Source organism: Urtica dioica, chromosome 3, assembly GCF_054948205.1.
Source record: "Urtica dioica subsp. dioica isolate 48M chromosome 3, U.dioica_male_clone48M_v1_H2, whole genome shotgun sequence".
Classification (NCBI taxonomy): Eukaryota; Viridiplantae; Streptophyta; class Magnoliopsida; order Rosales; family Urticaceae; genus Urtica; species Urtica dioica.
In genome coordinates, this window is record NC_142758.1 from 31,802,522 (window position 1) to 31,946,700 (window position 144,179).

The 144,179-nt window shown below is 41.1% G+C and overlaps 3 protein-coding genes and 1 long non-coding RNA gene across 6 annotated transcripts; 2 read left to right on the top strand and 2 right to left on the bottom strand.

The window, feature by feature from the left end:
* Window positions 1–68,518: 68,518 nt before the first annotated feature.
* Window positions 68,519–75,592, top strand: LOC149402573 (ATPase E1-E2 type family protein / haloacid dehalogenase-like hydrolase family protein). 2 transcript variants are annotated; one of them, XM_089608928.1, is made up of 13 exons: window positions 68,519–69,130; window positions 69,236–69,264; window positions 69,372–69,796; window positions 70,162–71,516; window positions 71,631–71,741; window positions 71,854–72,130; window positions 72,511–72,599; window positions 72,697–72,805; window positions 72,971–73,171; window positions 73,259–73,384; window positions 73,499–73,597; window positions 73,696–73,887; window positions 74,615–75,592. In XM_089608928.1, exons 3-13 carry the CDS (start codon window positions 69,404–69,406, stop codon window positions 75,254–75,256), a joined length of 3,594 nt encoding a protein of 1,197 aa, XP_089465054.1. In that variant the 5' UTR covers window positions 68,519–69,130; window positions 69,236–69,264; window positions 69,372–69,403; the 3' UTR covers window positions 75,257–75,592. The 2 variants fall into 2 exon arrangements, with proteins under 2 accessions (XP_089465054.1, XP_089465053.1); XM_089608927.1 differs by having other exon boundaries at window positions 68,519–69,264.
* Window positions 75,593–80,030: 4,438 nt separating this feature from the next.
* Window positions 80,031–80,926, bottom strand: LOC149402574 (uncharacterized). Its single transcript, XM_089609723.1, has one exon. It carries the CDS (start codon window positions 80,687–80,689, stop codon window positions 80,219–80,221), a length of 471 nt encoding a protein of 156 aa, XP_089465849.1. The 5' UTR covers window positions 80,690–80,926; the 3' UTR covers window positions 80,031–80,218.
* A 25,774-nt stretch (window positions 80,927–106,700) lies between these two features.
* Window positions 106,701–110,797, bottom strand: PERK9 (Protein kinase superfamily protein). 2 transcript variants are annotated; one of them, XM_089609226.1, is made up of 9 exons: window positions 110,434–110,797; window positions 108,980–110,087; window positions 108,476–108,880; window positions 108,296–108,382; window positions 107,954–108,024; window positions 107,755–107,834; window positions 107,511–107,658; window positions 107,241–107,402; window positions 106,701–107,156 (listed from the first exon to the last, which is right to left on the bottom strand). In XM_089609226.1, the coding sequence occupies exons 2-9, from the start codon at window positions 110,025–110,027 to the stop codon at window positions 106,941–106,943; spliced, it is 2,217 nt and encodes a 738-aa protein (XP_089465352.1). In that variant the 5' UTR covers window positions 110,028–110,087; window positions 110,434–110,797; the 3' UTR covers window positions 106,701–106,940. The 2 variants fall into 2 exon arrangements, with proteins under 2 accessions (XP_089465352.1, XP_089465351.1); XM_089609225.1 differs by having other exon boundaries at window positions 108,980–110,099; window positions 110,434–110,796.
* Window positions 110,798–115,780: 4,983 nt separating this feature from the next.
* On the top strand, window positions 115,781–117,556 carry LOC149402576 (uncharacterized). Its single transcript, XR_016296139.1, has 3 exons — window positions 115,781–116,135; window positions 116,810–116,966; window positions 117,520–117,556. It is a non-coding gene; the product is annotated as an uncharacterized LOC149402576 (long non-coding RNA).
* Window positions 117,557–144,179: the final 26,623 nt, after the last annotated feature.

The window sequence follows — 144,179 nt, forward strand, 5'->3', positions numbered from 1 at the left end:
TACTAGCAACTTACTGCTATGTTGATTTTGTTTTGGCTTGCATGTTGCATGATTGATTAAGTATGCAACTTTTAGTTTACATTTTTTGTAGCACACAGCGAGTCTTCGAACAAAGAAGAAATGCACTTTTGGATAAGCAATTAGTGTGTGTATGTGTGTGTGAGGGAGTGAATGAATGTGTGTGTGTGTGTGGCTACCACAATGTGATTGTGTGTGTGGGTGTGTGTGTGTGTGTGTGTGTGTGTGTGTATGTGCTCATTGTATGCTTACTACAAAGTGAATGTGAATGAGTCATGATCTGTGAGTGTGTGTGTGGTTGTGTGTTTGTATGTCTATGAATAGATTAAGCTTGTAAAGCTTGTTTATTTTTCTTCTACATTACTGGTTTCTTCTTCTTCTTTGATATATCTGTTAGAATGGAAAAAAAATTTCCACTGAACCAGTTTTACTAATGAATATCATACGTTCTGGAAACCGGCATATGAACAATGGGAGTCGGTTAAATCCTATTTTGAGAAAGTAAGATGATTTTCACTTTTTACTATTGTGACTTTAAGACAGTTTTGTACACTATTCTAAAATAGAAGGTTTTGGTAGTTCACTGACATGAGCTTTTGTACCTTTTTAGGCATCATCAACATATTCAGAGGGAGACAGAAGACATTATTTACAACATACACTACTACAAAACAAGGATTCTACAACGCTTAAAAACCGTTGTGGAATGATTCTACAACGCTTGTCAAGCGTTGTAGAATCCTGCATTGTAGAAGTTTCTACAACGCTTAAATATCCGTAGTAGAATCCAAGGGGCTTCTACAACGCTTCAACATCCGTTGTAGAATCCAAGAGGTTTCTACAACGCTTAAATATCCGTTGTAGAATCCAACTTTCTACAACGGATATCTAAGCGTTGTGGAACCTCCTACAACGGTATACATCCATTGTGAAATTTCTAAATAATTAAAAAATCCCCGCCGCGGCGACATATAATTTTCGCCGCGGCGAAATTTTTATACAACGGATATTATATCCGTTGTAGAAACAACTCGCCGCGGCGAATATTACACGTCGCCGCGGCGGGAATTTCGCCGCGGCGACGTCAAATCTTAGCCCCGGCGACATGATTCTACAACGGATAATTATGCGTTGTAGGAAGGTGGTGAATTTTTTTTTAAAAACTCGCCGCGGCGAGACTGAGATTTCTAATTTGCCTGCTCTCGGTATCTTTTCTCGCCGCGGCGAATAATATTTCTCGCCGCGGCTCGAATTACTTGCCGCGGCGAGAAGTATAGTTCGCCGCGGCGAGAGTATTTTTTTTTTCAATCCAAAATCTGTTTTTACACGATATACCAGCACCTGAAAATAATCTTCAATACCAAAAATAATATCCTCATCTTCAAAACATTCAAAATCTAATATATACATCTACAACCAATCCATAATTCAATAAAAAAAACTAGCTAATCATCACAGTTAATAAATGTTTGTACATAACTTACCCATTCTTCCCTAACTCTCTCTAATTCCTCCTTTGTATAGGATTTCTTATTTTCTAATTTTCCTACACCTCCTACGACTATATCACGCATATAATAAATCACAAAATACCCGCATTCCGTGTTTCCCGTTTGTCTCGGAGCGTCCCAAGCCTTGATGTACGTTGATTGCCCGTTACTATGGGCGTTTTGATGCTCGAGCTTGAAATCAACAAGAACCCTATATAACACGGAGATTATAAGAGAAAAAACATCTAGAACGATTTATAATAAAAATTATTTAAGAAATCAAAATATTACCTTTTTATCAATCGATTTAAATCGATTGGGATTTTATTTCTCAACGGGTCAAAGAACATAGCGCTATTTCTCCAAAGGTCGAGGACAACGAGCATCCAATGCGCACCTTTGTTATACGGCATCAAAACTAGTTCACCAAATTTGCAATGTCGTACCACGTTTCCAACGTCCTTGACGCGTTTTGATAAATAAGCCTCCTCGTCGTAATTTTTGATGTACGAACATAAGCTCGGATTTATAAAACAATAATTTCGAGTCTTCTTCGCCTTTTCTAGCCTCGAGCGTAGATAGCTATGACAAACAAATATTTAGTTGATCAAAACACTAAATATTGAATATTGATATTAAAAAACGCATATAAAGTAAACTCTTACTCCATATAAACAGTTATGCTCCCCGCGCCAATTTCCAAGTATTGCAAAAAATCGGAAACGTCTTCAAATGACACCGGAATCGGGATAGCCGCGAGACTTGGACTAACATTGACCATAATCACATCCCCTTCCGGTAACATTACTTTGTTGGCATGTTGAGCGAGCAATCGATACTTGGGATTAATCACCTTGTACGAAATCTTATTACCATCATCGATGTTAGCTTCACTCTCAAAACCGAGCTTTGAGAGTTGTTTGACAACCGGACCGCGACTCTCTATTCCCGAGTCCATTTCCATGAGTCTCTTCGGCCACGAGACAAACCCGCCTATAGCATCTTCAATGGTTTGAGCTTCTTCGGTGGGAATTGACAATTTTTCTTTTTTAATCAAAACCCCCAAAACGGCCACGCGTAAATTTCCTTCCTCCAAAGGTGAGAAATGAACTACGCCTCCATTCATGTACGCTCGCCCATTTGCAACATGAATTGTGCCTCCTTTCACAACATCATCAATGAAAAGAAGACACTCGACGCTTTCATCCGAACTCGGTGTCACCGGCGTGGTTGGATTCAAAGAGCAACTAGCACGAACACTATTTGGTTTTTCCACAACGACATGATCGATCTTCGGACAATCATCAACGATGTTAGGATCGATCTTCGGACGATCGCCAACATCGTCGTGTTCTAAGCAAATCACGAATATATATCAATATCTTAATAACAAAATATTTAGCTTTATAGATAAAAAAAATAATGAACATACCTAAAGAGACCGCGTCATTAACGTGTTCTTCAACGTTTGCCATCTCTTCATCATCAACAACCTTGTCCTTGAGATTCTCTTCCACACGCTCGACACTAGGCGACTCGATATTAGCATCTCCGACATTAATGCTACCATTTCCACCGAAGGCTTTCATCACCAAAGATTTCAACTCGCTCATCTCCCGACGCATCCTAATTAATTCTTCGTTCGGCGTTGGAGGAACAAAGTACTTGAAACGCGAAGTGTGTTTGGATTGACCGCAAACTCGCGACGTTCCCAAATCTTCTTGCAAAATGCTCTTTCCCTATTCCGGCACCCATGTCCCTTGTGTTGCTTGTTGTGATAACGTTTTCTACACAAAATTATTTTCAAATAAAATTACAAGATTAATTGTTATAACAAATGTAAAGTACTTACGATTTTTTCTGCCATTAGTTTTTCTTTCTCATCATTGTAGTTATCTACGTCTTTCATTCGCGAGTCAATCCAAAGTTCCTCTTTCGTAGGCCATTCCCCCGTTTGTTCGTGCTAGTAAGAAGTAATTATACAATAATTAATAAACAATGGAAAATATGGAATAACTAAAAAAAATAAATGAACCTAACCTTTTCTTGATCAAGCTTTCGATATCCATTTCGGCTCGTTCGAGATTTGTACACACTTTTTCCGGTATTTGCTTTCCCATGTTCCGATGTTTGTTTGAACACTTCGGATCGTCTATACTCAACAAATGCTATCCAATCTTCTTCGGTGACACTTGTGTAGAATTTCAAAACACAAACCGGTCTCTTTAAGGCGATTGGATCGTTGATGATATCTTTGAGTAGATCGTTGTATAGCTCATGATGAAATAACCTTGCCGCTTCTCCGACTCTCATAAGGCAGTCGTGCTTTTGTTCAATCGGAATCGTAAATCCTTCTAACATTTCGTTCCAAATCCGTTCTTTAATTTGATTATTCTCTTTAGATCTCCAATCGCGCATCGAAAGTGGAACGTATTCTCTAGCTAGCACGCCAAAGTAACTCGACAACTCATCACCCTCCTTACCAATTGGTTGTCCCTTTTCATCAAATTGTACCGGAATTTTTTTACTTAGAGTTTTGGCCTTATTAACTTGACTCATAAGAGTGTTTCTTCTTTTTTCTTTTTCATCGGAATTTAGTGCTAGTTGTCTTCTAGTTTTTCTTTTACCACTATCGCTAGAAGTAGTAGTAGTGGACGACATTGAATCTAATAAACAAAATTCAAAACATAATCTCAATTTCTAACTCAAATCCAATCCGATTCCAACTTAAATACAACTTCAAATCAATATCAAACTCAAATACAACGAATTCAAATCCAATATACTAAAATCCAATACAAATTCTTCCTAACTTCAAATAAATACCAAATTCTAACTAAATAATAACATAAATCAAATTAAATTAAAAACAAGTTGGGAAATAACATACCCGGTGAAGGCGAGGACGTGGCGAACGAGAGGCGAGGTGGAGGCGGGCTGGGCGAGGTGGAGGCGGGGGCAGGGGCGAGGTGGAGGTCGGGCTGGGCGATGTGGAGGCGGGGCAGGGGGCGAGGTGGAGGCGGGGCTGGGCGATGTGGAGGCGGGGCTGGGCGAGGTAGAGGCGGGGCAGGGGCGAGGTGGAGGCGGGGCTGGGCGAGGTGGAGACCGGGCTGGGCGATGTGGAGGTGGAGGCTGGGCGGGGTCAAGGCGGAGGCAATGAGTGAGGGTGAGGACCGGAGAGAGAGGGGCGGGGAAAAGAGAGTATGAGGGCCGGAGAGAGAGGGGCGGCGAGAAGAGAGGGTGGTGGCCGGAGAGAGAGCGACGGCGAGAAGAGAGAGGGGCGGAGAGAGAGCGACGGCGAGAAAGAGGAGTAGAGAGAGAAGAAGAATAAGAGAGGAGTAGAGCGACGGCGAGAAGAGAGAAGGGCCGAGAGAGAGAGAGTGGTGGCGAGAGAGGGGCGGGGTGGCAAGAGAGTGGCGGAGAGAGAGATGAGTAGTGGAGAGAGAGATGAAAAGAAATAAAGTAGAAGAAGGAATGAGAATGAGGGAAAATTGAAAAAAAACGCTAAGTATAGAATATGAAATGGGCGGGTAGTTAAAAAAATTTGAAATTTTCAGATTTTAAAACGCTCCTACAACGCTTATTCTAAGCGTTGTAGGAGCTCACCGCGGCGATGTATATTTCTCGCCGCGGCGAGCTGCTACTACAACGCTTATAATAAGCATTGTAGGAGCCTCGCCGCGGCGAAACCAAATTCTCGCTGCAGCGAGAGTTACCCAGAAAATTCTCGCCGCGGCGAAAATGTGCCATCGCCGCAGCGAGGTAACCCTAGATGTCCTCGCCGCGGCAGTATACAATTTTCGCTGCGGCGACACCTTTCTACAACGCTTAAACAAGCGTTGTAGAATCCTCGCCGCGGCGAAAGAGAATTGTCGCCGCGGCGAGGAATACATTCGCCGCGGCGTAAAATGTATGATGCCGTGGCGAGACTATATGTCTGGAACATGGTGCTCTCGGTAAGATAATCTCCGCGGCGACGACGTGTTCCCGCCGCGGCGCAGGACTCTTGCCGCGGTGAGATTTGTACCTCGCCGCGGCGTGATTTTGTCGCCGCAGCGAACGCATATTTTTGCCGCGGCGAGGACATTCTACAACGCTTATGGAAGCGTTGTAGAATGTTCTCGCCGCGGTGAAGTAGAAATTTCGCCGCGGCGAGTGATACGAGACTGGTGATATAAATTCTCATTTCTCGTCTTTTTCACTTTGAACTCTCTCATAACATCACTCGAAAAAATATTTCCAGTACCTTTCCTACTCATTCTAGAGCGTCCTCGTTTACTAGTCTCATCTACACATTCAAATCTTGTAAGTTCGTCTTTAACTTGTTCTAATTGTTGTTCTCTTGATAGTTTACTAATTAGAATGGGCAATTTTTTGGTATAATTAGGGTTTTTCTATGAAGATGAGAAAGTGGATGTGGGAGAATAGATTGAATGAGATATATCGGAAAGGTGTAGATGAGTTTTGTGATTTTGCTAGAGAGAACATGGTAGATGTGAAATCTATTCGTTGTCCTTGTATTAAATGTGGAAATCATAGACATTTTTCGATTGATGTCGTTCGGACCCATTTGTTTGCATATGGAATAATGACCTCGTATCAAAGATGGTTCTACCATGGTGAGGTTTTTCGTTCTACGGCAAATGAGGATGATGTTGAAGATGATATTGATGATATGTACGGAATGATGAATGATTTGGAGGACGATTTTGTTGAGCGACCGGAATTGTTTGAGTCCATGATGAATGATGCGGAGACACCATTATATGAAGGGTGTACAAGCTATTCGAAGTTGTCATTTTTAGTTACATTATTTCATTTGAAGGCGTCGGGGGGTTGGACAAACACTAGTTTTACTCTATTGTTGGAAACACTGAAAGAAGCATTTCCGAAAGACAATAAAGTACCTTTAAGTATGTATGAAGCAAAGAAGACTTTGGGTACATTAGGCATGAAGTACGAGAAATTCCATGCGTGCCCAAATGATTGTGTTTTATATAGACACGAGTATGAAGATCTAGATAAATGTCCGACGTGCAAAGAGTCACGGTGGAAGAAGGGTAAAATTCCATGTAACGGTGTTAAAGGAGTTACAGTTAAGGTACGTACATTTTCATCACTTGATTAGGAAATACATGTAGCTCATATTCATTATTTATTACTGATTTTCGTTAAATATATTTCAGTCGTTATGGTACATTCCTCCAATGCCGCGCTTTCGTCGAATGTTTAATAGTGTCAAACACGCGAAGAACATGGTTTGGCACTCCGAAAAGCGTATCGATGATGGTATGTTGAGACATCCTGCTGATGCTGCACAGTGGAAATCATTCGATTTAGAGTATAAGGATTTCAGTGTTGATACTCGAAATTTGCGCCTTGGTCTAGCTTCTGATGGAATGAACCCGTTCAGCATGATGAGCAGTAAATACAGTGTTTGGCCGGTTATACTTGTGAACTACAATCTCCCTCCAAAGCTATGTATGAAGAGAAAGTTCTTGATGTTAACGCTTTTGATTTTAGGACCGAATCAACCAGGAAATGATATTGATGTCTATTTGGCACCGTTGGTCGATGATTTGAAGATGTTATGGGAGAAAGGGATGGAAGTTAAAGACGCTTACCGTGGAGATTCGTTCAACTTAAGGGCAATGTTAATGTGGACTATTAACGATTTTCCGGCCTATGGAAACTTGTCAGGATACTCTGTGAAATGCGCGATTGGTTGTCCGATTTGCATGAAAGACACATCTTCCATCCGTTTGAAGCATGGTAAGAAAACTGTTTTTCTGGGTCATAGAAAATTCTTACCAAGAGATCACTCGTATAGAAGATTGAAACAAGCATTTGATGGAAATTCAGAAGAACGACCCCCTCCTAGAATTTTGTCTGGTGAAGATGTCTATGAGATGGTTAAAAACGTCAATGAAGTGCTTGGGAAAAGAAAGCGGAGTGCTAGTACTAAAGAATCGTTCAAAGAGAATCCTTGGAAGAAGAAATCGATTTTCTACGACCTTCCTTATTGGAAGACACACTACGTCCGACATTGTCTGGATGTTATGCACATCGAGAAAAATGTTTGCGAATCGCTTATTGGTACACTTCTTGATGATCCAAATAAATCGAAAGACGGAATAAAATCTCGATTGGATCTCAAATAGATGAATATAAGAAGCATTTTGCATCCCGAGGAGGGGGGTGGGAAAAAAACAAAATTACCACCGGCAAAGTACACTCTAGATCGAAAGGAGAAAAAGAAATTGTGTAACTGGTTTGCTTCTATTAAAGTCCCCGAAGGTCATTCGTCAAACTATAAGAGGTTCGTGTCTTTGAAAGATTTGAGACTTATTGTTATGAAGACGCACGACTGTCATGTGCTGCTACAACAAATGTTGCCTCTTGCTTTGCGAGGAATTGTGCCAAAAGATGTGAGGTTTGCAATATCAAAGATATACGTATTCTTTAACTCGATTTGCTCGAAGGTCATCAATCCAACTCGATTGGATTTAATGCAGTCAGAATTGGTGAAAACTCTGTGCTTGCTCGAAAAGATCTTTCCACCTTCGTTTTTCGACATAATGATCCACTTAACCGTCCACTTGGTACGTGAAGTGAAATTAGGAGGGCCCGTGTTTTTACGGTGGATGTATCCAATCGAACGTTATATGAAAGTGTTGAAAAGCTACGTGAAGAACTACAATAGGCCGGAAGGAAGCATAGTTGAAAATTACATAGCAGAAGAGTCGGTTGAGTTTTGTTCTGAGTATTTAGCTAAAACAGACGAAATTGGGTTACCCAAGAATACCAATTTTGATTCAAAAGCTCTATCTACAGGTATGTTTTTAACACTTTATTTGTTTATTTAAATTATATATGAACATTATTTTTAAGTATTTGTTTCATTATAGGTACTTATTCGATCGTCAACCGAAAAGAATGGGAGCACGCGAGTCTCCATGTGCTACACAACGTTTCCGAGGTCAAGCCATTTGTGGATATTCATTTGAATGAGTTGAGAGTGAATAATCCAAAGAAGGGTAGAAATGAAAAATGGTTGCAAGAAGAGCACAACCGTTTGTTTCAAAACTGGCTTGGAAAACGCATATTTATAGAGGCAGGACATTCATCTACGTTGAGTAAACTATCTGGTGGGCCTTCCTCAATGGTTACAAGGTACACTGCTTGGTCTGTTAATAGTTTTACATTTTACACAAGAGAACGAGACAACAAGCATCCCGTACAAAATAGTGGTGTTACATTGTTTGCCGAAGCTTTACATGTTTCGTCGACAAAAGATAAGAATCCAAAACATGCTTTTATGAAGTATTACGGATACATTAAAGATATTTGGGAACTTGATTATTGCGGGTTGCGAGTCGCATTATTCAAGTGCAAATGGGCAGACAATAGTCACGTTAAAGGTTATAATGAAGGAGTTACAATTGTCGACTTTAGACGGATTGGCTACGAGAATGATTCATTTATTTTGGCTTCGCAAGCAAGTCAAGTGTTTTATGTTTCGGATCCAGCAAATCCTGAGTTATCGTTAGTGGTTCATATGAAAGCGAGAAACGGTAACGAAGAAGAAGACGAAGACATGTCTAGCATTCCTCCGTTCACATCAGGATTACCGCCAATTGATCAAGAGATGGATGATTTTGATGATGACGATGTTTCACATCTACTTCGTAAGGATATAGATCCTATTTTTGTTTGATATTGAACATTTAGATAATGTATTTTCATTTTGGATTTTATGTTATTCTCCTGTGGACAACGTTATTTTTCATTCAAAATTTCTCTATACAATGTCATTTACATTAAAATTACATTTCTCCGACTTCGCCGCGGCTGAGTTCAACTCTCGCCGCGGCAGGATAATCTCGCCGCGGCAGTATACAAATCCTGCCGCGGTGAGAACCTTTCTACAACGCTTAAACAAGCGTAGAAACCTCGCCGCGGCAACATATATTCCATGCCGCGGCGAGGGTAGTTCGCCGCGGCGGGAATATCAGCTCGCCGCGGCGAGACAAGTTCTTAAAAAATACAGACTCTCGGTATTAAAAAAATCAAAATCTCGCCGCGGCAGTATACAAATTCTGCCGCGGCGAGAACCTTTCTACAACGCTTATACAAGCGTTGTAGAAACCTCGCCGCGGCAACGTATATTCCATGCCGCGGCGAGGGTAGTTCGCCGCGGCGGGAATATCACCTCGCCACGGCGAGACAAGTTCTTAAAAAACACAAACTCTCGGTATTAAAAAAATCAAAATCTCGCCGCGGCAGTATTCAAATTCTGCCGCGGCGAGAACCTTTCTACAACGCTTAAACAAGCGTTGTAGAAACCTCGCCGCGGCAACGTATATTCCATGCCGCGGCGAGGGTAGTTCGCCGCGGCGGGAATATCACCTCGCCGCGGCGAGACAAGTTCTTAAAAAACACAGACTCTCGGTATTGAAAAAATCAAAATCTCGCCGAGGCAGTATACAAATTCTGCCGCGGCGAGAACCTTTCTACAACGCTTAAACAAGCGAGAACCTTTCTGCCGCGGCGAAGTAATATTTTAGCCGCGGCGTAGAGCACTCGCCGCGGCGGGGACTATAAGGTGCCGCGGCGAGAATAGTCACGCCGCGGCGAGAAAGGTACCTAGCCGCGGCGAAGAAGCACTCTACCACCTAATCATTCACTTTTTTTCCAATATTTAACCTGTTCTCCAACTAAAAATGATCATTCAATTAAAATTTCTACAATCAATAAAACAAACCAAACTAGTCTTAAACATATAACATCAAGTTTCAAACATATATGAAATAAAACACACCAAACGAGTCTCAAACAAAGACTGAAGTCTCAAACACACAAATAAAACACAGTAATCTAGTCATAAACATAAACAAACAAAGCGAGTCTTAAACTGAAACTTAAATTTAAAAAGAGTTTGAAATTTATATGGAAGAGTTGGTGTTGTTGGTTCTTGAAATTTACTCGTCATTCGGTGGTGGTGGTGGTGGGTTCGCCGGATATTGAGGAGGTGCCATATACGGTGGCCACTGTGGTGGTGCGTACGGATAGTCGGAGTACTGAGGATATGGAGGAAATAACACCTGATTCTCTTGGTTGATGTCCCACCGAGAGTAGAGATCGTTCAATTGATTGGTGTGAGAGGCGCCATACTCCGTGTTATCGGCCCGACCCCGATCGCGGCCAAACGGAGGCGAAGCGACGTCGAACGCATCTCGGCAGCTTGCCCCGGCCATTGGCCGGCCCAAATAGCCTCGGCCATTGGCCGGCCCAAGGGCCAGCCTCGGCCAATGGCCGGCCCAAATAGCCTCGGCCATTGGGCGGCCAAAGGGCCAGCCTCGGCCAATGGCCGATCCAAGCTACCCCCGGCCATTGGACGGCCCTAGGGCCAGCCTCGGCCAATGGCCGGCCCAAATAGCCTCGGCCATTGGCCGGCCCAAGGGCCAGCCTCGGCCAATGGCCGATCCAAGCTACCCCCGGCCATTGGCCGGCCCTAGGGCCAGCCTCGGCCAATGGCCGGCCCAAATAGCCTCGGCCATTGGCCGGCCCAGAGGCCAGCCTCGGCCAATGGCCGAGCCAAGCTACCCCCGGCCATTGGCCGGCCCTAGGGCCAGCCTCGGCCAATGGCCGGCCCAAATAGCCTCGGCCATTGGCCGGCCCAAGGGCCAGCCTCGGCCAATGGCCGAGCCAAGGCTATCCTCGGCCAAGGGGTTGCCTATAACACCCCTTGGTCGCCTATAAATACCGGGGGTCCCTCCCCTGGTCCAGGTAATCCGAATTTGAGTACTGAAACGCTGTCGAAGTCGTACCTCGCTCGTTTCTCTCAAGTCTCGACCCCTAAACACTAAACCCTCTACAAACCACCTCAATTCTACTAATGTTGAGCGTCGGAGAGGTAAACAGGGGCAACCCCCCTGTTTTCCCTTTGTAGTTCACACCTTTCTTGCTTGCTTTTCAGGTGCCTGGACGAGATTGGCACCACCAACAGCTAAGGGACGGCTTGGGATACCGAGCCCGACACGCTCGAGCCGAAGTGAGACCACTTGGTCTGGCCTTGGGTCTAACCACTTTGGGCTCCTAAATCGTTGTCCGAAAAACTGCGACAACATTTTGGCGCTAGAAGGAGGGGATCTCTCGACCTTGACGACGCATTCCCTCTACCAGTTTTCTCCCTTTGTTCTCACGACTCTCGAGAGATGAGTCACATTCCCACCACCTCCGCGGGTACCCGAGCGACGAGCTCAAGGTACGGCCTTCGACGCCTCGCACATCGTCTTGAAGGGCAACCTTGCGATAGCGAGAGCCAGCCCCAAGACCCGATGAATGACCCCGAGGCCGAGCTCCGAGAGGACACGGCCCGGCGGCTTGCGGAGCTCCTTGACCGTCCCGGCGTCGACGGTACACTCATAGCCAATCTCCTTGGCTATGACATTGAAGATAGGTCCGCCCGAGACGACTCCGACCCCGACTATGTGGGGGAGTCGAGGACCGATGAGGCAACGCCTAGTCGTGCCCCTTCGCGGCCCGAAAGGTCTAACGATGCTTTGGCCGGGCCGTCGCACCTGGCGCGACAGCAGGCGCGGTCACATTCCCGGGGACTCGCCCCCTCAGTTTCAAGAGGCGGCCGGACACGGCCCCTCGCCGAGGAGAGAGCGACTCTGGTAGATGATGGGGCCGATAGCCAAAGCGCTCGCCGGACGGTTCGACCAAGGGCGACATCGCCTCGCCCCGCTCCAAGCGTGGACCTTAGAGAGCGCCTGACGGCGCAGAGAAACTCCCGAGGGGAGGATCTCCGCCAAAGGCTCAACTCTCGGAGGGACGTGCTCCCCACCGCGACTCTCGGCCGGCCTCAGGCCAATATCGTGGACCAAGCGTCCAACGAGCGCCAACCGGTGACTCCCGTGGCCCCAACGGTCGGCCCTGCTAACGGGCTTGACATGGTCACGATGATTCAGAGCCTCCAAAATCAAATCATCGAGATGAAGGAGTCAGGGAGGCAAAGGCCGTACGGAGGGATCGAGGAATCATACTCTCCCTTCGCCGCGCAAGTTCTCGCGCAACCATGCGTGGGAAACTTCAAGTTACCGTCCATTCCCCCCCCCCCCCACGATGGACGTACGGACCCCCACTTCCATGTCCAACACTATGAGACGTGGATGACGATGCAAGGGCAAACAGACGCCACCCTCTGCCAAGCCTTCAGCCTGACCCTCACAGGGTCGGGGTTTGAGTGGTTCCGAAGTTTGAGGCCGGGGAGCATCTCGTCTTTCCGGGCCTTACGAGAGGCGTTCCTTTCCCGATTCGCCACCCTCGTGGCGCAAAAGAAACCAAAGACCCACCTCCTCTCTATCCGACAAGGAAGAGACGAGACGTTGAGACAATACCTCGCTCGCTTCACTGAGGAGTCTCACAAGGTCGAAGGGTTCGACGACAGAGACGCCATCACGGCGATCACTGAGGGAGTCCGCACGAGCGACTTCCTCAAGTCTATTGTTGGCCAGGTCCCGCGGGACATGGCGGAGCTAATGACAAGAGCCCGCACATACATGGGAATCGAGGACTATCTCGACGGCCGAGATGGCCGAAAGTTAGGAGGACAGGGGAGTCGCCGCCGCGACGATCAAGACGGAGATCGCCTCGACCCTCGAAAGAGGAGGAATAAGGGAAGCCAGGACCCTAACGGCCGTTCCCTCCCTGGGCCGAGGCCGCCACATGTCGATAGCTTCCGAAAGTTCTCGACATTCACTCCTCTGAACACTTCGCCGGAGCGAATCCTGGCTCTGCACCGTGACAAGCAGGGGAATCCAACCCCTCTCACGAAGGATCCCGCCAAGAGGGATTAAAGTAAGTACTGTGACTACCATCAGGATCATGGGCATCTGACATCCGAATGCTATCAACTCAAGCGTCAGATTGAGGCCCTGATTCAAGATGGGAAACTGAAAGAATACGTCCTTAGAACTATCGGGACGGCCGCGGCACACGGAGGCCGCCCGCGGCAAGAAAAGAAAGGTCCGGCGACGGTGACCGTCACGGACCGTGCGACAAACGAAGAACCGGAGAGCTCGCAACTTCACGTCGTGGGCGCAATCTTGGGCGGCCCGGAGTTCGGAGACTCGGCCACGCAAAGGAAGAAGTACGTGCGCGAAGTTTCCCAAGGGAAAATAGCGCACTACATCAACAACACGTACGAGGCCCCTCCTCCGGCCCCGTTCGAATCCATGTTCTTCACCGGCCAAGAAGCGGCACGAGTGCTCCATCCACACAACGATGCGATAGTCGTCTCTGCCCCCGTCGCCAACAACCTCGTCCGGAGAATCCTAATCGACAATGGGAGCTCCGCCGACATAATCTTCAAGTCGGCGTTGGACAGGATGAAGCTATCCGGGATGAGACCGACCCCAATCTCAACCCCGCTCTTCGGCTTCTCCAGGGAGATGGTCATGACGGAGGGAACTATCGACCTCCCGGTTACCTTTGGTACCCCGGGGGGCTCGAGGTTACCCACATCGTGTCGTTCCTTGTCGTGGACCAGCCCTCGGCAACAATACCATCGTCGGCCGCCCGACTCTCAATCGGTTGAAGGCCATAACGTCCACGTACCATCTGATGATGAAATTCCCGACCGAGAAGGGGATCGCCGTAATGTTGGGAGACCAGTCAATGGCGAGGATGTGCTACATCCAGGGCGTAGATGGAAAAGGGAAAGGAATGGTGGTAAGCACCGTCTTCCAGCTCGGGGACAAATTCCCCTGCAAGATAGAGGAGGGAGGCACCTTCAGAGAGCTAGACCAAAGGGACGATGTCGAGCGTCGAAAGGTGGAGACACCGGATGACCTCATTCCCGTCGTGTTGGACGACGCCAAGCCTGACCAAGTAGTCAAGGTAAGCACCCAACTCCCGTCTGAAGTCCGAACCGAGCTCGCCGCTTTCCTCCGAGAGCACAAAGATGTCTTTGCGTGGACACACGCCGACATGCCGGGAATTGACCCCGAAATAATGGTTCATCGTCTTAACGACGACAAGAGAGTAACTGAGCGCGTTCAACCGCGGCGGGCGTTCAGCGGTGAGAGGTACCAGGCCATTGGTGAAGAAGTTGACAAACTTCTCGCCGCCGACTTCATCAGGGAGGCGGAGCACCCCAAGTGGGTGTCCAATGTGGTGATGGTCAAGAAGCCAAACGGGAAGTGGCGGATCTGCATTGATTATAAAGATCTTAACAAAGCCTGCCCGAAAGACAGCTTCCCTCTCCCGAGGATCGAGCAGCTCGTGGACGCCACGGCGGGCCACGAGTTGCTAAGCTTCATGGACGCCTACTCAGGCTACAATCAGATCCGCATGCACGAACCGGATCAGATCAAGACCACCTTTGTTACGAACCGCGGACTTTATTGTTACAAGGTCATGCCCTTTGGCCTCAAAAACGCGCGGGCGATGTATCAAAGCTTGGTGAACCGCATGTTCGCGAATCAAATTGGAAAAACCATGGAGGTCTACGTGGATGACATGCTTGTCGAGAGCTTAGGGAGATGTTCACGATCCTGCGGCGCTACAAGATGAAGCTCAACCCCAACAAGTGCGCTTTCGAGGTCGAGTCTGGAAAGTTTCTAGGCTACATGGTGAGCCGCCGGGGGATCGAGGCCAATCCTGAGAAGATTAAGGCGATCTTAGAGATGAGGTCGCCACAAAAAGTCAAAGAAGTTCAAAGTTTGACGGGAAGGATCGCCGCCCTGACGCGATTCGTTTCCAAGGCCACTGATAGGTGCCAACCGTTCTTCAAGGCACTAAAGAAGACCGACGGGTTCGTATGGACGGAGGAGTGCGAGGAAGCATTCCGCGATATGAAAGCCTACTTCACCTCCCCCCCGTTCCTCGCGAAGCCGAAGAATGGCGAAACCTTGTACCTCTACCTCGCGGTTTCCGATAGGGCCGTGAGCGCGGTCCTCATACGCGAAGAAGACAAGGTACAATGGCCGGTCTACTACGTTAGCAAGGCGCTCCTCGACGCCGAAACCCGATACCCGGAGATCGAGAGACTGTCCCTCGCCCTCGTCATGGGCATGAGAAAGCTGCGGCCCTACTTCCAAGCGCACCCCATTGTGGTCCGCACGGGACATCCCATCGAGAAGGCCCTTCAAAAAGGGACCTCCTCTCGAATGGCGATATGGTCCCAAGAGCTGGGCGAGTACGGGGTCAAGTTCCAACCAAGGACCGCCATCAAGGGTCAAGCCCTCGCCGACTTCGTAGCCGAGTTCACAAGTACGCCCTCAACTGACGAGGGAGACAAAGGAGACAAGGAGGACGACCACAGTGAGTCGTCGAAGAAGAGAACCAACGACCCGATAGGGCCGGTCTGGGACTTGCACGTGGATGGCGCGTCAAACGCCCGGGGGGCTGGCGCCGGCGTTGTACTCACAAATCTCGATAGGGAAAAACTGAGATACGCCCTGCGGTTCGAGTTCAAGGCTTCCAACAACGAGGCAGAGTACGAGGCTCTGATCGTTGGCTTGGAACTAGCGAACAAGCTAGGCGCCCAAAACCTGCGCATCCACTGCGACTCGCAGTTGATTGTGAACCAGGTTAAGGGCGACTACGCCGCAAAAGAGCCAAACATGGTCGCATACTTGTCCAAAGCCCAAAAGAATCTAGAGGCCCTGTCGTGGTTTGAGATCGTCCAAGTTCCTCGAGAGGCGAACATTGATGCTGACGCCCTGGCTCGCCTCGCGTCTGGGATAGACGAGGAGGGCGAAGGCAGCGTCCCGATCGAAGTGTTGACCCGACCCTACGTCTCGAGAGGCGATGTAGGGGTAGTTGACGAGACTCCGCCTCCTTCATGGATGACTCCGCTCGTGGAATTCCTTAAGCGAGGAGTCGTCCCCGAAGACAAAGAAGAGGCCAGAAAGCTGAGAAGCTTGGCGCCGAAGTACACAATGAGGGAGGAGAACTTGTTCAAGAGAGGCTACTCTATGCCCCTTCTCCGCTGCCTGACCGAAGTCGAGGCAAGGAAGGCGCTCCACGAGGTGCACGAGGGGGTGTGCGGCAACCACGCCGCCGGACAATCTTTGGCATTAAAGCTGCTAAGACTTGGATAATTTTGGCCGACCTTGAAAAAGGACTCCCACGAGTGGGCCAAAAAATGTGATAAGTGCCAAAGGTTCGCCCATATCCCGCATCAAGCACCGGCCCCATTGTGTCCAATCATTGTGCCGCGACCTTTCGCGAAGTGGGGAATCGACCTCATCGGTGAGCTACCTACGGCCCCGAGGCAATACAAGCACGCGATCGTGGCCATCAATTACTTCACAAAGTGGGTAGAGGCTGAGCCGCTAGCGAAGATCACCGAGGCGAACACGACAAGCTTCATTTGGAAAAGCATCGTCTGCCGCTTCGGGATCCCCGCGTCAATTGTAACCGACAACGGGAAACAATTCGACAATGCGCGCCTCCGAGAAATGTGCGAACAACTGGGCATTAGCAAGACTTTCTCCTCTCCCCGCCATCCTCAAGCCAACGGTCAAGTCGAGGTGGTTAACAAGACAATCAAAGAGAACTTGAAGAAGAAGCTCGAGGAAAGAAAGGGGGCTTGGGCCGACGAGCTCCCCATGGTCTTATGGGCATACCGTACCACCGCCCGAAATGCGACCGGCGAAACCCCTTTCGCTCTCGTGTACGGCGTCGAGGCCGTGGTACCCGTCGAGACCAAGCTACCTACCCTGCGCATCGAGGAGTACGATGAAGCCACCAACAACGACGCGATCAGGCTCGAGTTAGACCTCATAGACGAGAGGAGGGCGGACGCACTCACCCGGCTTGCTGCACAAAAGAGGAAGGTCGAGAAGTACTACAATTCCAAGGTCAAGCTGCGGAAGTTCACCGACGGGAGCCTCGTTCTTCGAAGGGTGTTCCAAAACACCAAGGTGCAAGGTGCGGGAGTTCTAGGCCCCACCTGGGAATGCCCATACCGCGTGCGCCGAGCCATCCACAACGGCACGTACGAGCTCGAGAACCTGGAGGGACTCGTGTTCACGCACCCGTGGAACGCGGAGCACCTTCGGCAATACTACCAATAGATGCCCTTTCGCTCACTCTACGTTTTGTTGTTTTCATGTTGTTTTCGATTTTTAGCAAAGACAATTTTAAATTTCAAGTTCGGCCAACGGCCTGGGATGTAATTTTTTAACCATTTCAACATTATAATGAATTACGTTTCGCTCCAAAGCATTGTATTATAATTTCTAGTCTCCTCTACGAGCACCCAAGAAACTCGGGGGGCTAAGGAGGATAGAATGAGGGTAACAAGCTCATTTACTCCATTTTTTACGCTCCACCTTTCACGCACCGAGAGGTAGCGAAACGTCCACAAATCGGATCCGCGCACCGGACCTCTGACCCCGCGCTGAGAGATAGCGAAACGTCGACAAGTTGGATCCACGCACCGGACCTCCAACCTCGCACGTCTTTCGCTGCGACACTCTCGCGCAACGTTGGGCCTTGCACACCGATAGGCAGTAAGGCGTCGACGGATCACGTCCGCGCACTGGATCGTCGATCGCGGCAGTCAAAACCCAAAACGTGACACGCGTACCAACAAGTACCACGCTCACTGTGAACTGCAAGCTCGTCCCGATACGCACGCCGATAGGTAGCGTACTCGCCGAAGGATGAGCGCGACGGCCACCCAGCTCGCACACGCCGATGGGCAGCGAGTCGCGAAGGGATGGCCGAGAATCACACCCACCGGATGAAACCGGTCTAGCCGGCGTCCTCAGGAAACTTCGCCGCCAAATACGGCAGTAAGCCGTGCAAACCGGTTACGCTAGACATAGTAAGCCGGGTTCGTAAGACACGCATTGTTCAAAATTGCGCAAATCGATTACACTAAGCATAGGAAGTCGAGAAAATAAGACGCATAATAAAAAGAAAGCTTCAATCAAAGCAAAACAATGTTGCATAAACAACCCGACGAGAAAAGTACGAGAAAACGACACATGTCAAACATAACACAAATCCGAAAGGAAGCGTAAAGCGAGCGCTAAACAAGTGCGCAGAAAATCAAAGAAAACTTGGCTACTCTGAGCCGTAGTCGATCTGCTCTTCGTCGTCTTCGGGCCGAGGGGCGCCCGACCCGCCAACGGTTTCTCCACCGGACCGACAGTTTGACGACTGGGTGGCCTCCGCAGGAACTTCGGGAGTCAGGTCGTCCTCTGGCAACTCGTCATCCAGTGGAGGAAACATGGCGTCAAAGAAGGAAAATGTGATCCTGCGAGACGCGTTCTCCTCCGCGGTCGCGTCTTTGACCCGCATGGCCACCTCGTAACGAGCCACCTCCAGCGAGAGATCCCAGTCCTCCTCCAACTCCGTCTTGGATCGCACGGCGTCGTCCTTCTCCTCGACGAGGGTCTGCACCTCCGCTCGTAAAGTTTCCCTCTCCCTCTCGGCCTTGACCCGGGAGATCTCGCTCGCCGACAGTCGAGCGTGGACGATGTTCAGCTCCTCGTCTCGGCTCGAGAGCGCCGCTTGGAGTTTCTTTGTCTCCCCTAAGAAAGTGTCAGCCGCCTGCTCAGCTTTCTCCCGAGACGCCTTCTCGGCCGCCGCCTTCTCGCGAGCTCGCTTCAGTTCCTCCTCGAGCACTTGAAACTCTTGGACGGTGCGGACCCCCGCCAGAGTGGCAGCATGGGCAGCCGCCGTGCTCTCCTTGTCTTTCTCCATGATTTGCATGCGACGCAGCAAGTCCCGGAGGATATGGTCGCTCCGTTCTTGGCGCGCGAGTATCTGTGGAAACAAACAATATACGTACGATCGAAATAAGCATAATGGTTGCACATAAGACAAGCAAGCAAATCGTACCTTTCGGGCGTCGCCAATCCCACTCTGGAAATGCTCGAGATCGCTCGCCGTCAGGAGACTCTTGAAATCCCGCAGAGAGGTTTCAAGGATCCCTCGAGAGCATTGATCCCTCAGCTCTGCCGCCTCCGCTAGGAGCATCGATTCCATGCCGTCTGGCGCCGCCGACGTATGAGCGCGCTTGTGGCCGGAGGACGAGCCAGGGAGGGTCGTCGACGATGGTCGCTTGTTTGAGGAATTCGCCTCGTTCCTCGCCCGCGTTGGAAACCCCCCATGGCGAGCCTCGGCTCGTGGTTGTGCCGCGGCCATGGCTTCGACGTCAAGTGCCACCCTCGGTACTTGCGTGCGCGGTCGATGTCGCCGGGTCATGGTATCTGAAAAAGATAAAGAGACGACAGGTTAGAATGCAATACAATGGAGCGTGTAATAACGGGAAGCATATGTATGGTTAGTACCCCCCACGTCGGGGGGAGGAGCGGACGAGCCCCCCGCCTCTGACTCAGGGTCCTCTGTGGCCTCCGCACCGAGACCCGGGCACGGGGGAGCATCGTCACCAGGCATGAACCACCCGGTCCTCGCCATTAAGTCTGGGGATTCGAAGTGCGGTCCTTGCCGCCTTGCCTCCGGGATCGCCCTAATCACCGCGACGAGCTCGGAGCCCTCGATGTCGCCCACGGGTGGAAAGTCGGCCGCGGGGCCGAAGAAGAGAGGCGCGATCCCGAAGGCTGACTCGGACACCCACACCCAAGGGTATCGATGCTTCGAGGTAACCTTGGTGACGACGGAGATGCGCTTCCGGGTGAACGCCGTGTAGAAGCCGGGTTTCCCCGGAACCCCGCGAACGAGCACGAGATCTTGGATGTCGTCCGCGATGACCGCCCTTTTCTTTGCCCGATAGAGCATCATATGGCACGCAGCGACTACCCGATAGAAGGTCGGAGACATTTGCGACGCGTGCACCCCCAACCGAATCAGTAGCTCTTGAATCACCGGCTGGAAGGGTAACCGTAACCCTCCGCGAAGACTCGCCTCGTGAATGGCAGCGTGTCCTTTCCGGGGGCGAGTCGGGAGATCGTCGGGCAACGGTCGCAAGATCGACATGGAGTCCGGGATGCCGTACCGCCTCCTCAAGCTTGTAAAACTAGCGATCGAAAGCGAACTCGGAATGTCAACACCCGAGCAATCTAGGCCACCACGTATCGCCGATTCCCCGGTCGGGAAGGCTAGGGCTCGTGCTTCCTCCCGCGCTGTTAAAGAAGGCATCGCCGCGGGTGTGGCACGACGGTCCGACGACTCGCTCGAGCACTCGACGCCGGAGGTGATCCCCGGCCCGGCAAGTCCTTCGTGGCGATCGCCCAGGCCGGCCGGCTGGGCCGTCACGTGGGTGCCCGGCTCGGCGGGCCTTGTCTTCCTGATGGTCGGCCGGACAGCGGACCCGTCATCGGCGCCTGGCCTCGAGCCCGGCAAGCAATCCTCGGCGAGGCCCATCTCGCCCGGGCTCCCTTGATGGATGCCCAAGGCCATTGGGCCGGCTCCACCAGCCTCCGGCCCGGGTAGGAGGCCCCCTCGCGCGTCCAAGCCCCCGCGCTGTGCGCCCAAGGCCATTGCGCCGGCCTCACCAGCGCCCAGCCCAGGGAGGCAGTCCCCTTGCGCACCCAGGTCGCCTGGGCCCCTTGGATTCTCGCCCAGCCCAGTGGCGCGCGCACCTGGCCCAGCAGCGCAGCCCGGCCCGCCAGGTGGGCTCCCCCCGTGCAGCCCTAGCCCGCCGGCTCCTAGGGCTAGGGCGACCAATGCCTCGGCCGCCGCCCCCCGGCCGGCGCTGTCCGGCCGGCCCTCCTCGTCACCGGCGCCGGCGCTCCCGCCAGCGGCGCCACCCACCTCCGGCGGCCCTCCACTGGCGCCGCCCGCCTCCAGTCGGCCTCCACCGGCGTGCCTCTCCTCGGGAAAGGCCGGGCCCAGGTTGCCCGGGCCTCCTTTGCCGCCGTTCGCCTGCCAAATAGGCCCGGCATCGCCGCCCAGGGCCGACGCGACGCTCCTAGCGCCCGACTCAGCTAGCGCGGCCCCTCCCGGGGCAGGCGCTCCACCTGCGCTGCTTGGATCTCCCCCGGCGACGCCTCCAGCACAGACAGCGCCGGCGAACACCGGCACACCATCGCCCAAGCCCGCCTCGCCGAGTGCGACTCCACCCGGGCCGCGCACGTCCCCAGCGCCGCCTGGGACTCCTCAGACGACGCTCCTGGCACAAACCGCGCCGACAGGGGCCGGCGCATCTTCTCCCGGGCCCGGCTCGCCGAGCGCGCCTCTGCGCCGGTCGACCCAGCTCTCCCCGACGCCCGGCGCTCCTGGGTCGGCGTCCCCCTGACGATCGGGGCCGTCCCCAATGCACGTGTATTCCTCCTCGTCGGCCAGCCATGCTTCGACCGTGTGAAAGTCGCCCCCGGCCATCTCTGTTACGTGGTTGCTCAAAAGGCGTGAAGGCGGCACGGTGTTGGTAACCAAGGGAGATGAAAATTGCGCCCACAACTCGTCTAAGTTCGCGTCTTGATTCCCGAGCAAAGGGAAGAGGTCGTCATCAATGGACCCATTCCCCGACAGGTGGTTGGTAGGGTCCATTGACGCGTGTAACGAGACGAGGCAAAAAGTAACCGGAGAAAAGAAAAAATAATAATTAAAGGAGCCGAGCCAAACCTTGTCACGACGGGCTGCTCCGGTGGGCCGATGACGGCAAGAGTCTTGAGTTTACCGCACGAGTTTCACTCAGCCGTAAACTCGGGGGGCTAATGTTATCGGCCCGACCCCGATCGCGGCCGAACGGAGGCGAAGCGACGTCGAACGCATCTCGGCAGCTTGCCCCGGCCATTGGCCGGCCCTAGGGCCAGCCTCGGCCAATGGCCGGCCCAAATAGCCTCGGCCATTGGCCGGCCCAAGGGCCAGCCTTGGCCAATGGCCGATCCAAGCTACCCCCGGCCATTGGCCGGCCCTAGGGCCAGCCTCGGCCAATGGCCGGCCCAAATAGCCTCGGCCATTGGCCGGCCCAAGGGCCAGCCTCGGCCAATGGCCGATCCAAGCTACCCCCGCCAATTGGTCGGCCCTAGGGCCAGCCTCGGCCAATGGCCGGCCCAAATAGCCTCGGCCATTGGCCGGCCCAAGGGCAAGCCTCGGCCAGTGGCCGATCCAAGCTACCCCCGGCCATTGGCCGGCCCTAGGGCCAGCCTCGGCCAATGGTCGGCCCAAATAGCCTCGGCCATTGGCCGGCCCAGAGGCCAGCCTCGGCCAATGGCCGAGTCAAGCTACCCCCGGCCATTGGCCGGCCCTAGGGCCAGCCTCGGCCAATGGCCGGCCCAAATAGCCTCGGCCATTGGCCGGCCCAAGGGCCAGCCTCGGCCAATGGCCGAGCCAAGGCTATCCTCGGCCAAAGGGTTGCCCATAACACCCCTTGGTCGCCTATAAATATCGGGGGTCCCTCCCCTGGTCCAGGTAATCCGAATTTGAGTACTGAAACGCTATCGAACTCGTACCTCGCTCGTTTCTCTCAAGTCTCGACCCCTAAACACTAAACCCTCTACAAACCACCTCAATCCTACTAATGTTGAGCGTCGGAGAGGTAAACAGGGGCAACCCCCCTATTTTCCCTTTGTAGTTCACACCTTTATTGCTTGCTTTTCAGGTGCCTGGACGAGATTGACACCACCAACAGCTAAGGGACGGCTTGGGATACCGAGCCGGACACGCTCGAGCCGAAGTTAGACCACTTGGTCTGGCCTTGGGTCTAACCACTTTGGGCTCCTAAATCGTTGTCCGAAAAACTGCGACAACACTCCGCTTGTTGGTGCATGTACTGTTGCGTGTGTTGGAACCCCCCGACGAGATAGTTGGAGCAATGAGCAATGTAGTCGATGGTGGCGGGGTCGATTACCGAAGGTGCTGGTAAGCGCAATAGGGGCTCCGCTTCCCCCTCTTCCCCCTCTTCCTCCACTTCCTCCGCTTCCTCCGCTTGTGGATCCTCCCTAATCTTGTACCGCTCGATAATGGAATCCGTAATAGGCCCCATTGGACTGTTGATCGTATCCCTTTTCGAGCGTGGTACCCCCGCATTTGTACAAAGGCCGGTAATGATCGACGAATATGGCAAACCGTGTCGTTCATTAATATAGTCGAGTTTCTTCATCCAAGTATAGATGAATCGACCGACGTTAATGGAAAGGCCTTTAACAATGCAGAACAACACCTGGATACGATCCTCGTCGAGAGTGGTGAAGTGCTTCCGGAATGCACAACACCTGCGACATCTCCTGATGGCTGCAACTTCTTAGCCATTCTCGATAGCCCTCGTTCTCGAAAGGCACATCTGGGGTCCCAAGAAGATCGTTGATAGCTTCGACACTCATATCGACCGGTTTTCCACGGACCGTCACAACATCACCTTGGGAGTCCGGCAAGTTTGAGTAGAATTCGTACACGAAGTTGACGTTCGAATCGAACTTGGGTACAGCACAATACCTCCCCCAATCATGATCAATTATGCTGTTGCGGATTTGCTTTCCTATATCCGACGTATTGCTTACATTGAATCATCTCTCATGGATAATGTTACGCGGCAAGATTTTGTCGTAGAGTTCCTCCGCGACCTTGCTAGTAAAGATACTCGAGTTGTATTCCTCTTCGGGAGACTGTTGACGAGGTCGCTTGCTTTTTCCTTTACTCTGACCTCTGGAAGAGCTCGGAGCCTTGGAGCCCGCCGTGTTTTTAGTTCGACGCATTTTCAAGCTCCTACAAAACATAATCATAAACAATTCTACAATTAACATATAACAAATTATAAATCAATTCCAACAATATATATTTAAACATGATAAATTAAAACAATTCCAACAATCACAAATAATTCATAAACAATTCGACCAATCACAAATTCATGAACAATTCGATCAATCACAAATTCATAAACAATTCAATCTCAACATTAATATAAATAACCATTTTAACCACTAACCTATGTAACAATATGTCAAACACAATCCGGACATTTCAATTTAACTCAAATTCTCATTCAAATTCATTCATATCAAGAAAACCCTAATTTCACTAATTCACTCATTCAAATTCCACAAACCTAAATTCACTCATTCAAATTCCACTAACCTAAACCCTAATTTCTTGTTCTAAAAAGAGAAAATCAAACAAAACCCTAAATTTGTGAATTAAAAAAATCAAACTATATGCAATTCGGGTAAACAACAAGAAATCCATATTAACAACACGAAACTAAATCAATAACTACCTTTAAAAACTTTTAAAATCATACCTTACAATGAGGCGGCAAGAGAGAGAGAGAGAGAGAGGCGCGAAGGGAAGCATGGCGAGGACTCGGCGAGAGAAAAATGGCGGCGTGGACAAGGCGAGAGAGAGTTGGCGGCGAGGACAAGGCAACGGCGAGATTTTGGGGCGGCGAGGACGTGGCGAGGGATTTTGGAAGAAAAAAACTGGAGAGATGCGGCCGAAAATGGTTGTCTCGTGTGTGGGTATTGGAAAAAATGAGAAAAAAAACTGAAAACGGCCTTTTATAGTGAAAACCTAAAAAACCTCGCCGCAGCGAAAATATGTCGTCGCCGCGGCGAGGTGTTCCTACAACGGATATTATAACCGTTGTAGGAACGTCTCGCCGCGGCGAGATTCCTCACTCGCCGCGGCGAGACAGTTTCTTAAAAAACTGCTTGGCCACGGTATCCAACTCGCCGCGGCGGAGAATATTTCTAGCCGCGGCGAGATATCTTCGCCGCGGTGAGATATATACATCGGGGCTGGGTGAGGTGGAGGCGGGGGCAGGGGCGAGGTGGAGGCGGGGCAGGGCGAGGTGGAGGCCGGGCTGGGCGATGTGGAGGCGGGGCAGGGGGCGAGGTGGAGGCGGGGCTGGGCGAGGTGGAGGCGGGGCTGGGCGAGGATGTGGCGAGCGAGAGGCGAGGTGGAGGCGAGGACGTGGCGAGTGAGAGGCGAGGTGGAGGCGGGGCAGGGGCGAGGTGGAGGCGGGGCTGGGCGAGGTGGAGGCCGGGCTGGGCGATATGGAGGCGGGGCAGGGGGCGAGGTGGAGGCGGGGCTGGGCGAGGTGGAGGCTGGGCTAGGCGAGGTGGAGGCGGGGTTGGGCGATGTGGAGGCGGGGCTGGGCGAGGTGGAGGTGGGGCAGGGGCGAGATGTTCCTACAACGGATATTATAACCGTTGTAGGAACATCTAGCCGCGGCGAGATTCCTCACTCGCCGCAGCGAGACAGTTTCTTAAAAAACTGCTTGGCCACGGTATCCACCTCGCCGCGGCGGAGAATATTTCTAGCCGCGGCGAGATATATACCTCGCCGCGGCGACGAGTTTCTACAACGCTTTTGTTTGGTGTTGTAGAAACCACCCGCCGCGGCGAGGTATGAATTTCGCCGCGGCGGATTACATTTTTCTACAACGCTTTCATTGTGCGTTGTAGTAAGTTCTCGCCGCGGCATAAAACACATGACGCCGCGGCGTGGATTCTACAACGGGTTTTTAAAGCGTTGTGGGAAATCTGAAACACCGGGTTTCTACAACGCTTAACTATATGCGTTGTAGAATCTCCAAGTTTCTTGATGAAAGGATTAATTTTCTTCAATAGACTCAAATATTTCTCATACTCGAACACCGTATACACCTTTGCACACATTATGAAAAAGGGTTCAATTGCACTGTGATGAAAATAAACCTTTAAGTTGCTCAAGAGGTGTTACATGCACGTTGCAATTTTAGCTTCTGGAAATGCTCTAGAAATAGCCTTCGCGATCGATTTATGCCTATCTGAAATTACGACCATCAATTCACACACGCATATGGCCTCTTTCAGCTTGAGAAAGAACCATTTCCACGACAATTCGTTTTATGTACCAACTATGCCGTATCCAATCGGGAAGATATGGTCGTCCCCGTCCATTACCAAAGTAATAAGCAAACTCCCTCCAAGAGATGTGTTCCGTCAACCGAGATAACGAGTCTAAAATACTTTTTACCCGAGATTGATGCTCCGAATGCTATGAAAAAAGTACAGGAATTCGCCACTGGAATTGACATGATAATCTGTAAATGTATCTAGTAAACCAATAGTAAATCCATAAATTAATTTTATTAACTATAATGGATTAGTACTCAATATTATTAGCTGCTAGTTTACTGTTATTAACAATGAAGTACATATCCCCAATATTGGAAAATAGAAAATGGTACCTAGATTCTTTGACTTCATCATATCCTCAATATAAGGAAGCAAAGAGTAAGCCTCCTTCAGACAGCCTCTAAACGCTTTAAGGGCCATATGCTGAGATTTTCATGTCTTGTAATAGGAAATCTCAACTTTATAATCTGCCCTTTCTGTTGAAATAATATCTTTTAGGGTAATGTGATCAGCACATATGTCACGACCCGCGAGCCTTAGCTCACCCACGAGCTGCGGCAGAGATCTTCGTATCTTATTTATCATAAAATAAAATTCATAAAAACCGTTGTGGAAGCGCTTCCGGAAAAAAAATTTCTAGAAAACTTTTAAAAGATTTACATGAATGTCTGAAAAATACAAGCTAATTTTTCCATTTTTCCTACAACATGCTATTTAAAACTTTTACAAACAAAAGGACTCGACTTTCAAAAACAAAACAGACCAATTCGCCCTTGACTTAGCCATAGGTCGACAGCCGTACATACACACGCCTACTTACTTACCGGTTTCTGCTGATGCCTTTATCTACAATATCAAGATAATAACTGTGAGTAGAAAGACTCAATAAGTGGATATCTATGTAACTAATGCACCGTGCATATAACACATAATCAATACATAACATAGAGTTCATATCTTAACGTAACTTGCAGAAGTATCGGCTTAGGTCCCGATAAATCCATATTTCTTAAGAATCAATCAGCTTAGGTCCCGATTGATTTATTTCACTTAAGAATCAATCAGGTTAGGTCCCGATAGATTCATCTCATAAGAATCCACCAACTTAGGTCCCGATGATTCACATCATAGCATACTTACTTTTATCATAATCTATGGAATTACTAGCTTAGGTCCCGGTAACTCCTACTTACTTGAGAATTTTCCATCTTAGGTCCCGGCAATTCCCATTATACAATACACGTCCTTCTCGGGATCCCTTGATGATATCCGCATGACACATGTCTTATTGGGGCCAGACACAAGGGTGCACAATCTCCTGCCTAATCCCCATGTGGTACAACCATGAAGAATAACAGGTACCTGCTATCATGGGGTATATGTCGGAGGCGGTACCATTCCATATCTTCTCATTGATTAGCTTAATATGAGAGACTGCTTAGTTTGGGTTCAATCCCGATCTTAACATATATTTTTTCGCTTATTAACTCGTGACTTATAAGATCTCAGCATGTGACTCCTAGAGATCGTAGAACAAGGGGTCGGGGAGGAAACATTAAACCCTAGAAAATCCTTTGGAGATTTTAGGAGAAAGATAAAGAAGATTAACCCAGTCCTTACGTCAATCCTTCTCTCCGGTGTTCCCTCTTCCTTCTCCGAGTAAACTCTTCTCCTCCAACTTCCCTGGTTCCTGAGGCTTTCGACTTGCTTCTTGTGTTTTCTGTGTGGTCTGTGTTCGTGAAGCTCGAATTTTTCTCAAGTTCGTTGGCTTTGTTGGGTCGCGCAAAGGATGTTGTCAATGGTGCCCACAAGAAGATTAGTAGTGTCTATTTATGTACATTTGATATAAATATAGTCTCACGAAGACTCTTGCTTGTAACTACTGAATTATTAATAAAAGTTGAAACGTTCATTCATTCTTCCTTGTCTGTTTGAAGCTTTATGATAAACTATAGTCTTTAGTTCTTAAACATACCTAACAACATATGAAGAGACAAATGTAGATTTGCATGAACAAACTCTTCATGGTTTGCTTAAAATTGCATATTCACAATCTAAGGATCAAAGGACTATTGATCCCAGTACGATTGTTAGGAGAATCTATGATGTCGGGTTATGGGACATTGAGAGTTGGACACTCTATAGTTCTTCTAGATATCTTCTGAAGGTACTGAATTGACAAATGCACTTCTAGAGACAGAATAAGAACAAACAATTTAACCTCTTATGTCTCGAAGTCACTATGTATGAATTGCATCATGCTTACCTCAATCCTTAAATGAGACATGACATTTCATAGCTTACGTATTCTCATTTGAGAAAATCAGAGTTCGCATTCACTGTGTGATTCTGAACAGGACCTACTGGTGAAGATGTCATGAGTAACTTTGTGAAGATCTCATAGATATGGAATTCATGTACAAGATTGCTGAAATGCAATGTATATCACCTCATGCTTTGTTCCTTGTAATGTGAATAAATGAACTGGCCAGTGTTCAAACTGAGTCATGACTCTTTTGGATGAATCAATGTGACTTGTTAGCTCCTCGTCAATACATTGTTTCCAACTTATTCACAAGCGACAAAGGAGTTAAGGAAATAACAGCTAGAAGGGTAAAATTGTAATTTTGTAAATCTCGACTAGCTGATGATATTCAAGAAGGGTAAACATAGATAATATTCAGTGGATCCACTCATCACAATTAAGTTGAATTCTTGAGTAGAAAATATTTCATTTGAACCGAGAGATTCTCAGTGTCAACTCTTTAGTGGAGTCAGTTGACATTAAGCTAAACTTGGAAAATGTTGTGAACTTTTGATTCGAAGTATGTTAGCTCAAGCTTTGTTCATTTGGATCCATGAGGTCACTGTCACAAGTCATATCGAGTAGGATTAGTTAAACTAGAAGCTATGTCAAAACAAGAACGAGACAAGTTTTACGAAAATTGTCTAAAGGGTAATTTTGTCTTTTTGGACGTAGGACGAAATGAATGTCAATAAATTTTTTGACATTGTCATATGATGACAAATTCCACTCGGCCATAATAAGATTTTGGGACCTGAGGATTAATTTCATTTCATGGAATTTTACTTGAAAATTCTTAACGGGTCTTTCTCACGTTGTCATGAACAAATGAAGAAAAATCTAAAAGCACCTTCTAGAAGTGTTGGCCATCCAACCCAAGGAGAAAAGTGAGACCAATTTTGTGCATTGATGTATGAAGATACTTGTCAAAATAAAAAGAGGAAACAAAGTTCCTCTACAAGGCAAGAGGGATTTCGGCCAACAAGAGTCAAGGGAGAAGCAAAACAAAAGAGGAAACAAATTCAAGGCTTCTAGAAGCCATGTTGACCGTGTGACTTAAAGAGAATGAGGGCAAATTTTGCTCATGAATATGTGATATTCTATAGAAGAGAAAACTACCTTGTTGAAGGTAATTCCTCTCCTATAAATAGGGCCGTCATTCTCATTGTTTTCTCATCCCAAAGTTTTAGATATTGAGAGCTTCTCTCTTTAGACTTGGCCGCCCCCTCTACCTCTCTCTCTCTAGTTCTTTTCGTTTTTGTTTTGGCACCTAGGTCCACATTTGACCTAGTGTTTTAGCTCTTCGACTCTTAGACTTGTTCTTGAGTCGTCGTGTTTAAAGTTCCCACACACTAATTCCTTCTTATCTCGAGTGATTTATGTGATAGAAACTTTTGTGGTTACTCGAGTTCCCGAAGAACGAAGAAAGACGAGCAGCGTGGGACGACGAACGTTCAACCTTCCTAAGGCTTTTCAACGATCAAGCTTCACAAAGGTTAGTAAACAAGTAATGCTCCTTAATAGTTTTAATTCAAATATAAACATGTGCTTGCTCTTTGTTTAGGATAGTAAAATTGTTTTACTTGTTTAAAAGAAAATTTTTATTTTTCGCCGCTTGATCAAAGCGTTTAATCTTTTCTTAACCCTAGATCAATTCCAACAAATGGTATCAGAGCTATGGTCAAAGATAAGCATGTACATGTGATTAAAACTATGAGCTTGAAAAACGTTTTCGAAAGATTACTCGTTTTTTGACAAGTTAGGATTGTTACCTTAGATTTTTTTTTTTAATTTATTGCTCGTGCCTTTAAGTTAAAAATCATGTTGATTTTCTATGACCTTGGGATGTTATTAAAACACATTAGAATCAGTTCTAAAAGTTTTTCATTTTTTTTAATCGAGTAGGATTAGTTAAACTAGAAGCTATGTCAAAACAAGAACGCGACAAGTTTTACGAAAATTGTCTAAAGGGTAATTTTGTCTTTTTGGACGTAGGACGAAATGAATGTCAATAAATTTTTTGACATTGTCATATGATGACAAATTCCACTCGGCCATAATAAGATTTTGGGACCTGAGGATTAATTTCATTTCATGGAATTTTACTTGAAAATTCTTAACGGGTCTTTCTCACGTTGTCATGAACAAATGAAGAAAAATCTAAAAGCACCTTCTAGAAGTGTTGGCCATCCAACCCAAGGAGAAAAGTGAGACCAATTTTGTGCATTGATGTATGAAGATACTTGTCAAAATAAAAAGAGGAAACAAAGTTCCTCTACAAGGCAAGAGGGATTTCGGCCAACAAGAGTCAAGGGAGAAGCAAAACAAAAGAGGAAACAAATTCAAGGCTTCTAGAAGCCATGTTGACCGTGTGACTTAAAGAGAATGAGGGCAAATTTTGCTCATGAATATGTGATATTCTATAGAAGAGAAAACTACCTTGTTGAAGGTAATTCCTCTCCTATAAATAGGGCCGTCATTCTCATTGTTTTCTCATCCCAAAGTTTTAGATATTGAGAGCTTCTCTCTTTAGACTTGGCCGCCCCCTCTACCTCTCTCTCTCTAGTTCTTTTCGTTTTTGTTTTGGCACCTAGGTCCACATTTGACCTAGTGTTTTAGCTCTTCGACTCTTAGACTTGTTCTTGAGTCGTCGTGTTTAAAGTTCCCACACACTAATTCCTTCTTATCTCGAGTGATTTATGTGATAGAAACTTTCGTGGTTACTCGAGTTCCCGAAGAACGAAGAAAGACGAGCAGCGTGGGACGACGAACGTTCAACCTTCCTAAGGCTTTTCAACGATCAAGCTTCACAAAGGTTAGTAAACAAGTAATGCTCCTTAATAGTTTTAATTCAAATATAAACATGTGCTTGCTCTTTGTTTAGGATAGTAAAATTGTTTTACTTGTTTAAAAGAAAATTTTTATTTTTCGCCGCTTGATCAAAGCGTTTAATCTTTTCTTAACCCTAGATCAATTCCAACAAATGGTATCAGAGCTATGGTCAAAGATAAGCATGTACATGTGATTAAAACTATGAGCTTGAAAAACGTTTTCGAAAGATTACTCGTTTTTTGACAAGTTAGGATTGTTACCTTAGATTTTTTTTTTAATTTATTGCTCGTGCCTTTAAGTTAAAAATCATGTTGATTTTCTATGACCTTGGGATGTTATTAAAACACATTAGAATCAGTTCTAAAAGTTTTTCATTTTTTTTAATCGAGTAGGATTAGTTAAACTAGAAGCTATGTCAAAACAAGAACGCGACAAGTTTTACGAAAATTGTCAAAATGGTATTTTTGTCCTTTTGGACATAAGATGAAATGAATGTCAATAAATTTTTTGACAATGTCATATGATGACATATTAATACTCGGCCTTGATAAGTTTATTGGGCCTTGTGGATTAATTTCATTTCATACAATTTTACTTGAAATTCTAAATGAGCCTTTCTTATGTTGTCATGAACAAATAAAGAAACAGCTAGAAGCTCTTTCTAGAGTCAATGTGGCCATCCAACCCAAGGAGAAAAAGGGAGAGTTTTGTGCATTAATGTATGAAGATACTTGCCAAAATGAAAAGAGGAAACAAATTTTCTCTACAAGGCAAGAAGGAATTCGGCCAAGGCAAGGGAGGGAACAAAAGAGGAAACAAATCCAAGGGTATCTAGAAGCTCTCTTGGCCGTGTGGAATAAAGGGAATGAGAGCAAATTTTGCTGATGAATATGTGATATTCTATAGAAGAGGAAACTACCTTATTGAAGGTAAAACCTCTCCTATAAATAGAGCCCTCATTATTCACATTTCGTTCATTCCAAAGTTTTAGAGATTGAGAGCTTCTCTCTCTAGAACCTCTTGGCCGATCCTCTCTCTCTCTCTCTAAGTTTTCTTTCGTTTTTGTTTTGGCACCTAGGTCCACATTTGACCTAGTGTTTTAGCTCTTCGATTCTTAGACTTGTTCTTGAGTCGTCGTGTTTAAAAGTGACCACACACTAATTCCTTTCTTTCTCAAGTGATTATTTTGATAGCTATGGTCAAAGATATGCATGTACATGTAATTAAAATTATGAGCTTCAAAATCGTTTTCGAAAGTTTACTAATTTTGTGACAAGTTAGAATTGTTTTCTTATATTTTTTTTTAATTTTTTGCTCGTGCCTTTAAATTAAAAATCATGTTGATTTTCTATGACTTTGGGATGTTATTAAAACACATTAGAAACATGTTTTTAAGTTCGAGAAAATTTCGGTAAATTTTTGTGACTAGTTATATTGTCTTGCAAGTTTCGTAAATTTACTCGATTCGTTTTATGTTTGTTGTTGTTTTATTTTATAGCATGTTATTACCATGTTAATAAAATACATATAAAAGCTTTAATAACTTCCTACAACGTTCCATTACACTTGATTCTTTTTTTCGCACTCAAAGTCCGAACTTTAATTATTTCCAGTTTTCTTCGAGCTTGAGAAAAATCTGCAGTAAAAATGGCATACCTCTCTGCTCAAAATTAGAAATTTAATGATTCTTGAATAAACTTAAAGGTCCGTATTTCTTCTTTTCAATGAAATTTGTTTTAGCTCAAAAGGAAGTCGGAGCTACCAGTTATGGCGATTTTACTCCGAGGTGCGCGGCTGTTCCGAAAGTCCAGTTCCTTAGAATTTTTTAATTCCGAATTTCGGACCCCACTCCATGAGTCATAGAACTCTAATGAGAAAATTTCCTTGAGAAAAATTGTTTTTTATAAGATAATGAACATAATGTGAAAGATTAAAATGTTTTGATTTTTGAAAGTTTAATTGAAATTGAATTTTTACAAAACTAGTTTGAATTTTGTAAAACCGTTTTCGCTTTCAACTTGAAAATATTTTGTCATCCAAATCAAATAAGGTTTCAAAATGTTTTCAATACTATATCTATATCACATATGTTCAAAATCTATATGCTCTTGAAAATTTGAGTGGAGGTCTCTTCGAAGACAAGCCGAAAAATAAAAGATGTGTAATCTCAAACTTTCAAGTGTTCGAGTGAGTTGAAGTTCACACTTTCCACATGCAATTTCCCGAATAGAAAATAGGAAAATATCCGAGTATGTACCTTGTGCCTTTATGCACTAACACTGCTCTTCCTTGAACATGAATATCTAGGATTCCTTTCTAGAAGTCCACTATATCGCTCTATAACTAGGAAATTTATTTCCGAACTTATAAGAGACGATATGCCAACTCTAAAAACTAAGTGGGAGGGTTATACTTGTAGTTTGTAACCCATGATCCCCAACTATAATGAAAGAAGCAATTAAACGTTTGACTAAGAGTCACTCTTGTGGCCCTCTCTTCAATGAGAGTACTCTATGGCGTTTCTGCTTCGATCATTGCTCAATGAGCTACTTCCGAGAGTGAGACGATGAAGACAAGGCCTCCTCTTGGGGGATTGTTTTTCAAAGTTGACCTTTTGGACAAGTGATTGGTTGCACACTTAGACTCAATCCCTAGTAATCCTCTCTTGAGGCTCTGCGAAAGATGTGAGTGATCAAACCAATTTAAAAGGTGGCTAGTCAAAATTGGTGTATTGACATTTTGGCTAAGCATTAACGATGTATCATTTACTTATAAAAAGAGATTTTTTGAGGCCTTCTCTTGAGGGAGTAGATTGTAATTTCATTTATAACATCTTTAGATTTTATCAAATCTTAAAAACTTAAATCCTAAACTAAAGACTAATCATAAACTTGTTTCAACTTCAGCAATATGTCTCTCAACCATTTTTTCCTCAAACAAACTCGAAAACGAAAGCTACGTAGATTGGAAAGAAAACCTCGACATCGTCCTTACCGTTAACAAGCACAAATGGGTACTCACCACCCCGTGTCCTCCTCAAACGAATGAGGATTCGACTCAAGAGGACAAAGACGCCTTGGCGGTCTGGCTCCGCTCCGATGAGATTGTGAGGTGCTTTATCTTAGCATCTATGAAAAATGTGCTGAAACAGCAACATCGTGACATTGAGACAGCCGCTGACATGCTCTGTAGTCTCCATGTGGAGGGCAAGGGCGTTAGACCAGACAGCAAGCAGTCAGACAGTTTATGAACTATCGCAAGAAGGTTGGGACTCCTGTCAGGGACCATATGATGCTGATCATTAGTTACCTGGATGAGATGGAAATCCTAGGATCCGAGATTGATGGGGAGACCAAAATAGATATGATCTTGGAGACTCTCCCAGAATCATTCAATACCATCAAGCTGAACTACTCCATAAACAAGCAAGAGTACATTGTTACCGAGCTAATGAAGGAGCTTCACACTGCTGAAGGTCTCACTAAGAGAAAGAGGAACGAAGGAGAGGCATATGCTACTGAGCACAAAGCCTCCGCCTCTGGATCTAAGAAAATACCTCACAAGGTCGAGAACAAGAACTGTCATACCTATCTCAAAGCAAAGGAACATAGTATTGTACTTATTACCGAAGCATGCTTAGTAGCTGATAATGTATCAACGTGGATTCTTGACTCCGCTGCTACTAACCATATTTGTTGTTCCTTGACTGGTTTCAAGAAAACCAAAAGCTTAGAGGATGGCGACTTCTGTTTTAAATGGAGTGATGGGAGCCTGGTGTCTGCGAAGGTTGTGGGATCTGTGATGCTGTCTTTCGAATACCGCACTTTAAACTTGAATAATGTTTATTTTGTTCCTTCCTTTGATAAGAACTTAATATATGTTGCTCGACTTCGTGAGCAAGATTATTGTTTAAAGTTCATTAAGAATGGAATTCGTACTTCGTTTCCTGATGCATGTATGAAGAATGCTATTTTCTACATCTATCCCACTCAACCTTCTCTATTAGAAAACGAAATATATATTGACCTAGATAGGGAGGCAAAGAGGATCAAACTTTCTGATTCCTCCGATCTCACAAACTCAACATATCTCTGGCACTTAAGACTTGGTCATATTAGTCTAGACAGGATTAAGAGACTTGTGAGGGACGGTTCTCTCCAAGCCTCTCCAATAGGTTCACTGCCTACTTGTGAATCTTGCATAAAAAGAAAAATGACCAAGCGACCTTTCTCCGATACGGGTCGAAGAGCCACTTAGTTGCTGGAACCAGTATAATATAATGTATGTGGTCCACTCAGTCAACAGGCGCGTGGAGGATACGAATACTTTGTTACCTTCACTAATGATTACTCAAGATATGGTTTTGTCTATTTGCACAAACACAAATCCGAGACCTTTAACGTATTTAAGGTCATTCGGGCTTTAGTGGAAAAGCAAACTGGCAAACAGATCAAAACCCTTTGATCTGATCAAGGAGGTGAGTATATGTCTGGAGAGTTCGATGACTTTCTTAAAGAAAGAGGTATCGCTTCTCAGCTTACCGCACCTGGCACACCTCAACAAAACGGAGTGTCAGAGAGAAGAAACCGAACTCTTATGGAGATGGTTAGATCAATGATGATTTACTCATTACTCCCTCTTTCCTTTTGGGGATATCCCTCGAAATAGTAGCATATATTTTGAACCAAGTTCCTTCTAAAACGGTTCCTGGTGCCCCTTATGAACGATGGATTGGCCGTAAAGTAAACCTAGGCCGCATCAAAATTTGGGGTTACCCTGTACACGTGCTGAGGCAAAAGACTAGCAAGTTGGTGAGTAGGTCAGTATTGTGTCTGTTCGTTGAATATCCAAAGGAAACCAAAGGTTTCACATTCTGTAGTCTCGAGGACGACAAGACATTCGTTAGCACGAATGCTCGTTTCCTTGAGGAGGACTTTATGAAAGATGTAAAACCTAGAAGCAAAATTGTGCTTGAAGAAAAGTTGGGTGAGGAAGCTTCTACATCATTTGTAAGAACTGTTCTTACCCCAAATGAAACACAACCTAACTCATCAGAACCTCGTCAAGTAGTACTTCGACGTAGTGCGAGGGCTTCTCAAAAGCCTGACAGGTACCTGTCTTATGGAGACACTCTCGTAGCCGTCTCTGACATGGATGATCTTGTTTCCTATAGCCAAGCGATGGCTTGCTCTGAATCAAACTTTTGGCTTGACGCCATGAAAGTTGAAATGCACTCGATGTATGTCAACAAAGTCTGGAAACTTGTAGACCTTCCTGAAGGGATTAAACCCGTAGGGTGTAAGTGGATACACAAGAAGAAAAGGGGTCCGGATGGGAACGTCGAGACGTTCAAGGCACGACTTGTGGCTAAGGGTTATACCCAAAAAGAAGGGATTGACTATGAAGAAACCTTCTTGCCAGTCGCGATGCTTAAATCCATCCGCATACTTCTATCCATAGTTGCAGCTCTCGATTATGAGATTTTGCAAATGGATGTCAAGATTGCCTTCCTGAATGGAAATCTTGACAAGCGCATTTGTATGGCTCAACCAGACGGTTTCGTGGAAGAAGGTCAAGAGACCAAGGTTTATGAGTTGCTTAAGTCCATTTATGGATTAAAGCAAGCATCTAGGTCATAGAATATTATATTCGATGAAACTGTGAAGATCTTCGATTTTGAGCAGTCAATAGATGAGCCATGTGTTTACAAGTTAATACACGAAGGCAAAGTTGTATTTTTGGTACTATATGTCGATGATATATTACTCATAAGCAATGATGTGGGTAAGTTATCTGAGGTTAAGGTCTGGCTAGCAAAGCAATTCGATATGAAGGATCTTGGAGAAGCCGCTTACATTTTGTGGATCCAAATCTTTCGAGATCGAAAGAAACGGACTCTGTCGCTCACTCAAGCATCTTATATTGATAAGGTGATGGATCGCTTCTTGATGTAAGACTCTGAGAAGGGCCAAACACCCTTTAGGCATGGAGCCTCACTCTCTAAGGACCAGTCTCGTAAGACTGCACAAGAGATTGAAGACATGAGAAAAATTCCTTACGCCTCAGCCGTAGGAAGTCTCATGTATGCTATGCTTTGCACTAGACCAGATATCTGCTTCGCATTTGGCATAGTTAGCCATTTTCAATCTAACCCTGGACCCGAGCACTGGATTGCTGTTAAGCATGTTCTTAAGTATCTTCGAAGAACTAGGAACTTGATGCTTACATATTCAGGTACTGACCTGACTATGACAGTATATACTGACTCCGATTTTCAAGCGGATGAGGATTCCAGGAAATCCACTTCGGGATCTGTGTTCATCCTTAATGGTGGAGTTGTTGTGTGGAAAAATATTAAGCAATATTGCATTGCTGACTCCACAATGGAAGCAAAATATGTGGCTGCTTGTGAAGCGTCCAAGGAGGCTGTATGGCTTAGTGGAAGACATGTACCTGTCAGGCTTTTGAGAAGCCTCCTCCTAGTCGAAGTACTACCTGACGAGATTCTGATGAGTTAGGTTGTGTTTCAGTTGGGGTAAGAACAGTTCTTACAGATGAGGTAGAAGCTTCCTCACCCAACTTTTCTTCAAGCACAATATTTTCTTCTAGGTTTTACATCTTTCAAAAAGTCCTCCTCAAGAAAACGAGCATTCGTGCTAACGAATGTTTTGTTCTCCTCGGGATTATAGAATGTGAAACCCTTGGTTTCATTTGGATATCCAACAAACAGACATAATTTTGACCAACTAGCCAACTTGCTGGTCTTTTTCATTAGCACATGTGCAGGGCAACCCCAAATTCTGATGTGGCCTAGATTTACTTTACGGCCAGTCTATCCTTCATAAGGAGTACTAGGAACCGTTTTAGACGGGACTTGGTTAAGAATGTATGCTGTTGTTTCAAGGACATATCCCCAAAAGGAAAGAGGGAGTGATGACTAACTCATCATTGATCTAACCATCTCCATTAGAGTTCGGTTTCTTCTCTCTGACACTCCGTTTTGCTGAGGTGTGCCAGGTGCTGTAAGCTGAGAAGCGATACATTCTTCTTTAAGAAAGTCATCGAACTCTCCATACATATACTCACCACCTCGATCGGATTTTTGGTCCCTAACTAGATCGTTATCTATTTCAGTGTCTAAAAGCGAAGGTTGCGTGGGATAAATGTAAAAGAGAGCATTCTTCATACATGCATCAGTGACGAAAAAATTATTGAAAAGAGAAATTATAATTCCATTCTTAATAAACTTTAAATAATAATATTGCTCACAAAGATGAGCAACAGATATTAAGTTTTTCCCGATGGAAGGAACAAAATAAACATTATTCAAATTTAAAGTTCGATCTTCAAAAGATAGTGTCACTGATCCCACGGTCTTTGCTGACACCGAGCTCCCATCACCCTATCTGAAGGAGAAGTCACCTTCCTCTAAGCTTTTGCTTTTCCTTTCCCCTTAGCCTTGAGGTAGGCAGGACAGTTCCTACCCAGTGTTTGGGTTCATAAACTGTCGGACTGCTTGCTGTCTCGCCTGACGCTCTTGCCCTCCAAACATCTCATGGAGATTATAGAGCACATCGGCGGCTGTATCAATGTCACGATGTTGCTGCTGGAGCACATTGTTCATAGATGCTAAGATATAGCACCTCACAATCTCATCGGAGCGGAGCCAGGCCGCCAGAGCGTCCTTGTCCTCTTGAGTCGAATCATCATTCGTCGGAGGAGGACATGGGGTGATGAGTACCCACTTGTGCTTATCAACGGTAAGGACGATGTTGAGGTTACGTTTCCAATCAACGTAGTTTTCGCCTTCGAGTTTGTTTGAGGAAATGATGGTTGAGATAGGGTTGAGAGACATCTTGCTGAAGTTTAAGTTGAAACTAGTTTATGATTAGTTTTTTGGTTTAGGATTTAAGTTTATTTAAGTTTTTAGGATTAACAAGACAGGAAAAATCCAAAGGTGTTATGAACGAAATGATTCTTTACTCCTTTGAGGGAAGTCCGAAAAGATTCTCTGTTCATATGTAAATGACTCATCATTAATGCATAGCTAAGATGTCAATACATCAATTTTGACTAGCCACCTTGTAAAAAAGTTTGATCACTCATATCCTATCACAGGGCCTCGAGGGGGGATTACTAGGGATTGAGTCTAAGTGTGTAACCAACCACTTAGTCCATGAGATCTACTTTGAAAAACAATCCACCGAGGGGAGACCTTGTCTCATCGTTTCACTCTCGGCCGTATCTCTTATCGCAATGATCAGAGAAAAGCACCTTTGAGTACTCTCATTTAAGAGAGGGCCACGAGGGTGACTCTTAGTCTGGCAAAAATTACACTTTTCATTAGGGTTGGGGATCGTGGGTTGCAAACATGTATAACCCTCCCATTTAGTTTTTAGAATTGGCACATCATCTCTTATATGTTTGGAAACACATTTCCTAGTGTATAGAGAGATAGAGTGGAATTCTAGAAATTGATTCCTAGATCGACATGTTTCAAGGAAGAGCAGTGTTAGTGCATAAAGGCACAAGGTACATACTCAGACATTTCCTATTTTCTACTAGGGAAAGTGCATGAGAGAAGTGAGAACTTCTAACTCACTTGAACACTTGAAGTTTGAGATTACACATCTTCTTACATCTTCTTGCCAACTGGTCTTCGAGGAGACCTCCCACTTAAATTTTCAAGAGCAATAAATTTTGAACATAAGTGCTATAGATATAGTTTGAAAACATTTTGAAAATATATTTGATTTGGATGACAAAACATTTTCACGTTTGAAAGTGAAAATAATTTTTCAAAATTCAAACTAGATTTTATAAAATCTCAATTTCAAGTAAATATTCAAAAAATTAAAACTTTTCAATCTTACAAATTATGTTTATTATACTTGGAAAAACATTTGTGCTCAAGGAAATTTTTCCATTTGAGTTCTAGAACTCTCGGAATGGGATCTGGGATCCGGAATCCAAAATTTTCAGATATCCTGGAATCCCGGACTGCAAGCACCTTGGAGTAAAATAGCAGTAGACGGCTGCTCCTGTGTCCAATTAAGCTAATTTCAAATTATTTGGAAATTAGACTCACAGGCCTTTAATTTGGTTTAAGAACCATTCAAATCCGAGTTCCGAGCAGAGAGATACGCTCGTTTTACCGAGAGACATTCTTAAGCTCAAGGAATTTTAGACAGAAATTCAGCCGACGACAAAAATGCAAAAGAATTAAGTGTAACGGAATTTTTTATTGAGTTATTAAGTATTATTGATGTGTTTTATTAACAAGGTAATAGTATATCATAAAAGAAAGTAACAACAAACATAAAACATGCGAGTAAATAAATACAGCAAGCAAGATAATATTATTACTTCATAAAATTACCCGAAATTCTCAAACTTCTTAAAACACGATTTTAATTATGAAAAATTATAAAAAAAAATTAGAACTGATTCTAATGTGTTTTAATATCATCCCAATAGTGTAGAAACTCAACATGCATTTTAATTTAAAGGTCCGAGCAATAAATTTAAAGAAATCTAAAAAACAATTCTAGCAAATTCATTACCCGAGTAAAATTAAGAAAACAATTTTCAAACTCATACTTTAAATTACATGCACATGCTTAAAGTTTGACCATAGCTCTGATACCATTTGTTGGAATAGATCTAGGATTAAGATAAGTTATCTCTTCTAGCAAGCGGCGGAATATAAAAAAAATTCTTTAAAACACGTAAAACGATTTTACTACCTAGACAAAGTGCATGAACATATAATTTAAAATTAATAACAATAAAGAGTTTTCACTCGGTACCAACCTCGCTTGAAGCTTGAGCGTTGAGAAGCCTTTGGAAAGGTTGAATCGCTCGTCTCCCCACTTAGCTTGTCTCCTTGCATCTTCTTGAATTCAAGTAACCACGATAGTTTCTACCACTAGAGTCTTCGAGTTTAGAAATGATTTAGTGTGTGGACACTATTAAACACAATGACTCAATAACTAGTCTTAGAGCCAAAGAGCTAATACAAAAGCTAGGTCTAATGAGGACCTAGATGCCAAAACAAAAGAGCAAGAGAGAGAGAGAGAGGGAGAGGGTGGGCGGCCAAGTTCAATCTCAAAAACTTGTGTATTCAACATTGTGAATGAGGTGTGGTATTTATAGGAGGAGGGATTGCCTTGAAGAGGTAGTTTCCTCTTTTTTTTTATTTAATATCACATATTCATGAGCACAATCTCTATTTCCCATAATAATACCAAGGTTGGAAATAGTTTTCATTTTCCTCTAGTTGTTGATCGTCCATGTGTGTAGCATCATCCTACAAATTTGTTTCCTCTTTTTTCTTTTGGTAACTATCTTCATACATCAATGCACACAATAATTCCCTCTTTCTCTTGATGGTGTGCACGGAATTCTTATCTATAACAAGCTTCTAGATGTTTCTTTATTTGTTCATGACAAAACAAGAAAAGCCCATGTAGAACTTTCACATAAAATTTCATAAAATGAAATTCAATCCTCAAGGTCCAATTCTCATTTATGTCCGTGTGGATCAATTTACATTGTCATCATACGACAATGTCCAAAATCTTATTTTTGACATTTATAACATCTTATTGTTCTTATGGACAAAATTACCCTTTAGATCATTTTCGTAAAATTCATCTAGTTCAACAGTTGATCTTGTTTTGACTTAGCTACTAGTTTAACAAATCCTACTCTAATGACTTGTAGTAGTGACCTCAGTTGTCAATGGTGCCCACAAGAAGAGTTGTAGTATTTATTTTGTACATTTGATGTAATAAAGTCTCACGAAGACTCTTGCTTGTAATTGCTTATTCATTAATAAAAGTTGAAACGTTCATTCATTCTTCCTTGTCTGTTTGAAGCTTTATGATAAAACCTTAGTCTTTAGTCCATAACCAAACTTAACAACTTGCGAAGAGACAAATGTAGATTTGCATGAACGAACTCTTCGTAGTTTACTTAAAACGATATATTCGCAATCTAAGGGTCAAAGGGCTATTGACCTCACTACGATTGTTAGGAGAATCTATGATGTCTGGTTATGCGGCATTGAGAGTTAGAGACTCTATAGTTCTTCTAGGTATCTTCCGAAGGTACTGAATTGACCAGTGCACTTCTAGAGACAAGATAAGAACAAACCATTTAACCTCTTATGTCTCGAAGTCACTACGTATGAATTGCATCATGCTTACCTTAATCCTGAAATGAGACATGTCATTTCATAGCTTACGCATTCTCATTTGAGAAAGTCAGAGTTCGGTCTCACTATGTGATTCCAAACAGGATCTATTGGTGAAGTACTAAGTTATGAAGATGTCATGAGTAACTTTGTGAAGATCTCATAGATATGGAATTCATGTACAAGATTGCTGAAATGCAATGTATATCACCTCATGCTTTGTTCCTTGGAGTGTGAATAAATGATCTGGCCAGTGTCCAAATTGAGTCCTGACTCTTTTGGATGAAACAATGTGACTTGTTAGCTCCTCGTCAATACATTGTTTCTAACTTATTCACAAGCGACAAAGGAGTTGAGGAAATAACATCTAGAAGGGTAAAATTGTAATTTCGTAAATCCCGATTAGCTAATGATATTCATGAAGGGTAAACATAGATAATATTCAGTGGATCCGCTCATCATAATTTGGTTGAATTCTTGAGTAGAAAATAAATTCATTTGAACCGAGAGATTTTCAGTGTCAACTCTTTAGTGGAGTCAGTTGACATTAAGCTAAACTTGGAAAAGGTTTGTGAACTTTTGAGTCCAAGTGTTTAGCTCAAGCTTTGTTCATTTGGATCCATGAGTTCACTGTCACAAATCACATCGAGTAGGAATAGTTAAACTAGAAGCTTAGTCAAAACAAGAACGAGACAAGTTTTGTTAAAATTGTCAAAAGGGTATTTTTGTCTTTTGAGACATAGGATGAAATGAATGTCAATAAATTTTTTGACATGGTCATTTGATGACATGCATCACTCGGCCAAAATTAGATTTATTGGGCCTTGTGGATTAATTTCATTTCATAAGAATTTTATTGAAAATTCTTAATGGGCCTTTTTCATGTTGTCATGAACAAATGGAAAATTTTCTAGAAGCCCTTTCTAGAAGGCCATGGGAAAAGAGAGAATATTTTGTGCATAAATGTATCAAGATACTTGCCAAAAGAAAAAGAGAAAACAAATTTCCCATGCATGCATAAGGGAATTCGGCCAAGACAAGTCAAGGCAAGGCGAGGAATAAAAGAGGAAACAAATTCAAGGTGTCATGAAGGCATAGTTGGCCGTGTGACTTGGATAGAGAAAAGGGAAATATTTACTCATGAATATGTGATATTCTATTGAAGAGGAAACTACTTTATTGAAGGTAAAACCTCTCCTATAAATAGAGCCCTCATTCCTCTCATTTTATTGATTCCACATAAGTTAGAGATTGAGAGACTCTCTCTCTAGACCTTGTGGCCGATTTCTCCTCTCTCTCTCTCTCTAGTTATTTTTCGTTTTTGTTTTGGCACCTAGGTCCTCATTTGACCTAGTGGTTTTAGCTCTTCAACTCTGAGACTTGTTCTCGAGTCGTCGTGTTTAAAAGTGCCCACTCACTAATTCCTTATTTCTCGAGTGATTCATGTGATAGAAACTTTCGTGGTTGCTCGAGTTGGCGAGGAAAGAAGAGAGACGTGCTGCGAGGGGAGACGAACGTTGCAACTTTCCAAAAGCTTCTCAACGTTCAAGCTTCTAAAAAGGAAAGTAATCTTTTATGCTCATAATGGTTTTTATTTAGATGTGCTTGCTCTTTGTCTAGGTTAGTAAAATCGTTTTACTTGTTAAAAGAAATTTTTTAAAATTCCGCCGCTTACCGAAGCGTTAAAATTTTTCTTAAACCCTAGATCAATTCCAACAACCTCATGGATCCAAATGAACAAAGCTTGAGCTAGCATGCTTGGACACAAAAGTTCACAAACATTTTCCAAGTTCTAGCTTAATGTCAACTGACTCCACTAAATAGTTGATACTGATAATCTCTCGGTTCAAATGAATATGTTTTCTACTCAAAATTCTACTTAATTGTGATGAGTGGATCCACTTAATATTATCTATGTTTACCTTTCATGAATATCATCAAATAGATGAGATTTATAAAATTACCATTTTATCCTTCTAGTTATTATTTCCTCAACTCATTTTTCACTTGTGAATAAGTTAGAAACAATATATTGGCGAGGAGCTAACAAGTCACGTTGATTCATCCAATAGAGTCATGACTCAATTTGGACACTGGCTAGTTCATTTATTCACATTCTAAGGAACAAAGCATGATGTGATATACATTGCATTTCAGCAATCTTGTACATGAATTCCATATCTATGAGATCTTCACAAAGTTGTTCATGACATCTTCATAACTTAGTACTTCATCAATAGGTCTTGTCTATATCACATAGTGAATCTAGAACTCTGAGTTTCTCAAATGAGAGTACGTAAGCTATGAAATGACATGTCTCATTTCAGGATTGAGGTAAACATGATGCAATTCATAGACTTTGAGACAGAAAAGGTTAAATGGTTTGTTCTTATACTGTCTCTAGAAGTGCACTGGTCAATTCAGTATCTTCAGAAGATACCTAGGAAGAGCTATAGAGTCTCCAACTCTCTATGTCTCATAACCAGACATCATAGGTTCTCCTAACAATCATATTGAGATCAATAGCCTTTTGATCCTTAGATTGTAAATATATTGTTTTGGGAAAACCATGAAGAGTTTGTTCATGCAAATTTATAATTGACTCTTCATTTGTTGTTAGGTTTGTTTAAGGACTAAAGACTATGGTTTATCATAAAGCTTCAAACAAACAAGGAAGAATGCATGAAAGTTTCAACTCTTTATTAATTATTCAGCAGTTACAAGCAAGAGTCTTCGTGAGACTTTATTACATCAAATGTATATAAGTTATAACTACTACTCTTCTTGTGGGCACCAATGCCAACAGAAATAACACTTCTTAAATTTCATTTCAAGTCGGAGTGAATCCACATACTCCAAGCTTGCTCATTCAGTATTCGGTTCATCCTCTCTGCTATCCAGTTCTGTTGGGGAGTTCCTGGGATCATTGTCATCATCTTGATCCCATTCTCAACACAATACTACTTAAAGTCAGAGTCGACGTACTCCCCCGTCATTGTCGGACCTCAAGAACTTCACCTTCGAGGTCGTCTCCAGCTCGACCATCGCCTTCCATGTCTTGAAGATAGCAAATACATCAGATTTATTTTTCAGAAAATAAGACCATACCTTCCTGGTGGAGTCGTCAATGGACGTCACGTAGTAGCGAGATCTCCCGAGTGAAGGGACAGGATTTGGTCCCCATATATTGATATGTACCAGCTCGAGCTTATCCGCCTTCAGTACTATGCTCGCATTTGTGAAGCTGACTCGCTTTTGCTTCCCGAGAACGCAGCTCTTGCACGCGTGTTGTTCCACCGTCTTCAGCTTCAGGATCATGCCTTCTTTCACCATTTTTTTTCCATTTTTTGCTCATTTTTCCGAGCCAATTGTGCCACTGCTCGGTCTTCTCGGTGTTGTCGACCACGACCACAATGTCTCGACAGCTCGACGTCATGTAGAGTGTGCTCGTCTTATGTCCGCGAGCTACCACCATAGCTCCCTTTGACACCTTCCACGAGTTGTTCCCAAACATTGTGGTATAGCCTTCATCATCGAGTTGATCCATCGAGATTAGGTTCCTCATCAGCTTCGGCACTTGTCTGACTTTGTTGATCTTCCAGACTTGCCCATGACGTCGCCAACACCACCAATGTCTAGAGGCTCACCATCAGCCATGTAGACCTTCCCGTGTTTTCCTGCGACATAGTTCTCCATGATGTCGCTATTGGGAGTGGTGTGGAAGGACGCTCCTGAGTCGAGCACCCAAGAGACGATCGAGTTGTCCATCGTTAGCAGTAACGCATCTGCTAAATCATCAGTGATGGCATCGGCACCATCTTTCTCCTCCTTTGTTAGCGCCTTACAGTACCTTTGATGTGGCCCGTCTTTCCACAATTCCAACATTCGAAAGGTCGCCCAAACTTGGACTGGCTTCTCCCGTTCAGCAACTTCGATCTTCCTCTGGAGTTATGATTCTAATTCTTGTCGTGGTTTCTGCCCCATTTTCTCCATGTGTAAGACTGAGCTCAACACGACTGCTCCAGAATCTATCATTCGCACCTCTTCAGCAAAAGATGCGATCTTGCACGACCGAATTGCTTGCCGCCTTTCTAATGGGCTCCTAACTATTCGGTAGAGATGCGAGCAGAATTAGGGCTCGCACTTCATCCTCGAATTCGATTTCAACCGACGATTGGTTGATAATCGTGTTGATTTTTTTCACGTGAGTCGCTACTCTGGCTCCTTCATCCATCTTCAGGTGGAATAGCTTCTTCATCAGAAACACCTTGTTGTTCGCCGATGGTTTCTCGTACATGTCAAACAGGATCTTCATCATCCCTGTTGTGGTCATCTTCTTCGCCACATTGTGAGCAACGTTCTTTGACAGCATCTTCTATGGCTTTGTGCTCAACGGTAGATGAAACCTTCTACCGAACAAGTAATCCTAGATCTACATCCTCCAGAACACGTACTCCAACCCCTCGAACTTCCCGATCCCGTGCACTGTGCCTTCTTCGCCTCTAATCGTCTTCTGAATCCCTCAACCTAAAGCTCTGAAACCAGTTGTTGGGATTTCTTCGTCGAAACCCCTTTGGATAAATCATGCACTTCTTCAATAATTGTAATCTTCATCTTGAATTTAGGAGTTAGAGCTCTCAAAATCTTTCTGATAATCTTCTCATCACTCATACAACCTAATTTTGTCTTTTATGACACGTAATATTCTTACCATACATTTTTTTTTACCATTTCTTTTGAAGTCACAATTCGTAGCTTTGACAACGTTCTCGAAGAGCGTAGGACTAGTTTAACTTTGATAATTCCAAAGACAACTTATGAATCACAATATCATCCATAACTTCTCAAAATAAACTTATGCGTTATGAATCTCGTTTACTTTAATTTATTTTGTACGTTTTAATTTCATTTAATAAAAAAAATGGATGTTTCATTAAATTACTCATTCTATAGCTTCATTCAACATACTTTTTCAGTTTTATAAACTTACTCTTCCTTTTTATATGGTTCGCATGAACTTATGAAAAGTACCAATTGGTTTATAACATTTAAAGTCATATCGTTTTTGTAAAAAAAAAAATACAAACTTTGCATTTGTGACCCACCTTAAAAACTCTAAAAATATAATATTTTAATAATAATTCCATTCCATGGAGCGAAATATTGACTCCATGTTTAATTGGAATCCATTTGGATTTGGAGTGAAACGCTTCGCTGTATTCAGCCAAATCGTAATGAAAGTTCCACTATGACCGTAAGCCAAACATTAATCGAGATTTTATGTAAATACTATTTTTAAAGAGGGAGTAAGACATATAATATAGATCGTTTAATCTTCTTACGTTAAAAATTCAATCTAAGTATATCAAATTTATCAAAACATCTCGAATCAAGGCAACAAACATGCCTACGAGACACGTATGCACGAGTTTGGCTTTGAATATTTCAATAACAAGCTATAATTTTATAATTTTAGTTGAAAGTAGTCATTTGACTATTTTATAAAATTTCCTCATATTTCATTTTTAACTTTAAATATATGCTATTTTATTATTCTCTTAATATTTTTATTACGTATCAGCCACATAAATATTTTCATAAAAAAAATTAGACCGATAATGTAGTTCCGTTTGTGCAAAAATCTTGATAAACATACATCGAAAATGTCGTGTAACATTTCTTGATAGTTAAAGAAGCGTAATATATGCAAAGTAGATACACTTGTAAATCCCAACCGCCGCGCTCTCTCTCCTAAAAAAGTCAAAGACTTAAACTTTCGATCTTCGGTGTCGTCGCCTCCCCTGAGATATGGAGACTCCGGTGATCTCGACGAATGGTAGGATTCTCGACCTAGGGGAAGGTACTTTTAATCTTGTTTATTTTTTTCTTCATGTTATTTTTTTTATTATGTTTCAATAATCCAAACTTATTAGATCTGACTTTTGTACCGCCTGATCTTTAATCGGAGTAGTTTTGAATATTTGTTTAGATTTGAATCTTAGATCTAAGATATGATTTTCTTTGGGCATGGATCTCAGTCGGACAAAACTCCTAAAATTGCAATCTGCAAAAGACGAAGACCGACGTTTTCGCTCGTGATTCGTGTCTTAATCACATAATGATTGGTTATGTGCATGGACGAGTAACTCACATATTATTTTACTGTATTTATGATTGTTTTTACATTATTTTTATAATTTAACCATTTGACTTTTATTAATACATCCCTATGATGAGTTTATAATAAAAAAAATTACACTTGTCACTTTATTAGTTACGTACATTCAATTTAGCAAAAATAATTTATCTCGTGATTGCCTCAGTATATATCCGTTCGAGTGTGTCACTGTTTACCAACTTTTTTTTTTTTTATCTTCCCTTTGTTTTCCTCCTAGAATTCCATGTTTACACGTTAATCATATTTGCTTACAGGTCACATGATGTTTTCGTTTCAAAAAGCAAATATGGAATTTTCTTTTAGTGCATCGCAAGATAACCCAAGGAAATCCAAAATAAATAAATAAATATTTACTAATAGCATGTAAACCCAACCACAATTACAAAAACTTAATTCACTGTTAATACGCCTAGTGCATCGCAAGATAACCCAAGGAAATCCAAAATAAATAAATAAATATTTACTAATAACATGTAAACCCAACCACAATTACAAAAACTTAATACACCGTTAATACGCCTTCATATATAGACATTTTTTACTCTCTGCTTTAGAGTTTGACTCCTTGTGAGACGTTTGAGTTATGGACGACGACGATACCAGACTAGACGATATTACGATACGTACAAGTTTGCTGGATGTGGAAGACATAGATGACGACTGGGAGCTTGAGGAAAGTTCGGCGGTCGCCTTCTCCGATGAAGGAGTTCTAGGTCGTCTAGTGACTAAGAAGCCACTTCGAAGGCAAGCCCTGGGAGCCCTCCTAGAGGGGTTGTGGGACTTGTCCAAGGGATGGCGACTCAAGTTACTAGAGACCAACGAGGGGGGTGTTTTCTTTCAGTTGTGGTGCAAGAAAAAAGGAGAAGGCCTGGCTGTGGCAAACCGTGAACTATGGTTCTATGGACAGGGTCTTATCCTGGTTAAAAGCTGGCCGAAGTCAGGAGATTAGAGATCTGTCATAATGGAGGAGATTAACCTCTGGGTGAGGGCATTGGGATTGCCTCCGGGGATGATGACGATCCGGAACGCTACGAGGGTGGCGAGCGCGGCGGGGTCGGTGCTCGAAGTAAAGCTGGATAACCCAAATGAAGCAATGTTTAGTAATTTTTTCCGCTTCAGAGTGTCCTTATCTCTGGATGGAAAAATTTGTCCTGGACGTTTTGTGCCGGTGGAAGGGAAACCCACGTGGGTGGAGTTCCAGTACGAACGACTCCCACTTATATGCCTCAACTGTGGGGCTGTGACACACGACTCGAAAACCTGTGCATCCTCGATCCTCATGATCCGGCGTGAGGATGGGGAGGAAGTTAGAGCGTTTGGAGCATGGCTAAAGGTGGACCTAAAGAAGGGGGGCTCTTTCCTCTCGCCCATGAGGGGAATTCAGGCTGGGAAAATACCGGGTACCAACCAATACCCCTCATCTGGTAGGCACGACGCCAAGACTGAGAAAGAGAAGAGCTACGACGCGGAGCATGAGCCACGAAAGGCGCATTTCTCTCGGCCTCATCCAGAGAAGAGTAGTGATCCGGCGGTGCCTGTTTCTTCACCGGCTGTGAAGCTCACGTCGGCGACAGTACGAGGCCCGAGTAAACCAAGTCCCAAGACCCAGTCCCCAAGCGGCGATTTTCCCAATTTAGGGACCCAATCAGAGATGATGGCGGTCTCGACCGTTAAGGAGGGATCCAATTCCAAGGCTTTGAGTCCCAAGGTAGATGACGTTTATACGGAGAATGAGAAGAATGATGCGGCTAAGTTTGGGACCCCTAAACGACAAGTCAATTTGAAGATTCAAGAAAAAATTAATGCCCTCTCTGCTAAATCCCATTTGTCGGTCGGCCCATCTGGGGCTGGTTTGGGTCAGGGGAATCGTGGGAAAGCCCATGCCCTGCCTTCTTCGAATGATGAGGGACTCCAATTTGCGCACGAGGATATCCCGAGAAATGCAGCCCCGTGTCAAAGAATTGAGGACTCAACCGGTCTTGAGGTGTGCTCCGGCGCCAGCGCGGCCAAGCAAAGGGAGGTGGGCAGGTTTCAGGTACGCGCGTCCACTTCCACCGATGTGGTTATGGAGGAGGGGAAGTCCCTGACCTCCAATCCCTCGGCGACTAGGCTCCCCCCGGTGTTCGCGTTCTCGGCCCCACCAGTCTCTGTTGGCGATCGGGTTGAGGTGGAACATTCGCTGGGAGTTCAGGCTGGTGGAGAGGCTCAGAGGCGGAAGGGGGCCAGAGGAGGTGATAGTCTTCAGAAGCGCTCCAGACCCCTGGCTGCGGAGAAATCGTCCTGGAAGAAGCGTGCCCGTCAGGTCCTGGACAAGCAGTGCCTCCCTCTCTTGGCCTGGAGTGATGAGGGACCCACACCCACGAGCCTCAGCACCTCTGTTTTTTTGTGGAAACCCCTACGTAGTGGCCAGTGGCTCGGCCACTTCGGGAGGCAACCCAGAGGGACTGGGAGCCGCCCCAAACAGTTCCAGCGATGAGTTTGCTCTTGGTTCTTCTTAGAGGCCGGATCAGGAGCAGTGCCTTTCTGCCTCTACTCACCCCCCGACTTCTGTGGTTTCCGTGTCTCTGGATTCGGCAGAAGCATCTTTGGTTACTGAAGCGGCGCCCCGCAGTAACGAGGGCTGCCGGGAGCAATGAATGCCCTACTTTGGAATGTCCAGGGGTTGGGTAACCCCGGGACGAAGGGAGCTCTTTAGTCGCACTCTTGTAAGTATAAGCCCGAGTTGATTTTTCTATCGGAGACTAAACTTACAAGTAGTGGGGCTGAACGGGTTCGTTTATTGCTGGGTTATGATAATTGCTTTGCGGTGGATCGTGTCGGACGGAGTGGAGGCCTCATGCTTTTATGGAAGGACACGATTCGCTTCTCTCTAGGATCGTATTCGCGCTTCCACATCGAAGGCATGATGGAGGATGAGGTTGGAAAAGTGTGGAGATTCGTGGGTCTTTATGGGGATCCGGTGGCTTCTAACCACAAGTTCTCGTGAGAGCTCATTCGACGGGTTATGGTATCCTTTAATGGGCCGTGGCTTGTCGGAGGAGATCTCAACGAAGTGATCGACAACCGGGAGCTGAGTGATGGAAGAACCTGAGACTCGTATCTTCTTGACTCTTTCCGACATATGCTTGAAGATTGCGAGCTCGAGGACTTAGGCTACGAGGGGGCTGATTTTACGTGGTGACGAAGCTCCGCACCGGATAGTATTGAGGAGAGAATTGATCGGTGCCTCGCTAATTCGGAATGGAAGACTCTAGTCCCCTTGGCTAAAGTTTTTCATCTCGAGTACTGGAGTTCGGACCATAGGCCTCTACTCCTCACTTCCCTCGGGGCCACAAAGGGAACCAACCCGAAGGTACCTCGTAGGTTTTTCTTCGAAGAGGCTTGGTGTGATGAAGAGGAATGTGGAACCATTATTCGGGGAGAGTGGTTGGGCACGGGAGAAGATGGGGGCTGCATCGGTTTCCTTGAGTCCCTCCGTAGATGTAACAAGAGCCTCTCACGGTGGAATAAGGGGAAGCGGGCCGAACTCAAGAACAAGATCGAGAAGAAAAAATTGGTGGTGCAACGAGCTGGCGACCGTCGATATGGTGGAAGTCGGGGTGACTTGGGACGGGAACAACACCAACTCGATTGCCTTATTGAGAAAGACGAATTGTATTGGAGGCAAAGGAGTCGCATGGCGTGGATGAAATGTGGAGACAAGAACTCGAAGCTTTTCCACCGCAAGGCTACCACGAGGAGGAAGAGGAACGGGATTCGGGGACTTTTCGATGAGACCGGCACGTGGAGGGACGATGATAAAGGCGTTGAAGAGGTTGTCTCTAAATTTTTTGAGGACATTTTTCGCTCCTCGAAACCCGACCCGAATCGCATCGCGGAGGTTCTTACGGGTTTGGAGGAGAGAGTCACTCCGGCTATGAATAGGCACCTCCTTAGCCCTTTTGAGGAAGACGATGTTAAGATGGCTCTTTTCTCGATGGACCCGATTAAGGCTCCGGGACTAGATAGCTTCCCGGCCCTCTTCTATCAAAAGAATTGGGAGGTGGTGGGAGAGCGCTTGACCACGATGTGCTTGGGTGTTCTCAACGATGGACTTCCGGTCATGGAGCTCAATGACACTCTTATCACTTTGATTCCTAAAGTCGATAAACCTACAAAGGTGAATGAATTTCGTCCCATTAGCCTTTGTAACGTTGCTTATAAAGTGATTTCTAAGTGTCTCGTATCTCGATTGAAGGGTCATATGGATAAGGTGATCTCGGAGAATCAAGGGGCCTTCGTGGGGGGTCGCCAAATTTTTTATAACATCATGGTGTGCTTTGAGGGGATCCATACCATGAAGCGGGACCGGTTCGGGAATGGAAATTACGCCGCCTTGAAGATTGATATGGCCAAGGCCTACGACCGAGTGGAATGGGTTTTCCTTGAAGCGATAATGTTGAAGTTGGGTTTTGACGGTGCTTGAGATGCGTGACCTCGGTGCGGTTTGCCTTCAACATCAACGGGTCGGTTCGGGGACATATCACGCCGGAAAGGGGACTCCGCCAAGGGGACCCGCTATCTCCTTTCCTCTTCCTCTTTTGCTCGGAAGGGCTCTCATGGCTCCTTTTGGACAAGGAAAGGCGAGGACTCATCTCGGGGGTCAAGTTCGGTCGTGGCGAGCTCCGGGTCTCGCACTTACTCTTCACCGATGATAGCCTTATCTTTTTTCGAGCTTGCATAGAAGAGAGTGTGGAAGTTGCTCGGTGTCTCTCCATCTATTCCTCGGTCTCGGGGCAAGTCGTCAACTTCTCCAAGTCCGATGTGTGCTTCGGTCGGTCGGTGTCGGAGGAGTCCAAACTTGTGGTCGCCACAAGCCTCGGAGTACCGATTACCCCATGTCATAAGAGGTATCTAGGGCTCCCCACCTTCACCGGTCGTCGTACTTACGAGTTGTTCACTTTTGCTCGTGAACGGGTGTGGGAGAAAATCAAATCTTGGAGGGGGATTTGGTTCTCTCAAGCCGGACGCGAAGTGCTTATCTAAGCAATCCTCCAAGCCATCCCCGGGTACGTTGCGAGTTGTTTTCGGCTCCCGAAAAGTCTCATCGGCACCATTCACAAGGCCATCGCGAAGTTTTGGTGGGGAAATTGTGGAGACGAAAAGAAAATCCATTGGTGCAAATGGTCGGAGCTCACGGCGCACAAGTCGGAGGGAGGCTTGGGTTTCCGAGATTTGGAGCGCTTTAACTAAGCGCTTGTGGCTAAGAACATGTGGAGACTTCTCCGAAACCGGGGCAGCCTTGTGGAGAGAGTTTTCGAGGCGAGTTACTACTCTAACGGGAACCTTTTGGAAGCTAAGTGCAAGTCCGGAAGCTCCTCGATTTGGCGTGGTTTGATGTGGGGAAAGGAGATCATTGAGAGAGGTACGAGATGGAAGGTGGGGGACGGGGAGAGGACTCTAGTTCTCAGTGACCGGTGGATTCGTCGACCCTCCTCCTTCACTCTATCCGACCCCCCTCCTATCCCCGTGAATATGCGGGTGGCGGAACTCAAACACAACAATGGAGAGTGGAATGAAGCCTTGGTCCGAGCGATGTTCGATGGGAGAGATGCGGAAGACATCTTGGCCATTCCTACCACCAATGAGGGCTGCCCGACACGATTCGTTGGCACTTCTCTAAGGACGGGGAGTACTCGGTCAAGAGTGGCTATCGGTTAGCTTCTAATTTGACCCGGCGAGCCGTTGCCTCCACTTCTACCCCGGGGATCACCGAAACTTGGTGGAAGACCCTTGGAAGCTCTCAATCCCGCCTAAAGTCAAGCTCCTTGTGTGGAGAGCGTGCAAGGGTTGGATTCCGATAAACTCGATCCTCGCCCGGCGAAAAGTTCGCATCGACGCCAAGTGCCCGGTTTGTTTTGGAAGCCCGGAATCGATCGGACACGCATTGTGGAGTTGTCGGTGGGTTCGAAAAGTTTGGGAGGTCACAATCTTCGGGGGATTGGTGAGTTCTTTCCGGGGAGATGATGTCACCTCCTTCTTCATCACCGCTATGGAAACCGTCGAGGCTAGTAATTTGGAGTTGTTTCTTGTATTGGTTTGGGAGATATGGAACCATAGGAACAACATATTATCGGGGAAGGAAAAGTGGACCCCGGTTGAGCTTGTAGAATGGACCGGGGGTTTCCTAGACACATACCGGAAAGCTAACTCCTCAAAGCCGCTGCCCCCTCCCCCCTTTCTCGGCCGGCCCCGGTGTGGCAGCCCCCGATGCCCGGCGTGGTTAGTGTGTGTGTTGACGCGGCCCTTGATCCTCACAAAGGGAAGTTCGGTACCGGTTGTGTGGTCCGGGACCACCGGGGATGGGTTATTGCGTCGGAGATCTTGGTGAAGAACGTCGGTTTCACGCCGGTCCTTGCGGAAGCATTTTCCATTCGTGGGGGCTTAAGGTTGGCGGCGGAGCTCGGGTGTAAACAGGTGGTGGTCCAATCGGATTGCCTTGAAGTGGTTCAAGCCGTGAAGAAAGAGTCAATCCCGGCAACGGAACTTGGCACTCTTCTTGGGGACATCAAGGTTAGTAAGTCTCTTTTTTCTCATTTAGAGTTCACCTTCCTACCCTGTTCTTGTAACGTTGTAGCCCACATTTTAGCTCGTTTTGCGCTTAAATTTTCCTCGGCGTCGCGGTGGTTGGGGCTTGTCCCGCCATGCGCGTCGAGTGAGGTTATCATTGATATTGACCATTGTAACCATGGTATTCCTCCGCCATAAGTGAGACTTTTTAATGAAATTTGCCCGTGGCTCCGGCCGCGTTTCCTAAAAAAAAATATATAGACATTTTTATACGGTAGGTGGCATTGTTTTCCAGGACAACAAATCATAAGGAAACATGGCACAACAAAAATCAAACATATATCGGACGAATAAATAATTCAAAATAATACTTGTCCATTCCTTATTAAACTTTAAGTCGTTTGATAAACTTGCGACCAAAAACCCCACAAAAAAAATTAAGAAAATAAACCAAATCATGGATTTTTTTAATGTAACTAAAAAGTATAATCATAAACGTTCAATTATTTTAAGTAATATCGTGTTAACAATTAACATCTTCAACTAAAATTATTATATTTAGATGTACTTCTTCAAATATATATATATATATTTTTTTTTTTTTGAAAGTCACGGATTTTCCATTAAAATTGGGTAAAAACCCATCGATACAGAAGAAAAACACCTTAGTACATAGAACACCTCAAACCTAAGTCGAAGTGAAACTAACACTAAGTTCCGGTAATCGCACGTTTTGTGCATGCTTCCGACAAGTGGAAGAACGACGAGCACAGTAATTGAGCACACAAAGGGCTCTTTCAACAAAACCAAAATTGGTAGATGGAAAGATCCACTCAACCTCGGTTTGATGACCACGAAGAAGATGCATCTTCAACCTGTATAGAACAAAACCTAACAGAAAATCCACAACGGGATAGTGGACAACGGCTAATCCGTGTCCAAGATAAACCAAGTCAAACCCAACGCAACATGGGCTAACTAGCATAAAAACATAAAGCATAACTAAGTAAAAACACAAAACAAAAAACACAACACAACCAAATCGGCAGATCCGACCACTTCTGCACCCGAAAAACTCTTCAGCCACGTCCCTCCCATCCTTAGCTCGGAGTCTCACCGCATACTCTTCCGTAACACTCCAGTCGGAGAGAAAAACAGAGGAAGCCACCGAAGCCGCCAAACCGTTCTCAGATCCGAGACCAGACCCACCGGAGCCACCTGACCCACCGAAGCCACCGAGACCTGACCCACCGAAGCCACCGAAGCCACCTGCGTACCACAGACCCACCGAAGGATCCGAGACCAGACCCACCGAAGCCACCGAGGCCACCTGCGAACCACAGACCCACCGAAGCCACCGAGGCCACCTGCGAACCATAGACCCACCGAAGCTGCCAAACCAGCCGAGCACCAGGAACCGCCGGCGCGTCAGAGTAACGATGAGCTGAGCCGATGCAAGGACAAAGGACGAAACGCCACCTAGAGCCGCGCACGTCAGTGAAGAGATGCTACCGAGGCCGATGCTCACCTCGTGAGCAACCGTCCTACCTCCCAGGCCGGAGCCCAGGAGGCCGCGGCGGCTGGCGAAGCTAGGGTTTCTTTACTCTGTTTTTGAGAGAGAGACTCTTCCGAAGGAGAGAGAAAGGTTTATATATATATATATATATATATATATATATCAACTTTTAAACGGGTCCAATTCAATAGGAAATTTTAATACATAGTTTAAAAAACGAGATAACACCATGTTAAGAAAAATCGGTTGAAAGAGTTATTGGTCCATTCGCGTTTGCATTTTCGGTCTCTTTGGACACCCCTTAAATTCTAAGTAAATAATATTGAAGAAATATATACAAAATGAACGTAGTACATGAGAAGTACGAGCTTTTCAGTTTATATTTTATCTGAACTAGTTTGTAAGCTGTGCCCGTGGCACAGCTTCTGTTTTATTTAATATTATAAATGGTGAATTTGTTATTTAGATTAATTAAGAGGAATTGAAATTGTGAGATTAAACACAGATGGTCTGTAATTTCAAAGTTAGAACAATGGCTTCTACTACGACTATTTCACCCCGAACAAGCCTTACAAACCAACTCTATGGACCGAGGCTTGGAGTGCCTGGTATAGTTTCTCTATCTCTCCGCTCTATAAAACAATGTGTTCTTCTTTTCTTTTTCTTTTTTTAGATTTTTTTTTCCATTTTTGGTAAAAGGTTCACGGAATTTAGCGGTTGATTATATCCAGATAGAACCAAACAAAAGCCATAATGTCGTCGAAATTTTTTGAAAAAAAAATAGAAATCCATAATAAATATTCGAAGCTCGACCTCCAGGCCAGGCTCGACCCCCAGGCGAGCTCGACCTCCAGGCAGGCTCGACCTCCAGGCAGGCTCGACCTCCAGGCCAGGTTCGACCTCCAGGCAGGCTCGACATCCAGGCCAGGCTCGACCTCCAGCCAGGCTCGACCTCCAGGCGAGCTCGACCTCCAGGCAGGGTCGACCTCCAGGCGAGCTCGACCTCCAAGCAGGCTCGACCTCCAGGCGAGCTCGACCTCCAGGCAGGCTCGATCTCCAGGCCAGGCTCGACCTCCAGCCAGGCTCGCCCTCCAGACGAGCTCGGCCTCCAGGCAGGCTCGATCTCCAAGGCATGCTCGACCTCCAGGCTAGCTGGACCTCCAAGCCAGTCAAGGCCCATTTCTCGCCGTAGGCTTCCAAAAATCTCTCCAAATTGTCTCTGAATTCGTTTTTTAAAAAATACGCGACGTCGACGAACACATACCTTTAATTTTTTCCAGCACTGCTTCCCAATTTTTTCCAGCTTCTTTCCGCGGAGTCTAACTTGATTTCCTTGGAAATGATGTGGCAAGAACGATAGAAAAAGTTGTGGGAAGAATTGTAGAGAAGAAAGAACGAGAGAAAAGAGGGGAAAATAAAGCCAAGAGAAAGAACAACAGAAAAGAGAAAAGCAGACAGCAACAATTTGCAAAATAAAGAAAAATTAAAGAAACATTGACACGTGGAAAGAGCATAGACCTCACAAAACTTTGGCGATCCCCTCTTTTAAGGTATGTATAGGATATATTTTGTATTAGTTGTTGCAAGTTGCAACGACCAATGTATGGTCTTTTAGAGAGCATTTGACCCGTCCAATCCGCACTTGAGTTCTCACTCCTCATGCCATGGCATGGCACACGTATTATTAGAAGAGAAATTTCATTTTCTAGACCCAAAAAGTATGAAAATATCACCATTAGACCCGTTACTTAAAAAATATCCAAAATTGGACTTTTGGACACTTTTAAGACGAAAATACCCTCATTTCAAAATAAACCCTCATCTCTTTCATTCTCACTCTCTCACTCTCACTTTCTCTCCACACCAAATCTCAACCTACACCCCCCTCAAATCCGACGCCCATTCCGACGCCATTCCGACGCCAACCACACCCATTCCGACGAGTTCCGACACGCCTCCGACCGAAGCTCCGACACACCTCCGACCGAAGAGACCGAAACCACCATAGCTCCAACCTTCACCAAATGACAAAAAGGGTTAGTTTTTTTTATAGTTTTTTCATGGTTTGATTACTGTAGGAATGATAGGATACAAGATTTGAGTGGTTATTAGTTAGTTTAGGTTGATTTGAATGAGATTTGGAGGTGAATTTTTTTTTTTAATTTCTGGGAATTTCCGATGAAGACCATCGGAATCCATCGGAAACTGTCGGATCCGACAGTTTTCGATGAATTCCGATGGTCTTCATCGGAAATTTCCGACCGATTCCGACGTATTCCGACAGTTTCCGATGGCCGACGAGTTCCGACAATTTTTTTTTTAAATAATTTAAGATAAATAAAAAGAGTTTTTGTATTGGTTTTAATTATGAACAACATAATTAGTCTAATTAATGATTAGTTGTTTGTCTAATTAATGATTAGTTGTTTTTTTTAATTATGAACATCATAAATAGTTGTTTTTTTTCTAATTAATGATTAATTGTTTTTTTTATTATGAACAACAAACTAATTAGTTGTTTTTTGTAAGTAGATTTTTTAAATGATGAACAACATACTAATTAGTTGTTTTATGTAATTAGTTTTTTTTTTTAATTATGAATTCTTGGAGTTATGAAGTTTGTTGTTTTTTTTTTAATTATGAATTCTTGGAGTTATGTTTAATTCTATTAATATTGTGTGATAATTAAATATGTAGGATAAATTGACGTATTTATGCGACCACGACTTTGCCGGTCGAATCACATACGGTGGTTCGGGGCATTTTAAGACGGTGAAAGAAAAATTCACCGATTTCGGTCTACTTCAAAGGGTCGTGGAGAATCCGTTCGCTCAATTCTTCGAAGGGAGCACACTAAACTTTTCTACGGTACTTCTACACTCTCTTCTTCTACGTAAGATCAACCCAACAAAAAGGGGGGAGATTCATTTCGGAATAGGAAATAAACGCGTGAGATTCGGGAGACTCGAATACGCATTGATAACCGGAATGAGCATGGAAGATGGTCCATCGAAGGAGGAGCAGATTGAGCGGAGGAGTGATAGGCTCATTAAAGATTACTTGAACGGCGTGTCAAACGCCAGGTTCGACGTCTTGATTAGCGCGTTCAAGACATGTCAAGATCCAAACGATGCGTACAAGCTTGGATTATGTGTGTTTGTCTTGGGATATCTCCTCGGACTAGAAAACAACAAAGCAATCAACGAAAAGTACCTATACATGGTTGAGGATTTGCCGTTCTTCTATTCTCTGCCATGGGGGAACATCTCGTGGGCTGAGACGATGTCTTCCCTCTCGATAAACTTGTTGCGGTACTACGAACGAGTAAAGGAGAAATCTCTCAAAGAGAATGTCCTACAGAAGGAGGCGAAGTATTCCTTATCAGGGAATTTGCACGCGGTGCAATATTGGGCGTTCGAGGGGATCCCGGAGATTGGTCAGCAATTCGGGAATAATGCCGGTGTTCGAGTACCGAGGATGAATTCTTGGTCAAGCACTCGAGTGATCACGCGCAAGGACGTGGAGAAGATTTTTCTCAAAAAAACGGTAATTTATAATATTTAAAAATATTTTATAACTACAATTATCTAACTTATAAATATTAATAAATTTTGTTGTCTTGTAGCTCGGTGTTTTTCAGATGTTGAGACCACGGACCGGAGAGCGCGAGTTCTTCGAGCTACTAGAGACGCAACTCGGTCAATCACTCTATCCAACTGAAGGCGAAGACGTGGTTGAGCCACGTAATATTGAGGAAGAGATTGACTTAGTAGAGTCAACGGCGAAAGAAGCCGGCGTACTCAGACAACACGAAGAGGAGAAGTTGTGCAGTGATGAAGACGATGATGAAGCCGGCGTATGTTCTAGTTTATTTATTAATTAGTGATTAGTTTATAATTTATTAATTAGTTAGGCTAGATTATTTAGTAATAAGTGATTAGTTTATAATTTATTAATTAGTTAGTAGATTATTTACTAATAAATTTTATAATTATATAATTTATTAATTAGTTAGGCTAGATTATTTATTAATAAGTGATTAGTTTATAATTTATTAAGTAGTTAGTAGTTTATTATTATTCATTTCAGTTCGAACGTTCCGATCATCCCGCACCTCCCGCTCGTCCCGATCATTCCGCTCCTCCCGAAAGTCACGATCATCCCGCACCTCCCGCTCGACCCGATCATCCTGCTCCGTGGGCTTTGACGGAGGATATGTGGAATCAAATGATACATTCTGAGGCAACCGTCTTGAGAGCACTGAGTACGAACGGTCCCAGGATAGAAAGAATGAGGCAAGACCAGGTTAGTATTAATTTTCGTTTAATAAATAAGTTTCTAATCAGTCGTTTCTATAAATGTTTAATTTCTTATTCAGTATTTTGTGTCACAATTTACAGATTGACATGCTTGAGAAGATAAACATCATGTTCGAGGACGTGACAGGTTTACCTCCGGGGCCGTTACCAACTACGCAAGCTGGTTCACGCCGTCGACATCGATCGCGTAGTCCTCATACTCCTGGTCCTCCTGATCCCCCTAGTCCTCCTAGTTCTCCTAGTCCTCCTCCACCACCTCCTCCTCCTCCTCCTTCACAGCCGTCCTCTTCGACAATGCCGCCTTCTTCGACTCCATCATCGAAGAAGCCACCCTATCCGAGAAGGAAACGTTCACGACGGCTCAATGTATCGGAAAAGACGCTACCATTGTCAACCCTAGCGCAGAAGAGGCTGAGGTCGAAAAGCGACTCGGTACGAACGCCATCTCAGAAGCGTCACCGAAAAGATACTTTTCCCTCCGATTTCACGGACCCGAAGCGGCCGAAATACTCCTCAGAGGTGCGGGTAACGCCGTTCAGACCATTGAAGGAACCAAAAACATCTGATTGGCATGACTGCGTGAAGTGGACCCGCACTTCTAAACTTGAGGGGAAGTTCTTGGGCCGAGTTTATGTGAAGGTCGCTGATGTGGAGACCGACTTCTTCAAGCTCCTATTGGAAAATGGAAAATGGCTAACAGATACGGTAAGTCGAATTACATTGTTTTGAATACATTTATAAATAAAAAGTTAATTAATATGTTTGTTGTTTAATACACGATCACATCATATTGATGCTATTCTGGATATGCTTCGGAGACGCCAACGACAGTATGCGGAGTATCGTCAAGACGTATGTGTCATGGATACCCGGTGGGTCCAAAACGTATACGGTCGTTATACGAGGCAAGAGGAGAACAAGAAGATAGCCGATGAACAAGGCACAGAGGTGGAGCTCGTAGAATGGGATCACAGAGTCGTGTTGGACCCGATGACTGGCTGCAGAGATTCCCAAGTCATTCCGTGGACTAGAACGCGAGAGATTTTGTATGTCATCAACTTCAAGGACATGCATTCGTTCACGTTCCGGGTCGATCTTCAAGACTGGACCATAACCGTCTTGGATTGCCAGAAAGATATTGTGTGTATGCAACACAATTCAGTTGATTTCAACACGATGATGGAGGTTAGTAAAATCTTAAATACTCTCTTGAACTTTATGTTTATTATCTTACATTATTATGTTAATGTAGAATTGGAGTCGAGCGTTACCGACGGTTATGGCAGAGTCGGGGATGTTCAGCGAGCATCCAAGGACGGAGCGAGACCTAGATGGCGGCCAAATTCGACTTCCACCGTTACTATGGCTAGTCGACCAAAAAGTGCCACAATGTGTGACAAGGTATGTAATTTGAATAACAACAAGATTAAGAGTATTTTGTGTATAAATTTTGTGGTTTTGTCTTCCAGTGGTGATTGCGGGAGGCGATGATATGTATTCATTAAATATTTGGATATTTGTATGTCATTAAATATTTTAAAATGTTATTTTAATGTTTGCTATGAAATTAAATAATAAATAGTAAATATAAATATAAGCATAAACATATACATAAAGATGAAGTTCACCTTAAACTACAAATATTCAACAAAACACGTACAAAAGTTGTCAACATAAAAATACAAACGTCATAAATTCAAAACAAACAAAATAAAAGATAAATGTTTTCACTCTCTCCAAGTGCATGTCTTCCTGTTATGGCCCATACCACCACATTTACCACATTTGCGGTGAATAACAATTTTTTCGCCTTCCGAAGGATATCGATTGACCCTACGCCTTCCTTGTTTACTTTTCTTCGGTCGACCGGCTTGTTTCTTTTCAATTGGTTCTGACACCTTCATGTTCTTTATGTCATCTGGAACGTTCCATTGGTCTTCATTCCCAACATGATATATGGATTCCTTGTACATCTCAATCCATGTCTCCTTCGAATAGAAAGGACTGCATAAAGAATAGATGTCAACACTCCTGTGTTGTGTAGATGCAATGGCATGCTCGCATGGGATTCCAAGTAGTTGTGGTAGCCTGCACGTGCATGTCTTTCTCAGCAAATCAACATCAAAGTCACCTCTCTCGTCTTTGACATGACATTCATACATACTGAGTCCATAGGTATTGACGAATTGTGCCTTTCTGTTTAGATGGGCGAGATTGTCTTGAAACTTCGGGGACATTCTTGTATCAAATTTTCTAGCCATTTCTTCTCGATCAAAAAACCACGTTTGAAGTGTGAATCTTATAAACTCAAGCAACGTGGTAATTGGAAACGTTCTAGCATTCCTCGTCTTATTGTTGAAGCTTTCTGCATTATTACTTGTCATTATACCGTATCTATATAAACAGTTACATATTAGCGACGTTCTAGTTAAAACACTTGTAATGACAAAGGGAAAAGTTTTAGTTTTACCGTTTTCCAGGGAAAAATGCTCTTGCCCACCGATCAAAACCGACTTCCTCGAGATACTTAGTCATCTCGACAAATGAGCTTCGAAAGCCCGCTTATTGAATGCATAAGCGGCATCATATAGTTCAATGCCACAATGATCGGTCTTGAATTTGTGCTGGACATTTAGTTGGAGATGATGGAAGCATGCTCCATGAGGGATACCGGGAAACACCACTTCGACGCCATGTATGATGCTAACATGTCGATCGGATATGAACACCAACTCTTCAACGTCTTCACCGATAGCTTCTCTCAACTTTCTCAAAAACCAAATCCACGAAGCATGACACTCGCTATCTACTACCCCGAATGCAAGTGGATATAATTGTGAATTAGCATCCATTGCAATTGTGCATAGCAACTTTCCACCGTATTTTGTCTTAAAAATGAACCGTCTAATGATATCACCGGTCGACAAGACTTGAATCCTCTACGACACGCCCCAATAGAAAAGAACGCGTACTTGAATCTATCGCCATCTTTCACAAACGCAGTCAGAGTCCCAGGGTTCTTCTGCTCCAACATGTATAGCCAAGATGCTAACTTGTGATAAGATTCTTCTGGTGTACCCCTTACGTATGAAATTGCTTTCTCCCTGGTTCTCCAAGCTTTCAAGTACGAGATGTCAACACCCCATCTTGTCTTGACTTCCTCTCTGACGTTATGTGCCGAATACTTAGCCATAGAGCTAATACTGTACTTATCTTTAAAGACGTGACCAATAACCCAAGGTGCAGCTCCTCTATGTCCTTCTGTTCGAACCACACGCGCACAAGAATATCTACTCTCGTACGACGTAATCTGCCACATATCAGACCACTGCACAACACCCCTCAGCTTCCAAGTGCACATCTCATTTTTGCATATGACATACCATCTACTTTTCGAAGATGATTTCACTCTAAACTCGAAATTATTTTTTAGAGCAAAAACATGAATCTCTTGCTTCATCTGCTTCTTGGACTCAAACTCCTTCCCGAGGTATATGTCTTCTGTGCTACCTATTGCATTCAATGGTTATAATACATATAACATAACATTTTTTTCATTTAAGAATATAAGTACATCTCATTCTTAATACCTGTCGAAGAATTTGGCAACTGACTTGGTCTGTCATTATGTTATTCCTTGACAAAATCATCGGTTGTGAAGTCGGGGGCTTTCCATGAGTAAGGCACGCAATCTGTTGGTGATACAACTTTATGAGGGTTACGTGATGGTTCACCATGTCCCGATGGTTCACCCTGTCCCGATGGTACTGTAAAATATTTTACAAAATCTTCATATTCTTCAGTGTTCACGAACTCTTCAAATTATGTTCCTTTGTCATAGTTGTGTCCATCATCTACGTCAAACTTCTCTTCATCATCCAGATCGTTGTTGTGGTAGTCATATCTATCACGCTTGTATACTTCATCGTCTCGGTCATCTATTCGACTGTTGAACACGTGATTATCATCTCGGTCATTTATAATAAGATTATGTTGTCTCTTGTTGAGTTCAACACGAGACAATTCTTCCTTCATCACATTTTTCCCTTTATCTTTTTTTTTTTGGAGTTAACGCCTTGACTTCTTTCGATACCAAAGTTACACAAAGTGCATAACTTCTACGACTTTTATTCTTCGTATAATACTTAACGTCCATATCGTCCTTCAACAAAGCAGGCTCAATTGGCATATTACCCGCCTCATATGGAACTTCAAACTTTAAGTCATACTTTGATCAATCTATATCGACTCTCTTGTACACCTTGTCGACTAACTCCATGTAGGTTGTCTCTTTCGAAACTTCAAGCGGAAATGTTCTCGCGTTTTTGAACACGTATAAGTGTCCATTTCTCTCCCACGCGCCGTTAACCATCAATAAAACTGCAAGAAATATCACAAAAATGTATTAAACTTTGATTTTTTCCAAACTCATCGGAATTGGTCGGAACTGGTCGGAACCGGTCGAAACCTGTCGAAAAATGTCAGAAAATATCGGAAAATTGGTCCTGTCGGAAATTGTCGGAAACTGTCGGAAATTGTCGGAAACTGTCGGAAATTGTCGGAATTTTTGCTTGAATTTCATCGGAATTTTTACATGAATTTCATCCGAAAAGGTCGGATTTCATCGGAAATAACGTTAAATTCCGGAAACTTTAACCTACATCTACAAACTTTATTTTTTCTATACAAACTATATGACTAAAGCAATAAAAGATGAATGGAGAAGCATACTTACCCATTTTGAAGGAATTACACCAATTGGATACGCGAAATGATGAAAAAATGAGAGAGAATGAGAGAAGTAGAGAATGAATTTTTTTAGTAGTATTATATGGTATTGCAAGTGTATTTTTGTCCGAAAAGTGTCCAAAAGTCCAATTTTGGATATTTTTTAAGTAACGAGTCTAGTGGTGATATTTCCATAGTTTTTTGGTCTAGAAAATGAAATTTCTCTATTAAAATTGTCTTTACTCTTCTTCACGTTTTACATTATACATGAGACATAAATATATATACATATATATATAGTCAACAATTCATTTATCTCTTTCTGCGAGAAAAACTCTTAATATATGAAATATACATACATATATATTCGTAAATAATATTTGTTAAAAATCATAGTACATCTTTTGTCAAAGACATATTATGAAACGTATAGATAAAACTGTTGTAACTGCAACACAAAATAAAGCCAAATCACAGCATTAATTAGAAACATTTATAGAGCTTTGAAAAACAAATGCATTAAAAAAAATAAAAGTTGAAATAAAGCTCACTTATCTAACACTAGACTTTTTTATTTATAAATTTATAATATGACCTAGGTTGGAATAACTCCTTTGGATCCTCCATAAAGTCTTGCGCTACTTCATTGTAGTTTTCAAAGTTTTTAATCTATCACTCTTATACTTCTTTAATTATCATAACATCTCGCTTTTTTTTTTTTTTTTTTTTTTTTTTTTTTTTTTTGTAAAGAAGATTGATAAATAAATAAATGAAAATACATGTTTAATTCGACACGAATAAACAATATATCATGATTTTTTTTTACCAATTTATTTAGATTTGTACATAATTAATGACATATATGTTAGCGTCTGAAAATTTCCATTGTGCTTTTACAAGGCTGATTATAAAAAATATGTAACTAACTTATAAGTTAAAAAGTGCGTGTTTTTTTTTTTTTTTTAGCTTACCAATCTATTCTTTTAGAACAACATTTATTCAAACAAAATTTAAATGTCTAAAAAAAATTGAGCTGTATCATTGTATAATATTATATTATATTAAAGATAGGGTGTTCTAGAAATATGGTAAAAAACAAATCTCATTTTTTGGTTAAAGCCCATGTTTGCCAAACTTTAGAAATATAGCCAAACATAATGATAAACAAAAAAAGTCTGATTTGCTTTTATCTATTAACAAATTCGTCAATTTTAACTCTCTTACTTTTTTTTCCTACACTTTTTATTTCACAAAAACTTCAAAAAAAACCATATCTATCTCATATGAACTCGAAATTGAGTGATTCCAAATCATACGGATTTGTGATGCTGAGATCTTCAAAAATAGATCTGTGTTTGATGAAAAATCATGTTTAATGCCATAGATGTAGAAAAATCACGTTAGTACCTTAGACATGGAAATAACTGAAAATTTTCAAAAATCATTTGAAAATAAATGGAAATGTAAACATGATGCATTAAACATGATTTTTCATCAAGGTCTATTTTTGAAGATCTAGGCGCCACGAATCTGTAGGATTTGGAATCACTCAATTTCGAGTTCGTATGAGACAAATATGGATTTTTGAAGTTTTGATGCAAAAAAAAAAACGTTTGAAAAAAATAGGAGAAAGAAAGTGACGAATTAAAAAACAAGAGAGAGAAAGTGATAAATCTAGAAAAAAAAACGTTATATTTATTTAAGGACAAATATGGAATTTTAACTCATTACCTCTAGCGTCACCTAATATAATTGACAATTTTTCTAAAACTCTCCAAACGTGAGCTAAAGGTCTAACCTTGAGTTTAAGGTGGCCTAGTTAGTTACAAAATTCTTAAAGATACGATAGAAGGGCGTAGAACTACTCCAAATTTTGCACCTACACCGTAAAATAATAAATTAAATAATGAGCTCGTCTTTGAGATCGAATGCATGTAAGAGATACGAGTAAAATATTACTTTATGTATGGATTATATTTGATGTTTTAGGGCACTCTTTCTTTTCGGTTTATTTGGGGTCAGAGAGGTTTTTAATGAAAATAGTATAGAGTAATGTAACTAAATAACCAATTTAAAGTTATGAATTTGTAAAATAACCAAAGTTTGTCCTAATTGAGTGAAATAGCCAAAATGTGCAACAAGTTGGTTTTTTAAAAAAATTTGAATCCAAGATTAAATTTTTTTTTTTTAAGTAATAAATTGCTTATAATAATCGTAAAAAAAAATTAATCTTGGTTGTCAAAAAAATTTTGAAAACGTAAATTTGACTATTTTGCTGAAAAAGTTGAAATTTTGACTATTTTGCTGATCAATAAGTTTCAAACGGCTATTTTGTAAAATAATTCCAATAATATATTATGTCAAGCTAAGACAATGCTAGTTTGTAATAAAAGTTCAACAAAAGGACATTATTGTAATTTCACGAAACATAAAGAACTCGGTAATTTACGTGAAGACAAACTGACAACACTTTTCTTAAGTTGTTTTAGTTGGGGCAATGCATTAACATGATTACTTCACGAATGATAAGTACGTTATAATTAATCAATTAATAAAATCGTCACTTAAGTAAGAGAAAAATAAACAAAATAAAATACATGACGAAGAAGACTTTTCTCTGCAGGAACTAGAGAAAAACGGTCGCCATTGACGAGCTCCTCAAGCTTTCCCGCGAAATCAACCATCTTTTTTTTTTTTTTTTGGTTAAACTTCTCTACATGTTCCAGAACCATTCCACGTTTTTTTCCCCCTAAAAAAATTCCTTTCTCTAATCATTAAGCTCTTATTCAAGCTCGTCACTTTTTTTTTTCTTTTCCTTTCCAAATCGTTGAATTTTTCTTTCTTTTTTTATCATTCGTGAAATCTCCACTAGGCAAAGAAAAAAATCACGCAAATGCGCGTTTATGGGCATGTCAAACAACGAGATCTAGTCCTCGTCTTCGTTCAAAGCCCGAGTTTTTGTTTCTCTTCCCGAATTTCATCCTCAGTATAAAGATTAGATACGGAATCGTTCGTGTCGTAGGAGCTTATATGTTCGCGTTAGGGCTTCTAGAAGATTCGGCCGAAATGGTGCCTTTAGGCTGCGAGGCATAGCTGTATTTGAGCGGAGATTACAGTTTCGCGTACGCTCGGACATTGTGTTTATCACTGCGAAACTTTACCCAAATTCAAACTATATAAACATATTCCGTCCAAATATCTAGTATCGTCTCTCTCTGTCGAATCTGGGTAGTTATTATTACCTTTTTATAATTGAATTTTCTTTCCCCTTTTTGTACAAAGAAAAAGCACACATTTACTGTTTTTATTTTATTTAATTTGGGTGTTCAAAAGGGCTTGAAGAACAACTCGTTCTCGGCAAGGTATTATTATATATACATATTTTTTTTTTTTTTAAGAAGAAGAAGCAAAACCCAGTCCTTGACAGGGACACCAAATTTTATTTCATTTTTTAAATTTTTTCCTTCAGCTTTGGAATAGTGGGGCGTCATTAAAGAGAGAATGAGGGGTGGAAGAAGAGGAAAGGTTAAGTTCAGCAAGCTGTACGCTTTTCGGTGTGGCAAAGCTTCTTTCAGAGACGACCATTCTCGGATCGGAGGGCCGGGATTTTCGCGGGTTGTTTACGCCAACGACCCGGATTGCTTCGAGGCCGGGGTCCGGAGCTACGTGGACAACTATGTCAGCACGACAAAGTACACTCTCGCCACTTTCGTGCCAAAGTCGTTGTTCGAGCAGTTCAGGAGAGTGGCGAATTTCTACTTTCTGGTCACCGGAGTCCTGGCCTTCACTCCTTTGGCTCCTTACACTGCCGTGAGCGCGATCATCCCTTTAATCATCGTCATTGGAGCCACGATGATCAAGGAAGGCATCGAAGATTGGCGCCGAAAGAAGCAGGTAATCTTATCTCTTTTCAGGAACTTAATTATGCTTTTCTTTTCGGACTGTATGATGAGCTGCGTTAGATTGTCTGCTTTCAATTTATTGGCACTTTATTGATTGAAGATCTCACCCTCGTTTGGATAAGATTCTAGGCATTATGTAATCTGGGTTTTCTTGTTTGTTTTTCTTAATGGAATTCTTGATTGGTTTTGTCATGAGGTTGTTTTCATAGATGACGTGAGTCTTTCAGTGGCGGTTAGAATATGTCATGAGCTCTGAGTTTAAATTAAAATCTGAATTGCTGGAGGTTTTCTGACGAAAATAATGCAGGATTTTATTTATTTATTTTTGGTTTATGGTAATTTTTTTTTTTCTTGCAGGATATTGAGGTGAACAATAGAAGCATCAAAGTTCGTACACATGAGGGTGAATTCGATTATACGGAATGGAAGAATCTGAGAGTTGGGGACATAGTGAAGGTCGGGAAAGATGAATTCTTTCCCGCAGATCTCCTCTTGCTTTCGTCGAGCTACGAGGATTCGATCTGCTACGTCGAGACCATGAATCTCGACGGGGAGACGAATCTGAAGTTGAAGCAAGCGTTGGAGGCGACTTCGTTCTTGCACGAGGACTCGACCTTCCGGGATTTCAAGGCCATCGTGAAATGCGAGGACCCGAATGCGAATCTCTACTCGTTCGTCGGAACATTGGAGTTCGAGGAGCAGCAATATCCCCTCTCTCCCCAGCAGCTTCTCTTGAGGGACTCCAAGCTTCGAAACACGGATTACATCTACGGGGTCGTCATATTCACCGGCAACGACACGAAGGTGATCCAAAACTCCACGGACCCGCCTTCGAAGAGAAGCAGGGTCGAGAAGAAAATGGACAGAATCATCTACTTTCTGTTCTCTCTGCTGTTTCTCATGGCCTTCGTCGGGTCTATCTTCTTCGGCTTCTCGACGAAAGACGACCTGAAGAGCAACGGAGAAATGGAGCGATGGTATCTCAGGCCGGACCGCTCCGCCATTTTCTTCGATCCCAAGAGATCGCCAGCCGCGGCGGTTTTTCACTTCCTAACGGCCCTCATGCTGTACGGCTTCTTTATCCCGATCTCGTTGTACGTCTCCATAGAAATCGTAAAGGTCCTTCAGAGTGTCTTCATCAATCAAGACATGGAAATGTACTACGAGGAAGCCGACAAGCCGGCCCATGCCCGGACCTCGAATTTGAACGAGGAGCTCGGACAAGTCGACACTATTCTCTCAGACAAGACCGGAACTCTGACTTGCAACTCGATGGAGTTCATTAAGTGCTCTGTGGCTGGGGTCGCTTATGGCCGTGGAGTCACGGAAGTAGAGAGGGCGTTGGATAGAAGAAAAGCCTCGCCTTTCACGAAGCTTAAAGGTAACGGACTGAACGGTGTAGAGGACGAGGAATCGACCGAAAGGACACCACCGGTCAAAGGCTTCAATTTTCAGGATGAAAGAATCAAGAACGGGAAGTGGATAAGCGAGCCGAACGTGAATGTCATCCAGGATTTTTTTCGTCTTTTGGCGATTTGTCACACCGCGATACCCGAAGTGAATGAAGGTACGATCACTTACGAGGCCGAATCACCGGACGAAGCAGCGTTTGTGATTGCGGCGAGAGAACTCGGCTTCGAATTCTATAAAAGAACACAGACTAGCGTGTCCCTCCACGAATTGGACATTGCATCTGGCAAGAAAATCGAAAGGTCAGTATTTCCTTTCTCTTAGTATTGCATTGAGATCATTCCTTCATGTATGTCCTAACGCAAACATTCAATTGCATTTAGCTTATGAGAGAATTAACTGCTCTTATTTTCCAGGGTATACAAACTCTTGAATGTTTTAGAATTCAACAGTTCAAGGAAAAGGATGTCTGTGATTGTAAGAAACGAGGAAGGAAAAATAATGTTGCTTTGCAAAGGCGCGGACAGGTTTGTTTTGACTAACTTTGAACTTGTACTTCTCAAAATTAAAAATTAAAAATTAAAAAAAATAATAATGATGAACATATGGGTCTTCATTAACTTGTTATTTGCCATGTAGTGTTATGTTTGAAAGGCTAGCCAGCAATGGCAGGAAGTTCGAGGATGCCACAAAAGAGCACGTGAACGAGTACGCCGATGCAGGGCTTCGAACCCTAATACTCGCGTACCGTGAGCTCGATGAAGAGGAATATAAACAATTTGCCGTTAGATTTTCTGAGGCCAAAAATTCCTTCAGTGCTGACCGGGACCAGCTGATCGATGAAACAGCCGAGACAATCGAGAAGGATCTTATTCTTCTTGGTGCAACTGCGGTTGAAGACAAGCTCCAAAATGGGGTCAGTTGTGACGTGCTTGGTTTTGTGATCTGTTTATAACTCGAAGTACTTGATATGGAACTTGAAAATAAATTTTTTTAGGGTCTTTTAGCTGTATAGCCATTTGACTTATAGCGTTTTATATAATAGCCAACATTTTGTTAAATTTCTGTAAATAGCCACCTCAACTTATTTACAGCACTCAAAAAGACAAAAAAAAAAACCAAAAATAGGCGGGAATGTTTTTGGGTATTCTTGTCTTTTTGAGTGCCGTAAATAAGTTGATGTGGCTATTTACAAAAAATTTACAAAAGGTTGGCTATCTAGCAATTCTTAGACTTTTGTTGGCTTATTTGGCTAATTTTTTGTTTTATTTATTTATTTATTCATGTCAATTTCAGGTTCCGGATTGTATTGACAAGCTCGCCCAAGCAGGAATCAAAATATGGGTATTAACAGGGGACAAAATGGAGACTGCCATTAATATTGGGTATTGCTCAATGTTTGGTTATGTACCTAAGTTTTTTGGAATGGTTATTCTAGTGTTCTGAGTTCTCTCTAGCTAACTCCAAATTGTGGATTTTCAGTTTCGCTTGTAGTTTACTTCGACAAGGAATGAAGCAGATCATAATTATTTTGGACAGTCCCGAGATCAAAGCGTTGGAAAAGACCGGGGAAAAGGCCGCTATCACGAAGGTAAATGCAATATGTTTATTTCTTGTATTAGAAGTTACACTGTAACGATCTTTAAACAAGGTATCTCTTTGAATTTATTTTCCCGGAAACTTCACTAGAAAGTTAGGTTATCATGTATAAATTGTAACAACCTTTTTGCTTGATGATTGTATAAATCTTTTGAAGGCATCAAAAGAAAGCGTCCTCCGTCAGATAAGAGGCGGGAAGGCTCAAATCAGTGGGGGAAGTGAGGCATTTTCTTTGATCATTGACGGGAAATCACTTGCCTATGCTCTCGAGGATGATATCAAGAAGCTGTTTCTAGATCTCGCCGTCAGTTGCGCTTCTGTTATCTGTTGCCGTTCGTCGCCCAAACAGAAGGCTCTGGTAGGTTTTACACTAAAATTTGAACCCTTTATTTATTATTATGGTGTTGTCAAGACAAAGTAGTAATGCATGTCTTCCTCCGTAAAGGTCACAAGACTAGTGAAATCTGGAACCGGGAAAACGACATTGGCGATTGGTGATGGTGCCAATGACGTGGGAATGCTTCAAGAAGCCGACATTGGGATCGGAATAAGTGGGGTCGAAGGAATGCAGGTTCTCAACATATTATTTTTGCTGTGAAAAAAATAAAGGAAATAAAATAATCAGACCGAGAATTTTTTTTCTTTTCGATTATAATCTTTTTAATACTTTATTTTGGTAACTCAGGCTGTCATGTCAAGTGATATTGCAATAGCGCAGTTCCGATATTTGGAGCGGTTGCTTCTCGTACACGGGCATTGGTGTTATAGACGTATTGCATCAATGGTACAAGTTTCATATTTACATTCTTTTTAATAAATGAATAAATAAATAAAACTCTGTCCGTACAGCAATGGACTGACTTGTGTATTTGGTTGTGGCAGATCTGCTATTTTTTCTACAAAAATGTCACGTTTGGCTTCACCCTGTTTCTGTACGAGGCACACGCGTCGTTCTCGGGACAACCCGCATATAACGACTGGTTTTTGTCACTTTACAATGTCTTCTTCTCATCACTTCCTGTGATCGCCATGGGAGTCTTTGACCAAGATGTGTCTGCAAGGTTTTGCCTCAAGGTACGTTAACCATTTATTAGCATTTAGGGTTATTAAGTTATATAGCCACACGGTTATAGTGAATTGGGATATAGCCCAGATTTGATTAATTTCTTGTAAATAACCAAGTTAACTTAATAACAGATTAGTAAAAGACTTATTTAACTCAGCCAAACATGTAAAAAAAGATAGTTAATAGGCTGCCACGTATGCGACTATTTACAAAATATTTACCAAAGGTTGGCTAATTTACAATTCCTATAGTTTAGGTGGCTTACGTAGCCAATTTTTTGTTTTATTTATGTATATACAAAAAAAAAAAAAAAAAAACGCTTTCTTTTTGCGCCATAGTCCCAAAACTTTTATGATTGTGACATTTTTGCCCCTATAATATTTTTTGGAGCAGAATAGACCTCAAAATATCAATTTTGTAGCATTTTAGTCCTTTGTGAAGCAGAGGTAATTCTTTTAAATGAAATTCAACACCCTAAACAAATCAAAACATATTCAGACACTTGAATAACTTGTTTACGAATTAGATAAATATATAAATATATATATATATATATATATATCTATATATATGTATATATCTCTCTCTCTCTCTCTCTCTCTCTCTCTCTCTCTCTCTTTTAGCTTGTATAATATGTGTTAAGAACAAAAACGCTACAAAATCAGTTATTTATGATATTTAGAAATTTCTTAATATATGTTTTAAAAAAAATAAAAATGATCGGTGCTGGCACAGTTTCCTCTGCTGTACCAAGAAGGCGTCCAGAACATCCTATTCAGCTGGCGGCGAATCCTGAGCTGGATGCTGAACGGCCTAGTGAGTGCGGTGATAATCTTCTTCTTCTGCACCAAGTCCCTTGAGCTGCAAGCGTTCACGGGGGAGGGCAAGATCGCGGGTCGCGACATCCTGGGGGCGACGATGTACACGTGCATCGTGTGGGTGGTGAACCTCCAGATGGCGGTCTCGATCTCGTACTTCACCCTCATCCAGCACCTCTTCATCTGGGGCTCCGTCGCCTTCTGGTACGTCTTCCTCCTCATCTACGGCTCCATGTCCCCCGACTTCTCCACCACCGCCTTCCGCCTCTTCTCCGAGGCCCTCGCCCCTTCCCCCTCCTACTGGCTCGTCACCCTCTTCGTCTCCCTCGCCGCCCTCCTCCCTTACTTCTCCTATGCCGCCCTCCAGATGAGGTTCTTTCCGATGTACCACGGGATGATCCAGTGGATCCGCCACGACGGCCGCGCCTCCGACCCCGAGTACTGCGACATGCTCCGCCAGAGCTCCATCCGCACCACCACCGTCGGATTCACCGCCCGCGCCGCCGCCAAGACCCGCTGCAGGAGGAAATCGCAGGACCGCCGTAGCAGCTTGTCCTGAGAGGACCCGCCCACTTTGTATATATTGTTTGAGAAGCTCTTTACGGAAGGCTTTTTTTGATCGCGCGCCTCGGGAGCTTTTTCTTTTTTGGCGGGATTGGCCATGGATGTACAGGGTACAGTAGATTTATTGCTAATCATTATTATTATTATTATTTATGATTATTGTTGTGTAAATTTTGATTATTTAGGAAATGTTTCATAGGATGTGTAAATTTTGATTCTTTGCCTATACTTCGGCTGATTATTTTGGTGAGTTTGTATCTTCTGCCGAGCGGTTTGTATTATAGAAATGAGAAATTTTAAAATTCTGAATGGTAAGATGGCTTGTTCTTTTGCTGTTTTTGTTTGATAGGAAAAGATAAATTTTCCTCTGAAGTGTAAGATGGTTTTGTTCTTTGCTGTTTTTAGATATATTCCCTTTTGTCAAAGTGTTGTGAGACTCGGTCATTAAATATTTTGCTCTTAAGAGCTAGTTTGGTATCATGATGGTATGCGATAACAAGTTGTATTGGGAAATATCCAACTCAAAAAGCAGCGAGTATTTTGCTTCATAAATTTACTGGTTGAGTCCCAATTTAGGTAAACCTGCAATATAGCTATGAAGTCCCTGAAACAAAAAAAAAGGCAAAGAGAATGAAGAGAAAGGTGTGCGGAGAGAGCGAATTTCGCCGATGATGAGACTGAGCTTGGGGGCCCAGCTTAAAGTTTGAATGAAGCCGCTACATAGCCGATCATGAGAGAATATTCCCGTCCTCATATTAGGTGGTGGAGGAAAGGGGCAACAAAAGATAGGTGGAGATGGTGGGTGGTGGGTCTCCAAAGTGGAGGTGGTGGTTGTGGATCTTGAGGTGCTGAGTCTCGTAGGTGGTGCAATCGAGGTGGTGGTGCGGTCAGGGGTGACGGTTGTGGTGGTGGAGAGAGAGAGAGAGAGAGAGAGAGAGAGAGAGAGAGAGAGAGAGACCAAGGGGTGGTCACATAGGTCGAAGTGACCGGAGAGAAACTGGAGGAGAGATAGAGAGAGAGAATGCTGAATTTTTTGTAAAAAAGACGAAATGACAAAAGAAGAAGAAGAGATGTTTAAAAACGATCCTGAATAAACTTTTACAAGCGAGATGTTGCTTTTAAAAGTTAGGTAAAAGTAAAAAAAAAAATGGCAAATTTTTAGAAGCAATTTATGTCAGTTCTCATTTTTAAAATTTTATTTTAAAATGATTGCATTCTAATATCCTGGTGACACATTTAAAAGTGATATATTATTTTTTAAAGTGAAGTGTCATTTTTAAATAGAAGCAATTTCTTTTCCGTATTTAAAGATGTATTTTATAGTAGCACATGAGGTATATTCTACATGTTGTTTTTCAAAGTTAGGTAAAAAAAAAAAAAAAAAAGTGAAAATGTGACAAACTTTTAAAAGAGACATATGTCACTTCTAATTTTAAAATTTTTCATTTTAAAATGATTGTATTTTTAATATCCTGATGATACAGTTAAACGAGATATGTTATTTTTAAATGTGAAGTGTCGTTTTTAATTAGAAACGAGTTATTTTCCCCTTTTAAAAATGTATTTTATAGTAATACATGAGGTGAGGTGTATTTTACTTTATATTGTTAGTGTGCTAATGACTAACTGAGTTCTAAATATACAGCTTCACTCGTAAAATGTACCAACTTTCCAATGTGAGATTAGAAGTGAATATGAACGTAGCTCTACATTCTTTACTTATTTTAATTGAATAACTCGATATCATATTGGTGGTTGGCTGCGTTTGTTTATGGGTTTTTTTTTTTTTTTTTTTTTTTTTTAAATTGAAACGTGATGGCTATAATGTGAAAAGTAATGTGAATGAAATTATTTGGTTGTCATGATCTATCTATTTACATGGGTTTGAATAGTTCAAACTTCAATGGTAGTTTTTTTGTTAGGGGGGATCTCTTTTTTGGCTTTATACATGACATGGTGTAATAATGGATCGTTCATTTTTGCTAAAATTGAAAATTGACCATCACAATCCGAAGAGTCAATTAAGTGTGTTTGTAATTTATCTGGGTTGACACTACTAGAAAATAAAATGAAAATTGACCATCACAATCCGAAGAGTCAATTAAGTGTGTTTGTAATTTATCTGGGTTGACACTACTAGAAAATAAAATGAAAATTGACCATCACAATCCGAAGAGTCAATTAAGTGTGTTTGTAATTTATCTGGGTTGACACTACTAGAAAATAAAATGCGCATAATTCACTATATATAAAATAAATTAAAAGGTATCCGGACGTTTTGAACTGTTTGCATGGTTGTTTATCAGCGTACTAATTGAGTTTTAATACGTTTAAGGGCCATAATGACTGACGTTTTGTGTGGTTCGAATTTCGTAACCTCTCAAACCTTGTGCCTATATATAGAGGCTTTGAACTCTCATTCAGAACACACCAAACATGAAACGAATTCTCTCTTTCTCTCTCATTTTGTTCCTCTCCTCCTGAAATTGTTCTTGTGTTTTCTTTGTAGTCGGTGTTAGTGTTCAGCCATAAGCAAAGTTCGTCGGAGAAGTTCTATTGGTTCTAAACTCTTCTCGCTTCACCGTTGTATCCAGGGAAGTAACGTTAATATCAATAACCACACAATTTTCCAACAGTAAATAGCTCGTCGTTTACAGCATCGTAAAAGAGCAATATTATTTTAAAGAAACAGTCGAACGGTCTTCGACGTTCTTCGTCTTTATTTCCGTCATAATCTTTTTGCTACCTTATTGTTGTTTATTATTTAATAGTTTATTTTAATCTTTCTTCTACCAAGTTTGTCTATTTTTCTTACAAAGTATATATTATTTCCATAATACCTCTAACAAGAATTAATACCACCAACATCCAGCGGATTGATTTGGTTGTAAAACGAGCAAATTTGTCCGCGTGCTGCGAGTTAAATGAAAAATAACTAACCAAATTATGAAATGTTTAACAAAAACTACAAATATAATAACAATGAGTTTTATTATAATCAATAAATATTATGCAAATCGTATATAAAATTATAGTTTTAATACGTAGGTATATTTATCATTGTATATGTCTCATATTATTCACTTCAATTAAACGTTATAGATTTTAAATGTGTGTAGAATAAAATAAATTATAATATACTTCTTGAAACTCTAGGGATTATAGAGAAATCTATGCAATATGAATTAATAAACATATTCTTAGTCTATTTGATATATGCATAAAGTTTAACATCTTAATTATTCATCTATTTACTTATTATTTTAATTAGTTAATTCTATCGTAAACTTCTCTATAGAAAATAAATCGATGTATAATATTATTATATATTTAATTTATGGGTCCATTATATAGACATATTTACACTTTTACATTACTATATAATCAATCTTTCGCAAATACTAAATAATCGTTCACGTCCATGTATTTACACGCATAAATTGATGTAAATACCTTACTTTGTGGCAAACTAAGAATGCTAAGTCAAATTTGTTTGTGGTCATTTATCTAATATTTTAAAAAAATGGTTATATAAAAGTATAAATATACCTAATTATTTATTAATTTATTTGACTTAATACTACTAAGCCTTATCGTCTTCTATCTTTTATGCAACGAAATTATAATTTGAACGTTTATGTATAAATATGTTCGTAACATATGCTGAAACTATTTATATTATAAATAGTATAAAATCTTCAGTAATAATATTACAATTCATTTCGTATGTCACGACTCATATTTGGACTTGGGTAGTGAGCATAAAAAAAAATAGAAAAAAAAAACAACAGCAACGTATCACATTCTAAAGAATATTTTTAATTTTTAATGTTTTTTTTTTCTTTAGCCAATTACCCAGTGAACCCCATAGTTTTTCCTTTTTTTAGGTATAGTCTGCCGAATATTTACACCTTGAGAGAAGAGAAGTCAAGAGCAACGTGTCATTGGTTCGATGGAAAAGAAAATTACTGTTCTAACTATTGTGTTTTCAGGCCTGTTTTCTAGCTCTCTTTTAAGTATTGTATAAATGGAGGGAAACAAATTAAAAAAATAAATACTTACTTATAATATATGAAGTTTCTTTTAATATTCTAGTCAAGTTTTTATTTTATTAACAAAATAATTCATCAAACTAAAATTAATTAAATTAAGGGTTCATTAAAATATAGCTAGTTTAAATGTTTGATATTGCTAAATAGCCAACGTTTGGAAAATATTAGGTAAATAGTCAATTTCATATATTTACAAACGTAAATCTTAAGCAAATAACCACTGTCATATATTAAGCCACGTCATCATTTACATAAGATTTACAAAACGTTGGCTATTTAGCAATATCAAACGTTTAAGTTTGCTATTTTCCTAATTTTTTTGAACAAATAATTTAATTAATTGTTTAACTAATTTAATAACTTCGATCTGGTTGGTTATTTTATAATAAAATGAAATTTTGGGTATTTTTTTAAAAAGATAATAGATTATTGAGTTATTGATATAATTGACCTTATATTATTATATTATGAAGCATTCATAATATATAGTTTGTGTATAATAACTTTGAAACCTCAAGAATATGTCTTGGTCACAACTCATTATAATAATTGATAATGACTTTCATCAATCATTTGAGTAATTGGGGAATCATAACATATCCACAACAATATTTTATTTAATTGTATCTTATTATATATCATTTTGCAGTCTGAATTCTTGTTATGATGAGATATATATTAAACAATTTTTTTAAAAAAAAAAAAAAAAAACCCCCCTTTATTTTGTATCTTTCCCTGTACAATACTTCATCATAGATTTAATGTATATACAACTAAATTTGTAGTAATTTACAAGACTACAAACCCATCAAATGTTTATAATAACAATAATAATAAAAAAAAGAGTTACTAGTTTCATCAATGTATATACAAGTTCAATTTTTTATTGTTAATAAAAACATGTTCTATGTACAACTGAGAGAGCCAACGGCCATTTGAATAATCTCATATTGATCATTTACCAAACCACAACTAGTTGGTAAAAAAAATCCACTATCTTCACATTCTTCTTCTTCTCTTCCATTACACCAAAAGCTTCCAAATCCAAATGCTCCTCTCTCACACAACTGTTCCATTACCCTCTCAACTTCTTCAACACAACACCCCATTTGATCATCATCCTCGTTGCCGCTGTGTAATAAATCGAAGACGTTCTTCGCAAATTGATCATTATTGTGCTTGCATACTTTTTCCGTCACGTTGATCTTCTCAATTCTCCTCTCTCCTTTCTTGTTCCTCCGCATCTTCTTTCGCGCCTTTTGGATCAACTTGTGAGGGATTTCGAGCACAACGAATACAACGATCCGCAAGATCAAGCATTGGCAACAGCACGATATCACCACGCAATCCGCGGCCAGTGATTCACAATCCTCCATATTTTAATGTTGGGACAAAATTTGGAAGATGAAGAAGAAGAAGGGGAAGAAGAATATGACAATATATTATAAAGTTTCATAAGACATACGTTTGGTATGATCATCACCTGATCGTGATCCATGGATAGGTTTCTTATTGTCGTCTTCACATATAGAAAGACGAAAGGCCAAGCAAAAAGAGAATATTTGGTTGAGTCATTTCTTGTTGAAATTAATCATATGATTGTGTGACCTTAAATGTAAGCACTATGGCGTGTTACAATAAGTTATCTCTCATATATAATAATATTGTAAGTGAAGTAAACTAGTATTTGCTTTCGTAGTTGTCTTTCTTGCTTGGGCTCTACATTTCGGTGGAAGATTTTTTGGACGATTTATGTTCTCTTTATTCTTTTACAACTTTAGTCAAGAGGCCTAATATATACTAAATAATTATAATAATACATGACTTCCCATAGCCAACTCTAGTTGTGAATGTGATCTAACTTTTTTTTTTTTATTATTATTATCATAAATGTGATCTAACTTTAAAGCCTATATATCTTCTTACTTTCGCCTTGTAATAAATTCTAGTGTGTTATTTTCATCTGTCGGTGATTGCCTTTTCTCGTCGATCTATATTCTTTTCCTACCTTTGAAGTTTTTTGTCATTTTTATCTTACGCCTTTTACAAAGCCCACTTCTAAGAAGTAACATTAATCTTCATGAGGAGTTCATTTTATCTTCTAAGAAGTAACATTGAATTATTTTAAATTAGAGAATTAAAAAATAAGGTCGTGTGGGTATTTTCTTAATTTTGTTGACGTGGGATTAAAAAAGGTCAAATAGATATTGTCATATGAGACGCAAAAGTCAACTTTTTGCAAGATTTTGATAAATTGCTACGAAGATTTATTTATAAGATCAAAAATTGACGTGAATATCCTATAAAAATTCCCACAAAAAATTTCTCAATTTTTTAATTAAAGAAACTTTAATCTGAGTATTAATTAGTAATTGTTATAAAGAAGAAAACAGAATTCACCAAAAACGTTATTACTATATACATTGTTTGTTGACTTTTTTTTTATATAATTAAAGAAATCAATTGACTATTCAATTATTACGTTTATTTAAGGTTATTTGATTTTCAAATAATTTTTTAAAACGATTTTGGAACATTCTGGGACAATATGACGATTTTATATATTGCATATTAACGACTATTTATGGTTATTGATTTTTTTTCTTTCATGTTAACGACTATTTACAATTATTAACTTGTATTTTATGAACATTTTTGTAGTCAATCTTTTTAAACGTAGGTTTCTTCCCATATTATCAAACTCAGCTTGCTAACATGCACGTTGTTAATACAAGAATTCAAGAATTGACTGTTAATAAATATATTTTTTAATAAATTATTTTTAGTACTTATCAATAAGAAAAGTACACAATTTTTTTATACATGTTGTAATTGTTATTTATTATTTACAACTATTTACACATATTAACATATTTTAGTACGTCGATATTTGAATCTGGTTTTGGTTTTGGTTCAAGAGACATGTTCTTATTCCGATTCTCCGCAGAGAGAGAGAGAGAGAGAGAGAGAGAGAGAGAGAGAGAGAGTTCGTAATTGCTAAATACCTTTTTCCTTTCTAAATTTATTTTTTTTCCTAAAAAATATACAAATTAGCCCTCCTTAAATAAAAAAAAAATTAACTTAAGCCCCCTCTAAATTTGGAGTTTCGCTCCATTCTTGCTTAAAGGTCTATATTTCTTAAATAAAAGAGAAAAATGTTTCTTAGATTTTCAAGTATTTATCTATACACATTGGTAACAATTTTTTTTAAGGAAAGAATTGCAAATAAATTACTTGGGTGAACTGTAACCAATGTCTATCTATCGGGCCAAAAATCGAAAAGCTTATTGTGGGAAATGTCATTTTTGGTTTCTTCATGAGCTGAAGATCGAAGGGGATGCGAGAGACGAATCATGCAGATTTTGAATTTCGGTGTCATGCTGGTGGTGTCGCAGCCGAGCTTCGGAGAACTCGAACAAAATATCTAGTTTGGCCGAGAAAGATCCAGAAACACACGAAGGAGGTACAAAATCCTCGCCAACGACCCTCCCACTATCGGAGCAGACTTCACTCCCATCGCCGACCACGACTCCCTTCAAATTTGCGAAAAATCTACAAAGAAGACGAAGAACAAAAATCAATTGAAGAAGAAGAAGAAGAAGAAGTGAAAAAAGAGAGCGAGAGAGAACGATATTTTGTAAAAATTTCATCCGAGAAGATTTGATTTAATGAGAGAAAAAAGGAAAATGAAAAAATAGGGGGAAAGAAAAAAAAATGGTATCATACAAAATGAGTAGTCATAATAATTTTAGGATAAATTAAAGATAAGGATTAATTACATAAATCCCCTCCTACACGTTTAACATAGTGCCCCTTGAATTTTCAAATCTTACAAACGTTTACTTCTAACGTTATAAATGTATCAATTACACTTAAATATATTATTTTTAGGATAAATTACATTGTTGCCCCCCTCAACTATGACGTTGGTAACGTTTCACCCCCTGAATTCTAAAATCGTGCATGGCAGACCGTGAAATTCTACATTGCAACAAATTTACCCCTTCAGTTAAGTATTTAACAAATTTTAAACAGTCAATGCTTATGTGGGATAATATTTAGCGATAAAAGTGTAAAATCATTTTGAAGTCGTTATTTCTAATTGGAATAAATATACCAATGTTAATAATAACTTTATGTAAACTAAAAAAACAAAAAACAAACATAATCCCAACTCATGCTCGATCTGTGGCTTTTCTGACGGAACTATTGATTCCATACCGGTGATGTTTTTCGGGCTGAGTCTGGTGCTCTCTCTCTCTCTCATCTTTCACCATGTTCTGTTTAAAAAAACACAGTCGAGGGCCTCGTGAGGCGGAGCGTGGCGAAATGGTCGATCTCCGTCAACCTAGTCCTAAACTCGGGATCCTATGGCTGATCTTCGCCAGCCTAAAGAGCGGAGGGATTAATCTCTCTTGCTACGACAATTTGCTGAACGATCTACAAACTACCATGCTCATGAATCGCGACCTTCGCGCCTTTGATCAAACCACAAAATGTGAATCGATCTTGCTGGCTTGCCTTATTAAAAAAAATCTTAAGGATTTTTAGGGTCAAGAAGAAGAAGAATCGGAGAGAGAGAGAGAGAGAGAGGGAGATGAATAATTTTTTTTTCTTATTTTACTTTTATAAGGGTATTTTGGTACTATCACAAAAATAAGTGGTAATACATGACAAATAACTGGACGTCCGTCAATAAAATTTAACAGAAGGGGTAAATTTGTTGCAATGTAGGATTTCATGGTCTGTCATGCATGATTTGAAAATTCAGGGGGTAAAATGTTACCAACATCATAATTGAGGGGGCAACAATGTAATTTGTCCTTATATTTAATAGTTAATAAATTTTCTTTTCAAATATCATTATTAATGTAAGAGTTATATATATAATAAAAATAGTTTTATAATCCTAATTTTAAATTAATATAATATTATTCTCTCTCCCTCTCCCTGTGTATTTCTTTTTTTCCTCGTTATAACTTATAAATTGTAAGTTATAATACAATTTTTTTATTTGTTATAATACATATATTAGATATCCTCACTATATCTAAAATCTAAATAGATAAATCAGTTCCTGGACCCCAAAAAAAAAAAAAGACACTTTAGAACTTTACATCCTCCTCCTCTACTGCTTCGTCTTCTCTGAATAGCACCGCCACGAAGAAAACCAGAGAAAAAAAGATATTGCCACCAAGCCACACAATCCCACAATCACTCGGGTCCTATTGTCCAGACTCGTCCTACCACGCCTCCGTGATCCTCGCAGGCCAACGCCGTCGCCACGCCTGACCACACCTTTGATGCCGGCATTTGCCGCTGCTGCCACTCGCCGAAAACCTCCAACCTACAGGGGATCGATCCTCAAATTTTTGGTGTCCCATAGGCCCGCCCCGACAGTTAAGCCGGGCTAAGCAATCGCTTAAGGCCTCTGAAAATTGTGGAATTTGCTGCTGAAGTCACAACAACAGCACATTATTTCATTTGTATCACAAATGAGTCTAAGTTGCATTCGTGTGTTTATTTTGCATATTTGTCACCTATACAATGTCTTAATTACCTTTGCCACTGAAACACACAGTTGAATCCCTCCATCTCATCGCCGCGAGATCTTTCACACAAACACACAAATAACTTTTCTCTACCAGAATTTTCACAAACATTTGGTGCGCAATGGTGGATCGGAGAAGATGAGCCGATCGTGTCTGGGAGCGGTGGTGATGGCGGCTCTGGCGGCGTCGATGGTGGTCCTTCCGTTGGTGTTGCCGCCGCTTCCTCGCCGCCATTGATGCTTCTCTTCTTCCCCGTCGGAAAACAATCACTCCTTCGTCCTCCTCTTCCCCGATTCCTTCTCGATCCGGCTCCCAAGCCTCGCCGTCGACCACAGCCCCGACGGCCTCATGTTCTCGTCGCCGTCGCCGGTGGTCTCCGCCGGAACCAGCCTCTTCCTCGCCGACGACGCCGATCGGAGAATCCTCTTCTCTAAACTCCTGATTCCTTCTCGATCTGCCTCCCGAGCCTCGCCGTCGACCACAGCCCCGACGGCCTCGCGTTCTCGTCGCCGTCACTGGTGGTCTCCGCCAGAACCAGCCTCATCCTCGCCGACGACGACGATCGGAGAATCCTCTTCTCCAAACTTTCGATACCTTCTCGATCCGCCTCCTGAGCCTCGCCGTCGACCACAGCCCCGACGGCCTCGCGTTTTCATCGCCGTCGCCGGTGGTCTCCGCCGGAACCAGCCTCTTCCTCGCAGACGACGACGATCGGAGAATCCTCTTCTCCAAACTCCCGATTCCTTCTCGATCTGCCTCCCGAGCCTCGCCGTCGACCACAGCCCCGACGACCTCGCGTTCTCGTCACCGTCGCTGGTGGTCTCCGCCGGAACCAGCCTCTTCCTCGCCGACGACGCCGATCGGAGAATCCTCTTCTCCAAACCTACGATTCCTTCTCGATCTGCCTCCCGAGCCTCGCCGTCGACCATAGCCCCGATGGCCTCCGGCGGAACCAACCTCTTCCTCACTGACGACGAACTCACAATTGCCGCCTTCGCCAGAGTTCGGGATCGCGGAGATTCTCCGGATGAGCAAGCGATTTGGCTAACAGAGAAGGCATGGAAAAATCGGCGGAGTGGAGACTCAGGTTCAACGAGGAAGCTGAGAAATCTCTTCGGTGCACGAGCGAGCTCAATCAGGTAACAATGGCTTTGTATTAGGGTTCTTCATGGTCAATTTGTGCTTCTGGATATGTTAATGCTTATGTTTGTATCGTGAAATGGATTGATTATAATTTGCGAAGAACCGATTTTCGTTTATGATCTTTGTTGAAATGTGCAATTGAATTTCTGATAAATCAAGTCTGAGACTGTTGTATTATCTAGGAATTTCTGATAAGCTGTGAATATTCGTTTGTTGTTTTAAATTTTTCACTGTGAGTATACGTTTGTTATTATAAAGATTAACTGCGAGTATACATTTTTCTGGGAAAGTGTTTTGGTGATATATTTTATGAATGTATTTTGCAGAACATGGAGATATGTGCATATTATTGGAGGATGAAATCTGTATATCATCAATGCTTTCAGTTGTGTGTTACAATGACCGATGTTATGTTTGATGTAAACTTCTCGAAGTATTGTGATGAAAACGTACCTCAAAGTTCTAATTTCCTTGCTGAGATTGAGTCCTATCTCATGAATGTTATAAAATGTTTGTATTTGGTTATATATTTTATTATATATTTAGTATAGTTTCTATTGGTTATTACATAATTATATTTTTTTATTTTTAACAGGACATATTACATCAAACACACAGAATTGGGAAGATGTGGATTTGATTCTTATTCCCCTCAAGATTTCAATTGATGGAGCAGATAGGTTTTTCCATTGGTCTCTGTTTCCCATAGAGTCAGTTAGTGGCAAGATAATAGTTTTTGATTCATCTATTGGTCGTGAGAACAATAATTTGATGAAAAAGTGTGAAATGTATTGTAGACAGATGCCTAAACTGTTCTCTAAGATAAAAATCAGAATAAGAAGTCAGTTGTCCCGAATGTGTTCAAGCCATATGACTTGGTTTTTGCTGATACACCCAAACGAATAAATTAGTAAGTTGTTTTCATTTTTTTATTTTTTCATTGTAACTTATATTTCTTTTTTGTATGTTTAGTAATTAATTATATTCTGAATTTTATCATTGTTAGTTTACTCATTAATTACTGTAATATTTGTCTTGTTTTTTGTCTTTCAGTTTTGATTCAAGTATCTATGTTGTTGGATTTGCCGATTTACTTATTTCAAATCGCCCTGTTATATGCAAATCGAGGAAATAGACATCAATAATCTCCGGTTGAAGTACAACACTCTGCTTTGGAAACACGCCATGGATGGAAGTTATATAGATCAACAATTTGAGAACATTTGTCGATCTGGAACTTACACTTACACTCGTTCTCGTTGTTGAAGTTCAAGATTTGTAGTAATCTTTGTATTTAGTATTAGATTTTATATCACTAACTGAAATGGACTTTCTATTTTATTCATTAGATTCTGTTAATTATCATAGTATTTTATTAAGAACTATTTACAAATATGTTTTGTAAAAAAGGATAAGGATTTGAGTATGGTACAATTCTAGTTTCTTAAATGTTGATTTGACTTTATTTGTTTGTGTAAATAATTAAGTGTGGATCTCCCCTAATTTTTATTAATTTGTTTTGTTCAGATGCTTGATTGATGTTCATATCTATTACTTTAAATTATATGTATTTTGTTTTGTTAGTCCCCTTCAAACTGTTTGAAATTTGTTCTTTAATTCTAATTTTTGGTGTATATAAAAAAAAATCTATATTAGACTACTTTATTTTTATGTAATTTGATACGTGAGTATGCTTCGGTTATGAAAATATTTCATTAAGTCTACTTTGTTCAGATGTTTGATTGCATTCATATCTATTTCTTTAAAATATATATATTTTGTGTTGTTAGTCCACTTCAAACTATTTGAAATTTGTTCATTGAGTCTACGTTATAGTGTTTAAATAAATCTATATTAGTTCCTTATGAATTTTTATGTAATTTGACACGTGAGTCTACTTTGGTTATGAAAATATTCCATTGAGTCTACTTTGTTCAGATGCTTGATTGGCATTCATATCTATGAGTCTACTTTGGTTATGAAAAAAATACCGTTGTGTCTACATTGATCATATGTCTAAAATCTAGCCAGAACTCCTAGCATAATACTTTTCATGCAAAATATATATTCAACATTCAGCTATAGTCCACCAAATTGTTCACAAAAAAAAAAAAAAAAAAAAAAAAAGAGTACTTATAAACTTGATAATTCACCAAAAACTTGAGAATTCAGCCATTCCCAATTTAAAAAAATTAGTTCTCAACATAGAATTCACCAAAAAATACATAATCATATATGTTATTACAAAATCAAATATTCTTTTGTCAATTTTCTTTACTCTTTTTGCTGAAAGTTGGAGCATTCTTGCAACTTGCCTTGTTGTGTCATTTTCCTCCACAATTTCCACAAGTCAACCTCGCCCGAAAATTCTTCACATCTGTATTGAAATATAAGTTGCATCTTTATTAGTTTTTTATTTTTATGATAAATTAGACAAATATATTAAATTATGTTCATCAGTAAACCAAGACTTATAACATGACTAGTTATTACTCTAACATTCAACAGAAATGTTTCACAATTATATAACTTAAGTTGAGTGATACATACCTTGCATTGCATGCAATCTTGTTTGATCTAGTAGTATCGTACTCAAAGTGGTATTTCATTGCCATCATAGAGAGTCTGTCAATCATCTCTTTTTTAGTACGAAATATCATTTCTTCTTCCAAGTCTTCAATATTGTTTTATGGAATAACCAGAAATGGAGATTCTGCTTCTCCTTTTGTTGAAAATTCATCTTCTTCCATTTTAGGACTCTCATCTCTCCCATTTCTCTTTGTTTCAGCTTTGTCTTCATTTGATGTTGTATCGTTTTCCACGATTAAAGCAAAATTCTTGTACTGTGCATCGTTCTTCAGAAGGTACATTAAGACTTCAAGATTGTCGTCATTTTCAATCATCGTTCCTCTTAACCCTTATACTCTGTGTTAAATGATACTTTTTATTCGACTTTGTTGTCATTGAAAACTTCCTTGGATAATTTCGCAATGAGCTCAATGTAACTCATGTCTTGACTCAATAGCACCATCTTTGCATTGTTGTTGATGTATATATAATGAGCATCCCAAATTCCACCATATTTTACAGCAATTGGGATCTTTTCCATTATCAAAATTAACCCTGCAAATATACATATATTATACATCATCAAATATATTCTAAGTGTAATAAATTTTTTATTTGTTATTATACACTATCTGTAATAAATAAGAACTGCAAATTTTTATTTTATTTGTAATTTGTTATGTGAGTTTACTTTTAGCTGTGTTTATGATGAATTGAAATTTTTTTGGTATGCAAGTCTATATTTTATTTAGAAATGCGTCACTGTCAGTCTACCCTGAATATTCTAAGAATACAAGTAGTTTGTGTTGCTGAATGAATCAACTCATTGTGATATCATGCAATTCTAAACTTCGTTTTAGTGCTATGTGATACCCAAAATTCACTATGAGTTTACTTTGAATCTATTGAAATTTGTACTGTGCATCTACTTTATTTTCACTATGAGACTAATAATGTTATTCTTACTGTAAATACGTTTGTGTGTAAAAATAAGGAAATTCGAGTAGGCAATTAATGTGATCAATGTTGATGACTAAGAATTGCTGAGGAAAATCGTCTGAATAATCATTGTGAAAGAAGAAAAAGGAATTGCTGAGAAAAATCGTCGGAATAATAACAATTTTTTTAGTTGAAAAGCAAAACCTACGAATCTTCATTTTTTTTTCATTCTAAAATATTGAATCATATAGCAGAACTAAAACCTAATTTTCAAATTCAGTTTCCAGAAACAAGTAATCAATATTCGAACCTGAAAAATTTGGCTTTGGCAGTGAAAGTATTCGAGGAGAGACTTCGAATTTTCACATGTGTCTACTTCATCCTTCGATTTCGATCGGTGAGCGAAGATGAGGAGCCGAGAACACGGATTTTGGCCAGAGATTCTTCGCCGTTCTACTTTGACCTTCGATTTCGAACCCCGAGTGAAGAATAGGGAGTGGAAAACATGTTTTTGGACCAGAAAATCTTCGCCGTTCGACCTGGACCTTCGATTTCGAATGGCGATTTCGACTCAGAACGCTCGACTTCGGATTTTGGAAGGAGAATCTTCGCCGTTCTTCTTCGCGAGTGTTTCGTAGAACGATTTTTGATTGTTTTAAGTAAGGGTATTTTAGTCCAATAATAGGTAAAAGTGACTTACTTGCAACACGTTATTTGGAGGTGACATAGCTGCAATTTTGTCCATAAGAAATGACTTTTGTGCAAATCACTCCTGAAAATTAGGAGAAAAGAAAAGCATCAAAATTTTGTTTCGATGGGCCTCGAATTTTCAATCAATTATTCTTTGTTGAATTTTTAAGTTTTATCTTTATAATTCGAGTTGTTTTTTTTTTATATTATTGTACTCAAGTAGTTTTTCCCGTTTATAATTTTTTGTGATCAGCTTTCTAGAACATGGGAAAAATGTATTTTTTAATATTTATAAGGAATGATTGTTGATATATAATTTTTTTGTGATTTTTCTTACGGTCTAATTTTCAGATTTTTCTTAAGGCCCCCATATATATTGGGCCGGCCTTGGTGTCCCACCTCGAGATTGGTTCTCGGAGCAAGAGGATGACGAGAAGAATTTGGAATCTAGGGGTTTCAGAATATGTTTGTGATTTAATAGAGGGAGATATTATAATTTTTGGATTTTAGAATAGGTTTGGGGTTTCTGAGAAAAACGATGGCTAATCGACACGAGATGGAGGCTGGCAATTCCTTGACTCACTCGGTCACGTCGGAGGCGACTCGCCGGACTTTCGCGATGAAGGCGAATGCCGAACTCCACGAGGGAGTCGATGTGATTATGTGTGTTGTGTAACAACTACATGTTGGCAAAATAAAAGAAAAAAAAACTACGAATTGGTTATTTTTTTTAATTAGGCCGAATATATTTATGAAATTTTCTGTCAAATAAATTAAGAAAAAGAAAAGGGAAGAATAGAGATAAGAAGATAATCGAAAAAAGTAAATACATTATTATTAGAGTGATTATATATTAATTTACTTATCTACCCTTGATCTGGGGCTCACGACATGCACATGTTTAAATTATGTTAAATTTTTAACAGTAAGAGTGATCATGAAACTATTTTAAAGATTGTTGTCGGTGGTTTTCGGAAATTATTAAATTTCTTGTGACTTACGAAGAATTCCGCGTCGAATTTCAAATTCGAAAGCCTAACGGATTGGGCCACGAAAAGGCCATCAAGGCCCACTTAAAACAGGCCCAAGGCGAGCCCGCGTTGCTCCCGCGCCTCGCGCACGACATGCACGCGCGCCCTGCTCCCGCGCTCCTAGAAGCCTCCACGCGCACGCCTCAAAGAAGAAGGAACGCTCCTTGAAAGAGCGCGCGCGCGGCGCGAAAAGCACCTAGCGCGCCGCTCCCGCCAAACGGCGCGGAGCGCTCACGCAGCACCCCCCGAAACTGCCTCGCGCGCCCGAAACCCGCGGCCTGCTCCCCGAGGTGCGTCCAGAGGCCCTCCTAGGCGCACTCATTCACTATAAATACCCGCTCTCAGTGGGGGGAGAGACACATTCATTCTTCCTCAAGATTACTCACTCTAAGAGTTTTGAAACGCTGCCAGAGACTTTCTGAGCACAATTTCCTCTGATCAGTGCTTAATCTAGCGCACAAAGCAGCGATTGGGATTTTCCACTGAAAATCCCCTACGTCTCTAGCGCACAAGCCTGAGATTTTCCAGTGAAAATCCCCTACGCGTCCAACGCATAAGCTGCGTCCCGGATTTTCTACTGAAAATCCCCTACGCGTCCCACGCACAAGCTGCGCTCGAAATTCTCCACTCAGAATATCCTACTTCTCCAAAGAGAGAAAACACACATTCTCTCTCGGGTCACTCGATCCTAGAGTCCCGAGACGTCACCAACGACTCCTCCGTGCTTTGTCTCCTCTGTCGAGCACACCCTCCAGGCTCCGTGCCTCACACGTTTTGAACTACGTTCTGGCTTGATCCCGCAATGCGGGTACGTAGGAAGCTCACAAGAAGCACAGTCACACCCCCACTCACCCTCCTTCTCTTCGCAGAGAACGCCTCCGACTGGAGGAACCTCAACTCGAGACTATCGAGTTCACATCCTTGGCTCGGGTGCGGCCACTTGGTTCGGCCTTGGGTCGAATCGCCCGAAGCTTTAAATCGTTGTTCATTTTTCGTGTGACAACATTTTGGCGCTAGAAGGAGGGGACTTCCTGACTTAAATAGTCTGAAATCCCTTCCAATCACCTTCTCTCCTTCTTCTAAGATATTCAATTTTCTCAGACTTGAGAAAACATGAACAATCAAATCCACAACACATCTGGCAAAGGCGAGAACTCTCGCACTAAAAGTGCCCGGTACAACCTGCGCCGACTGGCACAGAGGAACCAGGACTTGTGTGAGACCCGACTTTTGTACACGTCAGCTTCTGTAAAAATTTCCTCTCATTAATAAATAAAGGAAATTTTCTTCTCTCTCTGTGTTGAATAAATTATAAGAATTCACAATAAGGAAATGGTGAGTTTCGATAATCCGGATACAAGGGAATAGATTTGAATGGTGTTTTGTTGCACAAGACTCAATGAATTTAATTTCGAAACTCAATCCTGGACAATTAGATATCTTGACAAGGACGAGTCGAGAAATAAATGTAATCCTTTAAGTGAGAATATATCGATGGATTCGTATTTGAATTTTATTCAAATAAAGGATTGAATTTATTTTAGTCGAATGAGTTTTCGAAAATCATAATTCGTCGGGTTTAGCGTATTTATTTGGAAAATAAATACATGAGTACAAAGAGATGAGATTTATTGGATCAAATTGAGTTAGTAACCCAATATTGAGCTTTGTTGGATTTGTGGATCCGAGGCCCACCTCCGATCCTTCCTCATTAAGTAAAGACTTTGGGTTTCTCTCTCCTCCTTATTTTTCTTCTTCTTCTTCTCGGTTCTTCTCGTCTCTTCCTGTGTCCCGCAGCTTACACACCTGCAAACAAGAACAAAGAAAAAAAAAACCCGACCACCCAAGTCTTTTTCTCGGCCGCTCAACCCCATCACCACCCTCACTCATCTTTGTTCTTCTTCTCTTTCCTTCGTCCTCTCCTCTTCCTCGCGCGCGCCATCAAGCCGAGACCGAGCGCCGCCGCGCGCGACCGCCGCGAGCCGCTGAGCGCGCCGCCGACGAAGAGACACCGGAGAACAAGTGGAAGAGCACCGGAGAGTTCAATTCCTCCAGAAACGAGGTGAAATTCCTTTTACCCAAATTGAATTCAAGTTAGGGTTTATAAGGATTGATTTGGGGATTTCGAGTTGATGATGATTTTTGAGGAATTGAGGGTGATAAGTTGTTGTTTGAACTTGATTCTTGATGTTGAAACTTTAAATTGGAGGTTTGAGTTTGAAATCGTTTGGTTTGGTTGAGTTTTGACCGTGTGGTTGTTATAGCCGTGGGTTTGGTTTTGGCTGTGTGTTTGTTGTGGCCGTGGGCTTGGTTTTGGCTGTGTGTGTCGGTCTGACTATGTTGTCATGATTTCTGAACCTCGGATTGGTAATTTTGTGTGAACGTTTTCGTGGGTTAGCTTTTTAGTCACTCGGATTCGTGTTATGTTTGCTTGAATTGATTCGGGTTTTGGGTTAAGGTCGGGATTTGGAGTTTGGTATTGATACGAGTTTGAAATTGTGAAATTCACTTGTTATCGGATTTCCCGACTTGATTACAGATTCAGACGGACGAGCGGGAACCGACAGAGTCGAAGGCAACGAAGCCGGAATTTGGAATTTTCAAGAAAAGAGTTATCGTAGTTAAAGCTCGATAAACTCGTGAGTTTTTTAAGTCGCTTAGTGCGTTTAAATACTCTTGGATTTGATTATGTGATGTATTTCGCGTATTTAAATAAATAATTTATGTTTATTTATTTAATAACGTTTAAGAGTTTGATTTGATTCGCTTTGGAATTCTTGGTTACTTTTTATTCGGATCAATTTATTTGAGACTCATAAGCATGTTATTGGATTTTATTTCGTATTATTCTCGATACGAAAATACGCGAGTCTTGAATAAGTTTGACTTCCGAAAAACCGGAGAATAATGAATTAAATTCTCGAATTCCGAACCGACTCGAATCTAATCCCGACAACGACCATTATCTTTTCAAGTAGTTCGATAACTAACGAAGTTTCAACTTCGGATTCTAGTTCTCTCGACGCTCCAGGACGTGCTAAAGGTCTCGGGAAGCGTGTAAAGCAAAGTGTCCTCCGGAATTCATCGAGTTCTCTGATGAACTATTCCGGGTAAGTGGGATTTAAGTTTGAGGCGCCCAAAAGGGGAATGGTGCCTAGTAGAATAATTGTTTATGTTTATTCGTTTAATCCTAAAACAAAGAGAAACCCTCAGTTAGACAAGATGACTGAATAAGGCTTCAGCCACTAACTAATAAGATAATAAAATGATAGGATTAAACGATTAGCGGGTTAAGAACCTTGAAGCCTTTAAAGTTATGTTAAGCTTCTGTTATAGGTTTTACCCCTTCGTCCTGATGAGAGGACAACAGGAGGAGGAAAGACAGTGTCCTTCGGATTCAATCCCGAGAGGAACTGTTCTAGGAGAAGGTCCAGCCTCACAGCTGTCGACAACTCCTTCTAAAATACTTAAAGAGCCATACAGTGAAATTAATAATGTTAATGACGGGCTTTATCCCGATAAGATCTCCTCCTGTAATAAGATAGACAGGTAGGCTGTAGACAGCTCCTGTAAAACATAACGAACTCTTGTCGGCAATGTAGCGAGTGGCATTCCCGAAGGCCCTTTAATGGGAAGTCGATGTGTGGCTTCAGGTAAGTCGATGGGTGGCTTACCTGTCCTGAAGGAAATATGAACCCTGGATCGACCAGGGATTGGTGAGGGTTTGATTCCCTCTACCAAACGCGCGCTAAGGCCCTCCTACATGTGCTAGTGGATCCCAGACGTTAAAACTTCGGCCTTCTGAGGGCTAGGCTCAAGTTCTCAGAATGGTTTACTCATCTCTCATGAACGGCTGCAGACTGAAGTGTTGATTGGCTAGTCCACTGATGTAAGGCGCCGGTATGAGTGAGATGGATGAGTTTCTAGGAAGACGGTTGTTAGCCGGATTCCTATATGATTATGTGTATGATTGTTTTAGAACGGGGTTCTAAAACTGAATATGTCTATGTTGATTGAATGATATTTTTGTTATTCTGATTGTATGATGGAACTTCTTTATTCTTCTGAATCTATTACCTGCTGTCATCTACATTTTATCATCTACAACCATGCATCTCATGTAGTGCTAGGTTAGATATCCTGCTTACTGAGTCGGTGTGACTCACCCCTTAAATCCCTCTCCTTGTAGATAAAGGAAAAGCTCAGGCGAAGCAGGAGTGCTAGTCAAGGTAGATCTCATGACGACCTGTGGCATAGGAAATGTCTTTTTGGGAAATGGGTATCAGGTTTTTGAAAACCGAGCTTATATGCTCGTGAAAGTTTTATATAGCTTTGGAAGAACTTTTATTATATCATAATGTTTAGATAATCGGCCCGAACCTCTTTTTACGTTTTGAAACTCGGTTAGCACGATTATGGGCATGTGCTTATGGATAGCAAGCTAGGGTAGTCCGCATTTTTGTAACTCTTCTAAAAGAGAAAAATTTTACCAGTTTTTAGCGGACTAGCTCTAGGAACCCTTGTTATTCCTTATATGTAAATTAATTTTATTTCCGCTGTTTGTTTAATAAACGTTTTGTAAATGACGTTTGAAAATGTTTTATGTTCATTTCATTTGAAAACATAAATGGTTTATGATAATGTTATGGGAAAGGTCGCGTTCCGAGGACGACGGGTGTCCTGCGGGTCGTGACAACTTGCCTCCAAGTGAGATTGAAAATCCAATCCCGGTGCAGGATCTGCGAGACTCCTTCATTGTCAAGCTTGAGGAAAATATCCGTTGATTAACGGACTACCTCACAGGACAGGAAAACGATAGAGCCACCATCAAGGGACTCCTCGTCCTAACAGGGCAGGCTCATAGCTTCTCCCGCTCGAGGGGCCCCGAAGATGAACACACAAACGTTCACGCAAACGGAGATGGTGATCACGCTCAGTCTGGCAAGGACGAGAGCGAGGACACACCCGACTCCAATGCTCGGGGCCTCGATCACGACATCCCTGACCCTGGGGAAGGCACCAACAGGCGCGATGTTTGACGCGAATCCCAAAGCCCTACGGCTTCGTCGCATACATCTTGTTCCCATTCAGGGACACGAATGAACTGGGTCCGAACTGGGGCCTGTGGGCGCACTAGCATCACAATTTCGCAACAGCGGAATGGTAATCAAGAACTATCCCCTCGTCGCACAGACAACTTGAGGAACCACCTCAACGCCCGTCGGAGAAGCTCGGTAAGCCAGCTTCCTCCTGAAAACGTGGCTGCATAGACGGCGGCCGGACTCGGCCGAAATAAAGTCGCACCACCTCGTATGACACCCGTCGACCAGGCCTCTAACAAAAGAGGGCAAGACGGTCTCCTTGCAACACATGCTGGCATGGCCACCATGCTCCAAGACATCAGAAACGAGGTCTGCAACCTCGTAGTTGTGCAAAACATGACCCAAGAGGTCTGGGGAATGATGGAACTTACAGCTTCCCCGTTCACGGCAGACATCCTCAACGAGGAATTCCCGGCCGACTTTTGTATGCTGGATCTCCCGCGCTACGAAAAAAAACAGACCCCCTTCACCATATCCAACAATATCGAATGCGGATGGCCGTGAAGAGGCATTCTCCGGCAATCTTGTGCCAGACACTCAGCCTCATCCTAGGCGGACCCGCCTTCAAATTGTTCGGAAACCTGAGGTCCGGATCGATTGACTCGTTCGAGGAGCTGCATAGATCTTTTCTCACATGCTTCAACGGCTCCCACCAGAGAATACTTAGGAAAGCTCACTTGCGATCCCTTAAGCAAAGAAAAGGTGAATCCTTCCGCACATTCCTTGTTAGATTCACAGAAGAGTCTAACAAAATAGACCACTTCGAGGATGGAGACGCCATCATAGCTATCGTCGAGGGGATGCAAATGGGAAACTTCCTCAGTTCACTCGTCAAACGAGAGCCGCGAACAATGGCTGAACTCTCGACCCGCGCAAAAAAGTATATGTCTTTGGAGGACTTCATTCAAAGCCGGAAATTTCACGACGACCGTCGTAGGGAAAAGGAAGACTCTAACATCCGCGACTTGTGGAGAAAGAGAGCAAAGACTAATGACAACTCTCACGCACTTGCGGGCTAACTTTGAGACAACTTCCACACCTACGCGCACTATACACCGCTGAACACGCAGCCGTAAAGGATTCTCGCCCTAAGGCGCGAGAAATTTTACAATCCCACTCCGATAAAAGCCGGCGCGCATCGTGATACGACCAAATACTACGCATTCCATAAGGACCATGGTCACTTGACATCCAAATGCAAACAGCTAAGGAGACAAATCGAAGACCTCATTCAAGAAGGAGAGCTGAAAGAGTTCATGCTTGAGATGCTCGTCGACGCCGACGCCTCCGCTGGCTAGCATGCCACAGTGGTTCGCCGAGAAAACAACGGCCGCCAAGCGCCACTTAACACCGTCACCTAGACATCTAAAGGGTTTTTTTAATTTATTTTCCCGCTTTCAATAAATTCATGCCTCGGGACGAGACATTGTGATCCCGCATGAAAATTAGGTAAAATCCGTACGGATTAATAAATATCAAATTTCTTGTTTTATAGATAAAGGTATAAACGAACCCGTGCGTTAGCTTGTACGTCCCGCGCTACTCTATCCACGATGACGCTTCTTGTCACAAACGACTAAGTGATTGCACTTCTTGGCTAAAATGCCTAAGCGATCCCGCGCGTTAGCTTGTATGCCCCGCGCTACTCTATTCGCGATGACGCTTCTTGTCACAAAAGACTAAGAGATTGTGCTTCTTGGCCCAAACGCCTAAGCAATCCCGCGCGTTAGCTTGTACGCCCTGCGATACTTTATCCGTGATGACGCATCTTGTCACAAACGACTAAGCGATTGCGCTTCTTGGCCCAACACGCCTAAGCGATACCGCGTTAGCTTGTACGGCCCGCGCTACTCTATCCGCGACGATGCTTCTTGTCACAAACGACTAAGCGATTGCGCTCCTTGGCCTAACACGCCTAAGCGATCCCATGTTAGCATGTACGCCTCGCGCTCCTCTATCCGTGACGAGGCTTCTTGTCACAAACGACTAAGAGATTGCACTTCTTGGCCCAAATGCATAAGCGATCCCGCGCGTTAGCTTGACGTCCCGTGCTACTCTATCTGTGATGATGCTTCTTGTCACAAATGACTAAGCGATTGCACTTCTTGGCCCAAACGCCTAAGCATCCCGCGCTACTCTATCCCGTGATGACGCTCCTTGGCACAAACGATTAAGAGAAAACGCTTCTTGTCCTAAGCGACTGCGCTTCTTGGCCCGAACGCCTAAGCGATCCCGCGCGTTAGCTTGTACGTCCCGCGCTACTCTATCCGTGATGACGCTTCTTTTTACAAAAGACTAAGCGATTGCGCTTCATGGCCCAAACGCCTAAGCGATCCCGCGTAGCTTGTACGTCCCGCACTACTCTATCCTGCGATGACACTCCTTGTCACAAACGATTAAGTGATAGCACTTCTTGTCCTAAGCAACTGTGCTTCTTGGCCCGAACGCCTAAGCGATCTCGCGCGTTAGCTTGTAAGCTCTGCGCTACTCTAACGAAAGACGCTCCAAGTGGCGCAACAAAGATGTCCAGCAAGGACACGCGATGCTACACGCTCACTAAAAGACAAAGACTCAAGAAAGAAATATTCCCTCAAACAACCGGGAAGATTTAGAAAGTCCGCCGCTCGGAGTCCTCCAAGCAACAGACTTGGGGGGCTAATGTTGTCGGTGGTTTTCGGAAATTATTAAATTCCTCTTGATTTACAAAGAATTTCGCATCGAATTCCAAATTCGAAGGCCCAACGGGGCGGGCCACGAAAAAGGCCATCAAGGCCCACTTAAAATGGGCCCAAGGCGAGCCCGCGCTACTCATGCGCCCCTCGCACGACCTGCGCGCGTGCCCTGCTCACGCGCCCCGCACTCGACATGCACGGGGAGCGCGCTCCTAGTAGTCCCCCACACGCGCGTGTCAAAGTAGGAGGCACGCTCCTCGAAAGGAGCGCGCCCTCGGCTCGCTCCTTAAAAGAGCGCGCGCGGCGCGTAGGGCACCTAGCGCGCCGCGCCAGTGCGCGCCCCGAAACCGCCTTGCGCACCCGAAACCCGCGGCCTGCTCCCTGAGGTGCGTCCAAAGGCCCTCCTAGGCCTCCTCATTCATTATAAATACCCGCTCTCAGTGAGGGGGAGAGACACATTCATTCTTCCTCGAGATTACTCGCTCTCAGAGTTTTGAAACGCTACCAGAGACTTTCTAAGCACAATTTCCTCTGATCAGTGCTTAATCTAGCACATAAAGCTGCGCTCGGGATTTTCCACTGAAATTCCCCTACGTCTCTAGCGCACAAGCTGTGTCCAGGATTTTCTACTGAAAATCCCATGCGCTTAATCTAGCGCACAAAGCTGCGCTCGAGAATTTGCACTGATAAAATTGAGAGGGTAATTTGTTAAAGGCGCAAAAGTTTAGGGGGATTTCTTCTAAGTAATCCTAAAGATAATGGATTCTGGTGAAAAGGTTTTTCAATGATAGTTTAGTAGTATCCCAAATTGCATACAATTTCCATAGCTTCTAATGTACCAGGCCAAGCCGGCCCACATTCAACAGCCCACGGGCCAGGCGGCAAAGCCCAAAAGTTTTGTACATTTGTTTCAAGACTTGATGTCCGACCAAAGTGGACCAGAAAGCAAAATGATACCTCTCTTTCAGTTTCCTCACCCACAAAAATATTGGCTTTTAGTTAAGGGAGTTTTCCAAAACTAGGAGTAAAAAAAATGCAAATGACTTTTTTGGACTTTTTTCTTAAAAGGTCACAAATAGGACCTCTGACACTTTTTTCATTTATGTAATTACCATTATATCCTTATTTATTTACTTTTTGTAAATATCAATGCCTCATTGACCCCACTCTCACCTACCCCCCTCTCTCTCTATTATTTGTCCTTATATGTTATAATAAAGTACACATAAATAATTAATAAAATAGACACATTTTTTTATCACAAAATTCTGAGAATTTGTGACGTATTTATCACGAAAATTGGGAATTCGTGACCTTTATGTCACGAAAAAATTAGAATTTCGTGACACTTTGATAGAATTTAATGATAAAACTCTTGTTTATTTCATTAAATACGGCGTAAAGGACCAATGGTTATTATAAATATAAAAATAAAAATTTGAAAATAATAAAGTACACACATAAATAATTAATAAAATAGATACATTTTTTTTTATAAAATTAGTTTTTAATAAATAATTAATAAAATAGACACATTTTTTATTTTTTAAAAATAATTTTGTGTTAATTTTCATGAAAATAATAAAGTACTAACATAAATAATTAATAAAATAGACACATTTTTTATTTTTATGAAATTAGTTCGATTTAATTTACATGAAAATAATAAAGTGCACAAATAAATGATTAATAAAACAGACAAATTTTTTTATTTTTATGAAATTAGTTCGATTTAATTTCCATGAAAATAATAAAGTGCACAAATAAATGATTAATAAAATTAACGAATTTTTTATTTATTTATATGAAATAATAACACGAAACAATAAGATTTCGTGACTTTCATGTAACGAAACACATGGATTCGTGACTTTTCTGTCACGAAAAATGGGGATTTCGTGACTTTTCTATCACGAAAAATTGGGATTTCGTGACTTTCCTCTCATGAAACATTGAGATTTCGTGACTTATCTGTCACGAAACAAAGCTCTTTAATTCACGAAACAGTACGTTTTCGTGACATGTCAGTCACGAAATGGGATACTTTAATGGAATTTAATGACAAATCTCTCTTTTATTTTATTAAATACGTCTTAAATGACCAATATTTGTTATAAATATAAAAATAAAAAATTTGAAAAAATACATAGTTAGTCAAGCTCTACTTACCTAGATGATATTGAGGAACTAAGTTGTCTTGTATTGTGAAGTGTGGTTGACATACATTTATTTGTCTCATTTCATCATTTCAAATTAATGGGACAAAGTGTCAAGTAATCTAAAACAAATGAACATAGGTAAATGAGATTTACTGTCATGTCGTCTGGCATGCTGTTTTCCCCTCCAACTTCTCGTTAATGTGGGGATTTATTGATAACACATTTGTTGCGTTGTTAGTCTCCAAATCAACTCATTTAACAGTATAGAAGCAAGTTTATGAGGAACAAATGAGATCAAAATAGCAAAAGAGAGCATGTTTCACGTAATTGACTGAGAATTCGTGACGTCTTTGTCACGAAAAAAAGAAAATTCGTGACTTTTATGTCACGGAAAATAGGAATTTCGTGACTTCTACGTCACAAAATATTGGGATTTCGTGACTTATTTGCCATGAAAAATAAGGATTTCGTGACTTATCTGTCACGAAACAAAGCTCTTTAAGTCACGAAACAGTACGTTTTCGTGACATACCAGTCACGAAATGGGATACTTTGATGGAATTTAATGACAAATCTCTCTTTTATTTTATTAAATACGTCTTAGGTGACCAATATTTGTTATAAATATAAAAATAAAAAATTTGAAAAAATACATAGTTAGTCAAGCTTTACTTGCCTAGAAGATATTGAGGAACTAATGTGTCTTGTATTGTGAAGTGTGGTTGACATACATTTATTTGTCCCATTTCATCATTTCAAATTAATGAGACAAAGTGTCAAGTAGTCTAAAACAAATGAACATATGTAAATGAGATTTACTGTCATGTCAAAGGAACAAATTATTTCAAACGAAAGTGTATAAGAAAGACCTTATTTCGTGACCATCTTGTCACCAAATCTTCCAATTTCGTGACAAAATGATCATGAAATCCATTATATTTGTGACCAAGTGGTCGCGAAATACATTATTTTCGTGATCAAGTGGTCACGAAAGTTCAATCTTTCGTGACCAAAAAGTCACCGAAGTCCAATTTTTGTGACCTGTTTCTCACGAAACAAATGTATTTCGTGACCTTTTTGTCAAATTTTTATGACTTGTTTGTACTTTAAATATTTAAGTACAAATTTACCCGAAAATAGTTGTTTTCAAAGTGGTAGAAGAGTGGCGTTGGGATCATGATGTTATGTCTTTCAAAGTTTTGTTCAAACATTTATTCGTCTAATGTTATCATTTTAAAATTTACATAAATAGATATAGTCTAAACTCATAAACTAACAACGCTAATACATGAATTATCAATAAATTCTCACATTAAAATAAGTTAGAGGAGAAAACGACATGTCGGACGACATGACGTTAAACCTCGTTAACTTATAATCATATGTTTAGACTACTTGACATTCTTTTCCCCTAAGACCTAAGACGTATTTAATGAAATAAAATAGAGATTTCTCATTAAATTTCATAAAAGTATCCAATTTCGTGACTGAAATGTCATAAAAACGTACTGTTTCATAACTTGAAAAGTTTGTTTCGTGACACATACGTCACAAAATTCCAAATTCTCGTGATATAGAAGTCATGAAATCCTCATTTTTCGTGACATAGAAGTCACGAATTCCCATTTTTCATGACAGATAAATCACGCAATCCCCATTTTTCGTGACAGATAAGTCACGAAATCTCCATTTTTCGTGACATAAAAGTCACGAAATTCTAATTTTTCGTGACATAAAGGTCACGAATTCCCATTTTTCGTGATAAATACGTCACGAATTCTCAGAATTTCGTGGAAGAGAAGTCACGAAATCCGAGCCAATTACGTGAAACGGGCTCTCTTTCAATCCTTTGACCTCGTTTAGTCCTCATAAATTTGCTTCTAAACTGTTAAATGAGTGGATTTGGGAGGACTAACAATCCTAATACATACGTTATCAATAAAATCCACACATTAAAGAGAAGTTAGATGGGAAATCGACATAACGGACGACATGACGTTAAACATCATCACCTATGTTCATATGTTTAGACTATTAACTTTCTTTTCCCATTTGAAATGATGAAATAGTACAAATTAATGTATTTCAACAACACTTCACAATACATGACACATTCTTTCATCATGATCTTCTAAGTAAGTAGAGTTTGACTTACCATGTATTTTTTCAATTTTTTATTTTTAAATTTATAACAACCATTGGTCTCTTAAGAAGTATTTAATGAAATAAAAGAGAGATTTCTCATTAAATTTCATCAAAGTATCCAATTTCGTGACTGAAATGTCATGAAAACGTACTGTTTTGTGACTTGAAGAGTTTGTTTCATGATAGATACGTCACGAAATCCCAATTTTTCGTGACAGGATAGTCATGAAATCCCCATTTTTCGTGATAGGAAAGTCACGAAATCCCCATTTTTCGAGCCAGGAAAGTCACGAAATCCCCATTTTTTATGACATAGAAGTCACGAATTCCCAGATATATGTGTCAATTACATGAAACATGCTCTCTTTCGTTCATTTGATATCGTTTGGTCCTCATAAACTTGCTTCTAGACTGTTAAATGAGTTGATTTGGAGGACCAACAACGCTAATACATGAGTTATCAATCGATTTCCACATTAAGGATAAGTTAGAGGAGAAAACGACATGTCGGACGACATGACGTTAAACCTCACTAACCTATGTTAATATGTTTAGACTACTTGACATTCTTTTTCCATTTGAAATGATGAAATAGTACAGGGTTATGTGTAAATGTTGGGATTATAGCCAATTAATACACGGACTCACAATATATAGGGAGATGAATGTTCTATACCGTATATTTCATAATCGAATCCAAAAAAGAAATTTTTTTTCTTTGTTTAGGAAGTAAATCGAGGCTGAAAATAAAATTTTTCATAGTTTAAGAAGTAAATCGAGGTTGAATATTGGTAAATAAGAGTTTCAATTGCAAAAAAATCACACATGCATACCTGTTGGAGCCGTATAGAGGAGGTGGTCTGGAAATTTTTTCTTGTTCGTCGGTCGCCCAAATGGAGTACCCTGTTCGTCGCAGAGAGGAGAGGATTTGAAATATTTTAGGGAGATTTTTTTTTTCTTAATGGCGTATGAAAATGGTTGAGAGATATTCGGAAATCAATTGCAGTTAATGTTCCTCGTTTTTCGTTACACGCTACCTCATTTAATTTTTTTTTTTTAAGTAAACCGTGTGCATGGGCGGGAAAGGTTGGGTTTTTTAGTAAATTCAGATATGTCTTAAATGATATCTGGCTATTTACTTAGTATTTACAAAACCTTGGCTATTTAGCAATTTTAAAGGTTTGATTTGGCTATTTTGCTAAATTACCCTTATATTTATGTGTGTACTTTATTATTTTCATGGAATTAAATAAAACTAATTTCATAAAAATAAAAATAAATATGTGTCTAATTTATTAATTATTTATGTGTGTGCATTATTATTTTCATGGAAGTTAAATCAAACTAATTTCATAAAAATAAAAAAAATGTGTCTAATTTATTAATTATTTATGTGTGTACTAATATTCTCATGGAATAAAATCAAACAAATTTCAAATATTTATTCGTCTAATGTTATCATTTTAATATTTACATAAATAGATATAGTCTAAACTCATAAGCTTTGTAATTTAGGCATTTTAAACGTTGTAAAAATAGGGTTTGATATTCTAAAATTCACTCATTGAACAGTCTGGAAGCATGTATTTACGTCACAAATGAAATAAAAACAACGAAAGAAATCTTATATCACAAAATTGGGGTCGTTTTCGTGACTTACGTACGGTAGCAATAGCACTGAGATGTCATGAAAACGTACTGTTTCGTGACTTGAAGAGTTTTTTTTCGTGACAACTACGTCACGAAATCCCAATGTTTCGTGACAGGAAGGTCACGAAATCCCCATTTTTCGTGACAAATAAGTCACGACATCCCAATATTTCGTGATATAGAAGTCACGAAATTCTAATTTTTCGTGACATAAAAGTCACGAATTTCCATTTTTTCGTGACAAAGACGTCACGAACTCTCAATCAATTACGTGAAACGTGCTCTCTTTTGCTCCTTTGAAATCGTTCGGTCCTCATAAACTTTCTTCTACATTGTTAAATGAGTTGATTTGGAGGACTAACAACGCAAATACATGAATTATCAATAAATTCTCACATTAAAGATAAGTTAGAGGAGAAAACGACATGTCGGACGACATGACGTTAAACCTCATTAACTTATAATAATATGTTTAGACTACTTGACATTCTTTTCCCATTTGAAATGATGAAATTGTACAAATTAATGTATGTCAACAACACTTCACAATGTACAAGATACATTCTTTCCTCAAGATCTTATAGGTAAGTAGAGCTTGGCTTACAATGTATTTTTTTCAATTTTTTAATTTTTATATTTATAAGAACCATTGGTCCCCGAAGACGTATTTAATGAAATAAAAGAGAGATTTCTCTTTAAATTCCATAAAAGTATCCAATTTCGTGACTGAAATATCACGTTAACGTACTGTTTCGTGACTTGAAGAGTTTTTTTCGTGACAGCTACGTCACGAAATCCCAATGTTTCGTGACAGGAAATTCATGAAATCCCCATTTTTCGTGACAGAAAAGTCACGATATCCCCATTTTTCGTGACAGGAAAGTCACGAATCCATTTGTTTATGGACAGGAAAGTCACAAAATTTTATTGTTTCGTGTTATTATTTATTAAAAACGAATTTCATAAAAATAAAAAATGTGTCTATTTTATTAATTATTTATGTTTGTACTTTATTATTTTCATGGAAAATTAACACAAAATTATTTCAAAAAATAAAAAAAAATGTGTCTATTTTATCAATTATTTATTAAAAACTAATTTCATAAAAAATAAAAAAAATGTATCTATTTTATTAATTATTTATGTGTGTACTTTATTATTTTCAAATTTTTATTTTTATATTTATAATAACCATTGGTCCTCTACGACGTATTTAATGAAATAAACAAGAGTTTTATCATTAAATTCCATCAAAGTGTCCCATTTCGTGACTGATATGTCACGAAAACGTATTGTTTCGTGACTTGAAGAGTTTTGTTTCGTGACAGATAAGTCACATTATCCTCATTTTTCGTGACAGGAAAGTAAAAAAATGTGTCTATTTTATTAATTATTTATGTGTACTTTATTATAACATATAAGGACAAAAAATAGAGAGAGAGAGAGAGGGGTAAGTGAGAGTGGGGTCCATGAGACATTGACATTTACAAAAAGTAAATAAAAAAGGATATAATGGTAATTACTTAATTGAAAAAAGTGTCAGAGATCCTATTTGTGACCTTTTGAAAAAAAAGTCCAAAAAAGTCAAAACACTTTATTTTACTCCTATTTAGGGCAATTTCCCTTTAGTTAATAGAAGCTAATAAATAGGAATTCATTAAATAGAAGCAAGTTTTTTTTCAAAATATAAATAAGTAGAAGAATGTTGATTAAAATTAGGAAAGATTAAAAAAAAATTAGAAGCAAGTAAGAACACTTTCCCAATTCAGTAACAAAATTGAATTACATTTATAGTCAGTGACACCCCACCATAACTACACTGTCGAAAATGTCAGACTGTATAGCATTATCATATCACATCACATCCCACTGTGTAGTAATCACATGACCCAAAAGAATATATCTATATCTATGTACGTGAAAAATCTTCAGTTTCTGTTCACTATATCTAACTACATTGATGCAAAAATTCACTCTCATTCATCGCTCTCTCTCTTCTCTCGAGAATGAGTGTTACTTGAGCTGCCTTGGCTTAAAAAATCTTTGCTGCTGCAATCTTGGGCATCGAATGCCATTTTCCGAAACCATCTTATTTCCTCGGATTGCTGGGCCGAATTGAACACCTCGCTCTCTCCCACTTTCATCCCATTCGTTAAATCAGCCGATCCTAGACTGTCAAAGGCTCTAACAACCTGACAATGGACATGTAATATAAAATAAATAAAAAATAAAAAACCGTGTTTGTATGTGCTAGAAATTGTAGTAGTCTTTTTTACCTGTCCCATTCGTGGCCTCTTGGTAGCGGAATGTCTCACACATGCGGCAGCGATTTTGATCATCTGAATCATCTCGGTTGCGACAAAGTTACTTTTAAGCTTCGGATCGATCAAGTTCCCGAATTCCCCGCTCTCCATCACTTTTCCCATCAAAACTCGAGCCTGTAAAAAGGGGGATTACGAGTTACAAATCACATACACAAGGCAACATTAGACCACAAGGTTTTATATGGGCATTATAAAAATAAAAAACTAAAAAATAAAACTCACCCACTCGACAAGACTCTCGTCGCCCAAGGGCTGCGAGGCGTCCACGGGCTTTCGCCCGGTGATGAGCTCGAGAAGCACAACCCCGTAAGAGTAGACATCAGATTTCTCCGTCAGTTTTCCACTCGACGCGTATTCCGGGGCCATGTATCTGAAAAATCAATCAGGACAGCATAAATATATATGTATCGTATAATAAAAAATAAAATAAAAAAGTAGAAACTTAAACATTTGGTAGGATATGTACCCGAAAGTTCCCATTACACGCGTGGTTATATGTGTATCCGCTTCGTTCAGGGCTAACTTTGCCAGCCCGAAATCCGAAACCTGGAAATTATAGAGAGAGAGAGAGAGAGAAAAAAAAAAAAAGAGAAATAGTGATCAATAATCCAGTTGGAAAATGTTCATGGTGGAAATGACTTTTTGAGGGGGAACGATGCAGATACCCGAGCTTCAAAATTGTTCTCTAAAAGAATGTTAGAAGATTTAATGTCCCTGTGAATAATCCGAGGATTGCCTGTCACAGAAGCACGATATACCGGTATGAGAAAATGTCACGAACCTCACTCATTTTTATCACTGGAAAACGAGATATAATTGAATGCAAAGATAGTTCGCCCTTTCCCAAAAAGAAATTTTTCCTCGTTTCAAATGTCTTTTAGTTTATACTCGACCCCTAATTATCTTCGAATTACCATAAACCCTATATTTTTCTTATGTACCACCAGAAACCACATGTATAATCATTTTATAATCTGTAAGAGGTCTCTTTCCGAGTCCGAACTTACAGTCCTCGTGAAGATATGCGATTCCACGAGCAGCACCGGCGGCGACCTTAACACGGACTGACCATTCCATAACTGGCATTCCTTCTCCTGCAAGGGAATAAAAAACCAGAGATGGTATCATAAAACCGTTACTCAAAAAGCCAAGCGAAGCCGAGCCATGGCGGTGGTTCTTTTTTTTACCATGAAGATGGTAATAGAGGTTGTTGTTAGGGACGTAATTGTAAACGAGCAGCCTCCGGGCATCAGCAATGCAATACCCGACGAGGGAGAGCAAGTGGCGGTGATGAACGCGGCTGATGATCTCGACCTCGGCCTTGAACTCGCGCTCGCCTTGCCCTCCGCCGATCCTCAGCTGCTTCACGGCGATCTCGAGCCCGTCCGGGAGAACCCCTTTGTACACCGTTCCGAACCCTCCTTCCCCGAGAAGATTCTCCTCCGAGAACCCGTCCGTTGCTCGGACCAGCTCTTCAAACGCAAAGAACGGCCTCGAGTTGCCTCTCGGAGAGCTTGCCGCTCCGCTTCCCGAGGCGCTCCCTATCAGAGGCACCGTCGAAGTCGAATTCGCCTTCAAGAACGCTGCCGAATCTGCATCGCAAAAAAAAAAAAAAAAAAAATAATAATAATGTTAAGAGTTACAAGAAAAAAAATCGATCTTTCTTTCGTCTTTGAAAGAAAGAAAGGTACCGGAATTCGAGGAGGCGCCCGTCGGAGAAGGCGTGACGTGGCCACGGAGCCCCGAGACGTTTCTTCTCCGCTTCCCCAGAAACCAGACGCCCAAGCCGAGGAGACTCAGCACCAAGAAGGCGGCCACGGCGCCGATCGCAGCCACTCCTCCGGCGCTCATCCCCGAGTTTCTATTGAAGCTCACGGGGGCAGAGTCATTCCCGGCGGGCGAGATGGGAACCCGAGAAGAAGGTGAAGGCGGCGGAGGAAAGACGCTCGAAACCGGCGGAGGAAAGACGCTCGAAACCGGAGGGGGCGATCCGAGTATCGGAGGCGACGGAGGAGACGAATTCTCCGGTGGCGGGGTCGGGCTCAGAGAAGGCGGAGCGCCTCGACCCGGTGGCGGCAGCTGAGAAGGAATCCCCGGCGGAGGCGAACGACGCAACGGCGGCGGAGGAGGATTTCGTACGGGGGCAACGGGCGGCCGAGGCGAATTGCGTGGCGGCGGAGGAGAATTCTCCGGCGGCCGTGTGGATGGGGGCGGCGGAGGAGAGGCCGATGGAGGGTCCGACGGTGGAGGATCCGACGGTGGAGGAGGAGAGGTAGTCGGAGGGTCCGACGGTGGAGGATCAGACGGTGGAGGAGGAGCGGTCGATGGAGGAGGATCGGACGGTCGAGGAGGAGGAGAAGCTGATGGAGGAGGATCGGACGGTGGAGGAGGAGGAGAGGCAGATGGTGGAGGATCGGACGGTGGAGGAGAAATCCGGGGCGGTGGAGGAGAGCTCCGTGGCGGTGGCGGAGAGGCCATTGGAGGAGGCGAGGTGGGCAGCGGAGGAGGCGGGGATTCCACGGGCGGCGATGGCGGAGGAGGCAACGGAGTGATCGGAGGCGAAAGTGGCGGCGGAGGATCGGAGGTCGAGTTTGTGGATTCCGGTGGGTTGGCATTGGGCTGAGAAGGTGTGGCTGGTGGAGGGGTTAATGGTAATTGTGGCGGTGGGGATGAAGTTTGTGGTGGTGGTGTGGTCGTTGGTTGCGGTGGCGAGTTCGGCGACGGTGACGTGGCTGACATTTTCTGCTTCTCTCTCTCCAACAAAGCCCTAGAATTGAGAGGTTCTTGAAGAAGCGATCACTGTTCCAATATCTAAATGTTACCCCCAAAAACAAACGAAGAATGTTAAAGCTCTGTAGATTGGTGCGGATTCGCAGGAAATGAAGAGAAAAAGAACCAATCTTTGAGCAAAACCCAGTTGCAAGATTCCAAATTTTAGCGTTTCCGAATGTTGAAATGGGAGTTTCGAAGTCAACAAAGCTTCATCGCCATCCAAGAACTCTCTAAAGCAAAGTATGGATTTTTTTTTTTTTTATTAAATTCACTCCGAGCAAGTTTTGAGTAAAACCCAGATGGATAGAGAGAAACTTAAGAATGAACACCCAATAACTAAATCACGCCATTAATGAACGATCAAAACCCGTACCTTGACTTGTCATGTATCTCATCAACTGGGTTTCTTCACTTGTTCTTCACCATCAGACACTTTCTATTCTTGGAGCGAATCTCGAGGATGTAAAACTTCACTGCTTTCGCTTTGATCATAGAGAGAGCTCTACAGAGAAGCCAAAACCGAGAACACACGGTTTTGTTTGTGGGGTCTCGAAAATCCAAGAAAATTAGACAAAGCGAAAGCGACCTTCAAGAATTGTTTTTAGAACTGGTCTCGCTTTTTAATATTTTTAAAGAATTCAAATGGTTGAATAACTGATACTTTGAGCGTTCATGATAAGGAAGGAAACTCTTGAAAAAATATTTGTAAAAAAAGTCGATTATTGTTAATAATGTTTGTATTTGTCAAAGCACAGCGACGTAAATTTGTCAGGCGTATATGAATATGAATATTTATTTTATTTAGTTTCTTTCTCTGCGTCTGCATTGTAATTTATTATTATTATTTATTACTTAAAGAGTGGGGAAAAAAAATTAAAATAATAAATTTCAAGCTTCAAAGCTGATTTTGTCATTCACAGATTTCCGTGTGTGTATTAAATTAATTGGCTGATGACTGTAATTTGTATGTGCAATTTGGCGTTTTCTTTTGCAGAAACGAGATTGAGATTTTGACCAGGTTATTAAATTACAATTAAATAAGCTAACTTGGAACGTGTTCTTCTGGTTTAGCCCAGATACGACTTTTATTTTAAAACATGATTAACTTATTAAGATTTAGCGGTAAGCAGTTAAGGAATTCAACGATGAAATTATTATTGTTCCTATTATCGAGTAATTATTACTGTTTGTGTAATTTAAATCAAGTGATTTATATGAAATTACAGTATATAAAAAAGACAAGGATAATGGTAATGAGTGTGTAGGTGTATTTTATTTTCCTTTTCTATTTTTTCGGCTTAGGTTATCTACATTTTCTTCAGGTAAGTCTTTGTGTATTGAGTTGGTCTCTTCGTGAAGGGTCAGAATTACGACTTTGAAAGGAAAAAAGTGGAAGAAAAAAATACAGCTATATTACCTAGTACCAAGTAATTAAACAAAGAAATTATAAAAATCACTTCATAGTTAGTACATCTATATAGTTGGTCTGTTTGCTTTTATTGAACATTAAAAATATTGTGAATGATGCATATATAGTATACGATCTAATTACATTATAGTAGTGCTCCGGACCCCTAACTTATTTTTGAAGTCTAAAGCGGAAATTTGGAATGAGGTAATTGTTGAGCCGATTTCTCGTCCCAACAATCTATACCAGATTATTTCGAATTGTCTCGTATATTTATTTATATAAATTAAGGGTCTCAGAATCCGATTATGAAAATTGAACCGAAATCCGAAAGAAATTAACAGATAATACGAATAAGAATACAGAAAGAGCGAAAGGAAATTCCTTTTATTGATTAATGAACGCAAACCTTACAAGACTAGGAAATTATTTTAGAATAAGCAAGAAAACTCGAGAAAAGAAGAATATATCACAATCTCCCCAGAAAAATCAGTGACATAAAATGAAAATGGATTGAGCTTTTATAGCCAGCTTGCCGACTCTCCTGTTTCTTCAGATCGGCACACGTGTATGAGCAGAACCGGTCTTTCACCCTTTATTCTCGCGTACATCCCCACTCTTAGGCGATTTTACCGTTTCTTAGATGATTCATCGTTCAAATTTCTTGGCGGGACCGTCTAGGAACTCTTGTGGGCCCATGTCGAGTTGGGATTCTTCGAAATATTGTCTTGGGCCGATCTCACATGCGCGTAGATTTATTAGGCCGAACTGGGCTTTGGGCCGAACTAACGATTATCTTCTCCTTTGGGCCGAACTTGTTTTGGGCCTGGTTGGTCCAATTCGCCTCGTGGAAGGGATAGATATTCACTCCCACAGTAATTTTAGAAAGAAAAGAAAAAAAAAACTAGATATTTGATGCGATGATTCAATAAAATAGTTAACATTAAAAAAAATTAACAAACTAATCAAACTTCGACACCATCCATTATTTGTATTCCAGGTGTGGAAAAGTCATATAAGAAGGGTAAACCAAATACGAGGAATACCCAAGAAAATAAAGGTAAATTAATTGCATCTACTCCTAATTATGTAGTTTCGTTCGGCCTAGAAACCCAATTGGAGTGTTGCATGGCTAGCCGCAGATGTAGCATCTGCCATCAAACTCGAGCAAGAAGTTGTCGCCGAAGAATTGCAAGTCCTATTAATGATAGAAGACGAAGACACTTTTGCCAAATGAAGGAAATCAGACCAAGCGTCATTCTCACTTATACAAGGTATGTTTCTACAAAATCGTTTGTTTAGTCACTTACATAACAAATATTTTGTGTTACTTTGCAGTCATTTGTACGATAAATTATGCGAACAAAGAGAGAATTCGCGTTCATCAATCCATTTAATATTTATCCAACCTCAGTGTCCTTGATAATCCAAGATGACGCCGCGCTGGTCAACTAAATGCATCGTAAGGCTATATGCGGCTACATGCTTCAGTTGATGATTTTTAGACTCTAGGAAAATATGCGCTTACAATACATTTAGTTCATAAATGATATGGGAAACTATGAGCTTGTTTGTTAAATCAATAAAACCATCGGTGAAGAGTTCATACTCACAAGTGCAACTCTCGATCGTTCAATGCGTATTTAATCAGAGATCATGAAGCAAACGACTCTAAACATAATTATTTCTTCCTTAATTAATTTGTTTATAGTTTATAAAAGAGTCCTTACAAATACGTTTAGTTATTTGATTCGATTGATTTTTAAAATTTCACAAATATCCAAAATGGCAATACTTTTTAATTAAATAATTATTGAGTTAACACCATCACGTGCGATTTCTTCAGAAACCAATTAAAGATAGGGAAAATAACACATATATATCATGTGTTTTAGTGAAATGTCGAGTTTAATTTTTGGTTTTAAAAAATGTCGATGTCGAGTTCATACTTTATGTTTAACTAAAATGACGAAATTATATCCTGAAATGGATAACAGTGTCACAAATCTCCCTTTCGTTGATATTAACTCTTATATAAGAAAAACCGAATCAAATCCAAACAAGTATCCTAACTTTCAAATTCCCAATTTTGAAATAAAAATAGCCTTAAATTGAAATTAAATAATAAAATTCATATCTCCCAAGAGATGACATCATTCTTTGTTCGAATTGCAACTCTAAATCTTGGATTCTCTGTTCGTATATGTGATTTTGATGACTATCAACTGCTGATTTATACCCGTTTGCCTCTTTCTGTGTTCTTCACGATCAAAATACTGTTGTTTATTTTTTATTTTTAAATAAATTACATATATGGCGTGAATAAATAAAGATAATTGGTGTTTACATATAAATATTATAGTCAATGTGAATGAAAAATCAATAAAAATTCCATAAAAAGAAGATTTGTTGCACTATTGTCTATTTCAGGGTATAATTTCGTCATTTTAATTAAACAGAGAGTATGAACTCGATATTTTTTAAAACCAGATGTTAAACTCGACATTTCACTAAACATGAGGTATATATATGTGTCGTTTTCCCTTAAGTATAAAACAGTCTATGAAATCAATTTTAGGACTAAAATATTACACCATTAGTATCTAAATACTTGTTACAGTGTCGTTTTTTCTTGGAAAGATAATTGCTCAACTAAAAAAAATGATACTCTTAAAAATTTGGAGGCAATGAGAAAGACCTAAAGTTAGATTTACGATCCAAAAACAATAATTTAAGGCAACGCCTTCATGCGCTACACATCAGGTCCATGAGGCAAGATCTGTGACACATTACCTGTGTAGCAATTCACCCGAAGTGACGAACTGCATGGTATGTTGGAATCGATCTAGGGTTTAAGAAAAAGTTTAACGCTTCGTTAAGCGGCGGAATTTTAAAAATTTTCTTCTACAAGTAAAACAGTTTTTACTAACCTAGACAAAGAGCAAGCACATGTAAATAAAACTATTATGAGCATAGAAGTTTACTAACCTTTTTAGACGCTTGAACGTTGAGAAGCTTTTGAAAAAAAAGTTGCAACGTTCGTCTCCCCTCGCAGCACGTCTCTCTTCCTTCCTCGGCAACTCGAGCAACGACGAAAGTTTCTATCACTAAATCACTCGAGAGAAAATGAATTAGTGTGTGGGCACTTTTAAACACTACGACTTAAGAACGAGTCTTGAAGTCGCAGAGCTAAACACTAGGTCAAATGAGGACCTAGGTGCCAAAACAATAAAATGAAATTGACTAGAGAGAGAGAGAGAGAGGAGTCGGCCACAAGGTCTAGAGAGAGATGCTCTCAATCTCTAACTTATGTGGAAAATGAATGAAATGAGAGGAATGAGGCTCCTATTTATAGGAGAGGTCTCACATTCAATAAGGTAGTTTCCTCTTCTATAGAATATCACATATTCATGAGCCAATTTCCCTTTTTCCTTCATAGAGTCACACGGCCAACAAGGCATTCTAGAAGCCTTGATTTGTTTCCTATTTTGTTCCATGCCTTGCCTTTGACTCTCTCTTGTCCGAATATCCTCATGCATGCATGGGAAATTTGTTTCCTCTTTTTCTTTTGGCAAGTATCTTGATACATTTATGCACAAAATATTCTCTCTTTCTCTTGGGTATTTGGGCGCCTATCATGCTCTCTAGAAGGAGCTTCTAGAAGCTTCTTCATTTGTTCATGACAACATGAGAAAGACCCATTAAGAATTTTCAATAAAATTCTTATGAAATGAAATCAATTCACAAGGTCCAATTGATGTAATTTGGCCGAGTGACATTAAGTCATCAAATGACCTTGCCAAAAAATTTATTGACATTCATTTCATCCTATGTCTCAAAAGACAAAAATACCCTGTAGCGACTCGAAATTTAAGCTTAATGTCGTAAATTAAGTTAATCAAAGGACGAGAAAATTATGTAAATTAATTTTCTAAGAAGTATTTCCAATATTTTTGGATTTGAAATATATTAAGGTAAGGAGAAATCTCGGAATAAAATAAAGGATTTATCGAGTTCGTTTCGTATAATAAATTATTTTCCGATGAGATATTCCGGAATTTAATTTAAGAAAATAAATTCTCAAGGACGAGAATTAATTCCGAGAAACCTTAAATATATTTTAATTAATCGAGAACAAATGAGAAAATTCTCGGTTCGAAACATATAATTATAATCCGTTTGGTTATGGATTTAATTAAATAATTATATGAAAGGACGTGGTTGTAACAATTTTTAAGGGACCCATTTGAAAGAAAACAAGGAAAAGAGTTGGTTTGTAATTAAAAGGATAAGTTTGAGCTTGCCACGTCATTAGTGTGTGGAATCTTCTTCAAGTGATTGGTGTCACTCGGCCAAAGAAACCAGAGAAAGGTAAAACGCAAGAAAGGAAAAGAAGAGAAAAGAAAAGAGAAGAAGAAGAAGGAGAGAACCGAGAGGGAGGGAAAGAGAGATCGAGCGAGAGAGAGGAGAAGAGAGCGAGGGAGCGCGACTGAGAATAAGAGAGAAGGAGAGGACGCGCTCGGCCACCAGCTCCAGAACCCGAGCTCCAGCGCGCGCCCCGGCCGAGAGAAATCCACCGCCGCGAGCTCACACCAGCCGCCGCCCGAGAAAGACACGCCGGGAAAGAGCGGGAGCTCCTTGTAGACGTCAGATTTCACAGCAACAAGGTGGGAAGAATACTTGCCTGAATTGATTTGAGATCTAAGGTTACACATGACAATTTGGGATTTTCGATTTCTAAAGGGATTTTCACGAGATTGAGTGTTATTATAGTTGATTGAGTGGATTTGTGATGTTTAGAAATCGGATTCATGAATTGAAATTGTCATTGGATTTATTTCTTGAATTTTTGGCCGAATTTCAAACGAGTTAGGGTTTGTTCATATGGGAATCTGGGGGTTTTTGATTGTTGAGCTAGATTTGATGATTTTGGACTGAGGTAGTGCTAGAATTTATATTTGTGATGGATGATTTTCGGATTTGTGGATGACTGGTTTCGGTTTTGGATTTGGCCGTGTGTATATTCTTTGGCCATGTGAATTCAAGTCTTGGCCGTGTATACCAGCTTTGGCCATGTGATGTTTGATTTGAAATTCTGGTTTTTGGTGATTAACGATGAGATACTTTAGATAAGTTATTGACAGTTATGAATTTGGATAAGAAAATAATGATACTTGTTTCGGTAGAATTATTTTCAGATTTCATTATGAAAATGAAATTAGACTCGTTCAAGGAATGCGAGTTTTGGATTTTATGGTTAGAAATGTCTTTGGGTCCTACGATTTTTAAATCGTACGTTTGAATTTGAGTATTATGGATTACTCATAGGATTCTGATTCAGGATCGGTTTGATTTACCGTGATAGGACTCAAGACTGAAAGTCGTTTAAAGGGTTCACGGAGTAAGTGAACGTCTGGATTCTCGGTTTTAGTGAATGTTCAGGTTCACAGGACGAGCGAACGTCTCGTGGAAGAGCGACATAGACGCTTACTCTCGAGGTAGGTTATTATAACCCTTCTCTCCTGATTTTATGGTTTGGCCTCAAGTATATATTATTTTCGAAATGAAAATGTTTGTGAACGTGCCACGAGAACCTAGAACCGTTTTTAGAAAATGTGGCGGAACTTCAACTCGGGATATCCGATTATGAAGTTGAGAATATTTTCGATATTATACATATATCCCGTATTTACGAAAGAAAAGTTTCGTATATCCTGGACAAGCCGGTTTCACACACATGTTTACGGTGCGGAGAGTGCACCTTGCTCTGATCAGAGGACTGCCACGGGTTAAGTTGGCAGGCGGCTCAGGAGATAGTACACGTTTTAGAAGTATCTAGGGACACATTTAAATTTCTGTCATTTATATTTCTGCAATTTACATTTCTGCAAGGTATACTTGTACGTGTATGGTGATTTACACGTGACAAGAATATTATTATTATACGGTAAGTATTATTTTCGAAAATCTTTTTTAAAAATCAAACCATTACTATAGCACCTACTGAGCCTCAGGCTCACCCCTATTTCCTCAAATATTTCTTATAATCAGGATGTGAGAAGGAGAAGGGTTAGGAAGACCTCGGGATAAAGTGTGGTAGAGAGTTTGATGGTTTTCGCTGGATAGACTATCAAGTGTCGAATGTTGGTTTTATATTTCCGTTTTCTTTCTTTTATCTTTGGACTTGTAAAGTAAATAACTGAGTATGCACCGTGGGTTAGTTTTGTAAAGTTTATTAGTGTTTCTTTTTATATTCTAATCACGCCTCATCTTTCCCGGGGCGTGACAGGGTGGTATCAGAGCTCTAGGTTAAGAGTCTCTAGGGAATGCATACTCGGTTTACTTTACAGTTATAGTCCATCGATAGTAGTTTTAGAAGGTCACCGGATGCGAGTCCTTCGAATGTTCCTTTGTTACAAGGATCTTTTTGTTCACCTGAGCCTATTGAGTATGGCCGAGTAATGAATCGTTATTCAGGAAGTGACAACACGTGTTTAGGATGAAGCGCGTGTACGTATGGAAGTCGATGTCTTTGAAAGTTCTAGGACTTCTATATTCACGCATTCAAGGATATATGGCTCTGCGAGTTGCAGGTTTTTGGGTTCAGAAATATCGTAATGCAGTTGACTATAGTCAGAACTCCGTTAGAGTATTGCGTAGAGTTCATAGTAACTAAGCACGTAGCTCGTGCTAGTTTAACGTAAGGACTGTTCATGAAAACGTACGATGTTCATGACGTGGGAACAAATAGAGGAATTGTTCTATGAACAATGCTTTCTAGATGAAAGTTGGTGGACCTTGATAAAGGAAGATGATAGCGTCTCAATAAGAGACAAGGTTGTGATTGGGTGCGTTTTGCACTCTCACTATCGAAACCAAGCACATGAAGTGCATAAGGTTTGAGGTTGGCTTTGAGGTTTTTGTTTAAGGATAGCCAAGTGTATGAACAAGGATGAGCTGGACATGAGAAGTTTTATAGGATATGGCCTAGAAATATTGGTTGAATCGAGAAACTACGATTACGCGAAAGGTAATGTTCTGACATATATTGGTTGTCAAAGTATAGAGTTCAGCTAGATTTCCATTGGCAAGAGTCACGCTACGTATGGAATCTAGGGAGATAATTCCTTATCAGAGAAGCTAAGACCAGGGGATGCAGAATTGTATCATGAAGTCCTACGTTGGAGGACGAAGGAAGTTTTCATGCTATTCACTTCTTTCGGCGTCAGCAGTCGAAGTACAAGACGCTGATATATGATTAGTTATTTCTGTTGTGGATGAATTTCCTAACGTTTTCCGGAAGAGTTAACTAGTCTACTGCTTGATCGGGAGATAGAGTTATGTATTGATCTTATCCTCGATACCTTTTCAAGAGTTGACGAGTTGTTTGATCAACTGGGAGGATCTCGATTCTTTTCTAAGATAGATCTGAGATCCGGGTATCACCATCTAAAGGTTCGTGAGGAGGATATTCTCAAGACGGCTTTCAGGACTCTTTATGGACATTTTGAGTTTCTGGTAATGCCTTTTGGATTAACAAACGCTCCTGCGGCTTTTATGGACATGATGAATCGAGTTTTTCGACCATTCTTAGATCAGTTTGCCATTGTCTTCATTGATGATATTCTTATTTACTCGAAGGATGCGCAAGAACATGAGCAACATCTTGGAATTGTTTTACAGATTCTTCGAGAGTATAAGTTATATGCCAAGAAAGAGAAGTATGATTTTTGGTTAAGAAGTTAAGTTTCTTGGGCATGTAATAACCGAGGATAGAGTATCTTTGAATCCTTCTAAGATTGAAACAACTTGAGGTGGGACCACCAAGGAATATTGGAGAGATTTGAAGTTTTCTGGGTTTGGCTGGATACTACAGGAAGTTTGTGAAAGACTTCTCACGGATAGCCGCACCAATGACCCAACTCACAAAGAAGAATTGTTCGGTTTGAGTGGGATCATCAGTGTGAGGATGTTTTTCAAAGGTTGAAGGCGTTTAACCAGTTCACAAATCCTCACTATCCCGAAGATGGGCGAGCCGTATGAGGTTTACTCAGATGCTCCTAAAAAAGGTATGGGGTGCGTTTTGATGCAGAATGGGCGCGTAGTTGCTTATGGTTCTTGTCAGTTGAAGCCTCACGAGAAGAACTACCCAACTCATGATTTGGAGTTAGCAACTATCATCTTTGTGTTGAAGATATGGGGATGCTACCTTTACGGTGTAAGATTTCAAATCTTTTCTGATCATAAAAGTTTGAAATATCTTTTCACTCAGCGAGATTTGAACTTGAGACAACGTCGATGGATTGAGTACATGGAGGATTACAATTTCACTCTCGAGTATCATCCGGGCAAGGCTAAGGTTGTAGCTGATGCACTGAGTAGGAAGGGTGCAGGTGTTTTAGCAGCGCTAGCATTGCTGGATTGGAAAAGAGAAATGGTAATTGGGGATTACGATCTCAAGTTCTTCGAGAGTCGTGATTCAGCGGTGATTTATAATCTGGTAGATCCACCGTACTTGGTCCAGCAACTTAAAGAGAATCATCTGCAAGATAAGCATCTTCTGAGCATTCTGACAAGAGTGCAAAATGGTGAGAGGCTAGAGCATTGGAATGCTCAATGGGATGGAAGCTTGTATTTCAAGAATCGCATAGCTGTTCCACAAGTAAACGAGATCAAGGAAGTGATTATGGAAGAGGCGCATAAGTCTAGTTACGCCATTCATTCTGGAGCCAATAAGATGTATCAGAATCTGAAGAAACGGTTCTGGTGGTGTAATATGAAAAGAGACGTCCTTGACTATGTCAAGAGTTGTCAGAATTGTCTCAAAGTGAAAGCTGAGCGAAAGAAGCCAGGAGGAATGTTGCAACCGTTACCCATACCTGAATGGAAATGGGAAGAGATAACCATGGACTTTCTCACAAACCTACCGAAGTCACAGGAAGGTTTTGATACGATCTGGGTAATCGTGGATCGACTTACAAAGTCTGCCCATTTCATTCCCATCAAGGTAACGTACTCCAAGAGGAAACTAGCTGAAGTGTATCTAGAAAACGTGGTGAAGTATCACGGAATTCCTTTGAGCATTACTTCAGATAGAGATACACGATTCACTGCTCATTACTGGAGAAGTTTCCAGGAAGCCATAGGAACCATACTGAATTTCAGTACTGCTTTTCATCCTCAAACAGATGAGCAATCTGAAAGAGTTACTCAAATCCTGGAAGACATGTTGAGAGCGTGTGCTTTGGATTTTGGTAACAAATGAAAAGAAAATCTCCCGTTTGCTGAATTTGCATATAATAATAGTTTTCAGTCTAGCATAATCATGGCTCCTTTTGAAGCTCTGTATGGAAGACCGTGTAGATCTCCTGTGTGTTGGATTGAACCAGAAGATCGTGTTCAGACAGGAGCTACGATTATTGAAGAAACTAATGAGAAGATCGCGATCATTCAGCAGCGATTGAAGACAGCTCAGAGTCGGCAGAAGAGCTATGCTGATGAGAGACGAAGGCCACTTGAAATTGAGGTAAGAGACTACGTACTTTTGAAAATATCTCCACGTAAAGGTATTCCCATTTTGGAAAGAAAGGGAAATTGTCTCCTCGATACGTAGGACCTTTCTAGATTATTGCACGAGTAAGTCTTGTAGCTTATCGACCTGCTCTACTGCCAAAACTATCGTTTGTACACGATGTTTTCACGTGTTAATGCTTCGAAAGAGTGAACCTGATCCTACAGCTATCGTTCAACTTGAAGACGTACCAATACTAGAGGATGTCACTTACGATGAAGTTCCAACCCAGGTTGTCGATAGAAAAAAAAACTGGTCTTCGTAACCGTGAGATTCCGTTGGTGAAGGTTTTGTGGACTCATCATGGAAGCGAAGAAGCAACATGGGAACTGGAAAGCGATATGATGGAAAATATCCGTACTTCTTCCATGGACCCAGTTAGATCTTAAATTTCGGGACGAAATTTCTCTAAGGAGGGGAGAGCTGTAGCGACTCAAAATTTAAGCTTAATGTCGTAAATTAAGTTAATCAAGGACGAGAAAATTATGTAAATTAATTTTCTAAGAAGTATTTCCAATATTTTTGGATTTGAAATATATTAAGGTAAGGAGAAATCTCGGAATAAAATAAAGGATTTATCGAGTTCGTTTCGTATACTAAATTATTTTCCGATGAGATATTCCGGAATTTAATTTAAGAAAATAAATTCTCAAGGACGAGAATTAATTCCGAGAAACCTTAAATATATTTTAATTAATCGAGAACAAATGAGAAAATTCTCGGTTCGAAACATATAATTATAATCCGTTTGGTTATGGATTTAATTAAATAATTATATGAAAGGACGTGGTTGTAACAATTTTTAAGGGACCCATTTGAAAGAAAACAAGGAAAAGAGTTGGTTTGTAATTAAAAGGATAAGTTTGAGCTTGCCACGTCATTAGTGTGTGGAATCTTCTTCAAGTGATTGGTGTCACTCGGCCAAAGAAACCAGAGAAAGGTAAAACGCAAGAAAGGAAAAGAAGAGAAAAGAAAAGAGAAGAAGAAGAAGGAGAGAACCGAGAGGGAGGGAAAGAGAGATCGAGCGAGAGAGAGGAGAAGAGAGCGAGGGAGCGCGACTGAGAATAAGAGAGAAGGAGAGGACGCGCTCGGCCACCAGCTCCAGAACCCGAGCTCCAGCGCGCGCCCCGGCCGAGAGAAATCCACCGCCGCGAGCTCACACCAGCCGCCGCCCGAGAAAGACACGCCGGGAAAGAGCGGGAGCTCCTTGTAGACGTCAGATTTCACAGCAACAAGGTGGGAAGAATACTTGCCTGAATTGATTTGAGATTTAAGGTTACACATGACAATTTGGGATTTTCGATTTCTAAAGGGATTTTCACGAGATTGAGTGTTATTATAGTTGATTGAGTGGATTTGTGATGTTTAGAAATCGGATTCATGAATTGAAATTGTCATTGGATTTATTTCTTGAATTTTTGGCCGAATTTCAAACGAGTTAGGGTTTGTTCATATGGGAATTTGGGGGTTTTTGATTGTTGAGCTAGATTTGATGATTTTGGACTGAGGTAGTGCTAGAATTTATATTTGTGATGGATGATTTTCGGATTTGTGGATGACTGGTTTCGGTTTTGGATTTGGCCGTGTGTATATTCTTTGGCCATGTGAATTCAAGTCTTGGCCGTGTATACCAGCTTTGGCCATGTGATGTTTGATTTGAAATTCTGGTTTTTGGTGATTAACGATGAGATACTTTAGATAAGTTATTGACAGTTATGAATTTGGATAAGAAAATAATGATACTTGTTTCGGTAGAATTATTTTCAGATTTCATTATGAAAATGAAATTAGACTCGTTCAAGGAATGCGAGTTTTGGATTTTATGGTTAGAAATGTCTTTGGGTCCTACGATTTTTAAATCGTACGTTTGAATTTGAGTATTATGGATTACTCATAGGATTCTGATTCAGGATCGGTTTGATTTACCGTGATAGGACTCAAGACTGAAAGTCGTTTAAAGGGTTCACGGAGTAAGTGAAAGTCTGGATTCTCGGTTTTAGTGAATGTTCAGGTTCACAGGACGAGCGAACGTCTCGTGGAAGAGCGACATAGACGCTTACTCTCGAGGTAGGTTATTATAACCCCTCTCTCCTGATTTTATGGTTTGGCCTCAAGTATATATTATTTTCGAAATGAAAATGTTTGTGAACGTGCCACGAGAACCTAGAACCGTTTTTAGAAAATGTGGCGGAACTTCAACTCGGGATATCCGATTATGAAGTTGAGAATATTTTCGATATTATACATATATCCCGTATTTACGAAAGAAAAGTTTCGTATATCCTGGACAAGCCGGTTTCACACACATGTTTACGGTGCGGAGAGTGCACCTTGCTCTGATCAGAGGACTGCCACGGGTTAAGTTGGCAGGCGGCTCAGGAGATAGTACACGTTTTAGAAGTATCTAGGGACACATTTAAATTTCTGTCATTTATATTTCTGCAATTTACATTTCTGCAAGGTATACTTGTACGTGTATGGTGATTTACACGTGACAAGAATATTATTATTATACGGTAAGTATTATTTTCGAAAATCTTTTTTAAAAATCAAACCATTACTATAGCACCTACTGAGCCTCAGGCTCACCCCTATTTCCTCAAATATTTCTTATAATCAGGATGTGAGAAGGAGAAGGGTTAGGAAGACCTCGGGATAAAGTGTGGTCGAGAGTTTGATGGTTTTCGCTGGATAGACTATCAAGTGTCGAAGGTTGGTTTTATATTTCCGTTTTCTTTCTTTTATCTTTGGACTTGTAAAGTAAATAACTGAGTATGCACCGTGGGTTAGTTTTGTAAAGTTTATTAGTGTTTCTTTTTATATTCTAATCACGCCTCATCTTTCCCGGGGCGTGACAGGGTGGTATCAGAGCTCTAGGTTAAGAGTCTCTAGGGAATGCATACTCGGTTTACTTTACAGTTATAGTCCATCGATAGTAGTTTTAGAAGGTCACCGGATGCGAGTCCTTCGAATGTTCCTTTGTTACAAGGATCTTTTTGTTCACCTGAGCCTATTGAGTATGGCCGAGTAATGAATCGTTATTCAGGAAGTGACAACACGTGTTTAGGATGAAGCGCGTGTACGTATGGAAGTCGATGTCTTTGAAAGTTCTAGGACTTCTATATTCACGCATTCAAGGATATATGGCTCTGCGAGTTGCAGGTTTTTGGGTTCAGAAATATCGTAATGCAGTTGACTATAGTCAGAACTCCGTTAGAGTATTGCGTAGAGTTCATAGTAACTAAGCACGTAGCTCGTGCTAGTTTAACGTAAGGACTGTTCATGAAAACGTACGATGTTCATGACGTGGGAACAAATAGAGGAATTGTTCTATGAACAATGCTTTCTAGATGAAAGTTGGTGGACCTTGATAAAGGAAGATGATAGCGTCTCAATAAGAGACAAGGTTGTGATTGGGTGCGTTTTGCACTCTCACTATCGAAACCAAGCACATGAAGTGCATAAGGTTTGAGGTTGGCTTTGAGGTTTTTGTTTAAGGATAGCCAAGTGTATGAACAAGGATGAGCTGGACATGAGAAGTTTTATAGGATATGGCCTAGAAATATTGGTTGAATCGAGAAACTACGATTACGCGAAAGGTAATGTTCTGACATATATTGGTTGTCAAAGTATAGAGTTCAGCTAGATTTCCATTGGCAAGAGTCACGCTACGTATGGAATCTAGGGAGATAATTCCTTATCAGAGAAGCTAAGACCAGGGGATGCAGAATTGTATCATGAAGTCCTACGTTGGAGGACGAAGGAAGTTTTCATGCTATTCACTTCTTTCGGCGTCAGCAGTCGAAGTACAAGACGCTGATATATGATTAGTTATTTCTGTTGTGGATGAATTTCCTAACGTTTTCCGGAAGAGTTAACTAGTCTACTGCTTGATCGGGAGATAGAGTTATGTATTGATCTTATCCTCGATACCTTTTCAAGAGTTGACGAGTTGTTTGATCAACTGGGAGGATCTCGATTCTTTTCTAAGATAGATCTGAGATCCGGGTATCACCATCTAAAGGTTCGTGAGGAGGATATTCTCAAGACGGCTTTCAGGACTCTTTATGGACATTTTGAGTTTCTGGTAATGCCTTTTGGATTAACAAACGCTCCTGCGGCTTTTATGGACATGATGAATCGAGTTTTTCGACCATTCTTAGATCAGTTTGCCATTGTCTTCATTGATGATATTCTTATTTACTCGAAGGATGCGCAAGAACATGAGCAACATCTTGGAATTGTTTTACAGATTCTTCGAGAGTATAAGTTATATGCCAAGAAAGAGAAGTATGATTTTTGGTTAAGAAGTTAAGTTTCTTGGGCATGTAATAACCGAGGATAGAGTATCTTTGAATCCTTCTAAGATTGAAACAACTTGAGGTGGGACCACCAAGGAATATTGGAGAGATTTGAAGTTTTCTGGGTTTGGCTGGATACTACAGGAAGTTTGTGAAAGACTTCTCACGGATAGCCGCACCAATGACCCAACTCACAAAGAAGAATTGTTCGGTTTGAGTGGGATCATCAGTGTGAGGATGTTTTTCAAAGGTTGAAGGCGTTTAACCAGTTCACAAATCCTCACTATCCCGAAGATGGGCGAGCCGTATGAGGTTTACTCAGATGCTCCTAAAAAAGGTATGGGGTGCGTTTTGATGCAGAATGGGCGCGTAGTTGCTTATGGTTCTTGTCAGTTGAAGCCTCACGAGAAGAACTACCCAACTCATGATTTGGAGTTAGCAACTATCATCTTTGTGTTGAAGATATGGGGATGCTACCTTTACGGTGTAAGATTTCAAATCTTTTCTGATCATAAAAGTTTGAAATATCTTTTCACTCAGCGAGATTTGAACTTGAGACAACGTCGATGGATTGAGTACATGGAGGATTACAATTTCACTCTCGAGTATCATCCGGGCAAGGCTAAGGTTGTAGCTGATGCACTGAGTAGGAAGGGTGCAGGTGTTTTAGCAGCGCTAGCATTGCTGGATTGGAAAAGAGAAATGGTAATTGGGGATTACGATCTCAAGTTCTTCGAGAGTCGTGATTCAGCGGTGATTTATAATCTGGTAGATCCACCGTACTTGGTCCAGCAACTTAAAGAGAATCATCTGCAAGATAAGCATCTTCTGAGCATTCTGACAAGAGTGCAAAATGGTGAGAGGCTAGAGCATTGGAATGCTCAATGGGATGGAAGCTTGTATTTCAAGAATCGCATAGCTGTTCCACAAGTAAACGAGATCAAGGAAGTGATTATGGAAGAGGCGCATAAGTCTAGTTACGCCATTCATTCTGGAGCCAATAAGATGTATCAGAATCTGAAGAAACGGTTCTGGTGGTGTAATATGAAAAGAGACGTCCTTGACTATGTCAAGAGTTGTCAGAATTGTCTCAAAGTGAAAGCTGAGCGAAAGAAGCCAGGAGGAATGTTGCAACCGTTACCCATACCTGAATGGAAATGGGAAGAGATAACCATGGACTTTCTCACAAACCTACCGAAGTCACAGGAAGGTTTTGATACGATCTGGGTAATCGTGGATCGACTTACAAAGTCTGCCCATTTCATTCCCATCAAGGTAACGTACTCCAAGAGGAAACTAGCTGAAGTGTATCTAGAAAACGTGGTGAAGTATCACGGAATTCCTTTGAGCATTACTTCAGATAGAGATACACGATTCACTGCTCATTACTGGAGAAGTTTCCAGGAAGCCATAGGAACCATACTGAATTTCAGTACTGCTTTTCATCCTCAAACAGATGAGCAATCTGAAAGAGTTACTCAAATCCTGGAAGACATGTTGAGAGCGTGTGCTTTGGATTTTGGTAACAAATGAAAAGAAAATCTCCCGTTTGCTGAATTTGCATATAATAATAGTTTTCAGTCTAGCATAATCATGGCTCCTTTTGAAGCTCTGTATGGAAGACCGTGTAGATCTCCTGTGTGTTGGATTGAACCAGAAGATCGTGTTCAGACAGGAGCTACGATTATTGAAGAAACTAATGAGAAGATCGCGATCATTCAGCAGCGATTGAAGACAGCTCAGAGTCGGCAGAAGAGCTATGCTGATGAGAGACGAAGGCCACTTGAAATTGAGGTAAGAGACTACGTACTTTTGAAAATATCTCCACGTAAAGGTATTCCCATTTTGGAAAGAAAGGGAAATTGTCTCCTCGATACGTAGGACCTTTCTAGATTATTGCACGAGTAAGTCTTGTAGCTTATCGACCTGCTCTACTGCCAAAACTATCGTTTGTACACGATGTTTTCACGTGTTAATGCTTCGAAAGAGTGAACCTGATCCTACAGCTATCGTTCAACTTGAAGACGTACCAATACTAGAGGATGTCACTTACGATGAAGTTCCAACCCAGGTTGTCGATAGAAAAAAAAACTGGTCTTCGTAACCGTGAGATTCCGTTGGTGAAGGTTTTGTGGACTCATCATGGAAGCGAAGAAGCAACATGGGAACTGGAAAGCGATATGATGGAAAATATCCGTACTTCTTCCATGGACCCAGTTAGATCTTAAATTTCGGGACGAAATTTCTCTAAGGAGGGGAGAGCTGTAGCGACTCAAAATTTAAGCTTAATGTCGTAAATTAAGTTAATCAAGGACGAGAAAATTATGTAAATTAATTTTCTAAGAAGTATTTCCAATATTTTTGGATTTGAAATATATTAAGGTAAGGAGAAATCTCGGAATAAAATAAAGGATTTATCGAGTTCGTTTCGTATACTAAATTATTTTCCGATGAGATATTCCGGAATTTAATTTAAGAAAATAAATTCTCAAGGACGAGAATTAATTCCGAGAAACCTTAAATATATTTTAATTAATCGAGAACAAATGAGAAAATTCTCGGTTCGAAACATATAATTATAATCCGTTTGGTTATGGATTTAATTAAATAATTATATGAAAGGACGTGGTTGTAACAATTTTTAAGGGACCCATTTGAAAGAAAACAAGGAAAAGAGTTGGTTTGTAATTAAAAGGATAAGTTTGAGCTTGCCACGTCATTAGTGTGTGGAATCTTCTTCAAGTGATTGGTGTCACTCGGCCAAAGAAACCAGAGAAAGGTAAAACGCAAGAAAGGAAAAGAAGAGAAAAGAAAAGAGAAGAAGAAGAAGGAGAGAACCGAGAGGGAGGGAAAGAGAGATCGAGCGAGAGAGAGGAGAAGAGAGCGAGGGAGCGCGACTGAGAATAAGAGAGAAGGAGAGGACGCGCTCGGCCACCAGCTCCAGAACCCGAGCTCCAGCGCGCGCCCCGGCCGAGAGAAATCCACCGCCGCGAGCTCACACCAGCCGCCGCCCGAGAAAGACACGCCGGGAAAGAGCGGGAGCTCCTTGTAGACGTCAGATTTCACAGCAACAAGGTGGGAAGAATACTTGCCTGAATTGATTTGAGATCTAAGGTTACACATGACAATTTGGGATTTTCGATTTCTAAAGGGATTTTCACGAGATTGAGTGTTATTATAGTTGATTGAGTGGATTTGTGATGTTTAGAAATCGGATTCATGAATTGAAATTGTCATTGGATTTATTTCTTGAATTTTTGGCCGAATTTCAAACGAGTTAGGGTTTGTTCATATGGGAATTTGGGGGTTTTTGATTGTTGAGCTAGATTTGATGATTTTGGACTGAGGTAGTGCTAGAATTTATATTTGTGATGGATGATTTTCGGATTTGTGGATGACTGGTTTCGGTTTTGGATTTGGCCGTGTGTATATTCTTTGGCCATGTGAATTCAAGTCTTGGCCGTGTATACCAGCTTTGGCCATGTGATGTTTGATTTGAAATTCTGGTTTTTGGTGATTAACGATGAGATACTTTAGATAAGTTATTGACAGTTATGAATTTGGATAAGAAAATAATGATACTTGTTTCGGTAGAATTATTTTCAGATTTCATTATGAAAATGAAATTAGACTCGTTCAAGGAATGCGAGTTTTGGATTTTATGGTTAGAAATGTCTTTGGGTCCTACGATTTTTAAATCGTACGTTTGAATTTGAGTATTATGGATTACTCATAGGATTCTGATTCAGGATCGGTTTGATTTACCGTGATAGGACTCAAGACTGAAAGTCGTTTAAAGGGTTCACGGAGTAAGTGAACGTCTGGATTCTCGGTTTTAGTGAATGTTCAGGTTCACAGGATGAGCGAACGTCTCGTGGAAGAGCGACATAGACGCTTACTCTCGAGGTAGGTTATTATAACCCTTCTCTCCTGATTTTATGGTTTGGCCTCAAGTATATATTATTTTCGAAATGAAAATGTTTGTGAACGTGCCACGAGAACCTAGAACCGTTTTTAGAAAATGTGGCGAAACTTCAACTCGGGATATCCGATTATGAAGTTGAGAATATTTTCGATATTATACATATATCCCGTATTTACGAAAGAAAAGTTTCGTATATCCTGGACAAGCCGGTTTCACACACATGTTTACGGTGCGGAGAGTGCACCTTGCTCTGATCAGAGGACTGCCACGGGTTAAGTTGGCAGGCGGCTCAGGAGATAGTACACGTTTTAGAAGTATCTAGGGACACATTTAAATTTCTGTCATTTATATTTCTGCAATTTACATTTCTGCAAGGTATACTTGTACGTGTATGGTGATTTACACGTGACAAGAATATTATTATTATACGGTAAGTATTATTTTCGAAAATCTTTTTTAAAAATCAAACCATTACTATAGCACCTACTGAGCCTCAGGCTCACCCCTATTTCCTCAAATATTTCTTATAATCAAGATGTGAGAAGGAGAAGGGTTAGGAAGACCTCGGGATAAAGTGTGGTCGAGAGTTTGATGGTTTTCGCTGGATAGACTATCAAGTGTCGAAGGTTGGTTTTATATTTCCGTTTTCTTTCTTTTATCTTTGGACTTGTAAAGTAAATAACTGAGTATGCACCGTGGGTTAGTTTTGTAAAGTTTATTAGTGTTTCTTTTTATATTCTAATCACGCCTCATCTTTCCCGGGGCGTGACATACCCTTTTGAAAATTTTCGTTCTTGTTTTGACTTAGCTTCCAGTTTAACTATTCCTACTCGATGTGATTTGTGACAGTGACCTCATGGATCCAAATGAACAAAGCTTGAGCTAAATACTTGGACTCAAAAGTTCACAAACCTTTTCCAAGTTTAGCTTAATGTCAACTGACTCCACTAAAGAATTGACACTGAAAATCTCTCGGTTCAAATGAATTTATTTTCTACTCAAGAATTCAACCTAATTGTAATGAGTGGATCCACAAAATATTATCAGTGTTTACCCTTCATGAATATCATCAGCTAGTCGGGATTTACAAAAATTACCATTTTACCCTTCTAGCTGTTATTTCCTCAACTCATTTGTCGCTTGTGAATAAGTTAGAAACAATGTATTGACGAGGAACTAACAAGTCACATTGTTTCATCCAAAAGAGTCAAGACTCAATTTGGACACTGGCCAGTTCATTTATTCACACTCCAAGAAACAAAGCATGAGGTGATATACATTGCATTTCAGCAATCTTGTACATGAATTCCATATCTATGAGAACTTCACAAAGTTACTCATGACATTCTCACAACTTAGTACTTCACCAATAGGCCTTGTTCGGAATCACATAGTGAGTCTGAACTCTTACTTTCTCAAATGAGAATACGTAAGGTGTGTAATGGCATGTCTCATTTCAGGATTAAGGTAAGCACGATGCAATTCATACGTAGTGACTTCGAGACATAAGAGGTTAAATGGTTTGTTCTTATCTTGTCTCTAGAAGTGCACTGGTCAATTCAGTACCTTCGGAAGATACCTAGAAGAACTATAGAGTCTCCAACTCTCAATGCCTCATAGCCGGACATCATAGATTCTTCTAACAATCATACTGAGGTCAATAGTCCTTTGACCCTTAGATTGCGAATATATCGTTTTAAGCAAACTACGAAGAGTTTGTTCATGCAAATCTACATTTGTCGCTTCGCAAGTTGTTAAGTTTGTTTATGGACTAAAGACTAATGTTTTATCATAAAGCTTCAAACAGACAAGGAAGAATGAATGAACGTTTCAACTTTTTATTAATGAATAAGCAATTACAAGCAAGAGTCTTCATGAGACTTTATTACATCAAATGTACAATATAAGGATTACAACTCTTCTTGTGGGCACTATTGACAACAAACTCCCACTTGACTCAAGGAAGATGTGTGTAGTCCTTCATGCCTAATCCCTCTCGATGTTGGTCGAAGACCTTGTTCGCTAGGGCCTTTGTGAATGGATCTGCTAGGTTGTCCACCGTTGAGATCTTCTTCACTTCCACGTCTCCGCGCTACACGATCTCTCGAATCAAATGGTATTTCCTCTCAATATGCTTAGAGCGCTTATGGCTTCGAGGTTCCTTTGAGTTAGCGATAGCCCCACTATTATTACAATAAAGGGTCATGGGCTCGTCGACGTTTGGAACAACTTCCAAATACTTAAAGAATTTTCTAAGCCATACAGCCTCTTTGGATACTTCACAAGCAGCCACATATTCTGTTTCCATTGTGGAGTCAGCAATGCAAGATTGCTTAATACTCCTCCACACAACAGCTCCACTATTAATGATGAACACAGATCCCGAAGTGGATTTCCTGGAATCCTTATCCGCTTGAAAATCGGAGTCGGTATATCCCATTCTTATGTCCCTTAGAAAAATAAATCAATATCAAATTATTTAATTTTTCTACTTTTTTTTATCGAAAAAATTAATTAAGTAAGGGCTCATTCTAATGTCCCATTTAAAATAAATCGATATCATAATCATTTATTTTGTAATTTTTTAAATAAAAATCATTAGGGCTCAGCCCATACAATTAATTAAATAAAACATTTAAAAACTTAATTTCTTTTTTTAGGTAAATTTTTTTTATGAGTGGGCCCACTAGGGTTTTCGGGTTGAGGCCCGGACGAATCCTCTAATATTGACCTAGGTCAAGATTAGACTTGAGGATGCACCGCACCGACGCCGCCAAGAGGGCGCGGCCCGGCACAAAAAGGACGGCCGAAACTTGTGGCGTAGTCGTGGAGGCTTTCTTCGTCCGTCATGCTTCTTCGTTGTGTGTCCGTCTCTCGCCGATCGTCGTGATCAAGAACGTCGCACCATCGGATTACAACAATAATAATAATAATTACATAAAACCTATACCCTTTGAATTTCGGGTTTACAAAAAATCTAGAAAAGCGAGAATCAAATATTCTACGATCAAACCACGAATCACAATCCACATATCATATATTGAATTGCATGAAATTCACATCCACATATAATTTCATTCAAACCATATTTAAATTAATTACAAGAACGAATCGATTAATTAATCATAACATCTAGCTCTGATACCACTTGTTGGGGGAATCGAGCGCGTATCAGACACGAACAATCGTTCTGATGCGACTCGTTTGAGATGATTCCACCATATAACCATATTAATGCGGAAAAATAATTAATTACGATGATCATAAGCTAATTAAATTATGGTTATAATTAACAAGATCTAGTTATGTTTAATTAATTTAATTCACGAGAGCATATTTATCAAGCAACCGATTTGAGCAAAACAAAACGAGTACTTACATTGATTTTCGGTTCAGCTACAGAACGCTCCTAAACCAATCGCGTACTCCTTGCGTCGTCTTGATGAAGAACTCGAGGATGACACCTTAGTCTTCCAAAACGTAATCTCCGACACGAATAAGAAAGATGAGTGGGCACAGTCTTTATCTCACTAGATCACGAAACTAGGTGTTTCGAGATCTCTCTCTTATTTTACTAAGAATGGAAACGAATTTTCGAGGGGAGGGAGAGAAAATTTCGCACGGCCAAGAGAGAGCCACAAAATTATTAGGTCAAAATCCTTAATTTTTGCCTTCTCATGAACCCCTATTTATAGTAGTAAAAGGAGATATTCATGGAATCTTCTAGAATCTTCTAGGTGAGAGAACATTAACCTTCTTTCAGGAAGGCTAGATTCTGTATCTGTAAATCATTTCCCACTCGAATTATGCTCCGAGAAAACTCCCAAGACAGAAGCTGTGATTAGCATGAATAGCCTTTTAGCGAATGAGTCAAAGAGCTTAGTAACATAACCCAGTGTCCATGATCACTTCGGGATTTAAATCAAGTCTCACTATGACCATCATAGTGGCCTCGGTTAGTGTGTCGTAAAGGTCTTTAAACGACACATCTACACCAAGACCTGTCCAAGTCGTACACTTACCACAAGTGTAGAATGCTCCCACATAGTGATCAGCCTTCACCTATGTGTTCCACATATATGACTTTAGATATAGTTTTCCAGGCGTATATCAGTCATCGACCTCGTTTTAGCTCACCGCCCGAACTCAGGTGCCCAGCACGTGACTCAGTTTAATACGGAGGCTATGGAAGATAGTTGTTATTGATTCTAATTGGTTAGAACTCAACCCACTAATCATATAATGCTAATAAAGTAATCTTATTATCGAATTTAGTAACCATTTATTCATTATCTTCAAGTGGGCAATATTCCCAACAATCTCCCACTTTGACCAGAGAAGATAAGTTTCCTTCAGCCAATTTAATTATTTGCCATCATTATAGACGGATTAGACTTTGACCCAGGATTGAGATTCCCATCATATGGAATCCCACTTTTATCTTTACTCTATCATTTATGTCAATCTGACATATGTCCCATTTTTATATTATTCTAGTTCAAGCATTTTTGCAAGTGATCTTTGACTTACCATTTAAGGTCAAGTCAATTTGTTCTCAGTAAATAAATTTACTTTAGAACAAATTAACACTTCGCATACCTTTAGATTATACACCAGACTTTATATCTAAAGATAACAAGTCTCCCTATCAAGGTGTACATCCCTTTGGTGCCAAAACAGGTTGCACCATTGCATGGTTTGATCTCATCACCACTTACTATAGTGTGATTTATTAAACGTGTTTAAATAAGAACTTTATTGACCTATTTCCATTACTTGGTTATTTATAGTTCATCATTGTTTGTCGTGTTCATATTCAATATATACACAAGACTTTAAGGATCTACTATATTTAAATAACTAAGTATCTCACTATTTCCAGAAATTACAGTGTTTACAACACATGTAGTTATTCTCGGAAATACGACATTGTCTAAGGTCTAATTATTTGTCCTTTTAAAGACAATGTCAATAGCCTCAACTTTGAGCTCATACCTTATATCAATAAGTATGTTTGAGACATAATGGAACGAGCATGTCGTTTCTAAATTTAATTTTAGAAACAGTTAACTCAGTCAATTTACTTGTGTCATAATGAGGTCTAGAACTATAATAGTAATGGCTTTATTCATGACACTTGTTTAGGAGCTACACTTATCGATCATTCTCAAAATATTGATTATAACAAACATCCATGTACAATCATGATTAGTTTGTTAAGTACTTAGGATCTACCTTTCATATTTCAAAAGGTTTAGTAGTATAACTACTTCGATCCATGTCTTTATGTTATTGGAACTTCATCCTCAAAGGACAGTTCATCTTCAATTTTGAAGATCCCTAATGAAGTGGTTCGTGGTATCCGAAAGAAGAGTATCATTGATGATAATGTCTCTCCTTAAGGGCTCGATCCCTTACCTTATAGCTTATTAAAGCTTAAACCATTTCGTTAATCCTTTTATAGAGCTCTCTATTCCTTTAAGCTAATAGCTTAACATGTAGATCTATTAAATATGGGCTAATAACTTTCAGACAAGTTAGTTTGAACGAGAGTGATATCTCAAGATCATGTCTTTCCATTTAAGGAAAGTTTATTGTTGATGAGAGTGACAAGGATCCATTCTAGGATGCTCCCACTAGGTTATTGATTTTAACGACAAGATAATTCAAAATTATCCTTCCTTTCAATTCATTGATTTATGTGGCAAGCTAATCATTGATTACTCTTCCACTTTAATTATTGAATAATAGCATATACATTCAGGTTAAGGATGCCATCTTCAATGATGGGTTTAATCCTATGAAGGATGTTGCTATTTATTGAACAACAAGTGGCTAGATTTCATAAAAGAAAGCTCCCACTCTTTTATTGAACAATAGTGACTAGAATCCAATTAAGGATGCTCCCACTCAATAATATTGGTTATTTAGTGACTAGGTTCCACTTATGGATGCTCCCACTCGATTATTGAATTTTAGAGTGGCTAGGTTCCAATTAAGGATGCTCCCACTCAATCAGTAAATCTAGAGTGGCTAGGTTCCATTCAAGGATACTCCCACTCAATCAATAAATCTAGAGTGGCTAGGTTTCATTCAAGGATGTTCCCACTCAATCAATACGAATATTAGTGACTAGGTTCCAATTAAGGAAGCTCCCACTAATTTAATTCATCATCAACACTAACTTTTAGTTGTGTCTCCTTTATTACTTATTATTCGCAGAAGTCATTCTCGAATAATGGTAATAATTATTTAGACGCTTTCAAAGCTCTAAATAGTTCTTAAACAATAAAACATATTCAACATAAGAATTTAATGAAGCAATAAAAGCTAATTAAATTCTAACAGAGATAATAACTTAGAAAATATTTATATTTATTTATTGTGCTATCTATATAGCATACGAACGGAAAAACGTGACCTTCATATTCTATATCTTTTTCATAAGGACATAAGCATTCATGCATATTCAAATATCATAAAAGCAATCAAGGCATTCAATTACAGAAGGAAATATTTATAGACACAACCATGTGTTCATAAATAATGTTATAAAACATAAAGAAAGAAAGATTCATCCTTTCTGGAATAACCATAAAGGCTACAGTCCAGAAACTCGGATTATTAAATGACACATCCCATGTTAAAAAATAAATCCAAAAATGAAAGTAATAAAACTAGTGGGAAATTAGATCTTCAAAAGGAGCATGAGCTTCTCTACAATTCGGGCTTGAATCCGACATTGTTCAGCAAGCTAGTCAACACAAGTGTGCTCCATCAGATCTGCTCTGCAACAAGAAAAGAAGTATGCTCATGAATAATTATCCTCAAAACATTTTTAGGATATCTTTAATCATGAATTTTAAGGTACCATACCAGCATTCTTCTTGTTTTTCTCAAGCTCAGCCAAGTACAAAGGACAATGCCTCTTCCAATGGCCTTCAGTGTTGCAGTGGTAACATTTACCAATGCTTTCTCGCTTCTTTTCTTTTCCTTTTCCACTTCTCTTGAAGTTCTTCCTTTCCTTCTTAGCGGGACCTTTTGATATGATCCTTACCAACAAATGTGATAAGACCCAATAACAAAGATTGGAAAAAGACCCCAAGATCTGCAAAGGACTAGAATGTTGAGACTTGACCCAATATCTAGAGAGGTAAGAACCAAGCCTACAATATATATGACGCCACACCAAGATATTCAAGATGAACACTTAAGAATCAAGATGATAAGTCAAGTTGCTGAACGCCACAAAAAAACTTGATAAGTTCAAAAAGTCTTTTCAAGAACAAGAAAGACACAAACTCACATATATTTCATTCAAAAGGGATTGTCTCTGATTACATTCTCCTAAACACTTATTTATAGCTTTGGAGAGGCTTTACAATCAGCCAAAAACGTTTTGCTCCAACAGCTCTAAAAACAACATTTAAGACACTAGTAATAAAAGCTGAAATCTAAATGCAAATAACTCTCAGCCCTTACAACTTTGAAACTGAAAGTCTTTGACATAAAAACACACAAAACAACACACTAAATGGGTATAAACACCTCAAATTCGTCCAACTATTCTGAGTGGTTACAACAGTAACTCCCAAAAGAGTGAACAACCTTATTTATTGTTAAAAATGTGGATCCAATGCCTAAAAACGACCTAGGCATTCTGATTAGTCTTGTAGAACCTTAATCATTGTAATTAGGCTCTCTTGCTTTTGATTTGCCTCAACTTTTGGCCCAAATGAGCTAACTTGTTGAATCAGCCCATTTAGAGCCTCTTTGAATTGTTTGGCCTTAAACCTTGTGAGAGGCCCACTAGGCAAACTTAATGGACCACTTGAAAGTTTTCTTTTTAGTCATCTCAGGTCCACTTGTAACCATTTGAGCTCCTTGATCACTTGCATCCACTTTAGCTCCTCGATTCTCATCATTCTCCCCCTCTTGAAAGTGATTTGTCCTCAAATCATCACCTACATCATAATATGATAGATCAGAAACATTAAAGCTTGCACTAACACCATACTCACCAGGTAAGTCAACCGTGTAGGCATTGTCATTGATGCGCTCCAGAACCTGGAATGGTTCGTCACCCCTTGGAAGTAATTTGGAACGCCTTTGCTCCGGGAATCGCTCCTTTCTCATGTGCAACCAAACCCAATCCCCTGGCTCAAAAATCACTTTCTTGCGGCTCTTGTTGGAATTCTTTCCGTATTGCTCAGTCCGTCGCTCTATGTTTTGCCTTGTCTTCTCATGAATCTGTTTCACAAGATCTGCCTTCTTTTTCCCATCCAAGTTAACTTGCTCACCAATAGGCAAAGGAATCAAATCCAAAGGTGTTATTGGATTAAAACCATAAACAATTTCAAAAGGAGAGAACTTAGTAGCAGAGTGAACACTACGATTATATGCAAATTCAACATGTGGCAAACAATCTTCCCAAGCTTTCAGGTTCTTTTGAATAATAGCACGCAACAAAGTGGAGAATGATCTATTTACCACTTCAGTTTGCCCATCGGTTTGTGGATGACAAGTAGTAGAAAACAATAGTTTTGTTCCCAACTTTCCCCACAACGTTTTCCAAAAAATAGCTCAAGAATTTCGCATCTCTATCTGAAACAATTGTGCGAGGCATGCCATGCAACCTTACAATCTCTTTGAAAAACAGGTCAGCAATGTTTGATGCGTTATCAGTTTTGTGACATGCAATAAAATGTGCCATTTTAGAAAATCGATCAACGACCACAAAAACAGAATCTCTCCCTCTCTTAGTCCTTGGTAATCCCAAAACGAAGTCCATTAAAATATCAACCCAAGGTGCACTAGGAATCGGAAGTGGTGTATACAAACCATGTGGTTGTTGTTTAGACTTGGCTTGTTTACAAGTTATGCATCGCTCACAAATCTTTTCAACATCTCGTTTCATATAGGGCTAATAGAAATGTTTATGCAACACACCCAATGTCTTAGCTACCCCAAAATGACCCATCAAACCACCAGAATGTGCTTCTCTAACAAGTAGTTCACGTAACGAAGAATGAGGAATGCATAATTTATTTTCACGAAATAGAAAACCTTCATGAATAAAATTTTTTCCATTCGCCTCACTAGAACAACATTCAAAAGCTGCCCCAAAATCAGAATCAGAAGCATACAATTCCTTAATGTACTAAAATCCAAGCAACTTAGAATCTACAGTAGAGAGTAGAACGTACCTGCGAGATAATGCATCTGCCACAACATTCTCCTTACCTTGCTTATATTTGATCACATATTGAAATGTTTCAATGAACTCCACCCATTTGGCATGTCGTCTATTCAGTTTGTGTTGTCCCTTCAAATGCTTCAGCGACTCATGATCCGTATGTACCACAAATTCTTTAGGCCAAAGATAGTGCTGCCAATTTTCCAAAGTCCTCACCAATGCATATAATTCCTTATCATAAGTAGGATAGTTTAGGGCTGCCCCACTCAACTTTTCACTAAAATATGCAATTGGTCTTCCTTCTTGCATCAAAACTCCACCAATTCCTAAACCTGAAGCATCACACTCAATTTCAAACGTTTTAGTGAAGTTAGGCAAAATAAGCAAATGAGCATTACTTAGTTTTTTTCTTGATCAGTCTGAATGCCTTTTCTTGCTCAGCTTCCCATTTAAATGGGATGTTCTTCTTGATGACTTCGGTTAGCGGCGCTGCAAGGCTACTAAAGCCTCGAACAAATCGTCGATAAAAACTAGCCAAACCATGAAAACTTCCTACCTGACTTACCGAAGTAGGCCAACGCCAATCGTGAATTGCCTTCACCTTTTCCTCATCAACTTCAATCCCTTTAGCACTTACAACAAAACCAAGAAACACAAGCTTATCCGTGCAAAATGTACATTTCTTAAGATTTCCAAATAAGCTTTCTTTCCTCAAAACTTCTAAAACCAATTTTAGATGTGCAACATGATCCTCAAGGTTTTTGCTATAAATCAGAATATCATCAAAGTAAACAACAACAAAATGTCCAAGGAAAGTACGTAAAACATGGTTCATAAGTCTCATGAATGTACTCGGGGCATTGGTTAACCCAAAAGGCATAACTAACCATTCATACAATCCATATTCTGTCTTAAATGCAGTTTTCCACTCATCTCCTTCTTTCATTCTAATCTGATGATATCCACTCTTAAGATCAACTTTAGAAAACACACACGATCCATGCAATTCATCTAGCATATCATCTAAACAATGAATAGGATGTCGATACTTTACCGTGATGTTGTTGATGGCTCGACAATCAACACACATTCTCCTTGTCCCATCCTTCTTCGGCACTAGAATCACCGGAACAGCACACGGACTCATGCTTTCTCTCACATGTCCCTTCTCCATTAGCTCGCTGACTTGCCGCTCAAGTTCCTTAGTCTCCTCCGGATTACTTCTATAGGCTGGTCGATTTGGGATTGTGGAGCCAGGAACAAAGTCGATTTGATGTTCGATCCCTCGAATAGGAGGTAAACCAGGAGGTACCTCTTCCGGAAACACATCTACAAATTCCTGCAAAAGAGAGAAAACGTTGCTCGGCAAAGATCATCAGTACATAAAAAAGCCTCCTTGTACATGAGTACTATAAGGGGCTGATGGGTGAATAATGCTCTCTTGATCTCACTTTTTTTTGCCATGAGACTAACTTTTTCACTCATGTCTCTCTCTTTCTTTTCAAATTCTTTTTTTTTCATCTTTTTCTCTTTCTTTTTCTTTTTCTTTTTCTTTTTCTTTTTCTTTTTCTCTTTTTGTTTGTAATTTCAATTGATCAGCAAGAACTTGATTGGGACTTAATGGTACAACTGTAACAGGTTGCTCTTTAAGAGTAAAAGAGTACCGATTGGTGAAACCATCATGTGAGACCCTCCTATCAAATTGCCATGGCCTCCCCAAAAGCGTGTGACAAGCTTCCATCGGCACCACATCACAAAGCACCTGATCTTCATACTTGCCAATCGAAAATGCCACAAGAACTTGTTTTGTCACCTTGATGTTTCCACTATCATTAAGCCATTGAAGACGGTAGGGTCGTGGATGCTTGAAGGTAGGCAGCGCCAATTTCTCGACAAGATCAATGCTCGCGACATTCGTGCAACTTCCTCCATCAATAATCACACTACACACCTTCTGGTTCACGAAGCATCGAGTATGAAACAAATTCTCGCGCTGATTATTTTCTTCTTTTTTCGTTTGTGAACTAAGAGCTCTCCTCGCGACTAATAGTTCTCCATCGACTGGGTATTCACCATCATTGTAATCCTCAAGCGGTGGCATGTCCTCATCTACTTCATCTTCCTCATCCTCCGACTCAAGCTGCCCTTATGCGTTTATCACCATAACCCTCTTGTTTGGGCACTCGCTGGCTATATGTCCCGACCCTCTACATTTGAAACACTTTATATCACGTGTTTTAGTAGAATTAGCCTCTTTGTTACCTTGTGTAGCCCCTGGTTGTTGTTTGTGTTGTCGGTCGTTTTCGAAAAACCCGAGACACCGAGAAGGCACGTCGCTCAAAGGGCCGATGGTCAGGCCGGAGGTCCTGAAGAGTGGCAAGCCTTCAAGCCCTCGCCCAAACTCTTGACTCCTTGAGTCGACCCTAGCCCCTCGAGTCGAGATTTGAATCGGCTCCTCGAGTCGAGCCTCGCCCCTCGGGTTGAGACTTGATTCAGTATCCTCGAGTCGAGCCTCGAGTCAGTCTCCTCGAGTCGAGCCTCGCTTCTCGAGTCAGCCTCATCGAATCGAGCCTTGAGTCGGCTCCTCGAGTCAAGCCTCGACTCGAGTCCTATTCGTCGAACAAACATTTGTGTCGTAAACCCGAAATACCAAACCCACTATAGCTCAACGGGCCCGGAAGCGAGACGATCGCGAAAAGCCCGCAAAGACGAAGCCCAACGCGCGCCGCGCCGCGCATTGAGCAGCCCAGCCCGCGCGCCGCGCCCGGACAAGGCCGCGCCGTGCGCTGAGCGGCGCAGACCGCGCGCCGCGGGTTGTGCGCCGCGCGCCGCGCATGGTGCGCCGCTGCTCCTTTGTGCGCCTCCTCTTGAAAAAGGGCACGTTCCTAGTCCCACATGGACGCCAAAGGACCCCCTTAGGGTCCCCAAACACCTATATAAACTCCCTCTCACTGAGGGGGAAGCCATCCCCTTCATCTCCCATCGATACGCTCGATTTCTCACTCTCCCCTGCTTCTCTTGATGCCATTTTTGGCCTGAAGCATTCTCACCAGTCTCCCTCGTTCTCAGAGGTTCCGAAGCACTCATGGGAACTTCCCGGACGTCGCTCCCTGTGATCGAACGCCCCCCGGTGCTCAAGCATGCCTCTAGGGTTCTCGACTAGAGTTCCCTCGCGCGTCTAACACGCTTGGCGCTCACGCGATCTCCGAGGTTCTGAGACGCCGCCGAGGACTCCTCATGCCCCGTCTCCTTCGTCGAGTACGCCTCTCCACCAAGGATCTACATCTCATACTGTGTCCTATACGCTTGAACTACGTTCTGACCTGATCCCACGCACGGGTACGTAGGCAGCCGACAGCCATGGCACGGTCACTCCTCCTCCTCACCCCCTACCTCTCCCGAGAGGCGGGTTGATTGGAGAAAACCTAGCTCGAGACTTTCGAAATCACACTCTTGGCCCTGGTGCGATCACTTGGTCCGGCCTTGGATCGAACCGCCCGAGGTTTTCAATAGTTGTTCATTTTCGTGCGACAACAGTTTGACATTTTTTGAAGTATCAAATTTAGGCTTGTTTGCTTGAAATTTATCTCGTCTAGAGGCTGCCCTCCACGGATTTGTTGAATACATACTTGTCCCTCTCCTAGCCATGTTCCTCGGCTTTAGTTGCTGCTCCGCTTTGACGGCTTGGTGCTGTTGGAATCGATCTAGGGTTTGAGAAAATAATTAACGCTTCGGTAAGCGGCGGAATTTTAAAAATTTTCTTTTACAAGTAAAACAGTTTTTACTAACCTAGACAAGTGCAAGTACATGTAATTAAAAACCAATATGAGCTAGAAGTTTACTAACCTTTCTTGAAGCTTGAACTTTGAAGAAGCTTGTGGAAAGTTTGCAACGCTCGTCTCCCCTCGCAGCACGTCTCTTTTTCTTTCCTCGGCACCTCGAGCAACCACGAAAGTTTCTATCACTAAATCACTCGAAAAGAAGGAATCAGTGAGTGGGCACTTTTAAACACTACGACTTAAGAACGAGTCTTGAAGTCGCAGAGCTAAACACTAGGTCGAGTGAGGACCTAGGTGCCAAAACAAGAAAAATCGAAAATAAACTAGAAAGAGAGAGAGAGGAGTTCGGCCACCACAAGGTCTAGAGAGAGAAGCTCTCAATCTCTAACTTATGTGGAATCAATAAAATGAGGGGAATGAGAGTCCTATTTATAGGAGAAGGGTTGGCCTTGGAAAGAAGTAGTTTCCTCTTATTTTCCAAGCTATCTTGAGCAACCCTTTATTTCCCATTTCTATCCAAGTCACTCGGCCAACATGTGCCTTCATGACACCTTGGATTTGTTTCCTCTTTTATTCTTGCTTCCCCTTAGACTTGTCTTGGCCGAAATACTTGATTCCTCATAGAGGAAATTTGTTTCCTCTTTTTCTTTTGGCAAGTATCTTGATACATTTATGCACAAAATAATCTCCCTTTCTTTCTTAGGGTTGGGCGCCCAAGGCCTTCTAGAAAAGGCTTCTAGAAGCTTTTCCATTTGTTCATGACAACATGAAAAAGGCCCATTAAGAATTTTCAATAAAGTTCTTATGAAATGAAATTAATTCACAAGGCCCAATAATCAAGTTATGGCCGAGTGACATTAAGTCATCAAATGAACTTGTCAAAAAATTTATTGACATTCATTTCATCATATGTCTCAAAAGACAAAAATACCCTTTTAACTATTTTCGTTTTTGTTTTGACTTAGCTTCCAGTTTAACTATTCCTATCGATGTGATTCGTGACAGTGACCTCATGGACCCAAATGAACAAAGCTTGAGCTAAAAACTTGGACTCAAAAGTTCACAAACCTTTTCCAAGTTTAGCTTAATGCCAACTGACTCCACTAAAGAGCTGACACTGAAAATCTCTCGGTTCAAATGAATTTGTTTTCTACTCAAGAATTCGACCTAATTATGATGAGCGGATCCACTGAATATTATCTATGTTTACCCTTCATGAATGTCATCAGCTAGTCGGGATTTACTAAATTACCATTTTACCCTTCTAGCTGTTATTTCCTCAACTCCTTTGTCGCTTGTGAATAAGTTAGAAACAATGTATTGACGAGGAGCTAACAAGTCACATTGTTTCATCCAAAAGAGTCAGGACTCAATTTGGACACTGGCCATTTCATTTATTCACACTCCAAGGAACAAAGCATGAGGTGACATACATTGCATTTCAGCAATCTTGTACATGAATTCCATATCTATGAGAACTTCACAAAGTTACTCATGACAGACTCACAACTTAGTACTTCACCAATAGGCCTTGTTCGGAATCACATAGTGAGTCCGAACTTTGACTTTCTCAAATGAGAATACTAAGGTGTGAAATGGCATGTCTCATTTCAGGATTAAGGTAAGCATGATGCAATTCATACATAGTGACTTCGAGACATAAGAGGTTAAATGGTTTGTTCTTATATTGTCTCTAGAAGTGCACTGGTCAATTCAGTGTCTTCGGAAGATACCTAGAAGAAGTATAGAGTCCCAAACTCTCAATGCCTCATAACCAGACATCATAGATTCTTCTAACAATCATACTGAGGTCAATAGTCCTTTGACCCTAAGATTGCGAATATATCGTTTTAAGCAAACTACGAAGAGTTTGTTCATGCAAATCTACATTTGTCTCTTCGTAAGTTGTTAAGTTTGTTTATGGACTAAAAGACTAAGG

Coding starts and splice junctions, on each gene's coding strand:
- LOC149402573 (XM_089608927.1), top strand. CDS start 69,404: ATGAGGGGTGGAAGAAGAGGAAAGGTTAAGTTCAGCAAGCTGTACGCT. Junction 71,517..71,630: donor TCTGGCAAGAAAATCGAAAG/GTCAGTATTTCC, acceptor CTTATTTTCCAG/GGTATACAAACTCTTGAATG. Junction 71,742..71,853: donor CTTTGCAAAGGCGCGGACAG/GTTTGTTTTGAC, acceptor TTTGCCATGTAG/TGTTATGTTTGAAAGGCTAG.
- PERK9 (XM_089609226.1), bottom strand. CDS start 110,027: ATGTCAGCCACGTCACCGTCGCCGAACTCGCCACCGCAACCAACGACC. Junction 107,835..107,953: donor AGAACAATTTTGAAGCTCGG/GTATCTGCATCG, acceptor TATAATTTCCAG/GTTTCGGATTTCGGGCTGGC. Junction 107,659..107,754: donor CGTGTAATGGGAACTTTCGG/GTACATATCCTA, acceptor TTGATTTTTCAG/ATACATGGCCCCGGAATACG.
- LOC149402574 (XM_089609723.1), bottom strand. CDS start 80,689: ATGGAGGATTGTGAATCACTGGCCGCGGATTGCGTGGTGATATCGTGC.